General features: G+C 37.4%; 7 protein-coding genes across 7 annotated transcripts; 3 read left to right on the forward strand and 4 right to left on the reverse strand.

Moving 5' to 3' along the window:
• Positions 1-789: 789 nt before the first annotated feature.
• On the forward strand, positions 790-21271 carry LOC139980874 (IgGFc-binding protein-like). The gene is made up of 18 exons (XM_071992869.1): positions 790-1075; positions 2864-4102; positions 4617-4939; positions 5887-6042; positions 7331-7484; positions 7930-8112; positions 8812-9014; positions 10796-10970; positions 12286-12614; positions 12918-13079; positions 13798-13942; positions 14433-14615; positions 15298-15500; positions 16306-16480; positions 17231-17455; positions 18462-18623; positions 19434-19688; positions 20168-21271. Exons 1-18 carry the CDS (start codon positions 964-966, stop codon positions 20374-20376), a joined length of 4593 nt encoding a protein of 1530 aa, XP_071848970.1. The 5' UTR covers positions 790-963; the 3' UTR covers positions 20377-21271.
• Positions 21272-22498: 1227 nt separating this feature from the next.
• Positions 22499-32499, reverse strand: LOC139980875 (coiled-coil domain-containing protein 42 homolog). Its single transcript, XM_071992870.1, has 9 exons — positions 32028-32499; positions 28694-28799; positions 28383-28487; positions 27877-27962; positions 26801-26972; positions 26021-26184; positions 24927-24995; positions 23751-23838; positions 22499-22915 (listed from the first exon to the last, which is right to left on the reverse strand). Exons 1-9 carry the CDS (start codon positions 32081-32083, stop codon positions 22826-22828), a joined length of 936 nt encoding a protein of 311 aa, XP_071848971.1. The 5' UTR covers positions 32084-32499; the 3' UTR covers positions 22499-22825.
• Positions 32500-34416: 1917 nt separating this feature from the next.
• LOC139981615 (O-acyltransferase like protein-like) lies at positions 34417-53060 on the forward strand. The gene is made up of 14 exons (XM_071994134.1): positions 34417-34858; positions 37487-37653; positions 39084-39153; positions 39417-39510; positions 39909-40225; positions 40755-40925; positions 41524-41617; positions 44867-45137; positions 45848-45927; positions 47010-47123; positions 48380-48539; positions 49654-49843; positions 50657-50799; positions 51597-53060. Exons 1-14 carry the CDS (start codon positions 34498-34500, stop codon positions 51711-51713), a joined length of 2349 nt encoding a protein of 782 aa, XP_071850235.1. The 5' UTR covers positions 34417-34497; the 3' UTR covers positions 51714-53060.
• Positions 53061-55481: 2421 nt separating this feature from the next.
• LOC139980897 (nucleoredoxin-like) lies at positions 55482-84615 on the forward strand. The gene is made up of 8 exons (XM_071992905.1): positions 55482-55949; positions 68798-68951; positions 69995-70092; positions 70625-70829; positions 72430-72518; positions 72946-73036; positions 80873-81006; positions 82014-84615. Exons 1-8 carry the CDS (start codon positions 55638-55640, stop codon positions 82206-82208), a joined length of 1278 nt encoding a protein of 425 aa, XP_071849006.1. The 5' UTR covers positions 55482-55637; the 3' UTR covers positions 82209-84615.
• Positions 73043-77947, reverse strand: LOC139980898 (uncharacterized). Its single transcript, XM_071992906.1, has 2 exons — positions 77485-77947; positions 73043-76192 (listed from the first exon to the last, which is right to left on the reverse strand). Exons 1-2 carry the CDS (start codon positions 77658-77660, stop codon positions 75226-75228), a joined length of 1143 nt encoding a protein of 380 aa, XP_071849007.1. The 5' UTR covers positions 77661-77947; the 3' UTR covers positions 73043-75225.
• Positions 84616-87054: 2439 nt separating the features above from the next.
• LOC139980906 (vacuole membrane protein 1-like) lies at positions 87055-100939 on the reverse strand. The gene is made up of 12 exons (XM_071992939.1): positions 100693-100939; positions 100100-100359; positions 99319-99409; positions 98779-98889; positions 98322-98401; positions 97134-97215; positions 96197-96334; positions 95339-95419; positions 94498-94614; positions 93937-93998; positions 92702-92801; positions 87055-92133 (listed from the first exon to the last, which is right to left on the reverse strand). Exons 1-12 carry the CDS (start codon positions 100933-100935, stop codon positions 91993-91995), a joined length of 1506 nt encoding a protein of 501 aa, XP_071849040.1. The 5' UTR covers positions 100936-100939; the 3' UTR covers positions 87055-91992.
• Positions 100940-110114: 9175 nt separating this feature from the next.
• On the reverse strand, positions 110115-116071 carry LOC139981433 (uncharacterized). Its single transcript, XM_071993804.1, has 4 exons — positions 115822-116071; positions 114818-114987; positions 113994-114151; positions 110115-112670 (listed from the first exon to the last, which is right to left on the reverse strand). Exons 2-4 carry the CDS (start codon positions 114902-114904, stop codon positions 112595-112597), a joined length of 321 nt encoding a protein of 106 aa, XP_071849905.1. The 5' UTR covers positions 114905-114987; positions 115822-116071; the 3' UTR covers positions 110115-112594.
• Between the last annotated feature and the right edge of the window lie 21124 nt (positions 116072-137195).

Consider the following 137195-nt stretch of genomic DNA (forward strand, 5'->3'; position numbering starts at 1 on the left):
AGTATTTTTTATAAAAGAATTAAGAGGGGTGGCAACGAGGTCGTTGTAGCCGACTACCATCAAGTGCGAGGTCTTCCCAGACAAAGAGTAGACGTTTATACGAGAAATGGTACATCCAAAGGCATATTAAGACTAAAAATTTGTTTTTCTTGGTATGTAAATGTTAACGAAAGTTGTGCTAATAAATACTTAAGATGTTTTGTGTGAGGTTGAATTGGGACGGGTGGTGGTGGGGGGGGGGGGAGGGGGTATGTTACATCCAGACGAGTAGTTTAATACTTTTCGGAATTACTGTAAAATTCCCGGCTGAACCATTTTCGCCCCACGCCCCCCCCCCCCTTTAACCACCATACACGCAACTGACTGAGAACGAGTTTGATTTTTAACTTTCCAACATATTCGTTTGAAGTAAAGGCGACTGACCATACATGTGCCAATACTGGAACCATTCTTACCCATAATATATCCATAGAAATATATTTATGAATAAACACATACCTAATGGAATATCACATTTCCTATAAACTGTGAGAAATTGTCCTACCCCCCACCTCAGACCACGTGACACATGGCATTCCGTAATATTCCTTAAGGCCTAATAATTTCCTTCACTAGAAATTTCGCAAACTCATCTATTGAAATCAGATCTTTCCTCACCTTTCAAAGGATTAACCTGCACGCCTCGATATATGGTGAAAGAAACTAAAAACATAATAAAAATCAAAATAAACGGTCTTATCATTTCCTAGCCGGAGAAAAATATACCAACTTTATTTATTGAAGCAAGTGGGTGTGAATTACAACGGTCATGGCGTGATAATGCTGGTTGTGAACTGTTATAAACCGATGTTAACCTCAATAACGATTTAGTCTCTTTCTTGCCAGAAGAGGAGAAGAAGAAGGAGAAAGAATTTTTGATAAACAATATTTCTTTTCTAGATCATTAGAACCAGATTAATTGTAATGGGGGCCAAATGGGACATCGGTCCAATTTTCAGCCTTACAGTGTTGTTGGTCGTAAGCTGCTGTGTTCGAGCCAGCGAAAACGAATACACCCAAACGGATGACTACAGACGTAAGTAATTAAAAAAAAAAATTTGGTAACTTTTAAGAACGCCCATTGCATTTTTTAATGTCTTTTTTGTCTCAATCAAGAATGTACGTGAATGGTATGTGTGTGCGTGTGTGTGGGGTCTGGTGGTATATTTTCAGGTTTCTGTCTTCTCCGCTTTACATAAATATGGTTATTAGAAAACTCAAAAAGGCATGTCAAAGGCGTTGTGTTGTACTGCTCGATTGAGACAAATATGTGTTTGCTGGGAGGGGAGAAGGAAATGTGGAAGGGGCGAGAATACATGTTTCCGTACATTTTAGGGATCATATCACCCATAGGTTATTCCCTTGTATAAATCGCTAAGCTATTTTTTATCTCTTTCTCTCCACCTTTGGTCAACTAATCCTCTAACATCAATCTCCTTTGCGTCACCCTGCTCCTATCTGAGACCTATCTGTATTTTGTGCTTGTGTTTTGTCCCTTTTATTTTCTGTTACTTGTCATTCAGCCTCTGAATTGCAGTTTACACAAGCACTCTTTTTGATCCAATAGAATTATTTGTTCACTTGAAAATGAAACAATTTAGCTAGGTAATTTTCTTTAATTTAACAAATAAATGTCATTACAAATGATAAAAAGAGGAAAAGGCAACGCGTACAATTTGCAGTTGTGATAACTATATGTTGAAAGTAGAATTAAATTTCTGTAGTATTCTGTCATTAAGTGACTAATGTAGATCGAGAAAGAAAAAAATTCGCATATTAAATTTGCTTAGAAGTATAACAATGTTTTTTTGCTATAAACGCATTATATAATACCACTTGTTGTTCCAAAAAGTTATAAGCATTTCATGACGGAGGTATATCTAGTTACGAAAATATTGGTTCCAACGGGACGGGAGGGGGGGGGGTGGGGTTGGAGGGCAATTATCTGTAGGTGCCCGAAAAGCTGGGCATATGAAAAACATCGGTGAAAAGAAAAGAATGACTGCAAGCGAATTTAAATACGTGCACCCTGTACCTCAGTGTTTTGAGCCAAATTATATATGTTGTCAATTGTTAGTTCAGAAGGTTCAGAAGTTATGAGCAATTCATGACGGAGGTATATCTAGTTACGAAAATATCATTCTTTGCAAAAGTTCACGTTTTCTATCTAAAATATTTTCGAATTGATTCCAACCAATTATGCAAATCTTAAAACAAAAGTTTGACCAGTTTTAAGCTTAACATATACCTAAATGTTGACAAAAAGTAAGTACGATTTACTTCTATTTAATATATAAGTTATTGTGAATAACACAATACATCCCCCTTTCATGCTTCAACGTTCACATCAGTTTACAAACAGTACGTACGGGTTGCTACGGATGGGTGCAGCTGCTCTAAGACCTGTGTACGTTATTCTGTTGTTCTCAAGGCGTTCGGACCCAGGATTTCTCGAGAGTGGAAGGGGGTTATGGAGACGGGACGGGAGGGGGGGGGGGGTGGGGTTGGAGGGCAATTATCTGTAGGTGCCCGAAAAGCTGGGCATATGAAAAACATCGGTGAAAAGAAAAGAATGACTGCAAGCGAATTGAAATACGTGCACCCTGTACCTCAGAATTTTGAGCCAAATGATATATGTAGTCAATTGTTAGTTCAGAAGGATTGGGGGAGGGTGAGAAGGGTTATGTCGGACCCCATTCCCGTATGTTACTCCTATATCCGTATAGCCAAACTCCCCCCCCCCCCATGCACTGGCGTCTCAGGCGTTTTTCTTCTCGTGACCATTTCTTTGATTTGTTTTTCTGCTATGTTTTCTGCTACACAGCTATTCAACAGAGGTACGTCTTTAGTTTCTTGTCCAATGCTTTCTATGAAGAGACCTTCGGTCAGGTATTTATAGCACCGACCACAGACAAACCTACCAGTGGCTTCCTATGGCTTCCGTACCTTAACTTTGAACGTTATTTCTACAATGTGGCATTCGGTAACTTTACCGTTATCGATCTGCCCTACGAAGCCAACCCTCTTGGCACCGGGGAACAACCGTCAACCGTCGTGGTCGAAACCGATGCCGATGTTGTCGTTTACGGTATTCATCTCCGACCTCAGCATTTCACCCAGGACAGTTTCACCATTGTACCCAAGAGATCTCTCGGCACAGAGTATTACGTCGCTTCTTACAGTCCTTTGCAGTCCTGGAGTCCGGTATTTACTGTAACCGCGGTTGACAACGACACTGATGTCCGCATTGCGTTTTCGAACCGTTTTAGCTACGAGGGCGGTATTTACCACAGAAACCGACCATTGACCTTAAACCTGGAACAGTATCAAACCTACCAATTTGAAACCCGTTTTGACCCAACTGGAACCTACATCTCTTCTAACAAACCGATAAGCGTCAGTTCCGGTTCGGAGTGTTCCTACGTTCCGCATGAAATTGGTACTTGCGATAACCTTCTCGAGCATCTCATTCCAGTGACGTCATGGGGTACTACCTACGCCCTAGCACCATTTCGAGGTCGAGAAACAGCCGGTTACATTATCAGAGTAATATCGGCATACCGTAACACAAGGGTTCGTTTGAGTAATTCAAAGACCCCGAGAGTTCTCCAAAATGGTCGATTCTTCGAACTGAGTATCACCCATAGAGGAATTCTCGAGATAACCTCTAATAACCCCATCTTGGTTCTACAATATCAGAAGGGTAACGACGTGAATGATCTTGAAAATGGCGACCCATCTATGGTGATTGTTCCCTCGAACGAGCAGTCTAGACGAGGTGACATCATATTTCCTGTCTACGAGATCGAATCTGCACACGTCACTGTTCGATTGGTCAACGGTGACCCTCGCTCATTGCTGCTAAACGGCCAAAATGTAGAATGGGAAGTCCTCGATACCGATTACGCAGGTGCGAAATTACTACAGAGAGATGTTCCTTCCGGTTACCACGTGATAAGTCACCTGTTTCCCAAGGCAGAAATGTCAGTGTTGGTGTATGGTAATGAACATCAGAAATCCTGGGCTCACCCTGGAGTATATCGATTTGAAAGACGACCACCAGGTAGGAAACTAGTCATATTGTAAATGGTAAAACTACGCTTATTTGTATGTATGTATGTGTACTTATGTGTATGGATGTATATGTCTGTGCGTGTGTATGTTTCTATGTGTGTATGTATGGGTGTATGTAAGTATGTGTGTATGCATGTGTGTATGTGTCATAGAAATTGATCCTTATTAATTTCTATGGTATGTATGTTTTCATGTGACTAATTACATCAGTATTTGAGATAATAATGCATATATGTTTACCATTTTGCTTGACTATCACACTTACTTGATTGCAGGAGGAGGAGGAGGGGGGGGGGGAGGGATTAGTAAAAATAATTGTCGGGCTTGCGATTTGGTTTTGTGCTGTAGTCAATCCCCCGCCCACCCCCCACCCCCACTACACACCCAGAGTCTACCCTGAGCAATCCAGACTCGTCCCTCGTAATATTGGTCACACCTGTCTGTCTTCTGGACATTTATGTTCGTTAAATATTTAACTCATTTATTCTACTTTCTATCTTTAGTGGAAGCAAGGTGTTCGATCTGGGGAGATCCACATTACATTACATTCGACGGCAGAAAATACAGTTTCCAAGGAGACTGTGAATATACACTTGTAGAAACATGTGGAAAGTACGGCGACTTGTACCCCTTCAGAATTATCGGTGATAACTTTAAGTTTAGACCCTCTCATATGTTCTCACTTCTGGGATCATTGAAGCTCTTTATCTTCGGGAAAGTCTACGAACTAATGCCTAATAACGAAGTACGAGTAGATGGTGTGATCACAAAGCTTCCGTACTCTGACCGTTTCGGTGTCTCCATATATTACAACATGCCGCACCGGGTAAGACAATGATTACGGAAATAATAAACAGACTGTTCATTCATACTTAGTAAAGATTCCTAAATCCTATTGGTCCATTCAGGTCAGCTGACCGTGGTTAATCCTGTGAGTAACGCACGGTAAAATTACGGGGCATCACTTTAATAAATCAATGGTTATAAGTAACCAAAAATGTTTTGTTTTATGATTTTTCCCCCACACAAATGGTAGTGTATGAATGAACGGGGTTAATCAACGGTCTAGCGTGCGTTACTCACATGATTAAGGCACTCCGGGTGTTAATGCAATCGCTGGATGCACTCGGGCTCCGCCCTCGTGCATCGCTTGCATTATCACCCGATCGTGCATTAATCATGTGAGTAACGCACGCTAGACCGTTGATTAACTCCTTATTTAAAACAGCATTGTATAACCTCCTAGATACAGTGTTGCGTCTAGTATAATGATTACCATTAGGCTACGAGGGAGCGAAATCCGCCCTCCCAACCTCCCCCTCCAACCTCATCCCATCGAGCTTGTAATAAATTGATAAATTGTCCCGTAAGGACTTAAACTATCGTAAGATATTGGTTCTCTCAACCAATGCTTCTTACTTTAAGTGTAGCCCTCGGACAGAAACTGAATTGAGAACCCACTGGTTGAGGGCCTTCTTGCCGGGCGTTGGGACAGGGGGTGGGGGGGGGCTCGATTCTGTCTAAAAGGAAAAGAAAGGGAAAGCTTACTTTAGGAAAAGTTGGATCCATTTTGACATTTGAGTATACAGTTATTAAATCTAACTAACACAAATTTTCAACCTATTATTGCCAAGAAATGACGCCTTGATTCAGTGATAAAGACAAAGACGTAAGGACAATTGTGTATATCTTAGTAACAGTTCGCTTATTTTCTCTATAATATATTTATTATTAAAGTTATTTTTTCGTGAACAAAATTTTCATTTATTACAGATTTTGATGACAGAGTTTGGATTAGCTATTCGCATTGATAATAAATACAATGCAGAAATCGGGCTCCCCTCAAGTTACCAAGGTGCAGTCTGTGGTCTCTGTGGGACCTACGACGGTGATTCTTCAAACGACTTTGTCTCACCCAGGGGCGATCAGGTAAGTGATCTCTTTAATACGTGCTAAGAATATCAGAGTCGACCTGACAACCTGTTGAAAGAACAAATGGGAAGATTTACCATCTCAAAGGATAGAGAGATTAGGGAATAATATGGAAAACTTTTTGAAGAAAACCCAACTATAGGAGGAGAGAAGAGAGTGGTTAACAAAAGAAACAAGGGAACGCGCATACAGCGATATAAAATAATAGCATATAAGTTAAGGAACATTAATGTAATTGTGTGTGTCATTGCTATGTTATGCCACTAGCCAGGTCTAAACAATCATGCATACGCAAGGACAGAAAGAGGTATAGAGAAGAGGGGTTGCACAATTTTGTATCACGCTATTTGCTTTTCTAGAAAAACGGGGGCCTATAAATTCATGTTAATTTGGGGTAAGGTGAATTTAGGGATCATTCGAGTGATTCTTCCTTCAACGTGAGAAAACTCGAATACATATAGCTTTTATCCCATAGAACAAAAGCTATAGTCACATACTCAAGTAAGTCCATATAGTGGTAGAAAGAAATAAAAAATCTTCTAGTAGTGTCTCGACCTTCCGATGAAGCGAATCTTCACAAGTCTGTATAACAGGCCAGAAACATTTTACAATTTTCCGAACAAAGCGAGAGCAATTAACATTACGTATACATGCCTAGAGAACTTTTGTAACAGTGTTGTTGTACCCTACCAAATGTAGCGCAGTTCAAAACGTTTGAGTCGGATGGCACAAGTCTTCCTCTGACGAACCTATGACTAGGAGGCTCATTCTTGAGTTATCTTCTTCTTCCAGACATAATGCTGTGATTAAGCTTAAAATAAGATTTTTACAGTTGTACTGGAAGCATTGATCTCTTTGAAGACATCAAAACCGTCAGCACGCTTGGTAGGTCATTTCTTGCAGTCATTGAAATAACTATGGTATTAATTATGCGAAATCCGTCGCTGTGAGTAGCCACTCTTGCGCTATGCTGCTTTAGGCGTAAAGACAACTGCACTAGTGTAGTACTACTACTACGTGCTAGGACAGTCATATATAGGAACCACTGAGACCTGAACACAGTAGTTCCTGAACCCATGCCTACGTGCGGCAGTATGCTTGCCTTATTCAGGCCACAAATGATATAACTAACTTAGCCTAGGCAGGCATTTTTGTGCTTGTTAATTCTGACACTTGGATTTTTTTGCTGGCCAGACTTGTTATCTCCCATGACAACCATAAGACCATGCCAAATTTACTTGTTGGTTCCATTGAATTATTTTAAAAATTTAAATGTTCTTGTCAGATTTCCTCAGTTGACAATTTTGCGACCAGTTGGGTTGTGAATGTTAGAGAAACCTGTGAGGCGTACAGACCAGTGGAACCCTGTGATGATGGTGGCGGCTCACCAAACCTGCCAAGAGCCAGACGACTCTGTGCAATTCTACGACAGCCGAGAGGTACTTTCGCAACTTTTCTGTTCTTTTAGAAGACTTCTAGAGCTAGGTTGAAAACTAGATGTTTCCCTTTTCAACACATGTCCTCATTCATGACTCTTATATGTAATATTGAATTGTCAAATTATGCATATTGCCTAGTATTCATCCATCTACATTCCTCCCCACCTCCCTCTTTTGCACAACCTTTTGTTACATTGACAATGATGTGGGGACCTACCTTAATCCATAAAAGAAAATCCTGTTCCCTAATGTAGCAATAAACTCATCCCTAGCTTTATATGTTGTAAAGAAAGTACAAATGGTATCAAAATATATATGCCAGTATATATATCTAAAGCATATAAGACTAGCAAAAAGTATTTTTTTCTTTGTCTCTGATATATTGTAAAATGGCCTTGAATTTTTTACTTTGTGAGTTCAATGATTGCTCTCTTTCTCCCTGCAGGTCCTTTTGCCGATTGTTTGGACGTCGTTGACTCAGACCCTTACTATGAGACTTGCATCTATGATCTCTGTGCAATGCTTCCAGATGATAGTATGCTCTGTAACCACTTTGAGCAGTATGCACAGGCTTGTCGTAACTCGGGAGAGAGACCAGGGGATTGGAGGGCGACAAGAAATCAATGTGGTAAACATAAACAAGACTACAATGCCTTTAGAAGTATAAAACTCTGAAATGTAGCTTTTTATTATCTGTTTTATTTTTGAGTTAAAAAGTTTTAATAAAATAGGAATGAATTCACACATACAAAGAAAAACTCATCACTCCCTCTCCACCTTGGCAAGTATGAGCGATTTTAGTTTCTTTGGAGAGTATTTCACTGATTTCTTTTCATGACAGAATTTTAGTGAGCACTTTAATGATTAGATCATTTTGTAACCATGGTTAGCTGGCAAATATACAGGGTGTGGGAAAGAACTTTAAAAAAATATAGAAAAAGAAAAGAACAAAATATATACAGAAAAGAAGAGGAAATCATAGGAAATATTCATGAAAAATGATACAAAATAATTGTTTTTAAAGCATAGTGATGTGTACTTGTATGGCCATCTGAATTTTAATTTTTTTTTAAGCAGGAATTTGTTACTTCCCCTTATTTAAACCAAACAGACTATAAATGGTAAAATGCTAAGAGAAGTTATGTTTCCATGCCATCATCTTCTCCCAATCCAAAACAAAGTTAATATTCATATGTTGTTTAGTAGACATTTTATTGCTAATTTAAATGATCTAAGGTTTCGTTTAGACCGTTCAGATAAAATTTTAATTAAGTCGGTCCAAGTAAATTTTGCTGAACATTATTCTTTGATCTTTGTTGTATGTTAGCCATTGACTGTCCAGAGGGCTTGGTATACAATCCATGTGGAACAGGATGCCCAGCTACGTGTGTAGACGAAAACCCATTGGATGATTGCCCAATGAGCTGTCTGGAGACCTGTGAATGTCCACCAGGTACGGTCCTAGACGGTACCAGGTGTGTCAACCAGTCCATGTGTGGTTGTCCACTACCCGATGGGGGATATGCATCGGTAAGTCATATGAAGTCATCTTAATTTCATTTCAAAGTTTAGTAATAACAGTAAAACTGACTGCAGACATCTATAAATAAAAATGAACTATGAAAGTATTTCACTAGAAATTATATGTAGTTTCCACTAGATTTTATTCCTTACTGTGGGTATTTTAAAATGGAATCCTTCAATTTTTTTTTGTGGTTGTCAATATTAGTACCACTTTTTTTTACGACCGCTACCATTTTCTTTTATGACCCCTGGATACCCATTCCAGCTCCCAGCAATGCCTATTTTGTTTATCCTCGTCATTAGTTTTAATATTACTCAAGGATTAGGAATCGTTCAACAGCACTTTAAACCATATTCAATTAATGATTGTGGATAAAAGCACAAGCCTTATAAAGCATTCTTTTGTTTGAAGAGGGTGAACAACCCCATTCACCACTTTGTCAAATGCTGTGGCAGGTGAAATCACCCCAACTCAACATCACTGCAGTGCAGCTGTGGTGAACAAAGTTGTTTCTAGACAGTTGAAAAGAACAGAAGCAAATTTTTGTTAAAGATAACTTTCACAAGTAACTTGGCGACTAACAAGAAAGTATTCTCGGAACCAAGAGATGTCCGGTTAGATAAAAAAAAATAACAGAATAGTTTCCTGTGTTTCTTGGGCTCCACAATACAAAGAACTGAAGCACACACTGCCATGGTCTCTTCTGTAATATTTGGAATTTCTTGTGTTACATAGTGAAGTCTGCAATTTGAATGGGCTGTAGCCTACATAATACAGCATGCTTCATTATGTTCAATGGCCATCAGTATTGCCCCAAATATGCTTAAAGTCAAATAATAATCAGCAATTTCAACAGCATTTTACTGCCTTTTTTTAAAGTAGTTACCCAACCTGAGATATTTAATTATCTATTTCAATAATCCTCAATAGTTATAGGTATTATATATGGAGGATCAGAGGCTGTAGAGCAGGGTTTCCCCTCACGTACCCCCCAGGTACCCCCTATGGATATCAGAGTTGTCCACGAACCCCCAACTGTTCGAGACACAATCTGAGTCATTATTATACTATAATACAATGCTTCGTAAAAGATCAAGTTCATAGTGTGATATTGTACTGTCATGCGTACACCACCTTCACCAAAGTCATGTGGCCTGTGTCTGTTTCATAATTCAGTTATTTATCACAACGGTACGGTACTACTATGGCAACATATGCATATGGAACGCCAAAAGAGTTTGTCGATATATGGGTACGACTTTTGTACATAACTAAATTATATGATATATCAGATTTTAGTTCAACAAAAAAGTACTCTAGTTTTGACTTTCAGAAACGTCTCACGAATCCCCTGGGATGGACTCACACACCCCCTGGGGGTTCATGCACCCCAGTTTATAAGGAACCCCTGCTGTAGAGAAAGTACTTTTGAAAAAAACCGAGCATCAATTTTTGACACATTAACATTTTCGGCTAAGACCTGATGACTTATAAATACAGTAGTGTTAAGTAGTTAAAGTTAAGTTTGTCCCAACCTGTGAGCGACTTACAAAATGCCGATTGTCCACTACAATAAAAACAACGAATCGTTGGACATCTTATCTGGATGAGCCAAGATCTGGATTAAGAGAAATCCCAATGAGCCCAATTTTGCCTTGTTGTGCACAGGTTTGGTTTCTATGGAAACAAGATCACCTCAACATTCAGCGACATCATGTGAGATCTACAAGAGACTTGTGTAGATAAAGATAACGTAGTATTAAAATTTATCTATTTCCGACTTTAGGATGGAGAAGAAGTGATGTTTGAAGACTGCACCCTCACATGTTTCTGCCAAAACGGAACCTTAGAATGCACAGAAATCTTCTGCGACGAGAATGCAGAATGCGATATCCGTGGAGGAGTCCGGAATTGTTTCTGCAACGATGGATTTGTCGGGAACGGTACTTCTTGCGAACCAGGTAAGAATGACCTCAATCTTAACGTCTGTTCTTCAAATTCTTTTTATCAGCTCATATCTTCTGTTTATCAAGAAGGAAGAGTAGAGAATGACAGAGGAAGAGAGAGGGCGCTCTTACACTAGACCTGGATCTGATCTTGTGATCTTATCAGAAGATCGCATTACCAGTGAAAAACTTGATCTGGGCGCATTTACACTTAAAGGTGTGAAGACTCGCACAAAAAGAAACGTCTAATGCCGGTATTCTGACCTAGTTTTGAATGAGGTGTAACAGAAGTGTTAGACACCACCATCTATCCCAGAAAATACACACAGCTTGCTACCGTCTGTAATTAGACGCTATAGTGTACAGTCAGTACATACAGCTGTGGTCAATACCCACAGCACAGTGTATAAACGATACAGCGATGGACATCTCAGGTCCAGCTAAAGATAACAAGGTATCACGTTTCATTACTGTCTGCATTTTGTAGTGACACGAACAAAACGTCACTTGCAAGCAACAGAAAGTTAACATTTTCAGATGGCCGCACGCGGTTTGTGGCCAGTCTTCAGTGCCTTCAATAGCTTGTACTCTGATCCTCCCTGTGTGCACGGCAAGTGCTTAATCGGAAGTGGCTTCCAGACTTGAGTACTTCAGTTTACACACTGGTTAAATTTTCAGCACTACATGCACTTCTTTACTGTGAAGTTTCAGTGAGGAAGTCGGCAAATGCATAATGTAAAGTTCCCTGATGATCTTGGGTCACTGACAATCTTAGAGCATTTTACATTCCAAGCATGATCTCATGCTTGGGTCAGATCCTCCCCACCCCCCTCCCCCCACCTTTGTCAGGATCCTAATTGGAGGGATCAGATCCGGCTCTGATCTGCATTTATAGTGCAACCTTAATCTAGAGCACAGATCTGATCCTGAGCAGGATCGAGATCAGATCAGGAGCTAGTGTAAAAAACATCCAGAGACAAGGACATTGGCATGTTGTGCAATATTCTGGTAGGACGATTTGTGTTGAGATATTCTTTGAGCTCTGCAGTAATTCTCTTGTTCTTTGTTGAAATATATGATTTTATACGATCCATAATGTAATCGAAGGTATTTTGAGAAGATATATTAAAGTCGAATAAGACTAAGTGCGAACTACTAGTTTGTTTGTTATTCTCTCAAAGGTTAAAAATCCTGCACGTAAAAATTCAGGAGAAAGTCCTAACCTCTTGTTTGTTTCTCTGCATATTCTTTAGAGTTCCTTGTGAGATTGATAAGTTAATAACCACAAACAATTCAAAGATGTGCTCTTTTTTTATTAAACCTTTTTCAGCTCCAAAGTATTGCCAAATTTTTGGTGATCCTCACTACAACACGTATGATAATGTGATGTATAGATTCGCCGGAGAGTGCAGCTATAAGCTGACCGAGACCTGCGGAAGAATTCGTGGCGTGCCGACTTTCAGAGTCGTCGGAACTAACGAAAAGACCTTCGATGGCTACGAATCCACCAATCTGAAATCGATACGACTGTCGGTCAAGGGAAAGACTTACGTGCTGGACAGCTCGGGTCAGGCAACCGTTCAAGGAAGCTACGTGGATTCTTATCCATATGTGGATGAAGATAGTGGCATAGTGATCACTCTAAGTTACCCAAGTCTTGTGAGTATATTACTTATATTCATGGTATAGTTGTAAGTATTTGATTACATATGCAGCCTTGTATTTAGTAATGTACCAAATGCAAAGGGAGATCATTTCAGTAAATTAGTAAATATATAGCTAAAAGTATCAATTTCATTAACATGTTTGAATCTGGCAACTCTAGAGCAAAGGAAAAACTTGTCAAGAATTGAATTAAAAAAAATTATGATGGTAAACTAGCATTTTTTGGCCTGTTGAGTTCAAAGATAAGATAGAATAACCTTAATATTTCTGTTTTGCATCCGTTGACTCTACACTCAGATGATAATGACCGACTTTGGTGTGAATATCAAGTATAATATCTTGGGCAACGGCTCCGCATCGATTGAGGTACCTCCCTGGTATTTCGGAAAGCTGTGCGGTCTCTGTGGAAATGCTGATGGTGACCAGAGTAATGAGTATAAACTGCCAAATGGAAACATTGTGAGTACATGACACATACAGTGATATCGCATTGTGAATGTCTTGAACACAGAAGCTTTGATTCTCAAACTTGGTTGGCTACAATACATGTGGGAAACTCTCTCTTATACACCAAACAGCAGTTGAAGATTGATAGAAGATAGAAATATTGATAAAGTTCCATAATTTATGGATATTAATTTGCAATAGAAAGATGATTGCAGCATCTGTGGATTATTGTATATATTTACTTGCAGTCTTTTATATTAATTGTCATAATAGGGCTACAATAGTTACAAAGTTAATTATGATAATAATAATACAGTAATTATAAACACAGTCATCTATCAAGAAAACCTGTTCCTGAAAAATAATTAAAATAATTAATTAAAAAGGCAACATGAATTAAGTGTGACATAGGACGAACCTCAAAGAAATCAAGACAAGATTGAGCGGATCAAAGTTTGCTCCAAAGTCTTGGTGTCACAACAGCTAAAGCATGCGTTTATAATAATTGTGGAGGAAGATCGCTAAGCAAACCAAAAGAACTTTATTCAGAAGATCTTAATAACGAAAACACGATCGATAAATGATACATTTCTGATATGTAATCATAGCCATAGATACATTATTTCATTCTGTATATCTTTTATATCATCAATGCTCTCACACATTTAATTGTATGGTTTCCATAAACCGTTCATGCTTTCTCAAAGTTATCCATTTTAACCTTACTCAGGTCACATCACCGGTTGCTTTTGCCAATGAATGGAATGTCGGTTTCTGTCCGACAGAGGCACCCATCAACCCAGAGCCGTGTCAGGATAACCCAGAAGCCTTTGCAGCAGCCAAAGATAACTGTTACTTCCTGATTGCAGACAACGGTACGTTCAGCTCACTTTCAGAATTCCAAAGAGTTTAACATAAATTTCTCTTATAGATGTTATACAGAGGACATTTTAACCCTGTCTGAACGCAATGTGAAAAACGATTCTTTCATTTGAAAAACTTGCCTGTGATGAATATTCATTGGGTGGTAAATAACCAAGCTTAGTATCAATATAAAAAAAAAAGGAATATTCTCCAAGAGTAAGTTATATTAATTTATAAAAATGAAAAACAAAATAAAATTATAAAATGACATTGGTGAATATTCATCACACATTTTGTGATTTCTTTTCAATTCTGTTTCCATAATTGCTCAAGCTTATTCTCAAACAAAATACAATCCCCATCCCACCTCATCATAAAAGAAAAGGATAATGAGAAGGACTAACCTTACATCAACCTGTTATTATAAAATTCTCCAAGAGTAGTTTTCTTTGAATATCTTTGGTACACATTTCTCATTTCTCAATGCTCTATCATTTTCAGGGCCGCTTTCGCAGTGTCATGATTTTGTCGACCCCTCTCCGTACTACGAGGCCTGCCTGTTCGATCTCTGCTCCATATACCCATACAGGGAGTTTATGTGTGACAGTGCTATGCATTATGTGGAGGCATGTCAACACGCTGGAGGAAGACCAAGAAACTGGAGGAATCTGGTGCCTGATTGTGGTAAGAAAGTCTGGACATATTTGGTTTATAATTTTCAAGGTTGTAATATTGAAAATAGTGATCACTTTAATAAGCATTTCATTATTTTTTAACCTTGGAAATGGATTATTGATTCTCTCAGAAATGTTGGATTGTCCATTTTAACACTCGTCAATGTCCGGGGATGACCAGGGGTGCTTTACCGTTGAGGAACTTTTAGTTTTTGAAAAGTTCTATCATTTTGAGCAGACCATAAGTTGTTGACTATACTGATGAATATTACAATAGTACAATACATAATGGAACTACAATGGCTAACAGATTTACCTTATTTTAACTGATAAACATGCATATGCATGTTAGTTGTAGTGTTATGTCCCCAAAAATGGTTTATTGACTTTCCAAGTACTTTAACTTGCGTTGTTAAATATACATTTATAAAATAGTAGTGATTTTACTTGAGTGAGAACATGTGATATGAGTCATAATGTCCTTCCTTATTTATTTGACTCACAGCACGCAGCATTTGTAGATCTTTAGAAACCTGCATTAAAGAAAGTTAAATTACACATTCATACTTTGACTGATTCAAATGTCTACAACCCCTTTAATCTAATTCATCACATTGATGTTATTTAACACTCTTTTTGTAGCTGACAAAGTTGTATTTCATTTTCTTCATTAATCCTTATCCCGGTACCAGATATGAGATGTCCAATTAATTCTACTTATGGTGATTGTAATACTGGCTGTCCAAAGACATGCTCTAGTCCCGAGGGGCTCCCTCATTGTCCAATGGACTGTCTCGAGACCTGCGAATGTCCACCTGGATACGTTCTCGACAACGACCGTTGTGTTCGTCTGTCTCAGTGTAGGTGTCCAGATCCTGATGGTGGTATGGTACAGGTAGGTTAAACATTCTAGTTGGGGGTGGGGGGGGGTGGGTGATGCTTGAAACAGGTAGGTCAACAGTTTATATTTAGTATGGAGAAGGTTGTTCATTATTGGGGGTGGGTGGGGTGGTGGGGTGGGTGTTGGTTGAAACAGGTAGGTCACCAGTTTATATGTAATATGAGGAAGGGGGATGTGAAAGAGCTACAGGTAGAATAAACAGTTTATTCATTGTTGGGGGTGGAGGTGGGCAATTGGGGGGGGGGGGTGGTTAGTGGTTGGTTGAAACAGGTTGGTCAACAGTTTATATCTAGTATGGAGAAGGGGGGTGGGGAAGAGCTACAGGTAGCTTAAACAATTTATTCACTGTTGGGGGTGGGTGGGGCGGTCGGGTGGGGCAGTGGGGTGGGTGATGCTTGAAACAGGTAGGTCAACAGATTTTATGTAATATGGGGAGGTGAAAGAGCTACAGGTAGAATAGACAGTTTATTCATTGTCAGGGGTGGGGGGATGGGGGTAGGGGGGTTGAAAAAAGTAGGCCAACAGTTTATATGTGATATAGGGAAAGGGGATGGGGAAGAGGTACAGGTAGGTTAAAAAGTTTATTCATGGTGGGGTGAGTTGTGGTTGGTTGATTAATATAGGTAGCTCAACAGGTTTTATTTAACATGGGGAAGAAGGACGGTGCAAGTAGGTCAAACAGTTCCTTTTTACTGGTGTCGTGTCCTGCATATATTGAACTCTTACATTGTATTCGTTATAGTACCGGAAGGACCAACAGTTTCTTTTAATTTATCTTCAATTTTCATTCTTTCTTCAGCCCGGAACCGTCCATGTGAACTCGGATTGTACGTTCCGGTGTAAATGCATCGATGGCGTCTACACTTGCTTCAATATTACCTGCAGTGAGAACGCTGTTTGTGAACTTCAAGGAAGCTTTCAGGATTGCTACTGTAATGAAGGCTACACAGGAGATGGGTTGGAGTGCTATGCAGGTAAACTACGTTTGTTTCTTTTTTTCAATTTTACGATAGCGAGGTTGGAATCACGAGTCCTGTGGGGTAATGAACATTCATCGTCACTGACACTTTAAGAAGTACCACTTTACATTTGCAACACCATTTGTTAGCTGTGATTGTATAAGATGACACAAACCTCTGTTTATTTGAAGCTATAAATGATCAATAAATATACAACACGACCATCTGAACTCAGTTTCTTGCGTGCTAGTGAAGGTGGTTAAAGTGGTTTCATACAAATGTTTTAAACTTACAGGCTTGGCCAGACTTGTTTCCAAAGGCTTGTTTCCAAAGAAATTCAGTAACATTTTTTTCTCTAAAGACCAAAGAGATTATATATGCTCGACCAATCCTGTTGATGAGTTGGCATGCGGGTGTTAATGTACGAGTCCCATAGAGTTCCAGTTCAAACAAATCACTATGCAAACAATATTATCCATTTAAAATTGACATTTTCAAAGCATAGCTGGAATTGATGGAAATAAAGTTATTTCTAGTTTAGTATGTCATACTGACAGTTTACGCAAGGGGAAGGTCACTTTAAAAGCTGGTTGTGTTTGCTGTGTAAATCTTCTGTTTCGTAAACACGGAAGGTAAATAATCTTGAGCCCAAAAAATGTATACATAAATGGCACAATGATAATATGGTGATAAATATCACTTTCTTGTTAAAGTTTCCTTTGTTAGTGTTGGCAAACCCCAAAGTATGTGATTAATCTGTTTCAGAATCACGACACGAAGGAAGGTGCGACCCATCGTGGTACACACCGAGAGATGGTAGTTGCTATGGTTACTATGCTCAGCCAAAGTCCTTTGAAGATGCTGCAGCTCTGTGTGAGAGGAACTACGGTTACCTCGTCGCTATCTCAGATGTCACAGAAAATGCCTTCGTGACTCGCCTCTCGAACGGCGAAAGAGCTTGGATCGGAGGATTACGTAACACTTCTCTGGGTGAGTCTATACTGGTAACATGATCGATGCTAGAGGGCGGTAAACCAAATGTGGAGCCATGGCTTATATCGGTAGATAGGCAAAGGACACAGTGGGGACAGGGAGAGGTATATGGGACCGTAGGGGGAGTTGTCTTTCTGACAGATTTTAAATGTTCAGTTTGATCTCAGGAAATAGAATGATATCTGTTATAAAGCGTTTAGCTCGTTTTCCAACGTTTGCTTTTGAGTGATCGTAAACAAGCAGATAGTTGTGAATTGTACACAAAGCTGGGATGTGAGTGGTAACTAAAAGAGTAAAAAGCCATAAATTGGACAAGTTGGCTTCTTATCAAAAGTTGGCTGGACTGACATATTTATTCTGACAGGATCATCTGTTAGGTTGTTTTATATTGAAATTTATTTTCTATTTTTGTTTTGATAGTCTTATTGTTGCTATTTCTTCGGCTGTAATAGTTTAGTATTTTAGTTTTATTGTATGCTGTCATATTTTATTGCTTTTGTCTTTAATTTCTGAATTTTATTGCTTTTTAATAATTATTGTTAAGTTATTTATTTCTGTAATTCTTAGGATGCAAGATTTTTAAGCTGTAATATTTTTTAAGTTGTATTATTTTATGCGTTTCTGTGAAGCTGCTTTGAGATCAGTCTTTTGATGTAAAGCGCTATATAAGAATAAATTATTATTATTATTAGAGGCAGAGTAAACCAAAATGAGAAAACAGGTCACATGAAAATAGATTGGACAGACAGGTTGAAATATTGAACAATGAATGGAGTTGAACTAGACAAAACTTAGCAGTGAGGAGAAAGAAAGTGGGAGATGGGGCAGGGAAGGGGGGAGGGGTGTGAGGTGGGCTGTAGGAGATAAACTTTGCAGAGGTGTGTATAAGAGGAAGAGAAAGTTAGCAACTTTAGATTAAGGAGAGAAGAAGATTAACGAAACAGAAAGAAGCCTAAAACAGGAGTGTTGCATATTATACAAACTTGTCATTTTCTGGTTTTAGATTCTGCTTGGCAACGGACTGGTGCTACATACTCATTCCGTTACATAAGAAAGCAGATGCCCGAAGGCATCCATAGAATGGAGTTCAGCGTGAGAGCTCGCAAGAATGCCCACATAGCCCTCAGCCCTTACGACAGTGACAACCCGGACATGTATGAAATCGGTAAGATTGGTTTTATCTAATAAATTAAAATAGTTTGTAATCAATTAATTAAGTAATTTAAAAGACTATTAGTGAAGCAATGTCAGCCTCACTAAGGCCTTAGTCTGCTCCTGTGTAAAATATTCCACGATCGTACTTAAAAATCTTGGCAAATTTTACCTGAGGTGAAATAAGAGATAAACTAAACCCTCTGAAAACAGCATCTACTTTTTGAGAACTAGATGCATTAATAATCTCTCAAATTTGCAGCCAAAATGATAAGATGAGGATGAAAATTTTGTCATTTTCTTTTGTTTATTTGGAGTTTTGATCTAAAAAGCCCTGCCTTCCAAATTTTTACCTCCGTGACCAATATCCTAATTTCTTTGGGCTAGCTGAAACCCCGTAAAAAATTCTTTTGAGACCTAAAACCACCGTATGTACAAACTTCCATGTGACTAACTTATTAAACTACGCATTGATTTGATTTGATTGTAATTGGTTGAACACTGACTGAAAGTGAGTCAACAACAGCACAGACACAGACACACATTTATCAAAATGTAAGAAAGAATTCACTGCACAAACAGGGAGGATATTTACAATAACAGATTCCATCGAAAACATTGTTTACCAATCAATTTCTTGAGGTTTCTGTTACCTGCCCTTTGACCCCTCATAAAACGCTTGGCAACCCATAGTAGGGTCATGCCTCTTTAATATGTATAATAGTCATTTTTGCATCAACTTCACCCTTCCATGGGAGAGCTAACCAAATTTCCAACTATGATTAATAGCGTGCACAATTCTTGTTACATTGCGACATTGCAGTGATCGGAGGTTGGTCAAACACTAAATCTGCAATCCGTCGGTGTAAGGGATGCGATTCTGAAGTCGAGGTCGATACTCCCGACATCCTGAATCCAAGACTTGATATTCGTTTCTACATCACCTTCCTGGCCGGTACGATAGAGGTCGGTTTGCTCGGTGAAGATCCGTTCATGAGCTGGACCGACTCCGATCCCGTAGAGTGCAACTACATCGGATACACTACTGCACTCAATGGCGGACGCTGGAAGTTCTACAGTGAGTAATAACTAGATAGTATCTCGTCTTCTGATGGGGGAGGGGAATGAGGTTATTGATGACGGTGAGATTTCATTTGGAGGGTGGTAGGGTGGGGGGAGAGGCAGGTAGCATGGGCCTACCTACATTGCAACTGACAGTACTCCAATGAAAAGGAGACAAAAAATGAATTCTGCTTACTTCCAGTAAGGCAGGTATTAATTAACACAGAATATTTAACAATATATGGCAATTTTTGGAACAGCTAGGATTCCCAAGCTAATTCAAAAAAATTAAGCTTTTGCTCATGTATTTTTAGGGAGATCTTACATTGCAAGTGTGAAAAGCTTCCTGAAAAACCTGAAACTAAACTTAACTTATTTTTTTCCTGAATTTTTTTCTAAAGATGAAAAACCATCATTTCATTAAAATTTTATCTCAACCTTCAACGTTTTTTTTTGTAACGCCACCTCCCGCTTTGCAATTTGCCCTCTTTTTAGATGAATTTGTTTGGTTGAGCGGAGAGCCTTGGATATTCGAGAACTGGAGACGTGGAGAACCTAGCAATCACCAGGGTAACGAGGGCTGCATAGAAACCAACTTTGTGACGGAAGGACTGTGGAACGATCACCAGTGTTCCGCCCGAAAACCGTTTGTCTGCGAAATTCCGCAGGATCCCCATTACGTCGACCAAGACTTGCTCCCTTAGTTAGTTCCAGTCGTCACTCAACGCTGAGACCCTCATGAAGATCTTGTATGAATGGAATTTAACAGTAGACTTACATCAAACTCCCAGAAAAGTGAGAGAGGGAGAGAATAAAAATAAAAGACTGGTTAGAAATGTAGTATAGTTCATAGCAAAAGAGCTTTTGTGTAAAAGATTTATTTTCAATTTTTATTTACAGGTATTAAAACATATATAGATATATACATCTGTCAAAATCATCAAGGTTTGAGAGAATGATGCATGTCGGCATTACTGTAACTTTCACGAAGGGCACAGAGATAGCAGGTTAAGTGTCTGATAGTTTAACAAGCGACTAGGTCTGGTGTTGGTTGGAGTTTGTCTAAGATTGGTATCTTTCTAATACCTTTGCCATTGAGCTGAATCACAAGACTAATCTTCTCCTGTGTCTTTTATTGTTGATTCTCAATGTCATGTTCAATAATGATATCAAATTATTACTTTGAAGTAACATATTGAATGAAATTGTTTACTACAGTTTGTACAGGTTACATGTTTTGTTTTTGGTTCGTTTTTTCAACCTTTGTGACCGAGCAAAGAATTGTCTGTGGGCGTCAGGACTTCCCGAAGGCAAACTTGGTACATCCTTATAACGACCGATAACCATATAGTATAATCCACAAAAGATATTTTCAATAATACAGGGCATAATACCTCCTTCATGTACGATCATAATCTATGAATTAATCCGTTTTATTTATAACTAGATCACATTTAACACTACTGGACCTCTCAAGGAAATCAAACATCTGAGCTGCAAAGGTATACATGCATTTAAGTTAATTTATTCAGCACTTTACCTTAACCTGAAGCACAATTAACCAAATTCTGATAATAAACACATATTTTCTGCATTTAATCTGATGTGCATGTGTCTTTCTTTTTTTTCTTTTGTTTTTGGGAACAGAAGGGGGGGGGGTGGGGGTAGTTGTCAGATGCATAATGTCACTTTCAAGCACACATTATAATTTCATTTGAATATTATCCCACTTTTTACATTTTGATGGTTGGCATTTATATATTTTTTAAACAACAATCTGTTTGACATTTTATACTGGAATAAACAAGCAAATAAAGAGCAAGACTGTGAGTAGAACCATCGTCTGCAAACTTCATACCAGACTTTGAATATTCATAAAGAAAAAACATAATTTTGTTGCGGTCTCAGAATACAAAAGTGTAACCGCATAAAGTTGAAATTTCAACAGGAAATCTTTTGTTTAATCAATCAGTTTTGATGTCAACTAAAATCGGCTTGAACTTGATTAATGCCGATATAACCAGAGAATATCATAATACAATTTTTTTCCAAAATCGAACGCAAAATAAATGTTACTTGTAGGTTACTACTACATGGGCTTAGAAAGCTCTTTTTTTTTGTATACGATCCTAAGGACCCGCATAAGAATGTGGATTAAACATGAATGGTTTGTAGCTTACAGGTCACATTAGCTGGCAATCCAATTGATAATATTAGCTTATAATTAGTAACCTTTGAGTGAAAAAACCCCAATAACTTGCAGTCAAATATTTGTTAATCAATACTTGAAGCAATTGAATCAATTGTTGGAAAGTCATCAGTAATATATTTATTCTACAAATAAAAGTCCTCACAACTATATTACACAGTTTGCAGACTACCTGTAAACAGTCAGGGGGGCGGATGCCCCCCCCCCCTGACGGACTCAAATGGACTGCTGGCGCCCTTTTCAGCTCTTTACCACTTTTTACTTATTAGCGATTATTGACTTTTTTATTGCGCTCTCATCTACCTATTGACATTTGTCACATTTTGTTGGTGTAATTTGGCGATGACACCTATTTATTCTTCGTTTATCTGCAAATTAGCCAGGCCCGGAAAGGGTCATTTCCGGCGATCTAGGGATTATCTTTACTCAAAAATTTCTGTGCGCTACGCGCCAACCTGTGGTGGCACTCCGCTAAGATAGTGTAGAAAGCGCTCCTACAGACCATTCTCACCCCTCCTGACCAATACCCCTAGCTCCGCCACTGCCTGTAAATTTTCTCTTTTCCTTCTAAAAAATCTCATTTGAACAAATCCTGTACCCTGCATCAACTTCCTAACTTTAAATTTTGTTTACACACAATAAAAAACATCACATGTAGCTTCGGACTTATTGTTCTTTATCTTATTTCATTTCTCTAAGTGTATTTCATAGAATGTTTACTCCCATCGAAAATAACAAACAGAAATCACACCGACTCCTCCAGTCAACAGTTGCTTTCATATCCACGGACAAAGGTGTTATTAATCGCAGGAGATTGTGATCTTCTGAAAATGTGTGACGAACGAGTTAATATTTCTGAGTTTTGTTTTTATTAGTTTCTCGCATCCACTCCAAGGATGTCGGTGTTTAGCTGTTCCATCTTTAGATGAGGGAGGACGGACATTTTACGAAGCACCCGACGCAGTGGTTCCAACCGCCTCTGCTCGCTTTATCTCCGTGGTGATCTGGGTCAAGTCCATGATGAACATTTGAATCTGTTAAAGAGAGGATGAAAAAGGGTCAACCAGGTATTTCCTTCGAAATGGTGAAATAATTCATGTTTTGTGTCAAGACCAATATGAAAAGATTACAAGGACGTTATATATAAAAGTAATATATGAAACAGTGCTTTCAACATTTCAATATGGATCCATTCAAGGGACAAGCCATTGCTGATGTCAAAGCTGCAATATGACACTTGCCACTTTACTGGTGACTGAAAAGGCATTCCTACATGCATCAATCGAACATTCACTGGAAGCTCCCGCTAAAACTACTTAAGCAGTTGTATTTGATTTTTTTTTTTCCTCCGTTTATTCAGATTGCATATAATATTTACAGTGGTTCCTAAGTAACAGATACAATGATTCGCAGATTTACAATTATAGTTCACCTACACCCTTGCAGTGTTCTGACAGAAAAACAAACACAACTAATAACCGGAGCCGACGACCAGCATATAAGTTGGGTATATGTTTAAAACAAATCGTTTAAAGCAGTTCTATTTGATAGTAGCAGTTTTAATTTTAATGCACATACTATTTATTTACTACCAGCCCATAAGGAAGAATTATGAGAAAAATTCACTGATCACATTTTGTGTAGCAATTTGAAACATCTCTCATAAAGGGAACTGGTGCCTGTGCACAAGAACTGCTATACCTTACCAGCGTAAAAATTTCATCACTACATGATGACCATAGTTTCAACAAAACAATAATAACTTTATAACAACACTATGATATCTTCACACAGGTATGTCAAAATTTAATTTCGTTACCGTAGTAGACAAATTAAATGTCCGTACGAAGCTATTTCAAAGCGACTTACCTTGGTGAGTTGTTCCACTGTATTGTCACCATCAGAGCTGGACTGCTTCAAATGTCGGTTTACTAACTGGAATAGATTATGTGTTGCCCTGTCAAAAAGAAAATGTAGAAAGTGGTTTCCACTGACTCTACTTTTGCAGCGGTTTTTGGGAGGAGCGGGGTTAGGGGGGGGGGGTGGGTTCTATGTTAATCCTTGATTCCATTTAAATGCACTATATACAGACATATTCTATCAACTTCCTTATACATCATTTTCAGTGAATGGGAGGGTTAACAATCAATGTAAGGTTCTTAACTTTCTTTCTTTTTATACAAATGTTAGATCATGCCAATTTTTCTGCGCAAAAGTCGATGCTGTTTAAGTAACACTTTACCATTATCTCCATAATAATGTTAGCAACTTCTCTCATTATCCAAATTTATTTTTATTTTTTTATAAACAATATATCTGATTTTGGGGGAAATTTTTAATATTTGTGGATTTGTTGATCTGGCAATAAATGAAAACATGACAATACCAATACAAATATCAAAAACACATCTTTCAAAATGTACTCAATGTCAAGAAATAATTCATTGTCCAAAATTTTGGCATAGCAACTTTGATATTTGCAGAGTTTGTTATACAATATTTAGTCAATTATTTCAAGAAGAAAAGGCAAGGATTTATTTCCATGAGGGTGGAACATGTGCAGGGCAAATTTTGTAATGATTTTCCCTGGTTTGTCCCTTTGAACAACCAGGTCTTACCTTTCAGTTTGCCTAACAGTAAATTTGGTTGTTGAATAGAACACCAATTTTATGGGCCAGTCAAACTCCCCTTCTGGTGGATCATAGGCTTACTACTATCTTTGTTTTATTTCGGTATCTCCAAAGTGATGAAGGGTGATACCAATTTATCATTTTATGTATTTGGGTTTACTTAGTTACAATGCAATCTGACTTTGATGTAAGCGACTAGTTGTCCCTCTGACGACCTCCAAAGCTGAGTTTGGTTGCCATCCGAGCAGAAATTTGGTCGTGATGTTGGACACAGTTCTACAGCTAAAAGACAATCCGCATTTCAGCCACATAGAGGGACTGAATTATGCAGGCGACTCTGGTAGGGAAAGGGGAGGGAACCACATGAGGGTGAAGGGTGCGAGAATATATAGCCTTGGAATCTATCTGGACTTACATTTTAATTCTACCAAGTAAGAGAGTCTTCTTTGCTGCTGTGTTCTTGATATGCGTCCAGACAGACTCCCTGATAAAGAAAATAAAATCAGACATAAAGTAAAATAACATTGATGAGTTTCCAAGACAAATATTGGGGGGGGGGGGGGTGGGGTGGGGTGGGGGGTGTCATGGTCAAATGGCTAAAGCAATGGACTTGAAATATAAGAACTCCAGGTTTGATTCCTGATTTGTTAAGTTGTGTCATTGGGCAAGGCACTTTATCTCCATTGCCTCTCTTTACCCAGGTTTATAAATCGGGACCTGCGGAATAATTTGTAAATAGAGTTGTCTGTGCTGGTTTTTGGCTGCACCCTATGGAGCACAGCAATTCCCCAGGAGCGACCATTTGAATTGTGCACTCTTGGGTATGTGGGTGTGACAAGTTACCAATGACAAGGGGTTTAATGTTGTAAGTCATGTGAGAAGGCCTTGATACTAGACTGTAAACCTTGAAAATTTCTTCAAATTTACAAATTGATTCTGGATTTTTTAAAAACAGTCATTAAGTAAAGCTCTCTTATGTTGGATAGAATACTGTGATTGAAAAGACATTAAATTAATCATTTGTTTTAAGGACAGAATTTTTTAAAACTTTCCAAACAAATGGGTTGTTTTAAATAAAAGAAAAGAGAAGAATTGAAAGGAAACGGTTTACTTTTATACTAAGATGAAGCACATCTCATACAGTACTTGTTTCCATTTATAAATGTCATTTCAGGTATGTGAAAGTTAATTTAGCAGAAAATCCTGAAAAATAGTTAGGTGTCTTTGACACAGAGTACCACGTATTAGTGTCATTATAATTAAATTTTTGAAACAAAGGGAACTTTGTAATTACAATATTTGGAAATAATTCTTTTTTACTCAAAATGGGGAATGTCTTGTTAAAAGGAGCATTTTACATTGATGTTTTCACAAACTGGGGAACAAAACCCTCTTGTTCATCCCCGCCCCCCCCAAATCCTCTTGTTTCTCCCGCCTTCCCACCCCCCCAAATCCTATTGGTCATCCCCCTCCCCCTCCCCACCCCTGTATTTATTCTAGTAGGCTTACCATTTAACTGCTTCACTTTGGGCCTTGTCTAGTCTCGTCTGTAACATAGCTAATTGGTTATTGAAGTTGAGAATCTCATTGTTTTTGTCTTCTGTAAACTTGACCAGCTGACTCTTTTGATAGTCCACTGCATCTTGAGTTTGATTTGACTTGTCAACCAGATCCTACCACAGAGAAAGGAATGAAGATAGGTATGAATTGTCTAGTAGGCATTAATCCTTAAATGTGATGTTTCAATTAAAGTATTCAAAGGTTTTAAAGAATATAAAATGTCCCATTTTAAACCATTGGAGGAAGTGTCATAGACAAAGTGGAGAAGCATCTTAATTTTTTTTTGGCACTGAAGAAAAGAGGAGGAGTTCCCCTTCATTAATTTAATAATAGAATAAAATATTTTTCTTTTGTAGAGGCAGAATTCTTGTCAGCAACTACTATGTCTCATACATTAAAGTGGGAAAAAGTGAAAATGGAATTTTCTAGGCTACAAATGTGCTAATGGTAAAACACAGAATAAGACCATGTTTTGACACAGAATCAACATACTTAAACCATCGCACCACCTATTCCCCCTCCCCCTGTCATTCAGACAAAGATGTGGTGGGGAAGTAAGGCTCCCTGATCACATGGTGGTCATAGTTTGTAACGTATTTCAGAGTACTGTTTCTCTAAACACTGTTGGAAACTTTTGCTTCTGGCAACTTCAAAGACATTTCGAGTCATTGTTTCTACCTACAGAAACTTACAAACCAGAAATAAACTAAAAATGAAATGAGCGATTACCTGGTGAGTGGCTACAAGGGTTTCATATCTGGCGATGATTTCACGGATTTCCTGAAACTCTTCGGCTGTTTCCAGAGTTCTCTCCAAGTACCTGTGGTAGATTCGGTGCTTGTCGAGACGTTTCATCAGCTTCTTCTTCTTACTCTCTAACTCTCCGATGTCTGTGTCTAACCTGAACGTGAAAATGAAACAGCGGAAGATGTAAAGATACATTGACCGATCAGCACAAATTAATACAAAAAAAAAGAGAAGAAAATAGTTCAACTTGGTTGCATTTTATTATTCAAACTGAGCTAAGAACTTTGTGAAATTCTGGAACCACCACAAACAGTTGTTTTGTAGAATCATCATAGGGAGAGAGGATGTGGGGGAGGGGGTCATGGCCCCCCAACTACAATATCAGTCAGGGGAAAAAAGGATGTCAGGGATTTTTTCAAAACTTTGTCAAAGCATTTTATAGCACAACCTTACATTTAGACCTAATTTATAGCCTAAATTTGCCTCAGAAGACCATTTCAGATGGAAAAAACCATAGCTTCTATAGATAAAAGGGGGGGACGGAATCTTACCTTAGCCAACCAGAGCTCGATTCCGCAACCTCCCAAATGCCTAGTTTCACTACTTCTACATGCCACTGCCTTTAAAGGCATTGAAGACTCGCGAAACCGCGTGCCGCGCTCTGAAAAAGTTAACTATCCGTTGCTTGCAAATGACGTTTTCTTCTTGTCGCTACAAAATGCAGACAGTAATGAAACGTGATACAATATATCTTTTATCTAGACCTGAGATGTCCACGCTGCTATGTACACTGTGTTGTGGGTATCGACCGTAGCTGTATGTATTGACTGTACACTAGTGTCTAATTACCGACGGTAGCAAGCTGTGCGTGTATTTTCTGGTATTGATGGTGGTGTCTTACACTTCTGTTACACCTCATTCGAAACTAGGTCAGATTACCGGCATGAGACGTTTCTTTGTGCGCGAGTCTTCACACCCTTTAACTAATTGACCATAGTCATGATACTTTCAAAGGGTTTATTATAAATTAATGAAACTTCATTAAAAAAACAGCTCACCTTGATATTTCCATCTCCTTTGTTTTTCTCAGGTCAGTTTCATCATGAGCTTTCTTCACAGCTCTAGCTCTCTTTGAGTCATTTTCCTAGGGATGATCAAAATTTGAAAAAAAAACTTTAAAATGTTAAAAACTTTGTCACATTTTTCATTTAATACAATTAACGGAAATTGCTAACCTGGAGGAAAAAAAATTAGATCATGCAATTTATCTTAATTTGTTAAGTTCAGATATTCTGCTTTAAATATTCCTCAAGGAACTTACCTATTTGTAATTTACATTGTGTATAGGTATTATAAGACTATACATTTTTTTTTACAGTTTCTTCATGGTTAGTGAATTAAGATGAGCAAAATAAAGAGTTCTTTTATATAATAATCATAATGCTCTCTTTCTATAAGATCATTGAAATGCTAGTCTTTGAAACAGAAAGGTACACCTCAAAGGCTTGTTTGTGTAGTACAAAGTGTAAACAAATTTACTATGAATGACATCAATAATCCTCACCTTTAGAAATTTATCAAATTTCTGCAAGGACTCTTTTAGTTGGAATTCCTTCCTCTCTAGTTCTTCTCGCCTCTGTTGAAGACTCTCCATTTTCATTTGGAACTCCTTAAGACGAAAATAAAATCAATTAACAATTAACAACTACCGTGGTCATAGCAATAGTACAGTTAAACAGTACTTTGATAACATTATGACGGAACATCAGTCTAAAAACTCACACAGAATTACAGGGATCCATTTTTATTTGCTATAAATTTCAGCAGAAGCATAAAAATATAATATTTTCTTTATGAAACTGGGTTGATTCTCACCTCTTTTTGACCACCCAAAGCGGATTCAACTTCTGCCATCTCCCTCCTCTTCTCAAGTAACCTCGTAGCTGGTGTCAGGTGATCATCTTCTCTTTCTGGCATTTTCCTTTGTTACAAAAAAACAAAAGAAAGACTGATTGATATATAATGGAACACAATGGCAAAATATAACTATATAGCCTAATAGGATGATGGAGTGTTTAGTTTGTGGCTTCTGTTTTGAAAAATTGTCATTTTATATCAGGCCTAGACTACTATACGCAACATGCCTAGGCCTATTATAAAGGATGGTTTCAGCACTTTGGTATAAAACATACTGTAGATGTTGCTGATCCAGAACTTTTATTGACATAAAAACTTTAAAAAACTTAAGTTGCCTAGCTGAGACCTAATACCAGCAATTACCCAAAGCAGCATTCAAATGAGTTAGCCTAATCCTAGCCTAGGCTTTAACTTAGATTTAGGGCCTTATGCCTAGGTTTCATTTTTATTGTAGTTAAGGGACATATTATGATGGAGGATCTATTATGATGCACTTTTGGAAGTTTCACGATTTTACAATAGCAATGGAAAGTAAACCAAACTTGAAGTGTGCAAGCAAGTGTTCCCATGTGATTTTTCACAAACATGGAGCCAAAACTTGCCAAGTGCTAACTTACTTCCCCCTGCTAGACTTGTGTTTGTCCAACGTCAAATCTAGAAGAAAATAATCCCAAATTTTTCTTTCTAGAACTTTCTTCTTATAGGCTACTTGTTACATCTGAAGTAAAACTAGAAAGTGAATTCTGGATGCTTTACAGTTCTTTTTAAGTAGACTGCATCATAACAGGTGTAATTTTTTATGAAGATACTGCCACAGATATTGCCCATAGCTTCATCAAAATTTTGTCAATATACGTAAAATGTAGATGGTCATTACAAAGACATACTGCAAATACTAGATATGTATCTATATTAAAGAAATTTATTCGACCATGAATATATACTTTCCTGGTTCAAAGTCTTAACTGTTTCATAATTGGACCCAACATGCTAGAAATGTGCAAACCTTAAAAAAGGGAAGTTTTAGTGAAAGGTTTTGCCTATTTTTTCATATTTGCTCTGCAGCAGGGGGAATATGAAGCAAAGCACAATCACTTCTCATCTGACTACTAAGAAAATTTCATATTTGTCTCTCATATCTAAAGAGAAATGCACAAAAAACATTTTCTTCAGGTGCTGGGCAAATAACATGAAGCATTTTCTTATTGGCTGTGGCTATTTAACTGATTGTTGGATAATAATAATAATAATAATATATGAGATTTATATAGCGCCAACTCAGTAGACAAAAGCCACTGCTCAAGGCGCTTTACAAAGAAAGCAGATTATGTCTTTTGTCTTATTATCAAGATAATTGCTCATCAGGCTGATTTTCCTCAGTTGCTAATTAGCAGAACGACAGAGATATGTAACATGATTTTCAAGTGCCATGGATGAATAAACTTGTTTACCCGATCAATGTCTGTGAGCTGAGAGAAAATTCTAGCCAGAGTGGAACAATTTTCACTATAGATGCATCCCATCTAAACAGTCAAACTGATGCTACAGTAACTGAGTAAGTGTTCAGATGCATTATAATATCTGAGTGTAGTATAGTCAGTATTGCGAAGTTTGGAACACTGCGAAGTTCGGACACCCCTAAGAAATACACGATTTCACCATGACAACCTATAGCAATAGCCAATTTCACGAAAAACTACGAAGCTACAGATACTTTCTCTCCAAAATGACCCGTGTGCAATTAAGTACTCACATATTTGTCAATAAAATGACGGAGATCTATGAAGCCTGTTATAATTACTGAAGAGCAACTGCGCCACCAATTTTATCACCAGCGCCACACTGTGGGCCGGGTGTCCGAACTTCGCAATACTCTAGCAAAGAAATACCAGTTCCACAATCACAAAGAATCTTCTTGGAATACATGTGAAAACAGTTTGCAGGAAAGAAAGTTTGGCCGTGTATCGTAATATAACACAATTCTCCCACCATATCAAGTATATTTTCAGGTGATTTATACCAGAAGATATAGTTTTGGGGTGTTTTAAGGCTTAGGTGTCCGAACTTCAAGGTGTCCATGCTACTGTATTGTAGAAAAGACCATGGAGAGTACCCAAAGAAATTTAAAATGCTATGTCAAATATACTTGTAGCACTTGGAAGTTAGAGAGGGTTTGGCCATGAGGTCGTTGAAGCCGACTCTAGTGCAGAGGATTATGCAGCCTCCCAATAAAAACATGGATGTGAAGTGCTGCATTCGGCATATTTAGGCAACAAATTAGTTAAATACTTAGGTTACAAGCAAGGTTGGGCAAATAACTACTTTAATTTATTTTGCTTACACCCGAACCTCTGGATCCATTATCTCCAAACGGTCAGCTAAATTATTGTTACATCAGGCATATTAAATCTATGAGTACAATTGGGTAAATAAGCACTCCTTATTTAACAGATATTGGGTAAAGAAGCACTAGTGCATCACCACTTATGTAACCAACAATTTGGGGAAATATGTAGGCTAGGCCTACTAACGTATTACTTAAATAAAGAAGAACCGATAAATTGCTTTTTCAGTGTGCAGTAAGCTGCTGGTTTCTTACTGCAAGTTATTCATGTATTCGTTCATTCCTAAAATGAGCCGAGCCTAGTTAATACTAGTAGGATGGTGACTTCGAAGTTCGCCCACTTAAGACTTAAAACACCCCAAAACTAAATCTTCTGGTATAAATCATTTGAAAATATACTTCATATGGTGGGAGAATTTTGTTATAGTACGATACACGGCCAAACTTTCTTTCCTGAAAACTGTTTTCACGTTGTTTTCCAAGAAGATTCTTCGTGATTGTGGAACTGGTATTTCTTGCTAGAGTATTGCGAATTTCGGCCACGCAACCTACAGTGTGGCGCTGGTAAAAATTGGTGGCGCTGTTGCTCTTTCAGTAATTATAACAGACTTCATAGATCTCCGTCATTTTATTGACAAATATGTAAGTAATTTCTTGCACACGGGTCATTTTGGAGAGAAAATAACTGTAGCTTCGTACTTTTTGGTGAAATTTGGCTCTTCCTGTAGGTTTTCATGGTGAAAATCGTGTATTTCTTAGGGTGCCCGAACTTCGCAGTATGGCGAACTTCGCAATACTGACTATATGTGTAACACAAGTAACATAGTTGCAGCAAATTTCGTGTAACTGGTATATATGCAAACGTCCATTACGTTAGATGATAGTTACGGCAATCAGTGTCAAAGAACCAAAACAAACAAGGCTCACGAAAACGACAGTTATACTTACACGAGGAGTTTATCCTCAAAGGTAGTGCGGAAATACTCTTCTAAGCTGACAGACATTTTGAAACTGGTCAAATATTTAGCCCTAAGAGAAAATTGGATAAATCTGATTTATGATAGGTTGCGCTATGGTTCTTGTAATACTCAGCTAGCCAGCTACACAATTCGGGCAGTGTGTAGGCCTAGGTATCCGAGACGCTGTTGCTAGGATACGATAGAACATGGACAGTGCACGACTCGTATTTGCAGGTAGACAGTGCATTCAGTATCTGTTACCTGGGATCAGGAAGTTGGCGAAGGAGAGGTTAGCGAAATACGGTACTGGAGTCGGTGAAGGGAAAAGAGCCCACCCCATTTTCAGATCGGTGAATAAACGACTCGGTGTATAGCTACGTTTAGGGAAATACACATATAATTATAACACACGGACACACTATTAAATTGCAGCGATCAGAGAAAGGCAAACTCGAGTGGCATGTATCGCTTTGCTGGTCAACTACAGTATGTGTCAGGTTCAAGGATATGGCTATCCGTGACGTCAAATCTATTTATTGTTGGAACCAAGCAATTGTGCAACAAGAACTTTCTCTACCTATGTACAACACGATTTAGGGATTGTAGGCTACATATGTTCTCATGGTCAGCCGATATCAAATGGGACACATTATTATTCATTAATTTGACTCATTCGTATATTTCGAGCAAACGTCAAAATGTGACAGAATTATCACAAATAAAGTGCAGTGTGTTTATATGGTACAAATAATATTTACACGCTATACTGTTACCTTTTCTTACTGTATTGTTGTTGCATGGGAAAGGAGAAAACACTGAGCACAATAGGCATATTATATATATCGTTTCTCCCCTAAGTTCTTTTCAATATTTTTTTTTTCTGGAAACAACAAAACACACATAGTGATACTGTATACACTGGTAAATGATGAAAAAATGGAGGAGACATCAGACTAATCATTTACACACGTCTTTTGGATAGCAGTTTAGTTTTTCATGCTGACTGCTGACGTCATGCTGACGTCATACAATTTCAGTGATGTTTGTATCGTATAGTGGGGTTATTCGTTATAGTGTCCATTCTCTCATCAACCCTTTCATTTATGCATTTGTTAGGAATACATACATACATCGGTATAAATTAATGTTTAGATGTAAAACGACGTTAATTTCTTCGATAATGATGATTATTTCGTTTGAAACGTCAATTTTGTCCATTTTTCGGAAGTGTAGATGGATGCAATTAGTTCGCTATAGCATGGTAGACGATGCGGAAACCTAGCTTGAATATCTTTTGATGGTTTTTGCATGGATTCTCAAAAGTGTATGATAACGGTTGTCGGCAAAAAAAAACCTTCAATGTAAATTGCTAATATTTGATATCCTTCTTATGTAGGCCTAACCATATGCGAACCCATGAATTTTCTTATACCTGCATGCATAACAAAGCACAGAGGTGATATTTTCCAATAACTTTCCAAAGAATTAAGGTATTGTCTAGGGACCAAATTTCACCTTGAAACAAAACCCCAAAAAATCATCTCTTTATGATTATTTAACATGATTAATTAATAACATAATTAATTAATTAAATATAACATGATTAATTCATATGATTAATTAACTTGATATTGACTTCAAAGAGTTAAATGACACTTAACATTGAGTTTATAGCAGATACTTTTTTTTTGGCAAGCCATTGTATTTTGTTTAACGTAATTGTGACAACATACGTTCGGACCATGCGACACAAGGCCATGCGTGATAAAAGACAAAGCACAAACAGATTAAAACCAGAGGTCGTTAATAGGTTCTTAAATTTCTTCTTAAAGGCTATAAATAAACATAAACACTTTAGCGTATCACATTAATGTACTTCCGATATAAATCTAGTAGTTACCGTCACTATAATGAGGGTATATGTTTGGTGAAATTACATACCAACTTTATGTAATCAACTTACCGAGCTATAAATACGCAGATCATTGAATAAGTAAAACACATTTATCTGCGGCGGTATCTCTTTGAGCAAATTAAGGTTGACCATTTAGCATCAAAGATAATCGAATTATACAAATTGTCTTCGGCTTATTTATTCATCGGATCTGTTGTCTATTTGAGAGCAAAGTTTCGGAGGGCTTTGGAAAAGAATTATGAGGATGGTATACATAAGCTTATACTGTAATTAAGCTAACATAATTAAGCTAAACGCGCAAATCCGTTGCGTTCATAGCAAATGACCACGCACGTCTTGAAAAAAGAACAGCCGAAACAGTCATATGCAGTTTCGTTTTCCTATAGCAGAGGTAAATTGGTCCCATTTCTCGCCGAGCGCTTCAGTTACATGGACTAAGTCTGTCTAAATTAATTTGTTAGTATATACTGACGTTTCTGAAAGATCGTATAGATATATGCGAAGGTAACGAATCTGTACTTTTTATGGTATTATACGGGGCAAGATGAATCTAACACAAGTTGTAATCCTGGTTTTCTTGAGTTTGGGCCAGAATTTGTCATCATGCCAAGGCAACAATTTCATTCATGATGAAGGGAATGCGGCCAGAAAATTTGTCGACGCAATAACTGGTATGCAAACAGCTTTTGAATCACCAGAACTTCAAGATTTACTTAAATTGGAAATGTCGGAATCTGTCGAAACATCGGGAATGGATATAACAGAAATTCAACTGGCTCGTATGATCGTTCAAAATAAAGATGTCATCTTCAGTCAAATCGAGGGTAAATTACTGAAGACTTGCTTGGACGATTTAGACAGATATTACTCAGATTTGACGGAAGCGAAGCTATATGCTTGGCAAAGTGAGTATTGGACTTTACCTTCCTGCAGAAAAAAATACGCATATATATATAGGCCTATTTTAAGGGATTTGGGTGTAAGTAATTGCCCCGACCATGAGTACAATTTTCTGAGTACTGGAGAAGGCGTACGAAGTCCTGAGTACAGAATTCATATTTTTACATTTGCTGAGTACGATTAAGAATACAAACCGGGTACACGGAATTCGTGTACTAAAAGTTTGGCAATTCATATTGTCATAAGCGTTCATAAACATTTGGTTTAATGGTTAACTTTTGGTCACTGTTTGTAAAGTTGCATAGTTTGTATGTCTAGCTTCTTTTTTAAATGTTTTATTTACGTAAGGATTGATTGATTGATTGACATCATTTATTTCCATCATCAATTAAATACAAGAATGTTGAACGTAACATTTTTAAGTTCACAGAAAGCACAATACATTATAGAGACAACATTCGTTGAATGGGTATATATGTAGATAAACCAAGATTAATTGGAAATGGAGAAAAAAAAGCAAAATGCTTATAAATACTTTTCCCAGTTATGTATCTGTCTATACATGTAATACAGTGAAGGTAAATTGGTGATGGCAATAATAAATGGAAAAAAAACAGAAAGCACTAAAAAAAAAAAACACAGATGTTGTGGCTTAGAGAGAATGAGACGGTGTATAACTTAATTTAAACAATCATCATCATAGGCTGTCAGGAAATTGTTTTAAGTCTTTTTTTATACAAACTTAATGTAACAGCAGATTTAATAGTTTTATCCAATGAATTCCAAATTTTAACGCCAGAGAAGAAAATAGAAAATTGTTTTTTCTTTGTTCTTGCATAATTCAAATAAAAATTGCCATAAAATCTCTTATTGTTACTAAGTACAAAATAGCTTTGCAAAGTTGATGGCAGACTATTATGAAAAGCTTTATATACATGAAAATACTTGTATTGAAATCAATAAGATAAAAAACCTTAAGTGCTCGTAACTTATGAAATAGTGGGGATGTATGGTCCAAAAATTTAGCATGACAGACAATACGAATAGCCTTTTTCTGTTTTAAAAATAATGGATGTACATTGGTTTTGTAAGTGTTACCCCATGCTTCCACACAATAATTCAAATAAGGAAGGAAAATAGCACAATATAAAGAATACAGAGCATGGGTATTAAGAACATGGCTAGCTTTGTAAATAGCACCAATACTTTTGGAAAGTTTACTTGAAATATGGAAAATGTGATCTTTCCAGGAAAGTTTACAGTCAAGGAACACCAGTATTTCTGACGATGGGGGGGGGGGGGTAAGAGGGAGGGGTGAGGGTGAGAAAATAGTTTAAAATGGAACGATATTCCAGAAAATATGCTGTGTTAACGGTGTCAGGGATTTACTCGAAAATATTTGTTTATCGGATTTTGTTAATCTACTTTAAACAGATAACGACCTTTTAGAATGGATTACGTTTAGCTAATCAGATAATCCGAATAAGTTAAAGGGATATTCCGTTGGCGGACATGGAAGTGACAATTATTTCACGTGTTATTTTAAAAGCTTATCTCAATTTCTGTTTCTGACCTCTAGATATGGTTGTTTACAACGGTAAACTAGTTATTGCCAGATAAACTGTTCCTTCTCCGGAAAGTGGGTCATATAGTATTCGTATAGGTGGTCTGTTTTGTCCTCATGGCATGTGTTTGTATGTGTTTTGCAAAAGCTTTACTTTGCAATTATGATATTTGTTGTTGATTATCCTTCAAATGTGATACATTTGGAATGCTTGCTAAATTGTCAATGTTATCCATATAATATCATTTATAATTATATTATTAATCAACTTGTTTGTCAGTATATTACATTCCTCGGGAGATAAATCATAAAATTACGGGGTATAAAAGCAAAGAAATTTTCAACTCAACTGTCATAATGACTTCACTGTAACTTCTACTGCTGCCGGAAGGAGCACTGCCAATCTGGAATTATACATCGTTCGTCCTGAAGATTTATGACGTAAAACAATCTATCCTTTCTGCAACCATTTCATGACAACTCCTTTCAAATGTGTATAATTTATACAATCCATCAAAAACCAATGTATGGCGGGGGCACATAAATACTCCCTCTCCTCGTCTTAAGTTCAATATTTTGACTTCTTTGTTGTGACAGCGTTGTATGCAAAATAACAATTGCTTTTAATAGAAAATGTTACTTTATGACCGCGCCACAATGTGAAGCAACAGAAGAGTAACATACATTAAGAAATCCAAAATGAGTTGAATTTATTATTGGCAATAAATATTAATATTAACAAATATTCTTCGAGTAGCTGGGCTGCAGAAACATATCTATATATATATAAATATATATAGGTATGTATATATATATATATATATATATATATATAGATATATATATAGATATATATATAGATATATATATAGATATATATAGATATATATAGATATGTTTCTGCAGCCCAGCTACTCGAAGATGGCAGGCACCGGATTAACATTATAAAAGGTTACAAACCTAAGATTGTTTATAATCTTCGGGGAGGTCAACGGGCCAATTTGGCTTATGACTATTGATTGATTGATTGATATATAATACATTTATATATGATTCCTTCTGTTTTTAGTGAGAACGGCTAATGGAGAATTTGGTGGTTTGACTGTTCCATTATTCACCCTTCGCTACGAGTATCCTGGCATTTATGAGCTGTGTGACAATGTCAACAAACGGTTCCCAGCAGCACCATTTGGCGCAATTTATTGTACCGAACACTTACCATTTATTCAAGGTTTTGTAAGTATATCGTAACAGATAACCATAGGACACATTAGTATACAAATAATGAATGGTTATGAGTGCAATAGTGCAAATATTTCATGAGTTGAAAGATGGAATGTTCCATTCAACGAGGCGCAGCCAGTTGAATGGAACAAATTACATCTTTCAACGAATGAAATATTTGCACTATTGCACGAATGGAAACCATTCATTATTTGTTTTATACAACACCTTCAAATTTGGATATAATTGGATGTAAAATGCACTCATGCAACAGATTGTTTTGAACAGACAGGTTTCTCTGCTCTCTTACCATTGAAAAAAGTGCTATCAAAAAAGAATAACCCATGGTTCTATTTCATAGAGTGCAATAGAGCGGATTTTGCATGCAATCGACGAGCAATTGACCAATCAAATGGCCGGAATATAATAAGGTGTTGTATAATAGATAATAATAATAGCAATAACGATAGCAATAACAATAATACTAATTGATGATAAAGGTTTTTCGTCAGCATTTTGCATGATTAATAGTGTTCTTTAGTACTTGAGAACAGTCTCCGTGTAGCCTGTTCGGCTCGATCTCGGATTGGATGGTTCTTCACCTCGAATACAAATGAATCACTCCTGGTCTCTGGTCTCGGGTGCCAGGATCCCTGCGGTCTCGAGTCCGATATCGGACGCATAATTATGTAATAAAGTTGTCATACATATGATAAGGAAATATTAGAATACGTGATTGGCTGTATTATTATAGAAAGAACCACAACACATATAGGTCTAGCCAGATACATAGATACAAACGTGGGCACATATAATTTGCTAATGACATTAGGGTGAGCGTAAGTTTTTTCTGTATTGTTTAGTGATGTCTTTTGTACAAATTATCCATTTATTATAAGCTAACATTGTTGTATAGTTGAGTACTTTTATCCTAGCGCCAGGTACTTCTAAGATTCCGATTACAAAGTATGCCACAATATTTCTCAATGAATACGAACATTCGCACCTTGTTTTGGAGTATTTTAGTAGATTTTATTTAGAGGGGTGGGCCGTTTAACAATTAATTTCTTAGTTACAAAAAGTGTCGTGAAATGTACAGTCCTCTCGATAAAAGTTATCATTTATTATCAATTGCAGATATTATGAATTGTGTATAAACATACTCTATATATACTAAACCCTATCCTCCATCTTCACCCGGATCCCCCACCGGCCCGCCAACCCACCCCCCCCCACCCCCAATAGTACCCTGTTTTCGTTTCTACCCCGAATAACAGGAAACTCCGTCTATAAGTAGGTACAAAATGTATTGACCTACTTTGCATGCCCGTGATTAGAAATTGTTTTGATTTATTAAGTGTGATATACACTCTAATATTTACGCAATTTCATCCTTAATTTGAGAAATTAGTCTTGATTTTTATTTTCCTCTTTCTTGATAGTATTTGGAAAAGGGAAGATGCTGTCCTGCTACTTGTTCTAATAATGATCTGAATATTTTCTACAACGGAGGTAAGAAATAGAATCAGAAATGTATCGATGTCGTAATAATGTTAACATGGCTTTTTATTGGGGGGGGGGGGGGGAGGGAGGATTTTTTTCTGCAATTCATCAATTTGCTGCAAAGTGTTGTAAAGATTACATTTTGATGCTAGCGTTATTCAACCTTTTGTTTTTATATGGCAGAACGTTGAATTGACGACATTTATTCTGTAATCAAGTGATCATTTTGCTTAATACAAAACATCGTCGTATTTTCCCCCATCTTTCTGCAGTGTACGCAGCTTTGCGGTTAAATTTCTGGGCAGGTGATATTTACTATACTTGCATCAGAGATGTACCATGGGAATGGGACGCCATCTTTGTTGCGTAAGTTCTACGAATAATAGCCTTATTCCAACATTTGTTTTATAGCCTACACATATTGAAAGCAGTAACAGAAAATGACGTTTTAAAATGAACCCACTTACAATGCAAAGATAGCTTAACCTATAGATAACTTCCACGAGAATGAAGATTATTTCTGAAAGAGTTGAAGGTAAATGTGAGTTTTGTGTTAGTAATCCCCTCTCTCGTTTTATTTCAGCCCGAAACAAAGACAAGAGAGGGGAGGTATACGTTGTTGGGGGGGGGTGGGGGGGGGGGATTTGACAACCGTTTTCTTGTCGTTACATGATCAAAGGACTAAAAGAAACAAACCATTATAAAGAGAAATATTTTGATGTCTAATCGTTTCATGTTTAATCTTCCTTACAACATCCTCAAAGGTGTTTATTGGGAGCTTTCGTCCTCATCGTTGCTGCCGGAACATTTTACGACGTTGCCTACCGACGGAGACGGCTTTCAGTGACCGAATCAGCCCCCATAGAACTTGAAAATAAAACTCAACATGATATGAAATCAAAAGAAGATGTTCACATCGAAAATGAGGGAAAAGCCGAGAACATCGAAAATCATGACGTAATTACGAAACACCAATCAAAACAGCAGTTGTATATGACGAAAGAGGAGGAGAAAGAACTCGAACAAGATGACGCTGAGAGAGGAACGGTAACAAGTGACAAGAACAGCGATGGGTATAGAGGTGAGAGGCGGTTAAATGAAATTTAATTAATGTATAACATATATCCTTCTAAACCTTTAAGGCTTTGTTCTCCTGTGTGTTCCTTATTCAAGGACGAATTACAGAGATACTACATAACATTGAGCGCAGCAGGACCGTATAGCAGCATTTCTCTAAATTTTGGGATGGGAAGTTGGGGGGGGGGTGTCACATGACCCTCCATGGTTGAAACGGGGTTTTTTTTGGGGGGGGGGCGCGTCTCAATACTTGACGTAGTCGGTCCAAATTTTTATAGCCTATACGCCTATGTCTGCCGGCAGCTCTGGTTGTGGAAGTTCCTACATCACTCAGGAATTTCTAAAATTTCTTGATGCCCATCAGTAGTTTATGTCATCATCTTCAAGAACCAAGCATAAAAAAGAATGATGATAACTGAAAACAAGAAAGAAAAGGAAAAACGAAGAAGCTTTCGTACATACTGCAGAAGCATGCAGGTTTATCAGACTTTTAACGTATAATGTATACTTTTTATAATCTTCTCATTATTCAGGAAGAATGGACATTCTAGCCACGTCCTGTTCTGCCGCTTATACAAGTAACAAGATTTTAAGCGCCAAGAAAAGTTCCTCTAGTCTCGGAGCCTTGAACGGTATTCGAGTTATAAGCATGTTCTGGATCATATGGGGACATGCTAATAGCTTCCTGATGTACGAACGACTCGGTAAGTGGGCGCCTAAGGCATCCGTAGATTCAGAAATAGTTTCTGTACATATATATATATATATATACATATTCTTTACATATTCTGTACACACACACACACACATATGTTTATATATATATATATATATATATATATATATATATATCACATAATATACTTAACTAAACTACCATCATACTGCTATACTCGGAGTTTCACGGGTACGGCTCGCGCACCGATCATCAGGCAACGAGATAATCTAGCTCTGCCTTGGCATAGAGCACTCTTTGTGAATATTGGCCACCATTATATGTGATATATATATATATATATATATATATATATATATATATATATATATATATATATATATATATATATATATATATATCCCAGTCACATTACTGTGTCAGGTCTATTCATTTCCACACAACTCCACCATCAAGTAACTTCTACTGTCGTTCCAATCGTAATTCAATGCATAGCTCGTATGCCTCTCCTATAGCTCTTGTTAATTATTTATAATTCCTTGGGCACCTCCCCCCCTCCCCGACCAATTATTCTCACAGTAATGCCTCCTCAGTTTTCAATGTTTTTTATTTGATCCACCCTATAGATAATCCACTGGCCTTAATAGAGAGGTCCACCGCATATTGGTATAATGCAACTCTCAACGGAACTTACGCTGTTGATTCCTTCTTCGTGTTAAGGTACTATATAATGTATAGAGCTCAATTTGGGTGGGCCGATAGCAGGGACGTAGCTAAGGCCTGATGATTGGGGGGGTGTAGTGGCTAAAATTCCAACTGGATGGGTTTTGGAGTCAGAAAATTCCGACTGCTGCCTTGTACCCCCCCCCCCCCCCGCACTCATCGTCAACGATATGGTCAGTGTCAGTCAGACACCCCATCTTTCGCGACTGCACTTTTGTTCCGAACTTTTTTCAATACATTTGTACCTTATGGGGCAAAGTTTTTGCTTATGTTGATGGCACTTTTAAACTTCCGTAGATTAGCATTCAGTGTTTAAATTGTATACCATAGAGTCAATGTATGTCCCAACGTCGTAGCCAGGAATTTGAAAGGGGAAGCACTTTTTGCGATTGATATGGGGGAGGGGTCTAAGGGGAGGGGGTGTCCCCCTCCCCTTTGAGATTTTTTGGAACAATTGAAGGTCCTTAGATGCGATCTGGTGCAATTTGTTGCCAGTTTCATCATTATCATATGATATCATATTATCAGCAGATTTTGTTTCCTGTTTGAATTCTTTTACATGTTCTTTTACATAATATATCAGAAAGAAAAACATAGTGCTCTTTTACAATATTTCCAGAAGGATGATTCTTGTTTATTGTCCAATGTCTGGACTTAAATACATTTGACGAACTTAATTGATGGACAATATAAACTTTCATATTTTGTAAGACAGCCAGATTTGCAGTGGCCTAAAAAATATCGTTATCTCCGTGTATTAACAGTGTAATAATTATTTATAGGAAGTGCGTATCACGTACGATTGCTAGCTTAGCTTCATAAAATGCTGTTCGTGCAACAACTTAGGACGAATCATAGAATTATACGGATGAGAACGAACTTATCGTCGTCGTTGTGCGTACGGTTCGTGACATTCCATCGAGTGAGGTTAGGTAGGCAATATGTATTTTATTACGCAGTGGCCAACTGTAGGTTTGAAATAGGCTATAGGCTAAATTTATCTAATTGCATCTGCCAAACTAAGTAAGTAGTTGAATCAGTAGGCCTGCATGTTATTACGATTATAATCGAGTTAACGGAGCTGACGAGTATTCAAGATCAGAAGAGCACTGACAAAATACCATGCTAAAAAAACAACAGTTTGTAAACATTTTTTTCGACACTCAAAAGGGGGAGCAGTCGCTCCCCTGCTCCCCCAGGCTACGTCCCTGGTATATCCTGAACTTACTTTAATCTAGCGAACAGGGTCGCCCCATTCAATAGCAAAATTAATACATAAATTTTCCGAATTGAAGCTGGCGAACGTTGTATTTTTTTTTAGAGTATTCAAAATCATACGAAGTTTTGTATGGTGGAGTATAAGGATCGCGAGATACAATTTCTCAATGTGACGAGGAAAACGTGGTAAATATGACTGATTAAAGGTCAATTTTGATCGAAAATTTTATGTCACTCACAAATTACAAGAACATATGAAAATAAGAGTGCGACAGTCAGAAAAATTAGAGCGTGACAGTCGGAAATTCCGAATTGAAGCTGGCGACAGTCGGAAATTCCGACAGTCGGAAATTCCGACTGTCGCACTCAAATTTTCCAACTATCGTCATTTTTACCAAGATTGGGGGGGGGTGAGACACCCCCCCACACCCCCCCTCTAGCGACGTCCCTGGCCGATAGTAACGTTGCCCGACTCCCACACTATAAAATAGTTTGATTCTGCGCACTACCTACGGAGTGTAAATACAGATATGAAGCCTGTTTAGATGCAGGCGGAGTCTGGCATGTCTTTATGGTGGGTAAAGAATTACCAGGTTTAAAGTCGAGGGCGTCGAAGACTAAACAGTGGCTATATGTACCATTACGATGTTAGCTCAAAGCTGTACGTTAATTAGCTAAGTTAACTAATTAATGTATTTGTATTTGTATATTTATTTGTTTCATCACAATTTACAATGTGACGGGAAGTCTCCTATAAAGCCTGCAAGGCTTAACAAAGTAGGAGACTCCCCAAGAAGAAAAAAAAGAGAGAAAAACTTAAGAATAGAATAAGAAAAGTTAATAGTAGAGTCTACCATGCAGATGAAATAATTGAATTGATGCAAATTGAAATTAATAATCTGAATAAACAATCCTAACAATCTTTATAATGATCTTAATTACAAACATACACAAGAATAAATCCATCAATAGTGAGAAATAATTTCAGTTTAGAGATTCCTTTTGAATGCAGAGTAAGAAGGCTTATTCTTAACATTATCCTGAAGATTATTCCACGTTTTTATAGCACGAATACGAGGGCTTAAAGAACCCATAGTACTTCGATGGGATAAAACATGTGCGTTATTACAATGGCGCTGTACCGCTAATGTATTATGTTATTAAAGGTAGTCAGTATAGACCCACGAAAATAGCACGCTATTATTGCTATAAGTTTACAAAAAGTACTTTCCTGTAGATATTTTCTCTTCAAATTGTTCTCATACATTTTTTAAGGAACACATCAAATCACTGAATGTCCCAGTGGTGAAAATTTTCTTGAAGGTTGTAATCAAAACAGTTTAAGAATTTTGACAAAAGGTGACCATATTTGAATATCTAGCATATTTGGTACCAATTCAGCACAACTTGAAGTGTGCATAGAATAACCGTACGTGAAGCAGGCAACCATGTTGTAAAAAAGCCTACATCGCTACAAGTTACCATCTTGCAACGTGTAAAACACAACGCAATATCCGCTATATATAATTCCGTGGTTCGTGTATATTTACTATACGGTATACCGTGTTTGCCAACCGGTTTTACTTAAGTACCAGTAATTGTTTTATTCAGTTGACATCTTTTTTTGTTACTGTCATTGTATTACTGTAGGAAAAGAGTAAACGCCTGCAGGGTTATCCGTACGTCTATGATATTATCCGAATTCGATAGCCATTCATTCCTTTTTAAAATACAGTGGCTGTACATTCCTCATATACATGAAAGTTCGATGTTATAAAATTATGTTAGCTCACGGTTATGCAACAAACCCTTACAGAAACAACTGAAAAGTGAGAATATCACAAAAAAAACCTTTCTGGAGTACTTTAAAAGAGAAAAGAACACAACATAGCATAAAAAAATCCATTATCCGGATCTTTTTTGTTTTGCTTTTTGTTGCCATATCCCAGAAACTTCAATTTCTCATTGTCCAAATTATGAACAAGTTAAGACAACACATACTATAAAATGTTACCTTTTCTTTGGCAGTGGTCTCTTAGTAACATATCTCACACTGAAGGAAATGAATGCAAGGAACGGTAAACTGAATTGGTTCATGTTTTACTTCCATCGGTTTTGGCGTCTAACCCCTGCCTACATGATGACCCTCGCTGTTTTCACGACGCTGGCCGTACACATGGGTAAAGGCGCCGACAAGTTCGAGGCGGACCAGTACAATAGCGCCTTATGTAAAGAGTACTGGTGGGCTAACTTGCTGTATATCAATAATCTATATCCATTCCCAGGGATAGTTGGAGGGGTACGTATCCAATTTCGAAACAGGAACATGCATGCACCCATATAACCTGATTGGACCAGGGAGTTGTTTCCATAACAACTACCTGATTGGACAGATTGTTGTCGGTTATATAAAATACCTAACAGCAATATGTCGTATACGCGATATTATTTATATACATCACAATGGTTCATTGCAGCTATACTCGTATACAGTTAAGATATACGCTTAACCAGCGGTCCGCAAACTTTTAGGACCACGAACCCCCCGGCGGATTTTCCATAATCCAGACCAGAACCAATCCTTAGAATCGATGAAATCTATAGCTTGGACTATAGACTTGATGTTCCAAAAAAAAAATAACTTAATCTATCTCCGTCCCGGCAAGCTTTCGAAAACTGTAGATAAATGTTTCTAAGTCTGGAGAAAATCTCGCGACCCACCGAAAATTGTTAACGACCCTGCACGTATGGATCACGCCCCTATATATATAGTCTGCGGACCGTAGTGCTATAAGCAACCGCTTAGCCACCATTTCCAGTTTACAAATCAAGGTTCCTTGACAAATCATAATTTCATTTTTTTTCAAACCAATATTCTACAAAAATAAATTTCGGTTTTCTGTCATGATCCAAAATTTCAGTATGACAATCAAGATTTAGCTTCTTCAGTCGGATATTTTCGAATTCAATTTTTTCCCCCTCCAATCTGTGTTTTCCCCTTCTTTTCAGTGTATGGGCTGGTCTTGGTATGTAGCTAATGATATGCAGTTTTACGTCATCAGTCCATTGTTCCTCATTCTGTTGGCAAAGTAAGTATAATGTTTGTCTGTAAATGCTTAGCTGGTGAAAATGCATTTCTGAAAACGGTACAGCTGTTGTTTTTTTTTTAGCGAATTGACATTATCGTGCACTGTGTGTTTTTTATTTTCCCGATTAATTTTATCGACTAACTTACTCCCCCCCCCCCCCCTCCTGCCCGCCCTCCCCTTTTTTTCACCCACCAACCACCAACACACTCAAAATTTGCGGGTAAGCGGTAAAAAACTCCTCCGTCCGTCCGTATGAGTGCGTGTGTGTGCGAGCATGTGTTCCTGTCAATATGGTAAACGAGTCAAGACTCCGGTCACCAAATTGCAAAGAGGGGTGTGATTGGAACAAGTTTGACAATCATTTCCCCATCGAAGAATAACAGTGACTCGAGTCAGTGTCTATAGTCTCAAAGGTCATTGGGACATGTGACTTGTGATTTGAGTTAGAAAAGCACAAAATCAATGACATCAAATTCGTCCCGACAAATTCGTTACCACAAATTCAATTAATTTGAATGTTTTTAACAACCCGGCACTTTTCCACTTCTTTTCGGCAAAAGGTTTTTTTTAAGTAACAATAGGAATAAGGATTATTCATTAACAAACAGGACTGGCGCTACTGCTAGTTTAAAAAAAAATACCTCTATGTGACCTGGCAGGCCCGTAGCCACGAATTATGAGTTGAAGGGGGGGGGGGCACCAACAATTTAAGGAGGGGCATCTACAAGTCAAGGAAAGGGCACCAACAATTTAAGGAGGGGCTCCAACAATTTAAAGAGGGCCACAATGGTCGTGTCTTTGTATAACTTATGAAGTTTTCGTACACATGACGGTGGACTCAAATGGGAGCGGGGACTTATTTGGACCTGACACAAAAGTATAGTTATCGTTTATTTTTTAAATGTTAATAGTCCAGTCTTATGCAAGATCTCTTTATATTTGGTAAAATTGATTATGAAACAATTCTGTCTCTATAACCTTATTTATACATTTATGAGTAAAGCAAAGATAAAGGAGGTTTCTCTAGGTGGTTCTTTCTTAATGCAACATTAGTATAATATCATCTTGTTCGTTTTACGCAGCCGCAAGACAAGAAAGATTGGATTGATTGTCGTTGGCGCTCTTCTTTTAGCTTCTTGTATTGTTACCGCAACATTAACTGGTTATTACGGACTTCCAGTCGCTAAAACCAATCAGTGAGGTTCTTTTTGTTTTTAAAGATTTGATTTTGATTCAGTGATATTCTTAAAGTTTCGACAATATTTCGATTTACGATTCTAACATTAAGAGGGAATTCGGTCTCTTCACTCTCCAAGTGTCATTTCAAATGATGACGAAATATAGCCTACTTTGGGGAGGGGGAGAAGAGTGGGGTGGGGGATGGTATAAATTAATTTTCCTGTGTTTATGCATGCGTGAATTATGTAATAATATGTGAACAGTTTCTGGGCGACAAAGGTTGTGAAGAAGCAGCAACGAAAAGTCGATTAAAATCAAGGAAACGGTTTTTCTGATGTTTGAGCTAAGACCAATAAATTTACGTAGACTGCTAATTCCAACGGGGGGAATTCCCTATTTGAGAGTGTATATATATATATATATATTTATATATATATATATATATATATATATATATATATATATATATATATATATATATATATATATATATATATATATATAATGTTCCCTCTTTCGATGAATAATTTTCCGTCCTATAGTCTCTTCAGAATAAATTCTATTAAATTCTTAATATTGATCATACTCGACTCTCTTAAAGAGGCTAGGGAGCTCTTACTTTTTGGAAATAACATCCAACTGAACGCCAATGTATCTCTATATCTGGCACATTTGTCGAATTCACTCTCCTTTCTACGGTGGCTTAATAGGGATATAGGGGGGGGGGTGGTTGAATTTTTATCTCAAAGTTTTGACTTTTTATCTCAAAATTTCGCTTTTTGTTCCTGTTAAGCCACCATACTTTTCATCTTGTAAAATCATTAAAAATATACACACTCGTAATTCCAAGAGTGAGAAATCCCTCTTTGAGAGTGTCCGGGACAATCACCCTTCCGAGGCGTGATTTCCGTCGTCGCTCCCGTCAATTCCTTGCTCGCAAATTTAGCTCTCTTTTAGAGGAAAAATACCTACGACTTTTAGAGGTTAATGGCATAACAAACGCCATTTTATCCGTAAATGGCGTTTAAATTAGATCAAAACAGGAAAATCATATTCGCTTTTCCACTTGACTTGTTACCGTTGTTGTAGGCCTATAGCTAGGATAGGCCTCCTCTTACTTTACCTTTTTTACTATGTAGTCTTAATCAAGGACACTTGGATATTAGGTGGTCGGAGTTTTTCTTTCTTGCACGGGGAAGGAGATGTTCTCCTGCAAGGGTCAGAAAGGTTCAGTTATACTGGCAAAACATACCCTGTACTCTCTTTTCATCAGATACTACAATAAGCGTCTGGAAGAATTGGAACCCCACGGAAAGGACTCTGACATCATATATGGAAAGCCGTATTGCCGGATTCAGTCTTACATGGTCGGCGTGTTAGCTGGATACATTCTGTACCGTCACTTCTTCGTCAAGAAAGTCAAAATACATAGGGTAAGACGATGGCGCTCGTCTCTATTACTTTATTTAAAGGAACTGCAATCTTACTATATGCTCAAAATCATGTTCCACATTTCAACAGAATTGGATCGAGAGTTATTAATACAATGTTCGTTATGAGTTGCTTCACACCAAATGTCTCCATCATCCAAAAGATGTAAATCTGCAGCTGGTTATTATGGCCTCGAAAACTACTGGCAACAACACACCAGTCCGGATTTGTATATGCTACGTCTTCTATGCCCACCTAAAATGTCGGCTGGGTGGGTCCGAGAACAGTTTTAGGGGTCCATGTTGGTAAAGCGTGTCTAGCTATAGGATGGCTGCGGAAAACTTTGGGTCCTGAAGTAACATCCGAAAATGTCCGTCAACGTTGTGCTGATTTAGGCCGACATAAGCTGTGAGGCCGTACAGTCAGAATAAGCCTGAGAGTATCATGGACGGTCAAGGAAATTCGAAATTTTCCTGATCTTGCTGTCACAATCGTGATTGGGGTAACATCACTGGTGATAACTTCAATTATGTTTGGTGTCCTTGAATATTTCTTAATTGTCCCCATAGCCGTGGATAGAAGTAACAGATTGAGAACCTAGGAGCTAGGCTATACATGTTGACATATAAACGTTCGGTAGGCTTAGAGTGAAACTGCTATACTGTTTGGGACTAAAAGCATATAGCAGACTCTTAAGTTTTAATGTTTCCTTTATTGACATCCATTAAAGAGAAGTAACGAAATAGAGTGGTTCTTTCCTCACTGTATATGTTGGATGACAAGCAAAGAAATAAAATTACAAACGTAACCAGCAGCTTTGGTGGAGGGTTTTTTAGACTTAACGTCTAAACCTCTTGTCACGTGCCGGGGTGCTTGTGTCAATCTGAACATGAGTGCATATATAGGTCACCAAGGATATATATATATAACATACGGACCGAAGAGATAAAGAACGGTTGCATCTTTAAGATAGATGTGTGGATGGATGAATGGATATATAGACGTATGGACCGATATATAAATGATTGGATGCCTGCCTGAATAAAAGACATATCACCAGTGTTATTGGTATGTCTTTATCCGAATGTATTTTTCTCCTTTTCTCTTCCTTTTCAGATGGAAAATCTGGTTGCTTGGGTATTTGCTGTTGGTATCATGTATACCCTGCTCTATGCTATGCATCCCACTGCTGAAAGAACCGAACCCCTCCCTCAGTGGTTTGTTTGTATTTGGGCTGGTGTTTGCCGTGCATGCTGGTCACTGGGAGTTGCTTGGGTCGCTTTTGCATGTTCAACGGGTCATGGTGGTAAGCAAACATCGGGAGAAAAAAAAAAAGGTCGTCGGAATAATGTTACTAAATATGTTGGAAAATTAAATTACTGTGGTATTCTGAGATAAGTGGGGGAGGGGATGGTGCACTCCAGGAATGGTTTAAGAAAAGGCATTATCTTTGTTTCCAGTAACTTGTGAAGATTTTGTTAACATGGTACTGGCACAAATGGCGGTGGGGGGAGGGGGGGTCATTAGCCTTTTTGGTGCGGGAGAGGGCGGTCCCACACAGTGCCCCAGCCTGTCTTCGGGCCGATATATATCGCTCATGCCGGCTTAGTACTAAAACAACCTTTGCATAAGTGATAACTTCTCATTGGCTTTGTTTAATTTCAACTTCAGAAACCCTGGGAAGTGGTTTTGTAAACTTTAAGCGATTTGAAATTTTCGGGAATTATCAATTTTTGCCGTATCATTTGCTCCAAACAACTTGCATTGCACGCATCACAACGCAGTTCAAAGCGTAGTCTCGATGGAGACTTTAGTCACGGTACTGCTCAGTTACTGACTCACTGTCACTAACGGGTAACTAATTAATTATACCGTTGCTCGGCAACTCCTACAAGGCCGTGCTTTCACTTAGCTATTACGCGGGAGGGGTTCTCGTCCGCTCAAAGTATATTGTCCCAGGAACTGAGCAGTTTTCTCTCAAAGATTAATTTTCACAACAGGAGCGAAAGCAGGTATGATAGGGGGGGGGGGGGTCTTGAAAATTATGCAAAGAAAGTAGATAGAAAAGATAAATAATTTTCATATGATATTTGGAAATTTGTATTCGTTCCTTCTACAGGTTTGATCAACTCCTTCCTCTCAATGAATTTTTGGACTCCACTTGCTCGCCTCACTTACGGCGCATATCTATTACATCCAATTATCATGGTGCTATTCATATACACAAAGAAGATATCATTTCATTGGACATATTTTGAAATGGTAAGTTCACATTTCAGAACAATGGTTAATGCGTTACTAAAATGATCTTAAAAGATAAACACACGATATCGAACCGTATAAGTATAACCATGGAGCTATTAACGAAATAGCTCCATGGTATAACATACACTTGACAACGATTCGCTTTCACGAGTGGGGGTGGGGGGGGGGGGTAGATGTTGAAGTAGGTGTTGGAGTGGGGCCTGGGTATGGTAAAAGCGTTCGGGATATGATAGTTTTTAAGATTAGGTCATCTTGAAATATGGACATTATTGAACGAAAGTATATTTCTCGATCGTATATTATGTAGTCTTAAGTACTGTACTGACATATGTGTATGCTCAATCCTGACAGAGATCAATATGAAGAAAAAAACTCGGTCATTATAGGTTGTTCCATGAATTGATAATAAAAAGTGGGAGGGGTGGGGCGGTAAAATGTTGTAAGCCAGGTCCGTTCCGGCGGGGTCAATTAGGCCACCGGTCCCCCATGTTTGCTCTGTATATATATCCCATAATTCCCCGGCCCCTCCAAATTGATCCGCACCTCATTACCCCCCCCCCCCCCCGGTCCGGCCCATACACACTCAAAAGAAATTAGTACAGGAGGCATAACCTTTTGGTACCACTGAACTGACGGCCATGCATTGCGATATTAAAACAATTAGTTGTATCAATAGAAATTCATTTATTACTTAACAAGAGTAATTAGTTTGTTACATATCTTCTTTTGTCATTAAAGTATATTGTCTTTTTCTCTTCTCTTTTACTAAAGTTTATAGTTTTGTTGTATTTCAGATATATTTCAGTTCTGCCAGCATCACTTTGTCATATGTGGCGGCGTTGCTTCTGTCTGTGTTGGTTGAAGGACCAGCAATGGGCCTCGAGAAGGCCATACTTCGTAGAAAGAAGTAGATCTCTGGATAACGAGGTCATGCATCGAGTTTACTTGTTTATTTCGTCTCTATAACCGTATATCAATTCTTTAATGCGTAGCTTACAGTAATAACATATTTTAAGCTAAGTAGGTTACTCTTTTTCTTAATAAATTTGACGATCATCAAAAAATTTGAATGATCAAAGTGTTTTCATACACTGAATATTTAAATATACATCATTAGATGTTCAATTTCTAATTGATATGATGATTTGATCAAATGTTGAACATGCAGATCATGATATGCATATCCAGCCATGTTGGGACAATTTCGTACTGCTAATGCCTCTCTAAAATGTCCTCCCATATCATGCTTCAAAGCACTCGTATGGACAGTACAAACAGTTCCTATAACCTTTATCTGATAGAAACATGATATTCATACTGCTCGTACTGACACTACGAGTGCTCTGAAGACATGACAGTACAGTTTAGAAAAAAACAAATTGTCCCAACTGGGGGGTATATCATAATGATACAAACTCATGTAAAATACAGCGTATATATATGACATATTTGTCTTCATGTTTTGTAGTACCTACCGCTTGTTGGTTTCAGTAGTACTTCCTGAAAACAAATCAGATTTATTGATTGCGACATTTCCTTTTTTATTTCTGGAATTCACAACTGATTATATAATCTACAACTGTTGGACACTTTGAGATAACAACTTCACATCAACAAATTTTCTGAATTTTTATCTTAAGGATTAGTTTTATATCAGAATCATAGGCTTAAAGATATAACATATATAGTTTCATTCGTCATTTCATGTTTACATTTATAGAAACGTAAAATCGAAATAATTTAAAGTTTCAAAGGATAAGTGTCAGTTGCAAATACTCTTTCTTGTATGCTCTTTTTTGGTGATATCATTTTCAATCAAAATACAAGAGCGGAAAAACAATGGTAATTCAGTATACCCATTTCTTTTTTTTTTTTGCATTTTCGAATAACTCCGATCTCTCAGGTAAGTTGACGAAACTAAATCATGACATTCATGAATACTTCTCAATTTCTTAGAGAAATTTGGGGTAGATAAAAGACGAAAAGCACTTTTGAAAATTATAAGCAATTTCAGCATATTAGGGCCAGTACAAATGACCTTGAATCGTTAAGTTCTAAATATATGTATGTTGGATTTAGTACGGTTATTTCAGAGGTTATATAATCTTCCACTTAAAAAACAAATCTTGAATATAAACAATCTATTTACAAAACGTATCTACAAACTTAGTTGTCAACAGTTAAATTTCCATTGTTCCATCCAACCATGTGTTAGTGAGTTGAAAAACAATAAAGGTAGCTTGTTTGTTTTACAATGTTTTTGTTATTGTTGTGTGTGTTCGGTATAGTTACCTTCGAACAACTTCTGCTCTCCTACAGCACCCAAGACAAGGTGGGGGGGGGGACCGGGTTAGGGGGTCATGGTCACCAATAATTATCATATTAATGATGTTCACGAAGTCACTTTGCGGCCTATTGGCGATAGTTTCAACACCACTGAACATATATCAGAATTCTGCCGTTCACCTCCAATCCAATAACTAAACCTGTATCTGGGCCCGGGCCCTCTCCTGTTTTACTCCTCTTATAATTGGGACCTTTAGGAGGTGGCATTGAGAGAATGACGTGACTTCGATTACGTGCATGGGTAGTCTGTGACTGACTGACACTCGTGGAGAATAGATGGTTGGAGAGTGATCGTGCAGTGTCGATTCGGGTTAAAGTAAAGTACCGGTACATACATATTAGGACTTGTGTTCCGAAGGTATATACTGCAACTTCCTACCGGTGTCCCATTTTGAATCGATTATTCCTTTATTATTCTAAATGTTTGTGTACGTTTTTCCATCAATCAGTATAGTTCCCGTATGCCTACGCAGGTGATAAATTGTACATTGATTTGAATATATCACTGGCAAATTACGGTAAAATTTAAACGGATTTTGTTAGTCAATACATACAATTAGTGTATGGTGAGCGCTCTGCAGTAAATTTTAAGTTTTGAAACACACACACATTGCACACTTACACAAAGAAAACACACAAAAACATCAAGAACAACAACACACATTTAGGTGTAGTAAAACAGGTTAACGGTGACTGAATGGATTAGGGGTAAGTTAGGGATGGGAAGGGTTGGCATTTAAGTTGGTCTTAATACCGTATATATATACAAGGGCGTAGGAACCGGGGGGCTGGGGGGCGCCAGCCCCCCCAGTGAAAAATGTGGAGGGGCGGAAGTATCATTCCGCCCCCCCGGTTCGCAAGTCAGAAAACCCCTTTTTCATTTCCAAATGAGAAAAAAATCTCATTTGGAGCACCAAATTGCATCTAAGGCCAGGTGAAAATACAAAATTAAGTTTACAAAATGGAGTGGGTGTTGTAGTGTGCTATATTGCACCAAATTGCATCTGAGGCCACCTGGAAATGCAAAAAATTCCAAAGGGGAGGGGGACACCCCCTCCCCTTAGACCCCTCCCCCAGGCTGGCCATCAGTCTTCAGCCCCTCCACTCAAAAGTACCTTCCTACGCCACTGTATATATATATGAAAGTTCATTTGAAGATATGAAAATCAGGAGACTGATGGATACCTTTAGTGGTCCTTAAGCTGACTGTCTGCTGGCATTTCAGAATAAATTGTTCGAAGTATTAAATTTATAGTTTTTTTGTTTGTTTATTGATTGTTGATTATTGTAAAACGTTGATGTAAGGTACATGTGCGCAAAATGCACGTCCCGCAGGCAATTTTATTTTGAGGTGCGAGATAAGCGGCCTTTTGTCTTGAAATAATCAGGGCCGTGAAATCGAGGAAGAACATGAAATACATTGCCTATACTCTGAAGAAGTACTCAATCAGTTCAAAGTTTGTATACTTTATGGCCCACCTACAGACTGACCGTTGACTAGAGCTTGGGTAGTTGAGGGGTCAGGAGGATACAGCCCGGGACCGCCGTCCATTGTAATAAGAGGGCCCGGAAAAAATGGCGGGTCCGGAAAACTATAGTATAAATAATACTGAAATTAAGTGTGTGTTTGCGTGTGTGTGTGGGGGGGGGGGGGGGTGAGGGCAATATTCAGCATTATGAGCTCGGAGCCATGTCTGCGTGGGGTTCAGGGGCCCGTTATATGGCCCACGGTGAGTTTTGCGTGTTTTATAACTTTTTTAGAACCTTGAACTGATTCAAATCAGCAGTTTTGATGTAGACCTGTCTAAGTATTTTTTGTTTTAGTTGGACATGACCAATTTCATTTGTGCCACCGAACACGGGGGAGGGGGGGGGGGAACATGTCCCCTTTGGCGACGCCACTGAACTGGTGGTGTAACTAGCTGGACAGACCATAGGTTTTCGACTTACTTCTCTACATGCCTACTTGTGATATTTCAACATAACAGATGGACAATGCGCATCTACAACCTTCTGATCTTTTATTTCCCACTGAATAGGTTCCTTAATTGTCAATGTGTGGCCCGCAAATATAAATACCGTGCCAACCCCTGATGTTAGTGACACCTTTGACTACTGTTGTACATGGCTAGGTGGAAATTTCAAGAAATAAATAAAAACAGCGATAAGTAGGTGCCCTACATATTACCAATCGGAAGTCGTGACACAGTTGAAAAAAATCCCTTCCGTCAAGTTCGAACTCATCGCGTAACACGTAAGGCACACACTGATATGCCTGCATTCAGTTTATTGCTGTACTCCCTTCGACCTGCATACATTCTGTGATTAAACCACACAGCTGTCATTCACTCTACAGCAGATCGTTCCAAAAAATAGTTGTTAACCAGAGCAGATGAGAGGTCGTTAGGCAGGACGGATTCGGTGAATTATCTATTTTTAATCCTTACCTCTGAATATCTTTTCGATATTAATTTATATCTTAAAATTTCATGCAGATGGCAGGTCCGATAGCAACCCTCCTTGGCGCTGTTGTGCAAAACGGATCGAAAGATGAAATACAAGTTTCTTCTTTTTCGGGCGAAGGCAAGGTGATAGGTCTATACTTCTCCGCACATTGGTGTCCCCCCTGCAGGGCTTTTACACCCAAACTCGCTGACTTTTACAAGAATTTCAAGCAATCGCCGCGGGGAGATGAGCTGGAAATTGTTTTCGTGAGCTCAGATAAAACCCAGACAGATTTTGACACCTACTTTGGTGATATGCCATGGCTTGCATTGCCATTTGAGAAAAGAGACGTAAAGGTAAGCACATCTATTATAACTTCCAAGGGAACATGATGCAGTAGTCGAGCTGGCTGTAGGCCTAGTCATATCCCAAATTAACTTGGGCTTGGCCCAGAAGGTAGCATATTCCCAACGTTAGGCTAGTCAATTCTATATTCCAATAGCTGGTTATAGATTTGGCTGTATCCAGTAGACCAATGAAAATTATTCCTAATTTTATTGATGAAAGTGAAACTTAGTTGTTGATTAAAGTATGCACTGGCTTATAGAGTAAACAGACCAGGCTGTCTGGGTATAAATTACGGTCCTATCCTAGACATAGGCCTATGTGATTTAAAACAATTACAGCAACATATGTTGTCAGTTTCTATGATTCCAAGTTTAATTATGCCTTGATTTCACACAAAAAAGGGAAGAAACAAGGAAGAAACCCATGCTAGATCTTGGATTGACAACAAATGCAAATATTGGAGCCCAGAAGAAGCCAAATTGCAAACACAATATTGACATTGGTAACTAATGTAGCCTACTTCAGGGAAATACACTCATTACATATAATAGAGTTAGCTTTGTCTGGTTTGCACAGCTTTATTACAGGTATAGTTATCTGTATCATTTTCCACGCACTGTTCGACATGTTTCCCAGAGAGAAGATGCTGTGAAGAATTTGTTTCATGATCAAGCTGATAAGGAAATATATATGTTACAAACATATCCCTGTGCCCTACAGTACTGTATCTGTACTCAACAAAAAGCTCTGTTCTTATTCAAAACATAATGACACAAATGCTTGTATTTACATTTGTGTATATGTATATCTATGTATATATATACTGTATTGTAGACCGAGTAATTCTGGGTTTTGACTTTCACTTGTAAATCTGTTTCGTTTGCAAACATTCCAAATGGATGAGGTTTCAATGATTAATCTGTAACTAAAGCTCTTGAAAAGCATTTGCCCAGATGACTTCACAGACCCACTCCCCTCCCCTCCCCCGCCCTGTTACTATGATCCAAAATCCTGGAGTAGCTGGAGGTTTTAGCCAGTCAAAATAGGTTTCATTCAATCATTCATATCTAGAATTACAGTAGGGGCAAGATCTTGACTTGGAGTTATTCAACTAGCAATGTGGTATATTTGTTTGTCTTCAATATAAGTTTCACAAATGTTGTTTGTCACAAGAAAATCCTTTTAAAGGGAAGCTGTATTGGCACCAAATATGCTAGATATTAAAAAATAGTCACCTTTGGTCAAAATTCTTATTCTTTTATTACAACCTTGGAGGAAATTTTCCTCACTGGGACATTCTGTCATCTTGTGTGTGCCTTAAAAATGTCTGAGAACAATTTAGAGAGTAAAGACCTCCAGGAAAGTACTTTTTGAAAACTTCTAGCAGTTATGGCGTGCTATAATGTGAGGCCTATACATACTACCTTTAAGTTTATTTTTTTGTCATAACCAAGATATTGCTTCCTGTATTAGGAATCAGTACGAGTGGAATAATCAATTGGAAATTACAAGAGCTGTGTATAGCAGGAAATGGTTTATAATCCGGGTATATCGCATCCCAAAATGTGTACTGCATGCAAAATGGTCAAATTGCATATATACAGTATACAAGTATTTATGATGTACAGTATAACAGTATACTGAAAAACCATATTTACATATATGGTTGTTACTTGTTTTTGTCCCCTTTATATTTAAAAAATTTAAAGCCGTCAAAAACTGCTGCACCAAATGTGAAAACTGATTCCTTATCTAGTGGACAGACAACTGTTGTAATTTTTAAAGAGTAAAATGTAAACACTGTGTGTTAGATATCATTGCCTTAACTTACACTTAACAAGTGAAATGTCCAGCTTTTCCTAAACAGTACACATTTTTTCTCTCGATGTGACCATTATAGCATTTCTAGCACAATCCATTCTCCTGGTACTCATTCAAGTGTTGCAATACAAGGAGGATATCAGACTTGGCAGGAGGAAGTGACTGAGTAGAAAGCATTAATTAGTGAACAGGAATTACTTATTCGTAGTAGCTGTTTATTTTACCCAGAATTTTATGGAGCCTTTAACGTGGAAAAGGTATCCTGTTTGTGATTAGACATGCCCTAAATTACAAAGCTTAGCAAATCTAAAACCTCTTGTTTTATAGTACTTTATCTCTCAAGGATTTTTGGTTTAATCCTCATCTTCCCCTACCATTTAATACATGTAGCAAAGTGCTTCATATTATCCTTGAGCAGGGATAATCCTTCTTGCCCCATTTTTACAACCAGAATGTAACTGTGATACTGTCCATTCGGATGGGTAAATGCGTATAAGTGCATTAGTTGAATCAATTCCCACATACACTTACCTATCTCCTCACAATGTTAGCACTCTCTATTTACCAAATACATGTGAAGAGTGATCTGCTCTTAGCATTCTGACGGCCTGATGAACGGTCACCCAGTGCCATTCTGACCTTGTGACTGATCGCTTGCAACTTGAGGCTAACGTCCCCCTTTCTCTACCCGCCAAAGTATTTAGGCCACATAAATATTCTAGAAATATTTTCCGTTCATGTATGGACTTGTTCATGTACAGTGATTTTGTGATTCTGTTAGACAAGTTATGATTTCACAGTTTAAAGGGTGTGAAGACTCGCGCAAAAAGAAACGTCTAATGCCGGTAATTTGACCTAGTTTCGAATGAGGTGTAACAGAAGTGTTAGACACCACCATCGATCCCAGAAAATACACACACAGCTGGCTACCATCGGTAATTAGACACTAGTGTACAGTCAGTACATACAGCTGCGGTCAATACCCACAGCACAGTGTATAAACGATACAGCGATGGACTTCTCAGGTCCAGCTAAAGATAACAATGTATCACTTTTCATTACTGTCTGCATTTTGTAGCGACACGAACAAAACGTCACTTGCAAGCAAAAGAAAGTTAACCTTTTTCAGATGGCCGCACGCGGTTTGGGGCGAGTCTTCAATGCCTTTAATAACAATTCTGTAGTTTCTTTGCTTCGTTGCTATGATTTGGTTTTCAGCAAAAAGAGGACGGTACAAAGTAGTGACATTGTACATTTGAACAGTGATAGGAAATGACACAGCGTGCATAGGAAGAGGGTGTATGGTTGTACCGTCAGCACTAATACCCTACACAAATACCAGTAACACTTTTAGACTTGAAATTCATTTTGTGTCAGGCGGTTAATGTCTTGTCTTACTGTGCAAAGCACAATTTACAACAAGAAACGAGGAGTTTCCATGTTTGGTGATGTGTGTTTAATTAAAGAGCGAAGGGAACGTGTGTCCCACTGTAGACCATTTAGTTGTTGTTTTAGGAGCTGTTACATTGCAAGAAATTTACTCTTTTGTCATTGGGTGAAACTTGATCTGGAAGAAGAGAGGGTTCAAGTAGATCAGGCTAACTGTAAAAACAACCAAATATATATGTACATATTAACATCCTCTACAGGTCACCATGTTTACCTCTTTTCACTCCTCTCATCCCTTCGCCATCCCAGTTTTCTTTGTACAGTAGTCCTCTTATCTGCCAGCTGCTATCCACACCTACTGTACTACGCTTCCACTAATGTGTTTACCTAACAGATAAATCAGTTTGTCTAGCTGTCCATTTATGTAGCAAATCATTTTGTCTCCTGCAACAGCTCTCTGTTGCACCTCGGAAGAGGATCCTTTCAGGATCGTAACGTCGGGCCCTCTAAACTGAACGACTGATGTCTTAACTCTGAACTGAGATTATCGGCATATATACATCATATTGTCACCTTAGAAGCAAAACAAAGAAGAGAAAAAGAAAGAGAAAAACACTTCCAAAAACAACAACTCGTTAGGCTAATTATGAGTGACTCAAGCCCATGAACTGTTGTGTGGAGTATATAAGTGACATATGATCAGAGGGTGAAAGAATAACAATGATAATCCAAAATTATTTTGGTTGGTAACTTGGTAACCTGCAGTACATTACATTCCAGGATTATAGTATTAACAGATAAACAACACAAGTTCATTGCAACTGCGGCTGTTCCCCAATCCTGCAGTCACTTCACATAGACTACAGTAATATGCTGTGTTATGTACATTGTGATTGATGAACTATGTGCTGCGGGCGGTGAGGGTATGGTATTGGCATCTGCCCCCCACCCCCCTTGCCCTTCTGCACGGTCAATATAATATACTCGTCCTGTAATAACAAAGTCCCTAGTGGTTAAAGCTCAGGACTGTACAGCCAACACATCAGAACTACTGCACTGTACCACAATACACTGGAGACCCCTGGCACCAATTAAATACAGTCAGTGATACAGTTATGCTAGAGGTTGGTGTAAACAAAGAGCTTGTACAAATATTAATGTTGCTAGAAGAACTCGTCGAGCAGCAGCTTAACGGTCCAATTAATATCAATTAAATGTAATGGACCTCATCTATTATATAAAAAGAAAACAGTTGATAATAAGGTCTGAGCTAGCATACTATCCTAAGTTATTGTGATGTTATTACAAGGTACAGTGTATGTACGGGGGATATTTTTTTGTTAAGATGGGTGGCATCCTTTACATTTATGATACTGCATGGAGCTGATATTACTAACTGGATGCACGCTGAATCTTAAAGGACAGTATCGATGTTGAAACAAGTCTCACAACAAACTGATATGCATAATTGGCAAAGAAAAAAGGACCATGTCATGCGCTGTTACATATAGCATTCTTAATTAGAACTGTTATCTTTCAGAGTCGAAAGAGATTGCAGATCTGTACAAACTGTAGATATACAATCATATTCCGCTGTAGCCTAAGATGTTGATAGTAAGCGAAATACTGTACATTGACTCTTTGCAACGATCTAAAATACAGTATTGGTCATAATACAATTAAAAAGTTTGGCTTTTAACCTTTATAAGCAGTTACTTTTCTCTTTTACAAATTTTGATTAATCTGATAAAAAGAATAAAAAAACAAATTTTCTATTAAGTTTAATTTTTAAGTACCAATCAGACACATGATTTTCAGTGTTGTTGGTACTCTGTTCTTGCAACCTTGTAACCTTCACGGCAGGTACTGTGTACTGTATATATACGTTACTCTTCTAGTGCGAGATTCCGCACGTTAGCATAGATTCTTGTCTCTTCTTGTACATTTCATCGCGGAAGATGTGTTAGTTATGCATCGGCAGGAAGCTGCGGTCTATTGGTGTTAGATTCCCACATAGGGACCGACACTGCCGCAATTGTAAAGGTACATTTTGTACCTCTGCCCCTGGTGGCATTTATTTGATTGAGAGTGGCAGGCTCTAAGACCTCATGTGGTGGAGGCACGTGGATGACTGTTGGGCGCATTTTTGGTATACTCGATAAAAAGGATGCTTGTTGCTGGTAGTTTCTGCTTTTTTGGGGGGTTCCCCTAGAGCTTTTCTTTTTGGTCTTGTTTCTAGGTTGCTTGTTTTTTTGTTTCTTGTTTTTTTGTGTGTGAGCTTGTTAGGTTTCTAAAATGATATAGAATACTGTGAACAGGGTAGTTTGCTCTGTTGCATTGTAAGGTATACTGTACATGTATATGTCGTTACAAAGAAATGTTACAGAAACTGAGATTAAGTTAGGACTTGGTAAAAAAGTGAAGTGGTATTAACTACAGAGCTATGATATGTTGACAGTATTAGTACTAACTTTGTTACTACTCTCAGATCTCTGACATGTATACACTGTACATGGAATGGCAATCCATTAACAAAAGCAGGCCAAACATTTTTAACAGTTGTCGGGTCGTCTGAGATGACCAAAGTTTTTGTTGCAACAACCAAATTCAGCTTTGGAAAAAGACTGCTCATTGTTTATCATCAAATTCATGAACATATGTTTTAACCCCCAAAAAAGTAAAATGATAAGTTGGTATCTTGCTCTATCACTTTGGAGATATTGAAATGAAATAAAAAATAGTGGTATTTATAGCCCTATGATCCACCTGAATTGGAGTTTTACTTGTCAAAAGCTGGTGTGCTATTCATCATCAAACATACCTTAACCCATATCTCCCACAGTGTACATATTGGTGGTTCTTTGTTTATTTCACTACATATTTTCAGAAAACCAAATTTGCTGTTTGGACAAACAAACAAAGAATAAGAGCTGGTTGTCTAGAAGGAACAACCAGAAAAAAATCCTGAAAAACTTTTCCCTGTGTAACTAAAAATATTTCCATAAATTTGTTTCTTTGCGGCTGTTTATTTCATGTGACATATGTTCTCATTGAATGATCTGACCTCACTTGATGTCTGGAGATGTGTTTCGGTGAAAGAAAATCTGGAATTATTCCTGTGTCTTGAAAACGGGGCCAAGAATTTCACAGTTTTAGCCATTTCATGAAAAGTATAAATTGTGCTTAAAAAAACTACTGGCTTGTAAATATATACCCCAAAACTTGCTGGTTCGGGTATTTATGAACGACGATACTTACCTGTCTCCAACTACTATAACGCACTACCAGTGGCGTCTTGGTAGACTAGGAAAGTGGGTTAGTGTAGTTGGAGACAGGTAAGAGAGGAGTGAAGTAAATAGGTTAAATCACATTAGTTATGGACCTAAGGTACTGGCTTTTGAGAGCAGTCCAAGTACTGTCTACTGTAAGGTGAAAGTCTGCGGTGACAATGGGCTTAAATACGTCGTCGTCGTCGGGTTACGGAAATCAGGATTCTTTGACTGATGACTGTTAACCGACTTATCATGTTTTCGCGTTCTAACTTTTGTAATATCTACAGTACTGGCAGAAAAATGCCAGTGGCGATTTTTCTTTCTACTTGAAAAGAGGCCAACAGGGATATCCACTAGCATTCAGCTAGTGAATAACCAGAGATTTTGAGGGCCTGGAATCAGTTGGACAATCAGAAAGAAACGTTACAAACTGATTGACAGTTAATAGATTAAGTTACTTCATGATTAGATAATTAATCATTCGTGCGCATACCAGCAATGAGTGACCTATCTTGCTCCCATAGTACTGTACATGCACTGCATGGAACCGATCGAGTACGCATAATTACATAAATAATGACATTAATACTAATTATGCTGTTGTACTACACTACACAAACATGACACAGTAGGCTACCGAGGTGTGTTGACTTTGTGTATGTAGTCTAGCGTTACAGCTGTGCATATATGCCGTACACATATGTAGAGCTCTAATTAAGAGATTGCAGCTCCCAATCCATAATCCCAAACTGTCTGTTTGGGATTTTCCTCACAAGCTCCTAACTTACAGACCTACACCGCTCACACATCAAATTGCATTCTACAGTACGTTGATCGAGAGAGAGAATGTCTCTGAGTCGTTCTTCGACGACAGTACGTCGAGAGAGAGAGAATGTATCCGAGTCGTTCTTCATCGGCGAGGACGGTGCGTTAGATGAGGGAGGACGCTTAAGATGTCAAGCTCAAATTTGATTGGTTTAATTTATGGTATTGCATACTTAAAACACAGGTGTAATATATATAGTATATACAGTCCTTTCGATGCTTAGTTTAGCTCATGTAGTGAAGGATCCTGGATCGGATTACCGCAGCTGTTACAAAAAATAAAATCAAGAATTTTACTGCAGTATTTTGGTTCACAATATTTACTGTACAGTACAAGAATATGCAACACAGTACAGTACTGTAGATACTGTATGAACCCATCTGTGTCATCACATGTCAAAATAATACAGGGCTTCAAAATTTGGGCGATTTACTGGTATATAAATGCCTACAGGTGGAGTTTGCCATTGGGCCAATAGAAAGGGAATAAAAGGGCACAGACACTGACAAGTTTAAACATTTAAAGAACTTAAACACATGTATGGTAGTCCAGTTAAAAACATTTGAATGATTTTCATATCTACTGTAACATTAGCCACTGTATTACTGCTTATTATCAGCAAATATTATTGAGCTGATCTGAAAATCCTATACGGTATTAACTGAAATATGTGTTGGAATTCAGGAAGATGCCAGTGAGAACTTGATTCAGCCTGTAGTTTTTTTTGAGCAATGGCCTTTTTGTTTAAGCTATTTGCTAAATTTGTGAAATAACTAGGCCTGTTAACACCATGTGTGCATAGGCAACTCTTTTGTTTACATCCATTGTATCACTAACAATGATGCAATTGTACAGTTATTGTTGTGTGGGGACTGCAAACAGTGTGTGTTCTAATAGGGAAAGTGGCTTCTCCTGTCTATTGTGTACTGTAAATCCGCTCCTCGTAGATATTGGTAAATTTCTGAAACTCTTAACTCCCACGACAACACAACTCTTTAGTTTGACTAAAGTCAAGTTATATACAGTAGAAAAATATATAATATATATGGAAAATCTGCAAAGTTTCCTTAACTGCATTTGATATATATATACATGTGATTAATGATCTCAATATATATGAAGAAATTATGTAACTGAATCATTCATTATTTGCTGGCATGCACTTAGTTTGATCAATTTTAATATGCTTGTGAATAATATTCGTCTGTGTTTGGTAAAATTTTGTTGAAAAATCGACCAAACAAAGATAAGGCTGTTTTAACAAGAAATTTAATACTAGAAAAACAAATTACAACAGGTTGCTGTTTAGTATACCATGCTATACATTCTTTTCTCCATGACGAGGCAGTTTAAGTTTGCCAGGTGTCTTGTGGACTATTGGTGACTCATTGTCATTCATAAAGGCAAAGTACACAGAACATGAAAAGGAACTTCCTCCTACAAAAGGTGTCATTCCCTATTAAAGATATCAGAGGTGGTGCTCCATGGAAAACAGGGTTCATTAAAAAATATGTAGTTTAACAAAATATATTTAAAAATATATAATCTTAACAAAATATTAATATTTAAAAATATATATTGTGGTAAATATAGAATTTGTACATAGAACTTTATATTTCATTAAAATATATATATCATCAAAGTATAGGTCTTTGTAAAATTTTATATTTTATTTAGCAGTACTTTTAAATAGATGTTGTTTGATATGTATAACACTGAGCGTTAGTAATATATTCCGTTTTGTCTTTCGATGTTAACAAATTTATTTATTAAAATTGTCTGCGAATAATACCCCAGGGATGAAATGTCTCTGTGAGCAAACATGCTTATTTGATAATTGACTGGAGCATGAGTGACCGACCGATGTTAAATTCAACTTTTACGGCATATTTTGGGGCCAGTACAGTTGGTGGTTATGAAATCTAACATTTTTGGGATTGAACACTGTACAATGTATTAAAATATGCAGAATCCACAGTTGGAAAACCTTGGCAAACATCCAGACAAGGTTTGTGGGAAATTCGCATACCTGGTAGGAACCCACAATGCAAAAAGAAACCAGAACCCCCCCCCCCTCCCCTCCAACAAGATATAAGCAAGATACAGTATATAAGAATAGTAATTAATATCATTTGAAAACAAATATAGAGAACCCAGATGTACTACTGCGGATTTGAAAAAAAAAAAAAATGAATCGATTGTTCTACTTTTCCGCTCCTCGTACAAGTAACCAGCCTACTCTTCTTATACATGTATCAGAAATGTGCGGAAATCCACATCAGATAACGGTTCATGGTTTTACACTATAGCCGGATCTGATCTCCTTATCTTATCAGGAGATCAGATTACCAGTGAACCGTAACATGCCTTGACCATTTTACCATTTAATAGCTCAATAGCATTAACAATTAACAACATAAACATTCAAAATCAATACTGTAATTGACTCAATGTGTGGAAAGTTGGGAACTTGATTATACAGTAGTAAACCGAAATGATAGCACATGGCAGTTGTTAGCGAATGACTACTACAATTGTGATATTCAAAGCCAACTTGTATTTTACTGACATCTAAAAGTGTGCAGGCTACAGATTTGTATATTACTATTACTTTAAAGTCTACTTAAGACCCATCTTTTCACTTGTTCTTTTGTAAGTTAATCTGCTTTCTTTGTAAAGCGCCTCGAGCAGTGACTTTTGTCTACCGATTTGGCGCTATATAAGTCTCATTTATTATGATTATTATTATTATACTGTATTTGAAAGTGTAATATGTGTGGTATAAAGACACAAGTCATTGCTGTTGGTGAACTGTGGATGGATTGTATCCATCTGGTATTAACCAGTATCATTTGCTGCCAATTTGTGTGGGAACCATGGTTGTAAAATTTCCATGTTGAGCCCACCACTTGGCAACATCTGTACATACTAGTCAGTGATATTGCTGGAAATATTTGCCCCACATTTGACCTTTAGTACTCAATAACCATAAATTTTATAGCTTACAGTACAGCTGTGATAGAAATTGTACAGGTCTGTTTCTCGGTTGTATTCTTACATTAGGCCCCAAAAGTCAGGAAAAAATGTTATAAAACCAGACTACCATCAGCCAACCTAGAAATGACTGAGGTATTTCTGTTTAAGTTAAGGGGAGGGATCAAGGTTTTTTTTAAAAGGGGATTTGAAAATTTACCCCAAGTTAGCCACATTTTTTTACAGCATGCTAATATTTATCGTACACTTTCAGATTTCAGTGGTGTGTTTCTTGAACAGTTTTAACGATTATTCATACTGTTGTACATAGCTTTGGGAGTTAATATTGTTACAGTGACAATGTGACACTCCCTTTAGTATAAAAGAGTTGGATTGGGGTTATTGCAAGGTCAAGAGAGAATTAAAAAAGGGCCATGCTGAGAATGTCACACTACTCTGTACAGTATACTGGCATGTAGAATAGCAGACTAGGTAGGGGTGATAAAGTTATTTGAAAACTAAAGAAACAAAGTTCATTGTTTTGAAAGAGGAAGTGGATTTAAAGACAGAAAGTAAAGATTGTAAAAAAAAGGTTTAGTTGGTGTCTGATGGTACAATTGGTGCCCAGTACTTGAGGAAAAGACATTCATTTAATGAATGATTCTGCTCACAGACTCCTTAAAACAACTGCACACATTTGTTCCACTGTGTCTAGAGTGACCTAGTAACCTTTGACATTACAGTCACTATGCAATATTGTATTAATTATCTCATCATGGGATGATATAGCTGGTAGTAAAATGTAGTTACACAGAAATCATTGATATTTCAAAGTTGTGTGAATATGTTAGTAGTGGGTGGGGGGGGGGGGTTAAAGGAGAGTTAAAAGTCAAAGAAAAAGGAAGAAGATATTTCTTAAAGAATGACATAAGAATTATTAAAAAACAGATTTTGTTATGCTATCATATCTGAAGCAAAATTTCTTGTGAAAATAGAGAATATGCAGCAACATCATTGCATATATAAAGGAATTCAACACATTTATATTGCAGAGCTGTTTACGGTAGTAGTTCGTGGAGTCAAAAGCGGCCAAAACTTTTCCAAACCTGGATTTTTGGTCGATAACCCAGGTTTATCTAAATGAATTTGATAAATCCAGTTTTATCAGTCAAAAATCCCAAAAGGTCGCAAGTGTTTTTCAAGTTTTACAGAGTTTCTCTTTTGTGATATTACGCCTGTCATCGTTACAGACTGAGTGATTGTGCATTTCTTAACACATACTAGCTAATTGTTTATATAATATGTATCCTTGAACCTAACTTTATAAATGCAGTTCGTGGTATTGACTTTTAAAATCACTGAAGCTTGGAGCTTCTGTCCTCTGTAGAATAGAAACACAATAGATTGTCAAACTGTGATAATTAAGCTGTGTATTGTTGTTTACTTTATTGATGTAAAACATTGTCTGGTGTAAGACGGTAACGACTGTAAGAGTTGAGTTTATTTGAACACCTTCTCAATAGCATGGAGGTATGTATTGGGAAGTTTTGATTCCCGTGATGAATGTATGTGATGGGGATGTATGCAACACCTTTGCCTGAAAATGAACTTGGTGGGAAGAGTAAGTGGAGCTCATGAAATTTGCTTGAATAGGCAATTAGAGAGCCTGGTGGCCATTTGGCTAAGGCGTCAGACTTGTGATCCAAGGGATTGCTGGTGTTCGATTCCTGCCTAGTTCATTACGTTGTGTCTGTGGGCAAGATGCTTTATCTCAATTGCCTCTCTCCTCCCAGGGGTTAAATGGGCACCTGTGAGGTAACTTGTCATTGGGTGCAGCATGTAACTGCACCCAACTGGAGGGATTGTCTCCTGGACAGGTTATCATTGATCAGGGGTAATTATAACTTCTGTAAAGCGCTTTGAAATCTTGGTATAAAGTGCTATATTAATCGAACATTATTATTATGAAGATGAAGTCAGTTTTCCATTTCTGAGATGCCCCTTAGTTAGTTACCCTTCAGTGAGATGTCCATTTGGGTTATAAGAAGTCATCATTTGCATGAAAATTTGGTAAACAAGCAGTATTAGTGAACCACCTGGTTGGATGGTACAGTAGGTGCCCCTGTAATAATTCTAGCTATCTGTTTAGGAGGTCAAAGGTCATTTGAGGTCTAAAGTAGTCAACTTTCAGAAACCTTGAACATAAGCTTAAGTTAATTTTTCAGCTTTGGTGAATCTCATACTTGAAATGTCTATACCTTGATATAAGTTCCTGATTACTGCTGTTGGTGTGTCGGTGGAGTCTTTGTTTGAGCATGTTATTAATTAAATTTCAAAATATAGCTTGATTTCTACCACACAGATGAAAACATGTGTTTTTGCATTGCCGTATTGTACTAGCAATCAACAGAATGCAATTAGCAATCGATGTCTTTAATTATTTCTTATTTGCTGTGAAGACACCATCATATTATATGCGTTTAATTATGTAATAATAAGTATACCATAGGCTTTGTATTATATATTTGAATTACAATAAATCAGTATTCTTCTTATTTTCATTCTTTTTCTCTAGAATTCCTTATCTACCAAGTTCAAGATCCAAGGAATACCAACCTTTGTCCTTCTCGATGGAGCCACTGGATCCATCGTCACCAGCGATGGTAGGAGTTCCGTCTTGGAGGACCCCAAGGGAGAAAACTTTCCCTGGAAGCCCAAGCCATTCTCAGGTGAGGTTATACACCCACCCCCCTCCCCTCCCCTCCCTCCCCCCTTGTGACTGGATGTTATCCCTGACCTATGATTGTCTCGTACCCTTTGCCCCTACGGTTGTATGAAGACATTTAAAATGACCAACTACTGTGTTTGTTTCAATCTGATGTTCTCCATATTGTAGGAAGCCATCAAGACAGATCTGGCCATTTGAAAGATTTAAGTCTGGCCTGGGACAAAATTAATCAGCCCAGGATCTTGCAATAATCTGTTATTCCAGGCCCTTAAGGCCCTAGGCTTTGAGCACTCTACCTGCCTACCCAGCACATTGATCAGTGTAAGATATGAGGAGAATTTCGGGTCTCTCTTGGCCTTTGTATTTTACCTATGTCTTTTGCTGGCTCCTAAGCTAGAACTTAAAAAAGGCCCTGGTTTAGATGGTGCAGTACCCCCAAACAATATCCCAAACAGGTAAGTTTTGGAAATTATATGGCTTGATCAGAGTGTGGGAAAATAAATAAACTTTGTCCCTTCTGTTACTGTTACTTGTCATTCAGCCTCTGAAGAAGATTCCTGCTAGGATCTAAACGTCAGGCCAACTTACTTTTACACATTCTATTACACAGGGCTCTCTAGTGGATCAGCAGTTTGCTAACAGTTTTATTTTATTTTTATTTTTAAAATAAACTTAGTAATTCAAATTTTGTTTAGCATTATTGAAGACTCTGCATTCATTCATCTCATTGAATACGACAGTCCCTGTGTTGAAAACTGCTGTACATGTGTCCACTTTCAAAACAACTTGACTATTTTGTACAGCATTTTTGCGATGCTATACAGTACTTGATGAATTATTCTCTGGAGTGGTGGCCAAAATTTTACAACCTGACGAAAAAAAATTCTTTTATGGTTTTCAGGTGTGAAATGTGTGCTCTAAGACATTTTTATATAACGGTACAACAAGGAAGTAAAAAAAAAAAAAAAACCTTCCTTGTATTAAAAAAAAAAGAAATTGTAGCAAGATAAAGATTCCCCTTAATATCTATTTCAATCTTTTCAGAGGTCATCAAAGGGAAACTTTTGAAGAATACTGGCGAGGAATGTACGGACGAGGCACTGAAGGGTAAAGTACTCGGGATATACTTCTCTGCCCATTGGGTAAGTCTTATATTTATGGAATATTTAAGAAAAGAGCCGTTATTAATATGGAATGATTTTCCCGGTGACCTACAACAAAACTGCTCTTTTCAAACCTGGGCCAAATTTATGCGGTTTAGTAAAAAGAAAATTAAAAATGTCTGGAAGATACAAGAGAGCTTGGAGTAGCATTTAAAGCCCCTCTGTCTATCGGATGTGTCACATTTTGGAAAAAGCAACAACCAGATAGTATCGGGGCAATAATTTGAAACTGTCTTTCAAATTTGCCTGTTGTCATTGCCACACGTGTGTATTGAAGCAAAGCACGGCAGAGGGTTTTGAAGAAATGTATGTATGCCATCATTTTTCGTGCTAGCCAGAAATGCAAATATCATCGGAGGATCAATTTGATCTGGTATCGTATCGTATAAACAGAGGACTCTCAAAAGTACTATTGAAACCGACTCTATTGCCACTTGAACAAGAAAAGCTAAGTATTCTTAGCAATCTATGTAGTTTTTATCCTTCTTTTCTTACTTTTCATTTACTTCAGTGTCCGCCTTGCAAAGGCTTCACTCCTCGACTGGTGGATTTCTATAATAAAGTGAACGAAGCGGGAAAGAACTTTGAGATCGTATTTTCGTCCGGGGATCGAAACGAAGCGTCTTTTAAGGAGTACTTTGCTACCATGCCGTGGCTTGCCCTCCCTTTCCAAGACCAACGAGCTAAGCAACTGTCGGCAATATTTGAAGTTTCAGGTGAGTCTTGACATACTGTACTATGAGGCCCGCATGTACCCCTGTGTAACCTATTAGGTAAAGCCAATGCCTGTCTTCCCATACTATGAGGCGAGCACCAGTGTGTGATCCCATCAGGTTAGCCATATATGCCAGTGAAACTATTCCCACTCGCTGTATGAATTACCGTCTTTGTGGCAAACTTAAGGTACCGTAAGTAACAGCCTGTCCGGTACATGACTGCCTGCGAGTGTTAAACAGCCTAGGTAGCCTATTAGGTACTTAGTCTGTATAATCTACAGTAACACCCTTTTTTATCTCAATAGGTACATCACTCCATATATAATCCACTGTATGTATCTGCAAGTAATAAACAGCTTAGGTAGCCTATTAGGTACTTAGTCTGTATAATCTACACTAACACCCTTTTTATCTCAATAGGTACATCACTCCATATATAATCCACTGTATGTATCTGCAAGTATTAAACAGCCTAGGTTAGCCTATTACATAAGTGCTGCCTGTGTTACCATTTAGTAGGACGCATCACTGTGTGTGTAGCCTATAAGATACTGTAAGCCACCTGTCTGTGTAGCAAATTAGGAAAGTCATCATCTGCGTATCGACTCTGGTAAGGTACTGACTGCGTATATAATTTAGTCACAGTCTGTGTAGCCCGTTTAGTCACTGGCTATGAAGCCCATTTAGTCACTGGCTATGTAGCTTGTTTAGTCACTGCCGTGGAGCCCATCTTGGCACCATTTGCATAGGCCTTGTAGTCACTGCCCTGTGTAGCCCGTTTCGTCACCGTATGTGTAGCCCATTCAGTCATTGTTTGTGTAGCTTATGTAGTCAAGGCCTGTTTATCCCACTTAATCACTGCCTGTGGAGTCCATCTTGGCACCATTTGCATAGGCCATGTAGTCACTGCCCTGTGTAGCCTGTTTCGTCACTGTTTATATAGCCCACGTAGGCAAGGCCTGTGAATCCCATTTATTCACTGTGCAGGTCGTTTAGTCACTGATTGTGTACTTCATGTTGTCATATTCTATGTATCCCACTTAGACTCTGTCTGTGTAGCGCGTATTTATTCACTGTTTGTGTAGCCTATTTAGTCACTGATTGTGTAGCTCATGTAATCACTGTTTGTGTAGCCTATTTGGGTACTGTCTGTGTAGCCCATTGACTAAGTCTTTGCCTGTCACTGAGTGACCTGACACTTTGATTAACTTTGAGTCAGAGTAATGTATCGTGATGTGTTGTATAATCTGCATGTGGTTTAGACAGTGAGTTTTGGAAGTAACGATCCAACTTTTGAATACGGCTTTTTGCCCCAGTTATGTGATATTCTGCTGTTCTGTGTATATATTTACTTCATTGCATTGTGAAAAAAAGGCAACCTTTAACAACAACTCATAATTGGATACATGTATGTCATTTTGTTGAACAAAGTCTGTGGAAAGGTTTCATACAGGTGTGGTAAAAATTCTTTTAAAAGACCAACTCATATTGTTTTAACCGTGTTATTCACTTCTCATCTGCTCCTCCTATTGTTTTAACAGTGTTATTAATTTCTCATCTGCTCCTCATATTGTTTTAACTGTGTTTATTTACTTCTCAGGCATCCCGATGTTGATAATCATAGATGAATATGGTAAGGTGATCACCAGTCAGGGAAGGGCCGCGGTCACATCGGACAAGGAAGGAAAGGTAAGTGCACTTGTCCTGACAACTTTATTTCTGAAGAAAAAACATTTGAGGGCATTTTCTTAACCTGAGGAGTTTCAAAACCTCTCCTAGCCAAAAATGTGTTTGTTTCCTTCAAAAATTTCCTTGCATGGTTCTGCTTGTTTCGGGGAATAATTTTGTCGGCATAAACACACCAAAATGTAACACCAACATGGGTAAACTTGCACATGAGTTTTATCGTGGATCAGTATTTACACCAAGACCTATTAATTAATATTGTCTGCATAGTTGGATATAAAAATAAATTTGTTGTTTAACTTGCCGTTGCAAGATACTAATGATAAATTAGTCCCTGTGTTTGTGTAACGTCATAGCATATCCTCTCTATTAACTTAATTTTTGACCTAAAGAAACTGTAATTTTAATGATTTTCATTTCTGTTTGGTAGGATTTTCCATGGAAGCCTAAGCCTGTCGAACTGCTGACCGAAATGAATGTGAAAACAGTGAACTCTGAACCGTGTCTGGTGTTCTTCGCGGGTGAGTATCATGTTAATGTGTTTGACAGGTTATCGTTGACCGGGATAATATCGTTGTAAAGCGCATAGAAATGCATTTGCATATAGTTGCGCTCTATAAATGAATATATTATTATTATTATTATTAATCAGACTTACGTAGAGTAAGAAGAAAAAGCTTTGGAGTGGGTAACTAAACTGGATAGTTCTGGATAATACATTTCTTTGGTTTTTTCTTTTTCATTTTTTTCTTTTTTGTCATTACGTATATGATCATTCTTTAAATTGTATAATGTTATCTTATGTAACGTAAGTACAGTTACATGGTTTATTTGTGTGTGCAACCTTTGTTTTATTGCATGTATTGTTCATTATTTTTTTCTTTCCTTATTGTCTTAGTACGGGGGTCTGCTTCGTAAGAGCCTCGGCTTTCTCAGACCTCCTCCACTTGTCACATACATTTTCTTCTATTATTGTGTAATATATTTTGAATGTGGAAACAAATGACATCCAGTGTCAAATCTCTCAGCTTAGAAATAAATTTTAAAAAACATAGTTCCCAGGAAATACCAAACAGGTGTTGTAAGATACTCAATTTGCTAATTACACCAACCTTGGTGTTGCATTTTACACCACCCTTCACCATCTGTCATGATTTTCTTAGTGTCCAGCTACCATATCTTTGATTCTGAAATTATGCAACGGTCCATTTGTCCAATCCCAAATGTTAAAACACTGGACATATTTGACACTTACTCAACTGGAATCCCAAACAAGTCAAAGAAAAGCCAGCTGCCTTTTGCAGTAGAGTTGTTATATATATATATAGCTACCGCATAGAATGCTCCGCCCCATTAACAGACTGAAAACCCAGAAACGGGGCTCATTTGCAAATTCGGAAAAGTAATCCGGAACAGGTCAAAGAGACTGACCCTGTTTTCTTGTCGCTCTGGCCCAGTGGCGGAGCGTCCATACAGTCAGGGGGGCGGATGCCCCCCCTGACGGACTCAAATGGACTGCTGGCGCCCTTTTCAGCTATTCACCACTTTCTACTTATTCGCCATTATTTACTTTTTTATTGCGCTCTCATCTACCTATTGACATTTGTCACATTTTGTTGGCGATGACACCTATTTATTCTTCGTTTATCTGCAAATTAGCAAGGCCCGGAAAGGGTCATTTCCGGTGATACAGGGAGTATCTTTACTCAAAAAATTTCTGTACGCTCTGCGCCAACCTGTGGTGGTGCTCCGCTTAGATAAAGTCGAAAGCACCCATACAGACCATTCTCGCCCCCTCTGACCAATACCCCTAAGCTCCGCCACTGCGTGAAACCACTTAGTTATCTTGGGTTGAATGAAACTCCTCTCATGCTAAGATTTCTCTTTTCATCACGATGTGGCTTTCCAATTTTAATACTTATTTTTTTATTAATCACAGAGTTATGGGTACCGCAAATGGTCAGAGATTTACAGTTGTATAAAAAGTAACCATCTAACCGGTACCGTTAAGTATATTCAGGGACGTAGCCAGGGAGGAGCAATGGCAGCGATCGCCCCCCCCCCCCCCTCAACCATTTTGAGAACCCTGAAAAAATAAAATTGAACTAAAAGCAGGAAATATCATTAAAGCCCTCTTTTCAGGTTGAAAGAAGCTACACGACCCTTGTTTCCCCTAAATGTTTCCCCTAAAAGTTCGTCTGCTATACGAAATACAACACTGTTATTATAGTTTATTTCCTGCAACGTGGGAGGCAATTTGAGCAAAACTTTTCTTTGTTCATCATGGCGCTACATGAAGTGTAATAACGCTCCTCTGGGGAGGCGGGGGGGGGGGAGTGCCCCTTTTAAATTCTGAGAGTACGAGAGTGCGATATATATATATGTATATAGCGTCATACTTTCATTGTGTCACATTTTGTGGTGGTGTCCCCCTCCCCTTTGGAATTTTTTTTGCATTTCCAGGTGGCTTCAGATGCAATTTGGTGCAATATTGCACACCTCAACCCACCCACTCCATTTTGTACATAATGTTGCATTTTCACGTGGCCTTAGATGCAATTTGGTGCTCCAAATGAGATTTTTTTCTCTTTGGAAATGAAAAAGGGGTTTCCTGACTTGCGAAGCGGGGCGGAATGATACTTCCGCCCCTCGATATTTTTCACTGGGGGGGGCTGGTGCCCCCCAGCCCCCCGGTTGCTATGCCCTTTAGTTATTCCATTTTTTCTAGCTCTCGCTTTTGAGCATAAAATATTTCTTTAACTCTGTTGTAGAGTCTTACGTCAAACCTCATAAGTCTTCCTACATCTTTGTCTTCCAAGAGAGCACGTTTAGCTTCGGCTTTCAGTTGATTCTGCGCAGAAATATTCAGCCCTTCATATGAACCCCTCAACACGTGTACGTCTCCACATGATTCTGTGAATGTTAGATTATAAGCTTTTTGTAGCATCTTTAGTGTAGTCTGTAATTCGTCCTGCAAGCCTACCACAGATAAATACCGATCCAGGTGTTCCAAAACTCCATCTACTACGGACTTTTCATCTAACATCTCAGTCAGTAATTTCCTATTGCCTAGCAATCGGCAACTGCGTTCTCCGCTGGCTCTTTCGGTGATTTCATATCTGTTGGTCAAGGCTTGCTTTGTAACAGAACCTAAGTATTTAACCCAGTCAGTAATTGAAAGAAGTGTGGCTTTCTTGGAGATTCGGTTGGAATGATTATGTTTCCGTGCAATATCTCTGCTGAAGAAATAACGTGAAACAACTCGATCGTATGGTTCACGAAAGATTGCGAAGGTTGAACATTTCCTCGTGGTAATTTTGTCGTGAATAAAATCACACAAACCCAGCGTGTTGTGCCCTCTTAAAATCGGTCTGGTTGAGCTACTTACGAAGACTCCTTTTTTCGATAGCATGTCTAATTGTGTTCTGCAGCCACCTGTATAGTGAATATCGAACTCCGAATCGCCATTTTTCTTGTACATTTTTCCCATACAGCTTTCGATACTTGTACCGCCTGATTTCTGAACATGCCAAAAGTTAATGATTGCGTCTGAGTAATATTGGCGCTGTTCTGGGTAGAGAAAGTAGTTTGGTAGGTTATGGCAACTGTTCAACTGATCATGGATTTGATGGCAGTCGTTGGAGAGCTTCGTCGTACTAGAAAGTATTTCTGTAATCCTATAAAGATTCAGAGAAAAAAAAGGAACTAACAAATTAAAAAGCCCTTTGATAATGTTTTCTGAAAACTGGGGACTCCGATAATAGTTCATTGTTCAACTTGCTTTTAGGCCGACTTCTCCCAATCAGAACCCGATGTATAGATATCATACCACAGATAATTGCTCCCACTGACTTACACACTAAACACGTCACTTTCCAAGGCCGATAGAGCATAGATAGAAGTTTCAACTGACATGTCCTACCCCCTCCCCTCCCCACCCCATATGATAGTTAATGGCTTGGGCTATCACAAAACATTCCACTTTTGCCACAATGACAGTTTATCATAGTGCTCACCCAACCCATCTGCCAGTTATCGCTGCAGAATCGTCTTGTTTCACTCAAGATTTTCTAAAATACCTTAAATCACATTCAATCCTCCAGATTTGTAGACCATCAGTAGTTTATTTCCGATGATCGTCTTCAACTTCCAAGCATCAAAAGAATTGTGATGACTCAAAAAATTTAAAAAAAAAAGAAAAAATATTGTTGGTCATTTTAGGGCTAATTGTGATGTTATACATATATATAATCTTAATTAGAACTTGTGAACCTCTTGTATGGTAGGAAATGTCAGTTTTCGAATGAGAGTATTAGGGCATATGCCAATCAAATTCGATAATGGTCGATTTCAGGAATTTTGGCATGCTATTCGCACCATACTGCACCAAAGAACCCATTTCTCCCCACCAGGAATTCAGAGATACAATGCCGTCCTCAATTTTTAATGTCCTCGACTTGTTTAAACAATATATGGAGCTCCCGGTCAGTTTATTTCATAACGAGAATTCTCAAGGTATATCCAAAACCTAAAACCCATATATTCCCGCTGTGGTAGTTGCCTGGAAACTGGGTTACATATTACTTTAATTCAACACCGTTGATATTTCCTATGGAATTTCCGACACTGCTAGTGCAGATACCGTTGTCAGGCTGGGGCTCGGTAATAGTGCCCCCCCATGCTGTCTACTGTGTACACCCCCACCCTCCCCTCCCCATTTGGGGCCACCATCAATGATGAGTACAAAACCTTCACCACAAGTTATAAGAAACAGATAATTGTATACCTTCTAAACTATTTTGCCCCTCCCCCTGATAGGGTAACTCATACCTACCCGCCGTTACATTAGGTATCGTGATCAGGACTGACTAGCGCAATTGTTTGTAACGGTTGCAACTTAGTGATTCATGCTACACCCCATGCCCGCCCACCAACCCACCCCCGCCCATCTAATTCAGTAAGTACTTACCGACTATTATTTCTCCCTATTTTCGGCGGCAGAACCTGGTCGTCTCTTGTATCAACGGTAGAGTCGTCACGGTGTTTTAAAAAGGAGGGCATCGGCAGCATGTTTAAAACATTACTGAAGAAAAAGCCAATGACTAACAGAAGTAAATGTTCTTTACGTAATTTTGGCAGCGTCATTTTGTATATTTCGATCAACTTGACTTGCTCTTCTTCTTCTTCTTCTTCTTCTTCTTCTTCTTCTTCTTCTTCTTCTTCTTCTTCTTCTTCTTCTTCTTCTCAATTGACGACTTCAGCTACAGTACACAACTGTCACCACATTTATATGCTTCTGTACTGCTTATACGTTGTTAACATATAACAGTATTAGTGAGGGCTAAGTACAGAACTTATGCCAGGAGTGCCAGCTTCGAGGATGAAATGATCGATGAAATGCATGAATGATTATAGCCTTTGTTAAATTGTCTCGACACAATATATATATATATATATATATATATATATATATATATATATATATATATAATCTATATATATATATATATATCTATATATATATATATCTATATATATATATATATATATATATACATATATATATATATATATATATTTATATATATTATAGGCCATGCATTGTTACTGTTTTCCCATCATCGCTGTATACACATGCCACAAGTTAGATATTCTAACGAGATTGGCAAAAGAGAAGGAAGTATATACTACAGCAGGATTGGCTCATCATTGGCCTTTAATTAGTGTGAACAAAGACATGACATGGGGGGGGGGCTAAAGTGTTCCTCATTTCCACATGATAGGTAACTTTATGTGCATCCTTTGACCTGTTACTTTTTATAATAAAATGACACAAAAGGAACACAATTCTCCCCACCCCCCCCACATATTCACTAACTCAGGGGCGGATCCAGGATTTTAATAATGAGGGGTTGCTGTGGTCCTGAGGTCGTTGAAACCGATTGCAATGTAGGAGAGTGGGGCCCGCCCTCAAAAACAAAAATTGTATACATGAAATGGTGACTCATAGTTAGGCTATAATTAGGTCTATAAATACATAGTTTAACACTAAGGTTTTTGCTAATATCTATGTGTGTGTTTAGGTGGGTGGCACACTCATAGATACAAAAAAGAGTTTAATTTATGTATTATCTCTTAATTTATGGTTGATGGACCTGTACTTCAACCCAAGCGGAATGGAATACTAGGTCTCGGTCGATTCGGTGCACTGTTTGTATCTCCTCTGACTGTAGAATGTTAATTAAAGGAAACAATTAAGAAGAAAATTACAGGAAGGGAGAGTTATTCTCTCCAATTTATATATTTCTTATATTATTATATATATTTCAATAACGATATCAATACATAGTTTTTTAACGATACCATAGTCGTAAAATCAGTGGCGGAGCTAGGGGTATTGGTCGGGGTGGGGGCAAGAATGGTCTGTAGGGGCGCTTTCGACACTATTTAAGTTTAACCATTGAAAACACATTGCAAATTCTTCTTTCAGTAGGTGCCAGTGGGGGAGCTAGGGGTATTGGTCAGGGGGGGGAGAATAGTCTGTAGGGGCGCTTTCGACACAATCTAAGCGGAGCGCCACCACAGGTTGGCGCGGAGCGTACATACATTTTTTGAGTAAAGATACTCCCTAGGTCGCCGGAAATGAGCCTTTCTAGGCCTTGCTAATTTGAAGATAAACGAAGAATAAATAGGTGTCATCACCAACAAAATGTGACAAATGTCAATAGGTAGTTGAGAGCGCAATAAAAAAGTCAATAATCACGAATAAGTAAAAAGTGGTAAAAAGCTGAAAAGGGCGTCAGCAGTCCATTTGAGTCCGTCAGGGGGGGGGGCATCTGCCCCTCTGACTGTATGGACGCTCCGCCACTGCATCACACCCTTATTGGGGGGCCTCAGCATGAGGTTTAGTCATGTGTTGGACCAAAGTTACAGCTTCGTTTCTAATCATTTTTTGCATAACTTACTGACAGATGTTAAGACGTAAGTTATACTACCATGACTGTAGTGTTATAAAGCTTGCAGAGTTAACTTAGGATCCTGAATTATCTTCTCAAGGGACCTAGGCTAGGGTTATGGACACGCAGGGTTTCGATTTTACCAACTGCAAAAGAGGTAGAGGTCTATACTCACTGAATCAGCAACGTGAAACTCATGCTGAATGTCTTGATCCAACTCAATTCTCTCTAAAAGTTTATCCACACTAACACTAATAAGATGAACAGCACAGTGGCGGAGCGTCCATATAGTCAGGGGGCGAATGCCCCCCCCACCCTGACGGGCTTAATTTTACCACTTTTTACTTATCCGCGATTATTGACTTTTTTATTGCGCTCTCATCTACCTATTGACATTTGTCACAGTTTGTTGGTGTAATTTTCTGTCAAAATGCTCTAACGGCTATTTATTGTTCGTTTATCTGCAAATTAGAAAGGCCTGGTAAAGGGTCATTTGCGGCGATCTAGGGAGTATCTTTGCTCAAAAAATTCTGTACACTCCGCGTCAACCTGTGGTGGCGCTCCGCTTAGATAGTGTCAAAAGCGCCCCTACAGACCATTCTCGCCCCCTCTGACCAAAATCCCTAGCTCCGCCACTGCTCTGGCCTATAGGTTGGAAGCGATCTTCCAGTGGCAGAAGTTGTAACAGTTATCTTAAAAGGAGAAAAAGATTCCTTAAAATAAATTGAAAGTCTCATGTTAGCATGATGTCCCTAACTGGAGGTTTGGTTGATTGAGTGGCACCTATTTGTGACTGACTAACCCTACCATAATCTCCATCTTGTCATTGTGGTAGACTTGACTTTCCCGTTATAAACTTCTTGTCGATTACCCTCCAAAGCGTGATAGATTTGGGATGTTTGCTCAGCTGTCCCCGAATTATTTTGTCAAATTGCAACTTTTTTTTTTTGGTATTAATATTATCTTCTTATGTGGATAAAATATTTGACTATTAAGAAAACTCAAAGCATTCTCAGACCAATTGTTGTGATGACATCATTTCACCCCCGTTGTTGCCAGATACAGTCACAAAATATCACCAAAGGTGAAAAATGTGTATCTTGGCCGTCCAAAAAGATGCTGCCAGGATGTGGCTTTCAGCTAAAGATGGAGCAGAAAATATCCAGCAAATTTGTTTCGCAATCCACTTCAGCTACAGGTATAACCTATTGAATTCATACAGAGTGACTCTAACCATTAGCATGACACAACCTCATCCAATCATGGCCATTTTCTCCCTTTCTTTTAATGATGATGAACACTTATTCTTCCATTTAACGTCATTGAGTGTACTCATCTGTGTGTTAATGCATATATGTTGTACAAAGCCGTCACAAGAGCTTTTCTGTTTACTTTCATCAGAACTAAACGAAGGAGAAGAAGATGCCAATGCTCTGGCGGCAGCAGCCGTCATGCAACCGGTGGCCGAAGCTGTATGGGAAGCCGCTAAGGCCAAAAAGGAAGATCCTCCGCTCAGGTTCATGGTCGGCGGAGATGTAAGTAATGAAGTTATCCGTCTGCAACCAGATTTATTGAAGAGGGTCCCTGTTTTTAGTTCGGGAGGTTCTGCTATAAGTCCAGTGGAATTCCACATACTAGTCTGCCCACGTAGATGGTGGACGTCGATACTTTCATTGTCATGTGTTTCCACAGAATATACTGAGATGCTAGGTAGATAACTTGAAAATAATATTTATAGATGCTTGAAATTGCTAATAGGAGTTTTGTCCTGTAGTTGGTAGATACCTGCCAATGACATGTGTGGATGCTTTTAAGTGTCTTTGCAGAATAATTTGAATCCTATGTGGGATCCTAGTGGTAGATACTTGAAAATAATATTTATAGATGCTTGAAATTGCTAATAGGAGTTTTGTCTTGTAGTTGGTAGATACCTGCCAATGACATGTGTGGATGCTTCAAGTGTCTTCGCAGAATAATTTCAATCCTATGTGGGATCATAGTGGTATCATAGTGGTACTTGAAAGTAATATTTATAGATGCTTGAAAATTCCAGTAGAAGTTGCGTTATGGTTGGTTTATACCTAACAATAACGGTGTGGATGCCAATAAGTGCTAAGTAAAAAATAACATTTATGAATGCTTTAAATGCTAATAGTTTATTCACAGAATACTCTAGGGGTCCTTTGGAGGGGGGGGGGGTTGCCACAGTGGCAATTTCAAGTAACATTGGAAGAACTTTAAATTTCAATAAGAGGTTTATTCACTGAATGCTCTGTGGTCCAAAGAGGTGCCATCTTGGTGGATGCCTGGAAGTAAGGTAGTTTGATGCTTGAAGTGCTTGGTAAGACGTTATCCACAGAAGGCACCTAGGTCCAATATGGTGACATTCCTAGTCCTAATATGTTACTATACAAACACAAGCTCATCAAATTGTTACTTTTCAATTGCATTAACAGCCAAATGTTTGTTTATGCTTTCTTTTGTTTCTCCTTTTGCTGTCGTTTGACTCCACTTTATTATCTTCGTTGCTCTTCTCTTTCAGAGTGAAGTCTCGGATGGTCTGAAAGATTTCCTGCAAATCGAGGACGATAATCTGCCTCAAATCCTCCTGCTCAACGTTCCAGAGCAAACTGTGTCCAGGTCTGAGGTCAAAGAAATCACGACCGACGTGGTCAAAGATATCACCGACAAATTTCAGGCCGGAACCTTAGTATTCCAATCTCTGGAGGGTTTGTGATCTTACGGGGAAAATCTCTCCAAAAAGTTGAAATATGCTTTTAGTTTGTAAATTTTATACTATCAATATTTTGTTAATACAAATAGGCCCATATTTACCTAAGTTGTGCGTTTTAGCCAAACAAGTTCCTTTTTTTGGGGGGGGGGGGAAACTAACGATGAATATTTTAATGCATTTTGTAACTGTCGTCTGCCGAAGCATTGAATGAGTTTCTCGCTGTAATTTTTGCGTTTGGTTTTTAAGTTTTGTATCATTCTGACCAAAACATTTGATATTTACACCAAAATGGATACTCATCAATCGATGGTACCATTTCAAAAGTAGGTTGCTGAGGGGCTGCAGCCTTCTGCAGCCTGGCTGCATAGGATATAATCTTATCGTGCTTCACAAATTTCACAAAATAGGCACTGCAGAATTTGGCAGCTGCCCGCAGATTTTCTTTTTGAAGCAAGATCCACCCACATGAGCTCATCACTAGTCCCGTATTGTGTCGTGTGCAATTTCTTCAAACTTATGTCCATCTTTGTCCTCCCTGGTGCGGTTCTGGACTACGGGATCTGGACTACGGGATCTGGACTAAGGGATCACGTTATGCGATCAGGTACCTTGTCTTTCTTTAAACGTTGGTACACGGTACCAAAAGATTGAGGGCAAATCCAATGAAAATTGCAGCTTTGATAGCAATTTTTTTTTTTTTAAACATGTACATATTTACATCAATTTTTGTTTTTAATCCAGATTCTTTCATTTGCATTTCTTTCATATACTAACATTTTTCCTTTTCTTTCTTTGGGTTTCTCCGGGCATTTTCCACCAAAAGGAAGATTTAAATTGCTACTTGCTTTTTGTTTGTTTTCTTGTCCTAGTCCTGTTTGAGGTTTTTAGAGTATGTGTTATAGTATGGTGATGTTCCAAAATCTTTTGGCGATCCAAGAATGCATAGAATGTGAAATTAATTCTGTGCATAACTGATTAAAATCCATTCAAACTGTGGGACTACAAATGAGGTTGTTTGTTTGTTAACGATAAAGTTGCTTTTAAGTCTCACCTCTTGATGTGTCAAACTATAAAAGATTACAATTATCGTCGTTTTTATAAGTAGCCCGAAAAAGTGTTTTATAGGTCAATGTTTTTTTTAAATTTTTTATATGCTTTGAGTGAACAATATAAAGGTCTGGAATATTGGTTTTTAAGGTACTTGGATTAGTTTGACAAATTCTCCCAACATTTTTTTGCGTTTCACGAGTGTCATTATTATTATTAGTTTTTCATATTTTTGTTGCTGTAGTTATTTACATTTGTTGTTGTTGTTGTTATTGGGCTTCTCGACCTCATTAAGGAGCATCCAGATACAAAGTTTGAGATCCATCCAATCTTCTGTTTTAGATATATATCATGTTCAGTTTACAAAACAAGGCATGTAGAATGTGGGGTCAGGTAAACTCCTCTCGAATAAGAGAAAAATCCAGGCAGATTCTCTCGCTTCGCACACTTCACTGACTCGGTACTATGAGGCTGTTCCCCCCCCCACCCCCCGTTTTTATGTCAGTCCGTGCTGTTTCTCTGCCCTAAATTTCTAACTGCCATTAAATGGGACTTACTTTTATCCTCACTATCGTTGATCAAATATCACTATCTTTTATTTTAAGGATTTTAAACTTTAATTTTCGGCCCACCTTTTTTTTTTATTTATACTGCCATGAATTTCGAGACTGGTACCAAAAGGGTCTTACTTTTAAATCTTACTGTATCAAATATCAACAATTTATTGAAACGTACCCTCCCAGACTTAGAGATGATTGGTTTGTTTATAATGCGGCACTCTCATTAGCTTAGAGATTTCTTTTCTTAAAGGTTTTGGGGTTCATCTGACCTTACTTTAGATTATCCTTCAAGCTGACTTGCCTTCTTCAGTCTCAATAAAGTCTTAATTTCAGTCTCAAATACTTCTACTAACATGAACTTTGTGAACCTCTGTCATTCAGCAGGAAGCAACTAGTTTATTTCAATATTTCTTCATTGCTATTCAGCCATTGCAAATGCCTTTTATAAAAAATAAAAAATATAAAAAAATGTTTTTGTTTGATTTCAAAGAAATTGTACAATTCAATAAATATCAAGGAAATAAATTTTGTGAAATTTGAGAATTTTAGAAAACTTGTTATGTGAAAATATTAGTAGTTTATGTAAGTGTATTCAAATTGGGTAATCTTGAATATCTCTGATGTAACATGATGTGTTTGTGATGGTTTTTTTGAGGCAAAAAGGTGTATTTGTTTATAACAGCTGTCTATCATATTTGCATGATGCATTGCGTGATGGTTTGACATGAAAATGTACCACGTTTAAGAAAAAAGTGATTTCCCTTTCACTGGTGGAATCTTGTAATAAATTGCTTGCACTTAAATTATGACTTGTATTCATTATTTTGTATTGTCTTGCCAGTGAATGAATATTCATGATCAGGTAGTCAGTAGTCAGTATAGTAGTCAGTATAGCAGTCAGTAGTCAGTAAGGTAGTCAGTATAGGCCCCAAATTATAGCATGCTATAACTGCCAGAAGTTTTCAAAAAGTACCTTCCTTGAGGTCTTTACTCTCCAAATTGTTCTCAGACATTTTTAAGGAACATACAAGATGACAATGTCCCAGTGAAGAAAATTTCCTCCAAGGTTGTAATAAGAACAGTTTAAGAATTTTGACCAAAGGTGACCATATTTGAATATATAGCATATTTGGGCCAATACAGTATACCTTTAAATAAAGAAACCATTTCAGAAAGAAGAAAAGCTGCTAAATCAGTCAAATATAAAATAACAAAGATTATCTCTGCAGACCAGAAGTGTGCCTGTCTGCATGGGCGCAGATCCTGGTGGGGACAGTGGGATGCATCCCGACCAAATTGTTTAGTGGTGGGGACATGATACACTGTGTCCCCACCAATTTGTCTTGACCAAACGCTGCATTTAAACTTTCCCTGAACTTTGGGGCAGTTTGATCCAGCATTGTGCAAATGACATGCAGCAGTTCTCATTTTATTATATATATCCAGGCCCATAGCCAGCTTTTACCTGGGTGGGGGGGGGGGTTCGTCATGCGTGGTAGGACTATCTAAGCGGAGCGCCACCATTGGTTGGCGTGGAGCGTACAAGAAAATTTTCAGCTTTTCGAACCCCCCAGATGGCCAGAAACGGCACTTCCCGAGTGTTTCAAGCAAGAAGAAGTTCAGCCCCCATTTCGAAATTCTCCCCGCTTCTTGGAACACTTGACAAATATTGGGGGGCTGAACATACCTTCAGCCCCCCACTTTTTCATCGCTGCCACTGGAGTTCGGCATTTTCATGGAGTCAAACTGGAGGGCGCCCCAGTATTTATATTTTTAATTAACTATCCTTGGTGTTGAGTTCTAGGCATAGACCCCACATCATACCCTTACCCTACCCTAAACTGTAATCCTAATTATATACTAAAGCTAAACCTATCTGCTCAAGCCTAGGTATCCCTTAAAAAGAAGAGGTGAGACCTGAATAAACCCCAAGTTCCTTACTTCATCGCTAGACGACCTAACCCTAGTGATATCTCATCAGGTGTATCTGCTGTGATCCATCCCATAGTCTACCACACCAGACGCCGCGCTGTGAAACTGGAGTCGAGAAAGATTTGAACTTTTACGGCGCTGTGAATATTTTGCGGCGCTTTAAAAATCAATTAGCCAATCACAGAGACTCATATATTGGCCCATATGGAATAAATAACTTAAATCTAGATGGAAGTGGTGTTAAAGAAGAGAAATATAGCAAAATGAGTACTTGTTGGTGCAGACACACATACACAGTGAAATTGATAGACATTAGCAACCATCATGCTTGTGGTGTCTCTATTACTACTATTGTGAAGTTGAAATACAAGGAAACACAGAGATATTTTAGACTGTCTCTTCAGTAGTAGCAAGTCCGAAAGAGAGTATGCAAAAACATATTTGCATATTTCTAACTGCTATAGGGTCCAATATCTCGGTCTGCCATGTTTCGAAGCTTGAAATCACGGCGCCGCGTTCAGTGTGGACACCCCTCACCGCGCTGCGCCGAACTTTGCATCACTGCAAAGTTCGGCGCAGCGCGGCGCCAGGTGTGGATGTCCCTTTACATCAAAGTTTCCGTGTTGCCTTCAGCTGAGCGTGTGTAGGTCAATATTGTACTCCACGGTCCTGGTGGCACCCATTGTCGTTGAAAAGTGATTATACGAGCTGTATATTTAAATATGCATTTTCGTGTAAAAAATGACAATTTGCCCTGGAAAAAACCAAAACTCCATTGACAAAAAAATTGGTCTGAGGGGGGGGTTTGTCCAAACCCCCTGAACCCCCATGGCTACGGGCCTGATTTATTCACAGTTGTTAAATATAGGACGGAAATTGCATTTGCGGCAGTCTATATTTGTTTTCTGGAAGAGGACCCCAGACCCATCGTATACAAAAGTCTACTTGGATTATTTTTCCCCTGATTTTTTTTTCTGCCGATGCCCATGTATTTCCCCAAACTAAATTTTCTAAGCCATGAGATCTAAAATTTAAGGTTTGGGAGCATCTTTGGGTCTGGGAAGTGTTATTTCCTGCGATCTGGGAGGTATATATTTGCCCAAAAATTTCTTGTACGCTACGCGGCACCCATCGTCGCGCTCCACTTAGATAGTGTCAGAGAACAGACACGCGTCCCCACCATTATCCAAGACTGATCTGCGCCCATGCCTGCCTATAATCTGAAACTTGTGAGCTTGGAAAGATCACGTACTACGCAGCCTGGCTGCAGTATGACACAAACAATCAAAAACTACAGAACACGAGGATCATTGGTTTCATTATTTTTCTTTCAAGTAGCTTAATGTCTCACATGACAACCAAAAATACACCAGACCTTCAGAGCCAAACGGGATACCCTTTAGGGATATACCCCTCAACCCTTAGATAGGGGATTCCCCTTTAGACCACATATTCAAGCGATAACAGATATGGCTATTATAAGTGTTAAAGTAAACGTCCAATGAAACTCACATAATGATCACATGCTCACACATCAATAGGTATTTTCACTGTCACCCAACAAACACAGTTGTCACCAATACATACAACTGCAATGCAACCTCAATTTCTGCATTTTTCTGCATTCTCATTTTAGCATTCTCAAAAGGTGACAAAATTTCACATTTATTGCTATGAAAGTTCACAACTGCGATAAATGCATTAACAAACAAGTTTATAAATATAATCTGAACGATAAATCATAACAAAATAGCATTCTGTAAATTTATCTCACGCTTCACACTGTCCAAGTTAGGTAATAGTCTTACAATACCAGGGTACAACTGCTGTACTGGGGGAGAGGGGGGAGGGGGGGGCTGACATGTGTAGTCCAAGGGACGGGTGTAAAAGGGAGGAATAGCGACTCTGCTATAGTGTGCAATTTTTAAAACAGTGTTGAAGATTTGTTTTATTGTTTAGATTGTACCACACACATTTAACGATTTATGTACTGTACACTATATGTGTAATATTGTCTACCAGTGGGTAGAGTGGTTGGTTGGGGAGAGGGGTGGAGGACTTTACTATACTTGACTTCACCCCTGCACAACACCCTTTCGATACCCCTCAATTAATCTAAGAGATCTAATTCATTGAAGCCCAGTTGGCTGCTCCTAATTAACAAGCTATTTAGTTCAATGCAGAAAATTCTGTGTCCTACAAAAGTGTGTCTTTTTTTTTATTTTATTTTTATTTTATTTTTCTGGGAATAATTAATGCAGTATCGTAATCGTAATTTGCTATGCAAATATGACCGCAATGCTACACAAATCCACACATGTGTAGCAGTTATTGCACACAAAACCGTAGTGCTTTCAGTAAGTTCTAAGAAACATTTTTGCTATGCAAAATGTAAATACTAACTTCTCTCTTCGAAGTCCCCTAACACAGACCAGATGACCATAATTTAAAACTCCTTGAAAATAATCTATAGAAGAAAAAAAAACCCTTCTCAAAGTGACACTGTCAGAGCAAATTGTCAGACTGAACTTTTTGCAACATTTTTTGACATTTACTGTTGCGTGAATTGGAATTATGGACTTCCTAGCCAATCACCAATTTACTTTTTAACACCATTGTTCCCCCCACACCCTTTTTTTTTTTGACAATGTGCTATGGAGAACAAAAGTAGTTCATAGTGTTTAAGATCAATTCATAACACACATTGGTAAATTGTACAATATGATTCTTAACTGCAGACAAGTTGAGTAAAAATATTCGACCCGTTCAAAAGCGAAATAGCCAACGATTATTCACGTTGGAATAAAGAGTTCCATTTCATATCTGGCCAAATGCAGGAGTAACAATTCTCATTTTATGTCATTTAGATGTTGAAAACACTTCTTTTAAATAAAAAATGACTTTTGTAAAAAGACGATATATAATCAATTGAACCCTGTGTTTCGTAGAGGAAATGAATGGAAGGGAAAGATTATTTTGATTACGGGCATCTGGCAGTCGTACTTATTAACTATCAAATAGTACAGATACCTAATTAGTAAAACATGGTCAAAATACACAAACTGAAGTAGTACAGACAACAGATGAAAAATGGCTTCAGGTATAAATTAGAAATTCAGATACTCATACTTTGTAATAATAATAATATTGAGGATTTATTAATCGCAGACATATCCACCGATAACAGTGCTCAAAGCGCATAGCAATATTACCATGGTCATTGATAACCTGTCAAACGTAGAGACAATCCCTCCACATTGCAGCAGCTAAACAGGGCCCAACTGACAGTTGATCTCACAGGTCCCCATTTATTCACCTGGGTGAAGAGAGGAAATGGAGATAAAGTGCCTTGCCCAACGACACAACGCAATGATCTGGCCAGGACTCATGCCTGCAAACCTTAGATCACAAGTCCACTGCCTAATAATCACTAGACCACAACGCTCTTCAACGCTTTGTATGATATAAGGATCTCTGGATTGTTTCTGGGATAGGCAAATACTACCCTCAATATTCCATCTGGGACCTAGCTTTTTGTGCAAAGAATTTTGATTCTAATCAAATATACAATATAAATCTGCTCCACTTTCACAGAAACCAGAAGAGGAATAGGTGGCAGGGATGTTAAATAATGAAAAGTCTTTTCAAAAGATGAGTTGAACTATTTTATAAATAGAAGTTTTTACATGGAATTTAGAAGGATAACTGTCTTATTCCCGATTATATACTATATTCTGAACCAAAAAAGAAAAAAGGGAAAGAAAATACAAGATTAGAAAGTAGTGGAGAATATAATTATCCACACCGACGCTCAAAAATCATTGGACAATCTTCTCATTGTTTAATCAATTTTTTTGTTTCAGAAATTTGAGGAAACTTTTGTGAAGGCCAAGGATCATATTACATGTTGCAATCCCTTAACTGATAGGTTTGATTGATAGGCACAAAATTAATATTGATAAATTGTAGACGGATAAAGAAGAAAAAACCACTGCACTAGTCAAAGCTGCATACAGGAGGTCTGTATCATTTGTACAGTTTTGAGAAATGACCGCTTTAAACAAAAGACACTCATTAATCAAAGTGGCTGGATTACTTAGTCTATACACATGCCATTACGTCAACACCTCAGTAGCAACAAGTGGCAGGTGTACTTTGCATAAATGAAATCTGCCTCAGAAAAGTAGTGTTAGTTGTCATATGTAGGTTATCCGTTTTTTGCAAATATATTAACAGAATCTTTTATAGTTTAAAAGTTGCTCAATATTGATAAAACAATTGATTAACTGTTAGGACCTTGGAATGAGGAGCTAGAGTTATCATATGCTTATAGTTCTTTAAAGAATCATTCCAGACATTTGATTTTAGGTGAATTTGATGAATATTTGGAATAGCTAGAGAAACATATCAACCCCTTTCTTTGTTTGCATGTGACATATCAACACTAACAATTTACCAAAATTAATTCTTTAACGCCCTGGCATTTTCAAATTAGGGGTCCTGACCCTTCTTATGGAGGGTCACGAGCCATAAAATTTGGAAGAAATTAATTGCAGATTTTTGTGGGGCGAAAAATGTAAAAATCTTTAAGATATAAGTTACTTCAATATTTACCACCATGTTGTAACTAAGCACCCTAAAACATAAAAACAATTCTCAGAGGGGAGGGGGATACCCCCTCCCTACAGACCTCTTCCCCAGACCGCAACATCCGCCACAACAACAGGGTTGCCATGGTGATTTAGGTGAAAGTTGGGGTCACTGAGCAAAATAGTTTGAATACCAGGGCGTTGAGGTTTTAGAATATTCTAGACTTATTTGACTGGAAATACTGGTACAGGAAAGGACTTATTCATTGGGCATTTCAAATGTTTTGAATATTTAAAAAAATTACATTGCCGGTAAAATTTTGACGACCTCTAATGTGTAATTCTCTAGCAGTCAAAGTTGACATTTGGTTTACAGAATAAACATCATCACAACAACATTGACCAACTTTATATACACCTATATCAGTCCCCCAAGAGTTAACATTATAGTACAAAATGAAATATTAAAGTCTCTATGTGTGTTTGCCAAATTTTAAATTCGACCTCTCCAGCTTACTGTCCTAAAAGCTCAGTGAAGATGACACTGTCATATGCAATTTTCATATTAATAATTATTATTTTTATTGAGTTATCTGTCGTTAAACAATTTGAGCGGAATAAAATTTGCCAGATTCTACAAACTTCACTCAAAATTTTACAAGCCCCACCCAACAGATCATGCACCAATCAAATCTTGCTGTTTTGTTTACGACCGTTAGGCATAGGACTTACGAGTATATGTAGGCTACATTTTCTGCAATGAACATGCTGATATGGGCGGTCGCAGTGATTTTACGGTAAATCGTTCGTACCATTAGGGCAACAAAAATAAATTTCTTTCTTTTGATTGTGACAGCTTTTCTCCATTAAACCCACCTGGTCAGAGTGCATTTAGAATAAAAATAATTGAATCTACTTCGGACGTTTGTTTTCCGAAATTCATCAGCAAACAGGTATTGAGACTTTAAGTGCAACACAGGGAGAGAGAGAAAGGCCTAAGTACCGACCGACAATCCCATTTCACCAAAAGAGCACATAATGCACACAGAAATAAAGAACATCTATAGCTCTTGTAGTACGCTCACGAAACAAATGTGTAACCTCCATCACTGAAAAGAATAACAGCTGCAAGTATTATCATGTCTCTTATATTTAATATAATTCAAATATAAACAACAATAAAAATAAATGTCAACAATATGGTAACTTTGTTGTGATACTAAAGTCAATTACCCAATCACAAGGTACAACCAATATCAACACTGGCCAATCAAATTCCTTTTTCTTAAACATTCATATTTAAACATATCTCACCAAATATTTTTTTTACAATGCTCAAGATTTCGATTTTTTGGTGTTTTCATGCTTCAAGATGTATAAAACAGTTGCTCATTGAGTACTTGCACAATTACTCAACAATGTTCTCAAAACAGTTAATTTTCATTCCTTCAAACAATTTAGCTTCCTTTCTTTTCAAAAACAATTTCCTTCCTTGATAAAACAATCAATTTTCTTCACAATCAGAACCAATCACCAGATTTATCTCCCAGACTAATGAATGTGTTAATTAACTCCATCACCACCACCAACCAGTGACATGCGACATCCCGCTCAGATTCTGTCCCAGGATTCTATCCAATGCATTATCTCACTTTCTCTTCATTTCGTCTTCTGTTTACTTGATTTATCCTGAAGTCGCTTCGCGTACTGCTGCGCCATGGAGTTGACGATGGATAAGACGAAGTAGACAATCATGGCCAGAATCAGCTTCTCAAATAGCCAGGATAACCAGCTAGGACCCTGCGACAACAGAAGACATACAAACGTTAGACGTTACTGGAGTATACCAGACATCTGGAAGAAGTATGCACATTAAAACATTCCACATCAAATTTCAAAATTTCCCAGATGGGGGGGGGGAGGGAGGGGGCAGCTGGTATGATAATACCATCCTGCGAGGACTACAGACAAACGGACAGACTGAGAGAAGTACTAACCGTTCTACTTGCTAGAAATGCTAGATTTAATTTTTCATGTTAAACGTTTAACGTCATCTGCATCGACAGTCAGCAACCTTCAGAAATTGTGGAAATGTATCAACGTATTTTGCTTTAGAATTTTCCGATCGCCAAAAGGATGGGGGGAAAGCAAATCATTGAGAAGTCCTTCTGTTTTCAAAATGTACAAAGTGGCTAACAAACAAGATCACTACCATAAGATGAATTTATCAAGTTTGAAAGCTCTGCGACCAAAACCAGAGCTAACTGTTGCTTTTTCATGTCAAATAGTAAACAAAATATGAAGCAGTGGTTGTTAGTAGGGCTGATAAACGTGCCCGCTTTTTATTTTGTTGTTGTTGTATTCATACCTTTGTGGTTTCTGTTTTCCCTTTGTGTAACTTCTCCTTCTGTTTCTCCAAGTATTCACGGAATGGGGCCTGCATCGGTGGACCGACGTAGGGGACTTTCCTGAGAGGAGATTATGCAATTTTTTATTGACATGACATTTGAGACCAACGTGAAGCCTGCATTTGTCTTATACAACTTAAAGAGATCATCACTCGATGCTTTGTAATACCCGGTATTCGAAGCCTGTACAATGTATCAAATGTGCCATTAACACTAGTGTGTCCAAATAGACTATAAATCTCTAATTTTACTTAAAGCTCCATGATTATTAAACAGATTCAGCATTTCCTCAATGTCTTGTTGATAATAGTGTCCTAACCTACAAAGAAGTATATATTAATCTCCAACTGAAAGTACTTTTTGAATTAAAAATTTTTTTTATTGTAAGTTTGGGATACAAGATATGAAACAATACCATCATCACACCCAATGTTACCAGGGTTCGACTAGCAGCTCCCTGACATTACTATATTAATCTCCAACTGAAAGTACTTTTTGAATTAAAATGTCTTTTTATTGTAAGTTTGGGATACAAGATATGAAACAATACCATCATCACACCCAATGTTACCAGGGTTCGACTAGCAGCTCCCTGACATTACTAAAAGTAATTTTCCTGATATGATTTGGTACTTTCAGTGCATTTTCGGTATAAGTACATTCCTACAAAGCAGGTTTGTGTTTGGTCAGCAACAGCTACTTCTGCCAATCTTTAGTCTCTGAGGTAAACAAACAATGGAAGACTGATTCAGAGACATTCTACAAAGAATTTTTTTCTAGGAAAAGCAGAAACTTTGTTTAGAATGAATTTAAGCCTGTGACCTAAAAGATTGCATGTCCTGTGCTCGGTCAACTGAGCCACCCAGGCCTTAGTCCGTTGTGATCCCCTATTTGGCTATTTCTTTGTCCCAAGGCCCCAGTCTGAGACCCCCAAAAAAGGTTTGAATCTCATTCTAGCAAAAATTTCTCTGTTAAAATAATTTCAAAGCTAGTAATAACACAAAAATGACACCTTTCATCTTACAGAAGCATCATTTTTTACTTCATTCTGCTTTCCCATATAGCATGCAACCTGTTTATAAACCGCTATCTTTGGGATAAACTCCCCAACCTTGATTACCATCATTAAAAGTTTGATTCGTTCTCGTGATGGTACCGATATTTTAATTTGGTAGCAGTAGAGGTCAAAACTCACCCGATGAGATCTACCACCAAGTCGATGTGATGCTCACTAAACCCAACAATAACAAATATTTGCTGGAAAAAAAGAAAAGAAAAAAGTTACATATTACTGAGAATTAAAACCCCTCGAGATATAAATAATACAACAGAATAAAAAGACGAAAGGTTTTACAGAGAATTTCCTTCATAAAATAAAAAAAATCAATAACCCTTTTACGTGAAAAGCCCAAACCAAAGATTTTTCTAACAGCAAGCACGATTTGTGAAACTGCAAAAGTTTTGCATTATTACTTGAAAATTGTGGGAAAAATAGGAAGCATCTATTTTCAAAAGTGCATCGTGTCAAAAATAAGAGCTCCAGCAGCTGCAAACAACCAGCCAGGATGACTTAATATGCAAATAGGGGTCATCTTGACCGACCTGCATGTTCTACACAGCCTGGCTGCAGTCCCCTCAGCATCCGACCTTTGACATGGTACCTTTCATTATCTTACCATCGGCTGTCCCTTTCTCTACCTACCATTTGTAAAAGTTTTGAAAAATAAAAGAAGACACGTTTGAGATGATACTTTACCTGTATGTGTGTTTTAATGATGGCTTTACCAATCAGCGTCGCACCAAAGAATGTCCAGAAGGGCACGAGAAAATGGCCGCACGTGATACCGGCCAGGTCGAATAATGGATTCGGAATCTGGAAGGGTTAACAGATCGCAGAGACATGAAGATACTTCCTACCTTTAAATAATAACAGACTCCCAATCAAAAATCTGTAAATCGATTAACTTGCAGATAAAAAAAAACATTTAAGCAGTTTGTCAACTTTGTGATTTGACCCAAATCACTTTTAATTGTTTAAAGGACGAGGAAGACAAGGCCGATAACAGAAACAAAAGAAGTAAATTGATGAAGTTGAAATGTTAGATGCATGTATACATCAAACGAAGTTTAAAACAAACGCTTTCACAGTTGGGAACATCAGACGTTTTCCTCTAGGTATGAATCTTAGGTCGTTCAAGGCATGGTGGTTTTTCAATACGCAGCCCTCAGTCTAACTTTGGCCCAAGAATGGTTTTAGTGCAGTCACTGCAATCGGTCCACAATCTTGCGCTCATTGTGTGTGCGGGCCCTTTGATGCTTGATAACCATTCTGGTCTGATTTGCGCATTGCTCAATCCAGATATAGAGAATATTTTAATCTATTTTGGCCCTCTGTTTCCATCCTATCTTTTCTCTCTGGCCCTCATAGATAATTAATTCAGAACTCCTAGTCTAAGGTTTCCAACCCCAAAAAATACATTCATTTTTAACATCTAAAGCTTGTCTGGAGGTTTGGATGGACTTGAACCTGATGTTTCAGGAGATCTCCAATAACACTATCAGATGTATACAGGATAAAGTAATATGGTTTGACTTACGGAAGCACACGCCATTATACCCAGGAACCCTGCCTTCTCTACTAACTGTTTCATAAATAACGTAGCTCTGGTTGCTAAACTCTAGAAGAAAAAAAGAAGACACAATGGAAGAATTTACTTGGAGTTCAGAAATTAATCACTTAAAGCAAATAGAATGAGGAGACATTATATGTAGACAATGTTACATTTCATATTTCTGAAGTAAACATCTGCATTTTTATATGCAAAAGGTAACCCAGCAGTAATGATTATTTTAACTACCTTCAATCTTGGGAGTTCCCGTCCACTACCCTGGCTAAGAATATTCAACCCAGAAATTCCTCGATAACAATTATTTTACCTGAACATCACTTCCCCTCCCTCCACCTTCTGAATACCTTTTACCTGGGCAGTCCTTTCACCAAAACGCTAGCTTTATTTGAGACTCAAGCCCTTCCCATACCCTTAGTACCTTCAACCTTGGCATTCCTTAATACTATTATTCTAATTACTTGACCTCACATCCCCTCCCTCACTCCTTTTAATACCTTCACCCTTGGCAGTCCATTCACCAAAAAGCTAACTTAATTTGAGACTCATGCCCCTCCCTCCCCATAATACCTTTAACTTCGGCATTCCTTAGTACCATTATACTAAGTTTATTCGGAACTCAAGTCTCCTCTCCTCCCCCCTTAATACCTTCCCCAACCCCCAGCATTCCTGAGTACTATTATACTAAAGTTACTCAGACCTCAAGTCCCCTCCGTCCCCCCACCCCCCATTCCTTAGTACTATTATACTAAAGTTATTCAGACCTTAAGTCCCCTCCATGAGTACCTCCCCCACCCCCTCACCATTCCTTAGTACTATTATGCTTACTCTGTTTGAACCGTCAGCATCTTGTTCTAACATATCTTCAAACTCTTCATAATCTTCGCTATCTGGCTCTTCGCCTGATAACCTGGCAGCCTTGGCCATGAAATAAGGTGGTAACTCGCCCAGAGCAGTACCTGCTCCCTGTAACGCAAAAACCAACAAAAATTTGACAAAATGTTAAAAGTCTTCAAAGCAGCACATGTTGATCGATAGTTGGATGTTTCCTTTAAGCAAACAACTACCAGCAAACACACAACCCAAACTAAAACTAGCACTGCTGTTATGCTGTCAATCATAATACTACCTAACAAAAAATCTGCCAAACATTAACCAGTTGATCATTGAAAACACAAGTTTACTTTAGACAATTGTGTTCAGCTTAGAATGCTTTTCAAATTTCAAGATTGGTTTTGCTTTATGAAAGAGGAGATCTATTATGCAAATACTCAGATAAGTAATTTCAACATTGATGAACAAAGAAAAAACATTACAAAAAGAAAGAAAAAACCTTTCATAAATTTGTAATTTCATTTTCACATTTAAAGAAGACATGCAAAAGAAACCATTACCACAAGTAAGGGATACTTTTGTTTTTATCCAAGTTTCCAAATAATCCAGAGGCAAACATCATAACGTGTTATATCTGTAAAATTTTTATTCCAATGCTCGGCAATTAAAATCTTTTAATATTTGACAGAAAAATCACTACTGGTCCTCTTATCTTCCTCCAAATACAAGCGAGGTGTCGTAATGAATGTTGAAATGACCATCTATTTAATGACATTCTACAAAGCCTTTTAAACATAAATCTTTTAAAATTTTCTTACGAGCAACAACACAGCTCTACTTGTGGTTGCAAAGTCATGTCTTTTCAGAGGCACAAAGCTCTAGTTGAACAAGTATTGCAATGTAACCGGTTGCTAAAATATACGCTACTCACCCACATACAAGCTGCTAGTCTTACTTTAGACAGCACCATCCATATAGTCATCTTGGTACCTCTTTCTTCTGGACAAAGAATCCTGCAGGGACAGAGAAAGAGGAGGAATAATAATACAATCAAGACCAGTCAAGTATCCTTAAAGGGTGTGAAGACTCGCGCACAAAGAAACGTCTCATGCCGGTAATCTGACCTAGTGTTAGAAGTGTTAGACACCACCATCGATCCCAGAAAATACACACACAGCTTGCTACCGTCGGTAATTAGACACTAGTGTACAGTCAATACATGCAGCTACGGTCAATACCCACAACACAGTGTACATAGCAGCAATGGACATCTCAGGTCTAGATAAAAGATAACAATGTATCACGTTTCATTACTGTCTGTATTTTGTAGAGACAAGAAAAAAAACTTCACTTGCAAGCAACGGAAAGTTAACTTTTTCAGAGGGTGGCACACGGTTTGGGGCGAGTCTTCAATGCCTTCAAACTAGTGCAGCAGAACTACCTCCTATTCAAACCCTCCTCATAATCTACACCACTCCCGCCCCCATCCTCCCCCAAACCCCCAATTCTTCCCACCAGTTATAACGTTGCCAATACAAAATATTCACAAGCTAAACAGATTTCTGATACTGATTCAACATTTTCAATGCCCTCAAAATTTCTGGCTATTTACTGGCTAAAAATCCTGTGGATTTTACTGCTTGCCAAATAGAAAAGAAAGGCTATTGCGATTTTCTGCCAGTAGACATTAAATAGTTAAAAACATGATAAGTTGGTTTGAACAATTTTCTACAGGTCAAAGAATCAGCTTGACATTCCTATCTAACATTAGCCCTGTATCACTGCTTATTATCATCAAATATATTCTGGGTTGCTCCATAAACCCTGTGCAGTAACTGATGTGTGGTGTTGTACAGGTAATTCAGGGAAAATGCCAGTGAGAACTAGATTTTAAGCCGGTAGAATTTTTTTAAGCTCTGGCTTTTTTTTTAAGCAAACTGTGGCTTAAGTTGTGAAATTTTAAGGCCTGCATTTTCAGCACAATGCGTATCATAGAAAACACATTTTGAATCTATCAATGATCATTGAAGCTGATCCAAGTCAACACTCTCTTAGATTAAATATTGCCCTTTTGGCCTCTCATAACATAACATAATAAGAGAATCAAACAGACACTTACTCATCAGGAAAAGGTGGCTCAGGAAAGTCCACAGATAAACACTCAAAGGCTGCTAACGTCACAGATGCTATATGAGGTCCCTAAAACACAAAGGGAAAACAAATGGGTAAATATAAAAAAATTAAAAATAATTATTTGGCAAAACAGATATCACCACTTTGCACTTGCCTAAGACAGTTACGATATTGTAGCTGTACCTAGGCTATTGTGCACTGTAATACAGCATAAACTGTTATTGCTATTGAATAATTACTATTGTACATACACATCGTTGTACAAGTATGTTGTGTTTGTTGACGATACAATTACTAGACTGAAAAATATTATGGAAAAATTATATGAAAAATTTATGGAATCCTGACAAACTTTCAAGAAAGCTTACAACTGATCTGATAGACAAGCAGCTTCATGCTAGATAATCAATCGTGAGGAGATCTGTGATGTGTAGAGTACTCACCAGGTACAGAAGGAAAGTATGAAGGCCGGTACCAAGACCGACAGAAGAAAGAATACCCAGCCCGATCCAATAGATGCACCACCCCGAACGTTTACGTATGAACTCTATATGCTGAGAATGGAAGAAATATAGTTTGGATTAAAATGGAGAGTAATTTGTTATTTTATGAATAGCAAACCAAATAATAGTAGCCTGATACTGTTCTCCAATCATCTGCAATCTTAAAACCCCAAAACAGTGAAGTTCTGTTCTCTGACCGAGAAAGAAGCCACCGTGTTTCTGTTTTCAATGAGAGTTACGTCCTGTCAACAACACCTTATTCTTGTACCAACTTTTATCATTGTCTTCCATATTTTTTCATGATTCCCAGCCATGTCCCTGCCTCTCTTCTCGGGGACACGGAAACGATGAGTTGCATTTCACATCAACATTAAAGGTTTGTAAATACTGTTGTTCTTCGAGGGAGATAAGGCTATCAATACATTCATTTGGTAACTCTCACAAAGTAGTAGATGACAATGTTTACTTTATCAACCTCACCTCTTGATGTGGACCTTCAAGATGATAAAAGACCGCCAAAAGAGCAAAGACTATAAACGTAGAGACAACCTTGATTCTGTTTGACCATAACCTGCAAAGAAAAATTCAAAGCAGTAAAAAACACAAAACTTACTCCAAGTAGATAAGTTTATGATATGGTATGGAATGACCAGTAACTAATATTGACCTACTTAAGCATAAAATAGACACCAAAACAAAAGACGAATAGACAATGAGAAGTTTATCCTGTACATATATACATAATGTAGCTACTGTGCAGCAATATTTCTGCGATTCTCTAGAACTTCTAGCCACTTGCTTGCAATTGTTTTTAGACCTGCCTAAAATATCCATTTGCTAAAGAGAATTCCTACAGAGCTGTCTCCTATCTACATTCTGGTCACAAAAATCTAATTAGATTGGTGACAAGGAAGACAGCCAGTAGGCTGAATCTCCACACTTAGTAGCAAAATTTCTTCTGCAAATTTTAATTATGTCATTTTAAATAATATGTCATTTTAAAGACAACTTTTCAGATTGCAACTAAAGTATACAACACACCTCAACCTCTCCCTCCTCACAAATCATCCCTGAAAGGCCACTCTATAAACCGGTCTTTATTTCTTCTGGTTAAAGGTCATTAGCATATGGAAAACATGTATGCTTTCTAGAGTCCATCATATAACAATGTTCATCTTATTATCTGCTCCATGTTGCAATTTCATTTTCTTGCATTTTAACCTGGAAACAAATTTGAACTTGAACTGCATGTGATATGTACCTGTGTAACCAGCCAACCATTGTGATACAAAGTTCCAGGAAAAAGTACTGCAAAGTGGTGAGCGGTCTTCTCCAGAGCGTGATTTGCGCCCTTTCATCTCTTTCCCGTTTCCTCCTTTCTCTCATCTCTATGAAGCTAGGTTGGTGGATTAGGGATAGCGGGTCTTGCGATTGAGGAGGTCCATTTTTAATGAGTTGGCTTACCGGAGGTTTCCTAAGACCATCTTGGTACATCTGATCTGCCTCTTTCAACTTGGCAATCTAAATGAAGGGAATAATGCAGGGGCAGATCAAAGAGACAATCAGACATTTTGCAATCTCGATTAGATTTTATTGACTAGGCTAGGTCTAGATGATAAATGGTGCTGGGAAAACTAGAATTTCCCCTCTTCATGTGAACATATGGATCATGTCCTACCCGTCTCCAGTTGCTTTATTTTAATCTACGCCATTCGATAAATAAGTTGGCGTCTAGTTTAACAATGGTAACTTAGGTTTGGCTTAGGCCTAACTACTAAACTAGTTAATTTTACTAGCCTAGGCCTAGGGCTAAACATAGTGTAACGTTAGGGCCATGAAGTATGATGAACTAACCAAGTCCTTCTTCAAAGCTGGTGGTGGGATTTTAATTCCTCTTTTATTCAATTCTTCCTTCAACTGGGCAACTTTGAGCTTTGAATAATCCATAATTAAGTAACAGGCAAACGACGATACAAAAGAGGTTTTTGCATTTGAGGCACAATAAGGGTAGGCTAACGTTCGGCCTAACGTTACTAATAGGAACATACGCGTTCCGAGCTCGCTTGTATTCTGTAAATAATCATTGTAAGGAGTCATCGACTCATCGCATTACGCTGGGCTATTCCCAACATGACAGTATTTTCCAGACTGAAGCTAACATCCATTAAGAGCACACAATAATAGTAGCCACTCACGGCACACGATATCGAACGGACAATATAGCAATATTCTGCAACAATGGTCCCTAACATGCAAAACTGAGGAGCAAATGTGCAATATATCAGAGGTTAACCGTTTTTGGTATATACTTTTAAATTTTTAGAAACAATTATATTAGACTACCGGAGAAGACATTAGACCTTCGTCTTTCAAGGGTTGTAGTCAGTTGGGTAGGAAGCTTCCAAAAAGTGGGGGGGGGGCACAACATCAGAGGGGCACTTTCTCATTCCACAACCACCACTCATTATGCTATAAACCGATACACACCGGCCATATATACAAGGGCGGCGGAACCGGGGGGGGCACAGGGGGCACGTGCCCCCCCACTTTTCCTCAGGTTAAAAATGTGCCCTTTTTCTACATAAAAATTGAGGTGTCTCAAGTTAGCAAGAGGCCAGGGAACCAGGAAAAAACACTCGGGAAGGGCCGTTTCCGGCCATCTGAGGGGTTTGTAAAACCAAAAATTTTCTTGCACGCTCCGCGCCAACCGATGGTGGCGCTCCGCTCAGATAGTCGTGCATACAACTTTGCAAATCCTGGCTCCGCCGCTGACTTTTAAATGAATTTCTGTGGGTCAAACTCAAAGCTATTTCGAATGGAAAAAAGTTTGTTTAGATATTAACAAGAAATAAACCCTAATTCGGAAGATTCTTACATTAGTAACTAGCATGATTTCACCTCAATTTGTCTCAAAAGAAAACTTGTTCCTTGTTTCCCAATTTGCACATTGGATATTGCAGTGCTAGTATGCATATCTTCCTGGGGGGGGGGGGGGCGTTGATGGACTGATGTGTATACGCAAATAAGATAATACAATAAGAGTTATAAAGGGTACTAAATATAAGGCTGCATCAGTCCATTCAAATTTCTGCAAAGTGCCCTTTGATGTTGGTGCCCCCCCAGATTAAAAGTGCTTCCGCCGCCCTTGCATATATATGATGTGTTAGTATGCTATCAATACTATTTATTGAGATTGGCTATTGTTAACCGTGCTCAAAAAAAGATATGGGATGCCATTTTAGAATTAGCATGTATACAGACTAAAAATAATTAATTAATATAAAATATTAAAATTAACAAAGGCTTAAGATATCCAAAAGAGTGCACGTGCCCTCTCAAAATAATCGTGCCCCCAGGTTCCCCCAGATGCGATTTGTAGTGTTAAAAAAATACTCAAACAAAAACTTTATCTGCCTCAATTAAAAACATAAATATCAGACGGACTAGGCCCGAAAATTCTTGAACATAAAGTTACTTCAAGTTGCAAAATAAAGCACCAGATAGCATCTAAGGACCCTTAATTAATTTCTCTAAGGGGAGGGGGAGACCCCATTCCTTAGACCCCTCCCCAGTACAGCATTTACAATTAAACATTGTGCCCACTAATTAAGTGCTGTGCCCCCAAGATCGAAATATCTAGCAACGCCACTGTATGTATGTATGTATGTATATGTGATCTTCCCGCAAGCAGGAACTCGCGAAAGAAGCCATGGAGGCTTATAGACTCGCAAGCTGACCGAAGCCAATCTCTCGGCACACATTCATTTAACGTCCACGTCAGGAAGTTGTTATTGAACAACACCCTTGCCAGACGACACACATTGCTATCGGCGGGGAATCGAACCGGGGATCTCATGACTGGGAGACGCCGGCGTTAACCACTAGGCTATACACTCCGCCTTGTATAGCTAGTTTACCCTACATGTAGGCCGGCTATGATACTGCTGGAGTAGAGACACATATATCATTCAGTAATACGATGGAATGCCAAGAGGATCGAAAAATGATGCGGTTTTCTGCTATAACGTCAGTTTTGCGAAACAGTTTGCTTTCCATAAGTACTCGTCCTAAGCGAATACCAAGTACTTTAAGTCAAGCATAAGTACGGGTTCTTTAGTATCTGAGTTCGAGTCCTAATTATGACGAGTACGAGTACTTATACATCCGAGTGTTTTCACTGAATACTCGAGTAGCCTACTTGCAAAAAGGCCCTCGAGTGCAAGTACAAAATACCTTTCGACTACTACCTCTTTCACGTCGTATGGGCTCATTATCCAAGAAAAAAAAAACTCTCAACATATTTCTTGACCTAACTAACATTAAAATTGTTATTTTAAATCTTAAAATTCCTTAAATTCGATCCAAAATATTTTATGATAAATATATGGATGTATTCAAGTTAAATAATTCAAAATATGAAGTCATTTGAGAACCCAGCTTCGTGTATCAGAGAGAATATATTAGAATTCCTCTTTTACATGACTATTGTGTCAACTATCGGTAACAAAGATATGTGACTGAGAGATGGGTGTTGTCTCTTTAGTCCCTGACCTCTAAAATCCCTTGAAACTCCAGTTCAGGTTTCAGCTGTGTTAGGTTGCCTTAGTTAGGCCATTTTGCCCGTATGGCCGTTGTTGTGATACCCGGTTGACGTGTTATAGTGTCCTTTTTTCGTTATCGTATGTTTGTTGTTGTCTGTTGGTAATGGTTGCTAGCTTCCGCTAGGTCTGTCGACTGTACTGGTACTACATGCGTGTTGTGAATGGCATGACGAATAACGTACGATCTTTATTTTCTAAGGCAAGCCAAAGAGGCCAATTTTGTAAATCAACCATCGTTCACGATTCAAGGGTTTGGTAATCTCAACCAGTCCTTAATCAATTTTACTCCGACCTATCACGTATAATCTACTTATTTTTATTCCATAGGCCCGACATTAAACCATCACGATGTCCGGTTACATTGGCTATTTGTCAGTACAATGGAAATGAAAATCCCATCATATAATTATAGCCTACCTATACTCGATCAACTAAACTTTGAAACTATAGTACTGTTCCACTTCCTCACGAGAGCTACTCTGAACTTGTGTCTAACATAAAGTGTTGCTATGTCATTTCTATGCTCTGATGAGGCTCATTAGTACTAAGTCCAGAGGGAGCATCTCAGAATGCGCGTTTCTACTAAACGTGAAATACTTCAAATGATTCGGGCCAATGATGAGAGTATATGCCTACAATGGTCATTTCCTCGATATGTTGTTTCTAAGTGTAGTTTATTCTAAAGCAGTTCAATATTATAAATTGTTATAATATTCTGGGTTGCTTAAGAATAATACACTGGCTAAAGATGACTTAATTACATAGGCTACCTGCCGTTGCCTTTCATATGATGATTTATATAGGCCAATAGTACGCCATTTCGGAACTACATTTTGCGCTACTTGTACCACAGTTTACAAAGCCGCAAATTTTGATACTGATCTGCCGCTGGGTGGGTTAGTGGGTCAGAGGAGGTGGACATTTCTAAGTGTCTGCGTAGGTACGCGAGTGTTTAATTGGGCAGCAACACATAAACTGCTTTAACGGTAATATCACACGGAAATGCAAAAATGCAATCCATACAGTAAAATGAATTAACAAGGGAGCTGCGTTAGAGCAGCAGCTCCCTGAATTAACTATGCCTTTCTCAAGTGTACTCATACCCATTACGTTAAGGTTCAACAGCACAAGGTCACAAGATGAAAGTAATACTTATTACCAAAATTTTCTTTTGGAATGTGTTTGTCATCCGGGAGGCAGTGACGTTATGGCTAATGGCAGCTAAACGATGATTAGTTACACTAGCAATGGAGCTATAAACCTGGGATTATAGCTCCATGCACTAGCGAAGGTGATTTTAAGGTATTTTAGAAATATGTCAGTAAATTTGTGAGATAGATGGCCATCCATGCAAGCGATCTAAATGTGATTGTTACGAAAGTGCCAGGCTCTCTCAACTTGTTGTCAAGTAGAAATCGTTGTAGGTTGCAAGTTTCTACGATATATCGCGGTGATTTACAAATCGCTAAAAGATCAGGTAAAGTTGGCGAGTAGGACATTCCTGTTTAAACCTTCTAATCATGGATTGGAAAAAGTTAAGACTTTATGAAATATACCAAATTAAAGTTTATACGTGTGCTCCGAAACACACAACCACAGTGGAACCTTTTTTTTTATATATATATTTATTTCGACGGCGCGCCATCACCTCACAGGCGTAGAAGTACACATATGCTACTTCTGTGAAGATTTTGCTGAGTCACAGCTGCAGACGACGGCTTTGCATACATTGAAATGTGATAGTCGAAAGAATGGAACATTTTGAGCGCAAGTAAGAGTTTTTTTTTATCAACCTTACCGTTGGGAATCTTCATCTTTAAAATAGATTAAATGTCGCGAAATGCACGTGAACGATTACGTTAACCTCTCACGCTTGTCCTATAGTTGTTACTTTTAACCCATTCTTTTATAATTTGGTTCTAATGACTTATTGAATAAACTTTCATGTATAGCTGAAATGTAAACATAGATGACATGAAAACACCATTTGTCGTTGGGCAATGTTGTATAAGTCATTGTAAAACATGTTATGTAAGGTCATAAATCTCATGTGTTTGTATGCGGAGTTTCGTGTTGTTCCCGGGGAGATGAACTTAGCAATCCGTCTCCAAGACTTAAGATACACCAAACCATATTGATTGATGTGCCTCTAATGTTAAAAAAATTCTACAGCAATATAAACCGCACTTATGGAAGACGATTTTAACTATGTATGACAAATTATACATTAACTTGTGCTGAGAGTATAATCTAACTCCGTTTTCCAATTGAACCCGATTACTTCTTTCTTATTATACATTGCCCCTCTCGCACGGCATATATTTCTTTCTAGGACAAAAAAAAAATATTTAAAGTGCGCCATCACTTTTAGAATCTCATCTCTTATATGAGTTCCGTCTCTCCCACGGGAAAGGTCGATGGAAATCCACAAGTCGACGATTTACGATGAACTTTCTGGAAGAGAGTGAAAGAACAAAATGTTTTATGAATTAAAATTGATTGCCAAAGTTTTTCCTAAGGGAAGGTTCAACGATTCCAGCCGTGACATTTTGTTCTTTTGTCAAGAGAAGCCGCTCAAAAAGGAATCCGTGCATGAGCACCGAGGCGACCTACTGATTCATCAATCTGAAGGAATGAGAATTCTCTCTGTGGAAGTGTCCAGCAAATATATCATATTTTCTGTTAACTGGTCATTAGAACACATAACACACTGCTGCTTGATCATCCACGAGCGTCGTCATTTGGGTTGGGATGTGTGGTGGGGTGTGTGTGTGTAGGGGGGGGGGGGGGGGTTGATAAAGCAACCTTTAGAAATTATTTTTGAAAAGCAATTTCAAAGCATAGAAGTCTGAAACTGGTCGATACGTCATTTTTCGAGTATAGTGTTCATATAAAGGGGTGAGATTGGATCAAAGACAGTTGTCAAAGAAAAAATATCAATCAATATGGACAGTCACGATTTTTTCTTTATCGATAGAAATGTCAGTCCCATCCACTGATCCACCGTCCCCGACTCCCCGGGCGTTACTGACCTCTCAGCTGTCATCGTTGCGAATACGATCCCTTGGTTTGATAATTACGATCTAACGCTGATTTCGTCTCCAAAATGGCTGCGGTCTGTGCTCACGTTTAATTCGGGGGGGGGGCACTGTCCCCCACCATCAGACATAATGTTACAAGCAATGCTAGTGTACAGTATACTTAAATCTATAACATGAATGTACGGTACAACCTAGACAGTCAAAAATTCGACCCTCGCCTTCGAGCCCTCCTCTGGCCGACTTGAGACATTCTCCCTCCCCCAGTACAAATACAGTGGTTGCAACCCTACTCTCTGGCATTTCCCCTAAACACAAGGTAAGATCAAATATTTTCAATTATCAAATAATCCTAAATTTCGTGACCAAAATGAACGTCCCCAGTGAATAACATGTATAGGCATGTCCTCGTAAATTGGTCGGATTAAAAAAACAAAAAATCTCGTAACCCCCTCCCCCTCCCCCCCCAAAAAAAACAAAAAAAAACATGCAAATTAGTTCCTTAGTATTTTAGGTTAGTTAATTTGTTTTTTGAATATTTAATTTAGTATTAAATATCACGAAGAAGCATAAAAATGAAAGACAGTTGTTTTAATGTCATTAGGGATTGATTACGAAATGTGTACATTACAACATGAGTGACGTCATAGCAACTTCTTGTATCTTGATCAAGCTTGAAAACATTCCAAACTTGTCTCGACTGCATTGTTTTCATTTATGAATATCATTATTCGAACGGAACAAGAGAAAGTGGGATATATTCCTAATGTGTATTAGGAACATGACCACATACATGACGTCACTTACAATGTAAGTTTTGAACCTAGTAGATGAAGCTCGCTCGATGAGAAATTAAAATTCAAAAGTAATAAAAATATGAAATGACGAAGACATCATCAGTAATCCAAACTTTTTCAACAAAAATAAGAAAAAAGAGGAAAAATAACGTAAGGCGTGCAACGACGAATCCTACGGATTAACCTAACTGACTTCAGCATACGTTACCATAGTAACCAGAATCGCGCAGACTTAGCACCAACTGTTGCAATAAAGGTTATTATAATCGAGTATTATAATTCAGGAGATCAATATAAAAATTGGTCTAGTATACTGACATTTATTTATTCATGCTGGTTCTTCAAAATCGACTTGAAAACATAATTTCAAATGATGATATCCGAGGGGCATAATTTTTTTGTGCATTGTCATTATTTGTTACTTTTTTTGGAGTGTTTTTTTTTTGTGTGTTACCAAACAAGCGTTTGGACAAGACTTGAATTGTGATAAATTCATCAATGATGACTACATTGAGGGACCATTAACTCTGTACTCGTGCAGCAGTATATATATATATATATATATATAATTATATATATATATATATATATATATATATATATATATACATCTCCATATACCTTCCATCTTTCAATGTTTAAATTCATTAATTCATCACTCATTACAAGCACGGTAACTGAAGTCTCGTTTATATTCCTGCCTTCAGCCGTTTGAATTGATTGATGTTTATACCCTGCATGGTATCAAAACAACAGTAATAAAAGATGGCGAAGTAAAAATACAAAGGAAAGAGAAAACAAAAACAGAATAGCAAAGAGAAAACCTGTTTTACGTTGTTTCTATGATCCGTTGATTATCAGTTAACAACTTACTTAAATCAGCGGATCTCAGGGCTGAATAGATTTTGCAAAGTTTGAAAAGAGCAGAACGAGATTCGAACAAGCTCTAGTTGAGTAAAAAAAAAAAAAGTTAAGTTAATTTGATATTAGCTATTCATTTACTTATACAACATATAGCCTTCTTAGTATGTAACAATTTTGGGCTGAAACTGTGGTTGCCATCCCATTTTGAGGCCATTTTGAGGCTATATTTATCAAATTATTCTTAAGAATTCTATGAAAAAACCAGTGACGTAATTTCAATTGATAAAATAGCAATTCGTCTTGCACTTTGAAAGAATCTTTTCAGGTATGAAATATGCATGAACCACAACCAATTAATTAAATAAGTTTACCCCATTCCATGTAAGCTCATGTTGAGAGTTCATATCATTTCTCCGAGAGCTCATTCATATACCTATATATTTGAAGGATTATTTCGTTGGGTTGAAGTCGAAGGCTAAACAAAACAAAATGGACATCTTCTGCATCGAGTATGCCCATTCCACATCTTCGTAGCCATATTTCATGGCGAAGATATCATTTTCTCCCTCCAAATTGCGTGATATTTATATTGTAATGCCTCTGCATGGCAACGGCAGAGTGGATGATGTCACCATGGCAATTGAGCTGAGGAGATATACTTGTGTTTCTTAATAATATATAAATAATTCATCCACAGAAGAAAACTAAACATTTCTCCGAACGAATATCTATTTCATAAAATTCTAAATACATCGGACAGCTAAGCTTTCTTATATTTCAGGTTTCAAGTATAAATCAAAGAATATTATATTGTTTTCAGTAAAGATTAAAAGAACATTTACGTAAATGACATCTAAGATCTATTTTGATCAACTTCCGCCTTGGAGAAATACAGGGTTTAGCTAGTTTAATCAGGTTACTTTCTGTCAACCGTATATCTCGACTTAGGGACGATATATTGAGAGTATATCTTTGCTTTCCACATAATAAGTGTAACATTGTCTGTATAATTGGAATGTCATTTAAACTCACGTCACGTGATTCATATACCTACCCAGAAACACGTGTCACATAGTTTAGTCGTTATTTCCATAAAGCAGATTTTGTAATAATAAAATGATCAGATTATCAACAACTTTTTGCACATTTGGCCGGTGGCAATAAACAGTAACGTTATCTTTTGTTTGTATGATCGGTATGAAACACATAAAAATTTCAGACACGAGAGAAAAATCACATAAAAAAAAAATGCTCGATCATAGAAAGTAATGTAACATCGAAGACACGTGTATAAAGTCGGTGCTGAAAACATTTGACGATTTTGACATTGAAATCGATTTTATTTTAATTATAAATTAAACTTATCAAGTGTAAAATTAAATATAATGGAAAATGAATACCATGTTGTTAAAAGAGAAAAATGATTTGAGGCTGCCCATAATTCTGCTATATGAGCGTGTTATACATTAAAAAACACGACTAAACCTGCCAAAACAATAGTCTGAATGAATTAGTTGATGATGGTAATACTGAAAATAGTTGGTGATATAGATATTTGGAAAATACCACGGAAAGATTGTGAGGGTTCATACAAACGCCATTATATAAGGACGGATCTATAGAAAGGGTTGGGGGGGGGGGGCGGTTCGGATTGGCGCGCGTTCCCCTTTTGGCACGGCGAAAATTAGCTACAAACATAACTTAAGAAAAAAGGGATGTTTTAGTTACTCTTTACGATGCATGATCATTTCTTATGATGTTATATGAAGCATATAGCACACAACTGCATCATGCAGACGGTTTGATTGCGGTGAACAATCATTTTTAATAAGTAATGGTAGTTTATCGATATCCTGCTGGTATATAAGGTCAAAGATAGTCAGCTTTCGGACAGTCTTTGACCAGTATATAGATACCACACCACAGGACTGGAAAAAAAACCTGGATGAATCAAGCAGATACCACAGCGACCGTAGCCGGTGTGACAGTACAGAGTGTCCCCCTGTACAAAGTGTCTCCGCGGACACTTTGTACCAGCATATTTAGTCCGGTCGGACATTATCTGCTGAAAATTGTGTCCCACCCTCACAGCAAATATAGTCCCACCGGACGAAATGTCCTGGTACAGAATGTCCGCAAATACTTCATAGCATCTTTTGTCCCGCATAAAATTTAAGCATCTCGACATTCAAAAGGCAATTGAGTTCATTATATCGATAATTAGAGCAGATGCATACATCAGAGTTAAATGTTACAGGAAATAAATGAGACGTTGTGCGTTGCTGCAAAACAAAAAATAGAAGGGGAAAAAAGAAGAAGAAAAAGAAACAAGTCTTCCATCTGTAGAAGATGTTAATCATGTTTTTGTTGTGATTGCTGCTATTTCATCCTCCGTATATGTTGCATGTTGTATTCGGCAACTACATTGCGTTCATAGTCATCTTTACAGAGGGAGAGATAGTATAAACCTAACTCCCCCCCCCCTCCCAACGGAGGGCAGGTACGGGATAGGGAATGCAACAGCTACAACAAAAAATGATAATTGCAGAGGTAAAATATTACGAACTTTAGGAGTCCAAACTTCATTGTTGCCGTATTTCCCTAACACACAGTGGGTAAGTTTTGGCAAGTATGGTAACTGTACTTCATGGGTCTACGAGAGTTGCCTAGGCAATATGAAATTTCATCCGTGCGTAAAGCTCATTATAGGACGGGAACCGAGGGTGTTTTCAAGTTACGGATAAGGGGGGGGGGAGTTGGGATGGTAAGTTATCGAATTTGTGTCCTGGGGAGGGGTCTTCTTAAGTCTGTGACCTATCTGTGATGAGTTTCAAAATATTTTTGTTTGCTAATAACAACCATGAAGTAGCTGGACTAGATACTTCTCTGACCTTGAACATGTCAACACTGCCCCAACCCTCTCCGTATGGGCTTGACACCTATTTATTGACTTTCATTACTACTTTATTGTTTACTTTTTTACCCTTCCTTATTTTTGTCACTCAATCGTCAAGGTTTTCTCCCTCTCAACAAGGTGGAGGGCCATTCCCCCACCCCCTGCCCCCTAAGCCCCGTTGTGATGGCCATGCGTGAAGCAAATTTTCATTTGTATAGACAAATGGCATTCCAGGCAATTCCAGTGATAAAGGTTCGTTGTTTCTTATTATGAATGTTTCTTATTGGACAAAAGTGGTTCAAATTAGAAAAGATATATTAGAACGATACCCTCTTCAAAAGAGCTGCAAACATACAGGAAACAAAACAAAGCCAAACAAGGGAAAGAATAAAGCAAATAGGACAGAGCAGGATGCAATATGCTAGATTTTTTGTCTCATCATGTTTCTCACATTTTAAATATGTCATTCTTGTAGAGAAAAGTTTGTTAAAAGAAAGTTAATATAGTAAAAATCAAAACATGAAATTGGATGATAGTCATGCACAAACACGATATTCTGAATCTATATCAGACTGGGCAAAGAGTGAAAAATGATTATACATGGGATCTGGGAGGTAGGAGCCTGGGGGGGGGGGCACTGTCTGTACATGCTATTTTTAAATGGCATCCCATATCTTTTTATAGCACGTTTAACAATTAACAATCTCAATAAATAGTATTGATAACATACTAACACATCATACATCATATTTAAGTGATATGGCCGGTGTGTATCGGTTTATAGCATATCGAGTGGTGGTTGTGGAATGAGAAAATGTCCCTCTGATGTTGTGTGCCCACCCTCACTTCCTACCCCCTGCATGGGGAAATTTAACTGGAATGATGACTCTTCCTTTGTAGCTCTGATGCAACTAAAGATAATCCATGCTTTCTAGAGCATCCTTCAAGCAGGGAGGTATTGCTTGATTAGAATGATATACTACTGTCACTCTTCTTCAAACAATATGTACTTGAAACTCTCATAATCCACATGAAGAACATCCTCTTTAGAGTTTGGTAAAGACCTCAATAAAACCATGCAGAAGTTTCCCTATTAGAATTCCCCCCTTGAACTGCTTTCCACAAACAGTAGGATTACCTATACAATGCTTTAATGTGCAACTTGATACCGTCAAAAATTTAATCTTGATTGTTAATTACAAATAAAATAGCTGATTCTCATATATCCAATGGGTTTTTCGTTAAGACTTACACAGAAATCCATAACAGCAAAAGTTACAACAGGAAGAAGAATATGGTCGGTTATATGTTTTACTATGAGAACTTATCTTGAACACAACTTCCAGAACCAAGAAACACGCCTTCTTATTTGTTATTTAATGAAGTAATGAGGTGATAAAGAATTTCGAGCGTCACATCCCTTTGACTACGACTGGCAGTGAAAAGTCAATGGCCTGTCTTTGCTTAAACGTATAGCAGCCGACGCAATTTTCTCTCATGATATGTTAGAGTGAAAGACAAGATTATTGTCGGTAACAAGTTAACTGCTAAGAAAATCGTCTAGACATGTCTTCTGTTAACTTCATACATACTCCCTCCATTGGTGGTCAGGGATGAGATGTCAGTACAACCAAATCTGTGCAAAATAAAAGTTGAAAGCAATATTATGAGTAGTGAATACCACACTGTAAGTCATATATAAAATAAATTATCATCTTGAAAAGTTATGTGTAAGCTCCACTACAAAGATAATTAACATTCACCATGTTGGTTAAGTGTAGACTGTATAGTGTACAACTGAACTATGCTTAGGCATTGAGTTAATTGGATGATCTTTTATTGTGACACCTACATGTTTATGGGATTACTGGCTCCATTTTATTAATTGGAGATTGCATGTCATAATTTTGGCGCTATATTGTACAGTTCACTACCAAACCTGAAAAGATTTAACCACATGAGCCAATACAACTTTGGGGCATACTAATTAAATTTAATATCAGAAATTTATCAAATTAGAGTAAGCTAGGATACAACAGAAAGTTGATGCCTTTTGGTGCTCTATTGATGTATGTGTGCATGGTATGACTGTTTAATGCCGATCAAACATTAATTGTCCTGAATCAGGATCCATGGGGGGTTCAAAACACCCTCTGTATGACCCAAATGCAAAAACAAATAATGCTAGCTTACCATTATTATAATAAAATGTACTATTATACATCATTTTGCATCAAGAGACCTAAACATTGCCTTATTTTGCCAAAGAAAAAGGGGTCCCTCTCCCAGGTTTCAGGAAATATCCCCCACCACACACACAAACACATTTAGCAATTTTCCACAACGGACCTAACAGAGTAATGGTACCAAAACTCAGTTGATACATTATCTCTCTTATCTTGTCGAAATTCCTGTCAAAACAGCCAAGTGGTAATAAGTTCACACTTTCTAAACAGAAAAGTTCCCTGTGGTTACAATATCAAACTGTCCAACACCTTTTTGAAAAACAACACACAATAGGTGGTGTCTAGCTGTGGAATGTGGTCTTAATTATTTACTCATCATTTGTTTGAACAAATAAACTGTGTCTGCTGCAGTGAAACATGTCCAGCCAAAATCACTTTTTGGGGATGTAAATCAAATGACGACAATTGTCAGGCTATATGCTACTTAAGAACCAGAGGTGGAAACTTTGCAAGTAAATATAGGAACAAAAACTATGTACATATAAACTTGTTAATGGGGACTTAACCTGCAAAGATTTACAGTACACTTTCTCTGTTCTCACCTACCTTCGTGATCTTTCTGTATGCTTAATACCTATTTGGAAATAATTTATACTCAAACACAGCATTCTGCCATGCACTACAAGTTATTTGCATGGTACAAATAACAGATATGATGCCATTCATATTGGAACTAACTACAGAAAATTACTCACTTTTTAAGACATGCTTACCTCATCATCACATCAGTAATGCAATAAGAAGTTGATGCTGCAGTCTTTTCAGGCACTGCCTTAGTCTCAGGCCACTTTGAATAGAAGTCAGACAGTGTTATGATGTACAGTCGCTTGGCAGCTGTCACTGGTAGAGGACCAATAAGATCTACACCAACCTGTTAAGAAAGAAGACAGCATTTAGGTGCTAATTTCAAAAACAATTACAAGTTGCATGCTTTGCCTTGACTGTTGTTCTATTCCATTGCTTCATTCTGTACAGAGATCTAGATAAAAACAGTGGGATATCTGATCGAAACAGGGTGTTGGTGGATTTAGGCCAATTATTTTTACCTTGCAAACATGAAAATGTAACTTACACCATACTGTACCATATATTTACAATCTCTTCAACCACTAAACCAGAAAAATGATACGCCACTTTTTGCAACTTACAATTATATTCCTATATTGATGGTTGCTCTGCAGTTAGGCCAGAGTGTGGCTTAAAGGTATGCTGTATAGGCCTTAAATATGCCAAATTTCCACTATGGACAAAATTCTTTAAGTATGTTTATTTCCCTGGAGGAAATTTACCTCACTGGGATATTCAATATCTCGTGTCATCATTTAGAATGTCTGAGCACAATTTAAAGGGTTATTACCCCTTGGAAAGTACTTTTTGAAAACTTTTAGCAATTAAAGTGGCCAAAATTTAGGGCCAATACAGACTACCTTTAAACTTGTAAATGTTGAATTTGTCCAGAAAGGGTGACATTAACTATACTTAACCTTCACTGCATACTGCGGACATCTTGGGCAATTAAAACAGATTGAGAATTTACCTGTTTCCATAATCCAGTTACAGGAATGCTATGGAGACTTGTTCGTAGGTCTACAGGACAATGACGCTTTGACATCCTGTTGAACATAACTTGTTACATCAACGTTGATAGTTTTCCAATAGAATCTAGACATAGTCTGTTGTCTGGTTTATCTATGCAAAGATGAACACCTTCAAAGAGATAAGAAAATTCATGATCAAGGAGATACAGTATCATGTTTTTTTGCCCACCCCCCCCCCAAAAAAAAACAACAAACAAACACACACAAATATATGGGCTGCAGGATTGGTAGTTCTAGCTGAAGAGCCTTAAAATTGAATTACAACTCTATATCGGTGTCTGAAATGGAATATTCCCATTATTGTACATATTGCATGGCCACTATTTGGGTCTGTAGATATTTAAGGAGTTTTCTTCTGCAGTGAGGTTTGGCATGTAGAGAATATGCCACACCTAAAAAAGTACTATCAGGCCTTCAATATCTGTTCTTACCAAGTTACCAACCAAAATTAATGAACGTGAATTTGTTATGTACAGTATTAGTGCCACTTTCCTCTAGAAGTAGGCTAGGCTATATGCTATAGTCCAATAATAGCATTTTATAGTGTCCCATGCATGCAAACCAGACTAGCTCTGTAAGCATTAGTGATCTGTTGTTATCTTTTATGATAGGCAGGGCGATAAAAGGTAGAAATTTATAATAATTTTCACAAAAATTTGTTAAGACAATTGGGTAAACAAAACGAAAAGAAATAGGCCCTAACACCTTTGTTCATGCACTTACAACTTTGCTCAAGCATACAACTGATTATAATGTTGCATAAGCAATTGCTTGACTTTTGCGAATGAGTTTTTACAACTAACCAAACGTGGTAAAAGAATATCATGATTTGTGCACCAATCAGTCCTAGAGGCCTGGTTATAGTTTAACTGTGGAATGGCCGTTCGCCATTTAACAACCAATACCATATTGTGTATCCTATACTGTAAGTTACAGACATTACCTTATAGATGTCACTAGTCAGTATGAGCTGCCTCGATTTGGGCGAGTTGAGAAGCCCTAGATAGCAAAACTTTCCTTTATTTTCGGTATGCAAGAGTTCCATTTTCAGCCAGTCTGAAAGACTGACTTTGTCTCCGTAAGATCCTTCTCTGTTTTATTCTTGTAAACCCACTTGGATAGCTCTCATCTCTTAGAATATCTGCAATTTGTCTCACGTATTCTGTTAGCTTTTCCATTTTTAGTTGTCGCACGACTTTACTGCTATATATACGGAAGCCGAAATACGACAGTTTGCTAATAATACGGATACTGCCAGAGTCCATTACTAATTAAATTTTTGCCACTCGAACGTACATGCTAATGCGGACGTAGTGTTCAGGGGGACACAATTTACAACCAAATATGCGACCAACAAATAATGTCCCCCTCGTTTCATCATAGCATAAACTGTCCTGGGAGACAGTCTGTACCAACTGGCCTTGTACAAAAGGTCCGGGAGACTAAATGTACTGGTAAATTTAGTATAAACTGTCCCAGTGGGACTGGGACAGTTTATACTGAATATGGAATATTTGCGACAGTTTGTACTGCTACACCGGCAGATGGGTTGGGGGAAGCACTATGCTTAAATTTGGCCTTTTCTTGATAAAAATCTGAAAGGCCATGATGGTATAATTAGAATAGACTATGATAGCCGAAGCTGTCATATGATGGTTAGGATATTTCAGTTGAAAACTTCGCTCTATAGCGCGCCTGGAGAGTGACGAATTTAGTGTGTCAGTCATTGGAGCAATTAATAATGTGGCATGACACCTATTGAGCCGTATGCGCTACATATTGAGTGGTGGTACTAGATATACATATATAATAATTGCAGTACACATTTCAATTTCGGACGCTTATAAAACCGTGCAATAAGTTTTGTCTAGAATTAAAGGTATATTCAATGGTAAAAAAGGTACAACTTATATTGAAGTGCAAAATATTTTATTATCATTAGGTGTCAAGGATAAAATATGATTAGACCTATAAATGTAGCAATCTATATCTCTTGAGGAGCATTTATCATTATGACATCATAGGCCACATTCCAATGTATGTACTGTGTACTACTAGCTACGACCATGCAGAAACTCAACCAGAATACGTGGGCAGGTATATGAAAACCTATAAAGTAGGCTATAGTATAAGCTGTTCTACGGCTTACTTACGAAGAATATTCACGTTCACCACGTGCGTCATAGGTGTGCGCAGATGTGCGCGTTCTCTATATCTTTATTATAAATACACAGAATATTCAAGTTCAAAATCTCTGTCATCTGCCCACGTAGAATTGTACAAGCTTTGTGTCATAAAACGGATGAGTATGTAGGCCTAAGTCAATACTTTGTCAACTCAACATAACTTGCGCGGTTATCCCCATACGCAGGTGTACGTGAGAGTTACCTCTCTTAGTTGTTACTACTTTAGGATTATTTGCAGTTAAAGGACTGGTGCACAGACCCCCAACTATAGCACGCTATCATGGAAAAGTTTCATGAGATTACGTAATCGATCTGCCTTGGTCGTAAAATGACCTCTTTTTACCAATTAGTCTGCAACGCCTGCCACAGATTTTTTCTTGTATGAGGGTCCTTGTGTGAACGCTGTATGATTAACTACACTGTAGACATGAACATATTTCCACACAGTGTTTACACAAAGGGCCTAATGGTGTTAAGAAGCTAGTGATGTCGATTTACGACCGTGGCAGGTCGATTACGTAATCACAAACTTTCCTAGCTATTGCGTGCCCCTAATTGGAGCCAATAAAGCAGATCTCTGAGTAGGAATGATAGCTACTTTATGTCAGAGAGTTCCTATCTATTTTACGTATGGAAAACTCTCTGTAAAACCACAATGTAGAAACTATATATTCGTCTATGTTATATAGTTGCTACAGGCAACAGACATGCCAGCCAGATGTGTAGTAGTGAGTGCACTATTAAAGTGTAATTTGAAACTGTAAAACCTTCCAGCTGGCCCACCGATGGTTGATGTATAATGTTCAATAACATCTTACATTAGAATACGCCATTTGTATAGTTTGAAGTATATATCGATGTTATAAATAATTCATCAATGTTATACAGTTACATGACACCATCCAGACATAATACCGATATAGGCATGGAAAGTACATGTATATTACTATCGTATTATAGGTAACTTTGATATGCTACGAGCGAAACTGTTCAAAATGACGGTATCAATATAATTTGTTTATATGTATGTATTTTTTATGACTTCTTGGATCTCTAGTACTCCGTGGACTTGCTTTAAAGTGAATAGATGATGGCAGATAAAAATGACAACAAGCCTAAAAGGCGAATTGGCTAGATTGAAAGATTCAATTAGTCAGGGTTGATTCTAACACTTGAAGTGATGGCATGTTTCTCTTGTTTACTTCGGGGATCTGAACCCACAGAATTGATATCCAATTCACATTCCATTGCATCGAAAAATGTCGAAGTAGGCCGATATGAATATGCATATAAAATCATGTAACACATTTTTTAAGAGAGATATAAACGTTCAAAAGCCAATATATAGACAAGTATACGAAGTTACAATATCCAAACTAAAACAATTCATGTAAGGATGAAAGTTGAAGACGTTCGTAACTCCGCCATTTTGTTGCTCCAATATTGAAGCAAGGAAGGAGTCACCTATAACGTGCCGTGTGAACGACACAGTGGAACAGAGCTGTAAACTCCTCAACTCTTCAACTGAGGTGAAAGGCTCTTGGGTGAAGGGTGATGCGGTGAGAGTGTTGGGGGATGGGTGTGGGGGAGGAGGAGGGATAGACACTTGACCTAATATACTCCGAGTTCCGTGTATATTCGCAATTCCAATAATGCACTATGACGCTTCACAGAGGTGTGGTTTGCGCGTTGTGCGTACGAAGCAGTCTTATAAAAGATTGTTACAACAATACTAAATCATGAACCACATAGAGTCGATGCGATATGTTCAAGTACTAAGTAGTAAATAAAGAAAGGAACGGCGACTGAATACAGGAATGAGTGAGTGACTGCAAACTGAGCGACTGACTCAGTGGATGGTTGAATAATCAAATGCATCAAAGTTGGAATGTTTTGAAAGCTTGAATGTTTGCTTGACTGAATGAACGAATCGTATAATGAATGTATGGAATGATTGTATCACCCAAATTGAATAATTGAATGATCACATGCTGAACAAATGAATGAACGAATGAATGAACGAACGAACCAGCATGCATAAGACCACCCAAGCCGAAAAGGTGTGAGCTTATATTTGTTCTTAACGTGTAGCATATTATGCATTTATATGCCAGGGTGTTATAACACACTAACACGTGTTATGTTTTGGGAGCATGCGAGAGCTAGATATGTTAAAGATACAATACAGTAAATCGTAGTGGTATTATATATATATTTTTTTTTATGTTTTTTATATATTTTTTATTATTTTTTTATATTTTTATATAATATAAAAAAAAAAAAAAATTATTTTATTTATTTATTTATTTATTTTTTTAACACAGGCCGCAATAAAATGTGCCTCTAGCATAACACATGTTACCATGTTATAACACAGATGCATATAAATGCGCAATATATTCAAGTCGAAAACGCTATTATAAGCAACTGTACAATTCGGTTCGGGTGATAAGACAAAAGGAAGCTTTGACAGAACCCTTTTAGTTAATCACAAAAGCTTGCATATTAAAATCCATTATTATACTTCAATGTTGCATTGACAATTCTAATTCTAAAACCAATCTACAATACACCATTGTTCTGATAAGTTTCAGTTCATCCTCTGAAGAAGATCCTGCTAGTATGCAAACGTATAAGGCCAGCTATAGTGACCTTTCTATGATCAGTATTGATAAGATGAAAAATAACGTAAACCCTACAGGTTTTTTAATCGGACGTGTTTAATACCTCGGAACCTTCATCACATGGATTACATGTTGATTCTAACCGATCTATTTGATCAATTACGTGATTCCTATTTGTCACCAAGCGTAGCCAGGATTTCATCTTGACGGTGGGAGGGGGTGGAGGGTGGCTGGTGGATTCAATTAATTGGCCAGTCACGAGAACGCTTTGCGCTATCTGCGTGGGGTCGAGGGGTCCGCCATAGAACCCATGGGAGGTCCAGGAAAGCAATACGATATGGTTTCATCCAATCGGTCGAGATTTTAGCCATGTAAAATTATATTTAAATGTTCAAAATACTAGATATGATTAGCCTATATTGGTTCGTTGGGTAGAAATTATTCAAGTAGGTAAGAACTCACAAAAAATAGAAGCTAATTATAAGGGTGGCCTAGTCATATCCGTGGTAATGTTGCAGTAGCCAGTAATCCATTACAATGGTGTCAAAGTGTGATACCAGTTTGGAGTTGTACTTAGTTGACAGCCATATAGGCTACACAGCGGGGTTGCCAGTTTTTCTGTAACACAACCAGTCAAATTGAGAGAATTTACCGGCCAAACCGAGTGAATAAAGGCCAAAACATCTTTATTCGATATCATGCCACAATACATATTTAGCCTACAAGGTGGTGGTTTGCATTCCTTTACGATAGGGTGACTCTATGTATAGGCTTCCGGCGTAGATAACTTTTCAAACTTGAAGCTTGAGGGAGAATAGGCTTAGATATTCCGCTATGCATATGAAATCTATTTTTAGTAATTAATGGAATGAGATATTCCAGTTTCACACTTTTGAAACAATGTGTGAGATCTCTCTACGCTGTTCTCCAAATAATCCCCGCTCATGTTACCCCCCCCCTGCCCCTTCTCTCTCTCCCTCTTTTGTATTCTTCCTTTCTCTCTTTTTCTCTCATTTTTGGGAGAGGCGACCCCCTCCCCCCCCCCACCCCCTGGCTACGTGCTTGACTTTCACTGAAACAAGGAACCGCAGTTTTTATCATCCTGTTCTAAAATATTTAAAAGCAAACTATACATGGCATTTAAACTTATTGTAATTAACACACTTTTTATGTTGATTGGTTTTGTGGAAAACTCACCTTTCCTGAAAGCAAAATCTGTATTTCTCTGACTAAAATGATCATTTTTGTATGTAGGCCATGCATGGTTTTAAACGGTGATCAACTTTCATTTCACGCTGCAGTCGTCAGGGTAATTTAACAAATGTATAAAATGAAAAATGGTTTCACTGTGGAAAAGACACGCTTGTCAGAATTTTATATCAGGTATATTATGATTTTTTATTTCATATCTTGTATCTCATTATGACAGAGTCAATCAATCATCAAGTTATCAATCATAACCAATTTTGGTAAAGACATCCAAGGAATGGATTCATATAGAACATCGACAGGTGTCGTGTAAAAATTTTGCCTTCACTGGAAAAGTGTGACATTTAAAGAAAAAATACAGAAAGATATAAAAAAACAAAAACGGGCTTGAATTTCTGCCGATAAAAATTTGTTAGAAAATATGTAAACGAAGATATGCATTGATTATTTTTTCTTGTGAAAAAAAAAAATGTTTTCCATCGTTTGATATTTAGTTCCTTAAACTGACTGCATATCCAAGGGTTTTCTTTGTCACATATCCAATATTTGCATTGTTACATGAGACCCTACAGTCACCATATTACGTCATCACATGAGCATGGGAAAATCTTGATTCCTTCCTGAGTGAAGAAAGAATATTTATATGTCACATGAGACCCAGTATAGTCACCATATAACATCATCACATGGCAAAATCTTGATCCCTTCCGAGGTAAGAAAGAATATTTGCATAACAGATATTCTGAATCAGTCACTGCTTGATAGAATATTATTATCACGTGACTGTTTAAGCGATTATTCTAAGTGGTCGCCGAATTGACTCTTATATGGACAGTATAACTGCATTCTGTTAGTTGCAACCCCATATTCCCAATATTTTGTCCCAAGAACTCAAGATATATTATGTTAGATTGAATGGCACCTACTTTACTATTCTGTTACGACCGTATCATCGTTGATTTATCTTTGAAAAGCTGTCGAATGTTTGCATAGCTCTCACGCCTTCTCTGTATACTTAGAATTTCAACAAGATGCCAACGGTTTGTAATGGACATACTTTCTTCCTCTGTGAATATAAGTGAGTTAAAGGATATGATGAAGAAGAAGAAAAAAGAATACTTTCAGCGGAATTTGTCGTGAGGACACCAGTCACTTGTCTGTTGCCAGATGTATTAAAAAAAGAACTTCAAAAAAATCATATCTTTGCCATAAAAAATGCTACGAGGGTGCGCTTTTTGATCTGATTATGCAGACACATTTCCGGTAGTTTTATTTAGCATTTCAGCTTCAGCTTCAGCCAACGTAGTTTTCCTTTTTGCATAATTAGACATAGAAAATACATAGGTTCTCGAGTCCTTGGTTCTCAACAGCAACTCATCTTACTATACAGAAGTAGTTCTGGTTTCTTCGATTTTATTTTTTATAGAAAATTTACGAAACTGTAAACTTTCCTTCTACATTTGAGCTTGCTTCACTACTTTCATGATCAGATAAGGAGCCCATCGTGTCTCGAAGCACCGTGATTAGAAGCACCTTAGGCAACAAAAAAATAACAGGGAAACGTACCCAGTTTATATAAACAAATAGAAATAAAGAAAACTGCTATCGTAAATAATCAGTGACGTCAAAGTTATGCATCTATTCTATAGATAGCGAGTTGTATAATATTAAAAGACTATCCGTCACATTTGATCTATAGATGTGTTATAGAACATCATAACATAAAAAAATGACCAGCAGTCCAAGTGCATGAGATCAAAATATGAGCTCAAAGCACTCCATCAGCATTACATTGTAACAGTGATAAAAAGCATAGAGGGTTTTGGCATTTCTAGCTCGATTTGGATTGACTGTTTATGGCACAAAATAAATTTGGTAAGTTGTAGACGGATCAAAAGCCACTATATAGTTGCCCAGTTTCTAATTCTGTACGCCTTTGTTTTTACTTGATAAAATGACCCTTTAAACACCCGAGGCTTATCAATCAAAACGGCTGGACTACTTAGTTAAATACACATATCCTTTGCTTTTCTCCAACCCCCCTACTCACCCCCCAGAAGCAACACAATACTCTATAGAACGAAGTATTTCTGCGATATTTTTAAACTTTGTTTATACTATGCATTACGAGTTTGTCAATTAGGAAGAATAGTTTTATTTGATGTCTTCCAAGGTTACGTGGTCCATTATTTACATGAAATTAAAAGAACATATTTCTTGTTGAGTTAATAGAATATATGAAAAAACTACGTATTAACAAAAAATATTATAGACATATCCACGGAGTGGAGAACCGATATGATCCTCTGGAATTTTCCAGACAGTAAGCATATAATTAATATGACTATCGCGAAACCACATAAAACTGTATGGAAACATATATAGGCATGCACTATAGAACCAATTTTTTTTTTAAGGTTCTCTTTCTTTATGAAATATCATCATTGAAATGTTGTCTAAATTCATGTATAAAAACGAAGGTCAGAAGAATGCAGAACAGCAAACATGAGCAAGAAAGGTTAACAAAAATAATAGAAATTTGTACGGCAAGTATTATATATGTAGGTACAATTCGCATATCTAGTACCACCACTCAATATGTATAGCGCATACGGCTCAATAGGTGTCATATGCCACAATAAATTGCCTATCTGAGACACATGGTGGTCGAGTTGGTATATGTTCTTCTTTATTGATTACTTCCGGTATATATCTTCCTAATTCTTGAGGGTAGAGGGCGACACATTATTGAATTACAATCTTTCGCCATGTTTGTTGTTCACAAAGCCATGATCATTTTCTTTTTAATTTTTGCCTTTGTCCCGTTAAAAGTCTACAGTGAGTGTTGATTTTTGTTTTTGGATTTTGTTTTTATTTCTTTAATGTGAGTATTTACAAAAGGCATACGAAATAAACAGAATATTTAATCGAATATATGTAGACCTCCACTCTTATTTCGAAAGAAAACTGATAAATTCAATCTTTGAGAGTGCCCCAATAGAATGGTCACTCGTATTAAGAGTGAATTTCACTCTTATCAAAGAGAACATAGCTCTACACAAAGTATAGCTCTAAACCTGCAGTAAATAGAATTGTTTTACTCTCGATGGAAATAAATTGGTTAAATTCACTCTCTGCAGAGTAGTCACTTCATGTATAGTCTTAAAGAAGATTTGTTTTCTTTGTCTTTAGAATTAAGGTTGTACAGATTTGTTTTATTGTCGTATACGAATTACCATTCAAACACCTGAGTGCCATCAATTAAATTGACTGGACCACTTAGTCTAACACATCGTCTATTAAGTTCAGTTTATTCAGATGAACCACAAATTTCAATAGAAAATACATACAACTTTTATAGCCAGTTTTGTAGACGGTAAAGAGAAAACTTGGAAAACGAGAAACGTTCATTTTCTTGGGATCTCGGAGAGTTATTTTGAAATGGGTATGACGTCATAATATTATTTGCCTCAAAAATAGAGTGTAACTCTGATCTTCGAAATTGACTGTCCTTTGGTAAATTTTCGAAATAAAATCTAGATAAAAGTACAGAGTTTAGATAGACGATATAGATCTAACATTATGTATTGCCTGTCAAAGGTCGTTCGTGCATCGAATATGCCTTCCCTGCTTGCTGCTTTAAGATAATAAATTTTTACAATATTTTCAAATTTACAGTATAGTTGGCTCCATTTATTTCCGTTACAATGAGTTTAGCTTGAAATATTAAATCAAACTATTTCCTGTTCTGTATAGCTAAAGTGCTATGTCATATAATTTTCACATATATAAGTCTCTAGATCTTGCGATGATTTTCGATAGGATTACAATGCTGCAAAATATAATGTTTCAAATATATGTCTGTATATGTCATAACTTTGAACAGAAAATACGTCCGTTATGCATGGTTTATTGTAAAGTTATGGCATGTGTCAAGGTTTCTGACATTTTGTTTCCGAACATTGCAATCTTCATAGACATTCTCTCAAAAAGCTAAAATGTATTTTAATTGCCTCCAACTTCAACTTATAAGTGAACGTAAACGAGAAGAATTCGATTAGATCTTCCGTATTAAGTCTCACATCACCGGCCTCAACAAAGACTTAGGACCCCCCTAAGCATATATCAGTTCCACAAATATATATAATCCATTCTTTCTTTGCTCCTTAATCCGCCGTAAATAGTCCTGTTTTATTTGGTATTAAATCCATCAGTGCCCCTCGTACTAATCAAGCGTAATACTTTCATTGTTACATTTTGTATTTTCATTCCACTGCCAAGTAAGGTCCCCGGAAGGGGGGGGGGGGCGAGAATTCCAATATGTTTTCTAAAACAATAATTCTAATTTGTCAATTATGAGTCATATCTTGAACTCACTACACTTTCAATTATACATATACCTTTGTCGTTTATTTCCCTTTCATTTAACAGAGTATATATATATATATATATATATATATATATATATATATATATATATATATATATATATATATATACAAGCTTCGTCTATCCATGATATTTCCGTACAATAATATTCCCTTCTACATATCACCTACTCACAGCTTTAAATTGACGTTCTTTCAGATCAAATTAATTTTCCCTTCCACAACAAAAGCTAAAAAAAAAAAAAATCTTAGTGATGAAGATTTAACAAGACTTGTTAAACATGTTACAAACTGTTTTCTCCCGTACAATACCGATGTGGTAATCATTATTAACAGAATGTTATTCTAGACTTCTGTACGCAATAATCTTACCCTCGACAACGCTACATGGAGTGTTTCTGTTTGATAAAAAGACAATAAAAAAAAGCAAAGTTGGGAATTATAGTCAAGAAGTGGCTGGTTGTTAATGCATTTGTGTAATTAGTTTCAAACAGATGTTACCCAATCATGTAGAAAGTAGGTCATTGCACAGATTACCAGCTGGTCCTGATGATAAGGAAGCTTGAGTTGAGGAAGATATAAAAAATTAAGTTTTATCAGGTAAAAGTGAATTCTAAAAGAGAAACAAACGCAATCGAATACAGGTAAATGTTGGAATATTATTTATATGTGATATGTTCTGGAATTATTTAACTGTCTCGAATTCTCTTTTAAGGTCAAATGTTTCATGACAGCTTTTCTTCGGTATAGGTCTAATTTTTCCCCCCCCCCAAAAAAATAGGTTCCGTTCACGAATATAAATTACAAACTACCAAAACGATGCAGTCAATATAAGCTGATAAGCATTCGTCCTCGGTGATTGTTTTATTAATTCATTATAGTTTGTGCTAATTGGGTCATAAAGAGTTTTCCGTTTCTGGAGCGGCGCTTTAAGAACTCTGATGTTAAACTGATCGTAAAAAATCCTAAATCTTGTAATGGAAACGTATACACTGCTAAATTGGATGTTCATAATTCAATGATGGCCATTATCACATTAAACTTGTTGATTAAATGCTAATTTGTATTTACTGTTGTTATACCGAGTAATAAACTACGTAATAAATAAACCTCTGTAACCAGTCTTTGCCTGTATATGCCTACATTTATCTATGAATTATGTCTTTGATTATGCTTGGTTGATCAAAGTATCCTGGTTTACGGGTTGTTCAGTTATCTATCTATTCTTTTATATATGCAATCGTTTTAAGACGCGACACTCGCTTGGAGCTATTATCACCATAACAACCTAACCCCACTTAACAACGTGTTGAAATTTTATATGATCATGCGCATGTGCATATAATATGACTTAAGGGGTTGCTATATCGTCAATCTCTATGTATTGCCTCTCGAAAAGATGAAAATCGTTTGCCAAAAAAACTGGTTCATTGCTCAAGATACCGTAAATTCAGAAATGTTCTGACCTTCTCAATATCAAAAAAAAAAAAAAAAAAAAAAATGAAATCGATTCAGGATTACCTGAAGTTATAAGAAGATGTACTTTTTATAAGTTCAAAGATGGGTTACACGTATAGGTTGGTGACTGATATATGACATAATGATATAGAAATATATTTATATTAAATATATATATATTTATATTAAATATATATATATATATATATATATATATATATATATATATATATATATAGCCTTTTAGCTTACTTCCCTCCTTTTTGGCTTATCGAGAGGCCTTTAGCAATTATTTAATGATTGGTAAAGACGAGTTCACTATCTATCTTTCCTTGATATTCTATTATACAAAGTTGATAAGAAAGTGCTTGTGAATGTAAACCAAATGGCATACGTTATTATACTAAGTGCATGGTGTAAATATCTCTCTATATATATTTTATTTTTTGCAAATACGTACTTCTCATTCAGAATAAAGTAGGCCTATATACTTTTAAGAATATATGTTTTCTTTTTACTTAGTAGGAATATATGAATTTCAATCATATTAATGCATAACGATGGCCTATTTGGCAATTAACTTAACACAGTGATACATTTCGACGGTAAATTTTCCAGCCTGTATACTAAGAAGTTTCATTGTGAAGTAGGTTTTTGTTAGGCCTATGCCTATGTGTTATGCACGACATGGAGATGATGTACGAGCTTTTGAATATATATAGGCCTACTCCTATATATATATATATATATATATATATATATATATATACATATATATATATATATGTATATATGTATATATATATATATATATATATATATATATAGCATTATATATATTTATATTTATATATATATATATATATATATATATATAGCATTATATATATATAAAGCATTATAAACAGAAAAATTACAAAATGTACAAGGACAAATATTTCTCACTACATTGATCGAACATAATTTGACCAATCAGATATATGAAGTCACGTGGATAAAACCATGTAACTCTTATTATAGGAAAAGTACAAATTAAGGTTGAAATATAGTGGTGGATATAGACCATTAAATTTAAATAAGAAGACACAGCTGTTAAAACATCTTTCTTCGTCCTAACGTGATCGTAAGAAATAAGGGACGGGGGGAGAAGAATGTTTTCTTAGAAAATTTTCTCTAATATAAGTGGATGTTATCAGTTTATCGTAACTGAGTAAAACGTCAAGGTGCCTCTAATCAAATTTGGAGAGGAGAATAATGAAGGCTGAAAAGAATAAATTGTCAGTTTCTCTTTATATAGTTGGAGCCAAATGTACCCTTAATATCTATTTGAAGAAGATAGAGTATAGAAGTCAATATCTTTATTTTCCCCTCCAATGTTTTTAAGTTAAAACAGCAACCCTTCTGTCTGTCGGTATTGGGCATATATATATATATATATATATATATATATATATATATATATATATATATATATATATATATATATATATATATATATATATATATATATATATATATATATTACAACTTACACTATTTATCTCTAATATGATTCAGTGAAGGAAAAACAATTTGGCCTAATTATTTTCTGTAGTATAGTTTTGGAAATGAATCACAGCGAGTGGTCTTTCATGCCGCCAATCTTCCGGAGTGTTTTTCATTTCAAAACAAATTATGCTGTTCCATTTGTCCTTGAGATGTGATGCATATTTGTTTTACTTTACTTAGTCTAATTTTTAGTGTCTACGCTAGAATTAAATAACTTGTGTGGACATTGTATGGGAATATACGACAGGTCAAATATCATAATGACGTCACTTGCTCGAAATTTGTTGCCAGATACCTCGATAAAAATAAATCACCAAACATAAAACTTTATAGTTGTGTGATTGTAAAAGCATGATGTCAGTATGTGATATTTCCATGTGGTGCGAAAGACTTATCTCCTCTCGAGAAATCACCATGAGAGCTTGGCATATCAAAGAATGGAAGTTGTTTTTAATTTGTTTTAATATTTCACCTTCCCTCTTTTCCAATTATAGGTTGGAAATATCTAGGTTAATATATCTATTAACAGATGGCATTATACTGCAAATAAAGTGATAATCTGCAATTTCCGTGGACATAATCTGTTCTATACTTCTCTGTTCAATTACAAATTGAAGCATATATATTTGTATATGTTGATATATTTCAACAATAATAATATAAAATAAAATAACACGCAACAAACAGAAAGGCCGTGATTGCTTTAGCAACGACTGCATATTATAGCTACTTTTTTTCTTCAAGATATGGACGTTTAAATTTGTTAATTGTCTGCTGCAATGTCGTAAATCTCTTGAAATGTCGTAAAATTAAAGTTCATCGTTGAAGTTGAAAAGAGATATTCTTTCAAACAATTGAACACCCTTGAAAGGTACACAACATCAGGCGCAGTGTATATAGAATAGCTTTAATGTATTGGAAACATGACACTAGAGATGATAAAAGCGAATGGGTTTTAATCTGTCACGTGATAGCCATAAAGGCTTACGATGTAACGTGGAGCCTCTGTTACAACTGACGTCATTGTGAACTAATAAAGATAACATCATGGCGTAAACTGTAATTGGTCAGTTTTGGAAGATAACAAGAAATTAATATATTATAAATAACTGAATAAAAAAAAGATTGACGTTATCTTGAACCAATAACTATAACGTCCGTGACATGGTACCATTACTCATGGACAGTTTTGACTACAAACTTGTGGCCTCCAAGGTATATAGTTATCAAGCCTTATACATACCCTCATGTAATCTATATACCTATTACCAATAAAGTGACGCATTTAACGGGAGTAATTCACGTAAAATCAGGTGATAATTATACACGAAAAAGGAGAAAACCTTCGTGTTTCTTTAATTTAGTTTACTCGCAAACTCTCAGCAGATTGAAAGTATAGCAAAGTTTAAGGTTGTATAGTTTGTGGTTAATTTCCAAAGGTATCGATTTGTACAGTCAAAGCATCCTTCAATTCCAACCATGAGATGTCGCTCCAGGGCTCATGACGAAACTTAAAAAAAAAAAAAAAACCGAAATCTTACACTGAAGTAATTTAATTGCTGGGTTTTGCAAGACGCCGTTACATCTTTAATACACAAAACAGTACCTACATATTATACAGTGTAGTTTATTCCTGTAATTTGCAAATAGATTGGACAATAGCGCTTCAAAGTTGAGACCCGAGAGAGGGAGGGGTTTGGGGAGGGGAGGGGGGGGGGGGTACTTGGTCGGAAGAGAAATTGATTTCATTAAAGGGTGTGAAGACTAGCGCAAAAAGAAACGTCTAATGCCGGTAATCCAACAAGTTTCGAATGAGGTGTAACAGAAGTGTTAGACACCACCATCGATCCCAGAAAATACACACACACAGCTAGCTACCATCGGTAATTACACTAGTGTACAGTCAGTACATACAGCTGCGGTAAATACCCACAGCACAGTGTAGAAACGATACAGCGATGGACATCTCAGGTCCAGCTAAATATAACAAGGTGTCACGTTTCATTACTGTCTGCATTTTGTAGCGACACGAGCAAAACGTCACTTGCAAGCAACAGAAAGTTAACTTTTTCAGATGGCCGCACGCGGTTTGGGGCGAGTCTTCAATGCCTTTAAACTATCATTTTTTAAACGACCTCATTCCAGTCCCTTCCCATCATGCATCCTTCCTTTAGATCGCATAGCTAAGCCACCGCAGTTTACAGTTAGTCACGTCATAGGGGTGACGTATCAGTCTAAAACGTACGCTGTAATATAACGTAATATCACGTACGTATATGATATGATATGTATAGCTTCTAAAATGACTCGGTTTATATAAGTTTCATTTTGTCAATACTAATAAAGTTGATAAGTGACCGGATCTAAATAGAGCCACATTCTGTCCATTTGGTAAATCTCTGATTTTTTTTATTCCGTGTTTGTTCAAGTCATTCATTGCCAGCATGTCTTTTTTTCCTATTTTATTAAAAACCTGAGATCGTCATCAATTATGAGCGAAGAAAAACTGTCACAAAATTTGCTAATACAACATGTGTTCACTTTTGATGACAACAATTCGTGATTTTCTCCATGAAATGAAAAAAAAAGAAGTAGAAAGAACCAAACAGAATACGGAGGAGAGATAGGGATAGAGAAAGAGAGATTTTCTCATTTTGAGGTTCCCTGTCTTGGTCAATATTTAACGTAAAAAATTTGCACACTGCAGAAAGTAGTGTTTATGTGTACGAAATGTAACTTGTCAAAACGTCAAACAGTGAATCAATCTTACCAAGTCCTATGGGAAGATAGAATGGCATGCACTAATAATAATAATAATAATAAAAAAAAAATCCTTCAAACAACTATCACCACTTAATACATGTTTAATGCACAAGACCATGAGGCAAATATGCCAAGGAAGATGGATAGGCTTACGGCCAAAAGTATATATTAATCAGAAGAAATAATGATTGAAGGAAAAAACCCACAAAGTCAGTTTAAGAAAAAGTGTTCACTGGAGTTGGCCTATTTGAGGAAGAAATGGAAAACAAAGAGGTAAATTCTTGTGTAGAAGATATTGAAATATAATAGTTATAATAGTAATAATAATAATAATAATAATAATATAATAAATTATTATAATAATAATAGTAGTAGTAGTAGGTATCATAATAATAATAATCATAATCATAATAATAATCATAATCATAATAATAATAATTTAAGGGGCGCATCAAGTGGTTAGAGATCAATTAAAATTAAAATTATTTGCGTAAGAATTGGTTGTACACATGCGCGCAGAGCAACGGGACTTTTGTAACCATATGCGTACATGTAAACCACGCTCTAGCAAAAAGTGGGCAGAGATTTCTGCCTAACACTGCATACGTATGCATATCCGACCAATTCTGCGTTAAGTCTTGCTCATAAAGAGTACAAAACTTAAAACTAAAATGACGACCTCACCATCACCCCACCCAAGCCCACCACAGCTCACCCCACCACAGCTCACCCCACCACAGCTCACCCCACCACAGCTCACCCCACCACAGCTCACCCCACCACAGCTCACCCCACCACAGCTCACCCCACCACAGCTCACCCCACCACGGCTCACCCACCACGACTCACCCCACCACTCACCCACCACAGCTCACCCCACCACGGCTCACCCCACCACGGCTCACCCCACCACGGCTCACCCCACCACGGCTCACCCCACCACGGCTCACCCCACCACAGCTCACCCCACCACAGTTCACCCCACCACAGTTCACCCCACCACAGCTCACCCACCACAGCTCACCCACAACAACAAAAATCTACATCATATACCACATTTCCATCCCAAACAGGAAGTTTTTTCACAGAAATAATGGGAGGGTTCAAATAAATTTACAAAGAAACAAATGACACTAAGGGGTGAGCGGAAAGGATTGAATCTGAAGAGGTGGTTGGGATGTGGTAGGGGTGGGGAAGGAGTGGGTTAGGGACAAATTTCAGTTGCAGTGGGACGTGTGCAGTTGATTTGATTTGCACGGGTAAACATTGCCGACAATATTAAAGACTGTGTGCCTTTTGTGTCACAGATTCGCGTTTTTAATATTACGTAAAAAAAAGTGTTCTTCATTAACAAAATGGATACTTATAATTTATGAATATATGGGCATTGTTTTCAGGATTTCCAGAAAAGTGGTGTCGTGATCACCGGCCTAGCTTCTTTCTTACCTTATCCGCTCCCTTCGCCCTCCCGCTGCCGTCCTTGTCTCTGTTACTCTCCTCACCTCAACCTCTCACCCCCCCCCCCCCCCAGCACCTCTTCCACAATATGTTCACTATGTCATCGTATCTCTCGAGCTGCACGAAGTATTCAAATTTGAATTTCAGCGGAAAGAACCAAATACGAGCTAACAAACAAAAGTCAAGGTAAATAAGTGACATTTACATAATTTCCTGTGGAAATTGTGGCCGTTTTTTTATTTAAACGATTTTATTTTAATAATGCAAAATGAACGGCTTTTATATCATGAGATGAATAGCTGTGAACGTGAGCTTAACGCTATCTGCTTTAAGGCTATGGCGACAAGAATTTGTCACTTACTGGTTTCTTGGAATGATTTGTAATTTTAAATCCACAAAGAGACACGTTTGAATATACTTAAGAACAGTTTAGTGAGATAATATAGATTGGGGCCGGATGTTATAAGCTGTTTTTTTCTTTCGGGATGGGGGGGGGGGGTACTTTTTTGAGCAAGCTTCATATATTTTAAAACACTTCGAACTTTATTTGACTATCCCTCGATTTCTTTATAGCAGAAAATGTGAACAACATTGGCTCTGCGTGTTATTCAATGTTATTCAAAAAGTCCGTCGTGAAAGGAAGAATGATATTTGTTAATTTCGGAAGCGGATATTTTCCATTTCAAGTTTCAGTTCAAATTTTGTTGCGTTGAAGTATTAAAAGAGCAAAAGCATATACGCGAGTTGGAACAAGGCTAAGGAAAATACATTATGCAGTAACTTGCGATGTCACAAGTGGACAATATGACATCAAGGTATCTTTGTTTTTAGTTTTCTAATTTTAATAACGGATTTAAGACCCAGTTACAATGCATTTCAATCTGTCAACGTGATACTATTGACTCCCCTAGCAACCAACATCTCTTCAAATAACAATTGTCGAAAATCAAATATAAAAAGTCATAACAAATAAATAAACTAAAATAAATAAATACTCCACCCTTTAACAGTGCGATGTATACGGCGCTACTCAATAGAAACTAATGTTCCCCGCTTTTAAAATCGACGTTTTTCTCCCCTTTCTTCACATATTGTTCATGCCATGAATGATCATCGCATGATCACGTGACACTACATATGATACACACACACATAAAAGATATAGAAAAGCAAAAGAAACCAAATGATCTACGACAGTTCTAGTTTTATATAAAGCCCATGAATTTTATCGAATTTTATGTTCCAAATATAGGCCTCGTTTTAAGGGTATTCTCGATTTTTCTTTTTTGGAGGAATCAATCTAACATGTAACGGCGTAATGTATTATATAGTCATTGCTGAAGTATACCCTTAACATATTTCCATGGTGATATATGTGTCCAGGCACATTGCTCAAGGAAATGCGTAATATAATTATACAGGTTAGATTTAGTATTGATACTTTATATACGTAACATTGTATTGGATTAGACCAGTTTTTAATATATTACAGTATAACTGTTACGCAGAGAACAACTGAATCAGCGAGGCGAGGGTTATCGAGGAATTTATCTAACACATTGCTTATTATTATTATTAGTATTAGTATTAGTACGGAGAGCCAAACGTTCCATAAATGTCGAAAAAGAAAGTGAAGTGTCCAAGTTAATATATATAGGCCTATGTCCAATTCGATATCAACATGTTACAATTCGATATCAACATGTTACAATTCCATATGAACATATCGAACAAAATACCAATTTGTCATTATACGTCTATCAACATGTCAAATTCAACATCAGCATGTCGAAAACTTGTAACAGCATGGCACTACTACATTGGTCATGTCAACATTGCTTGCTAGATACAATATTGACGTCGTGCTATAATTTTGGCACATCGGCGCGCGCCAACGTTTCGTTTATACCCAAAACTGTATATATATATGTCGAGATTTATATGAGAATGTCCAAAACTTGTGTCAGCATGTTGAGAGAAGGAAATAAAATATTCAAGCCACAGGGATCACGTTGATGCCTTAGTGCAATTTTTGGGCCCTTTCTTGGATACCGCAATGTCCAATAGGGCCAACACCTCTAAAAGAATTATCCTGCTCTTTGTTAACATAATCAAATCATGTGTGGGCCATGGGCACTTTATGGCTGTTGCCTGGGGCCCGGTACAGATAAAAGTCGAGACAACCTCAAGGGCCCATGGCCCACACGTTATTTAATCATGTGCAAAGACACAAGGATAATTCATGTAGTTGCATTGGACCCTTTATACATTGGAGAAACCAAAAGATACCATCTACGACTTTTAGTAGTGGCATGCTGTTACAAGTTTTCGACATGCTGATGTTGTATTTGACATGTTGATAGACGCAATGACATATTGGTATTTTGTTTCGACATGTTCATATCGAATTGAAACATGTTGATATCGAATTGGACATATATATATTAACTTGGACACTTCACTTTCTTTTTCGACATTTATGGAACGTTTGGCTCTCCGTATATTAGAAGGTTCACGTCAAGTGAAACTTCCAACCTTGATATATATATATATATATATATATATATATATATACTGCATAATTTATGCAACTATTTATTTCACTCTTGCACAAATTATGTCATTTGTTACGAATGCAGCAAATTAGTTGTTAATTTTATATTATACTATTTCTTACATAAATTAGTCTTGACTATCTTACATGACAACGATTTTCTCCCCCTCAAAATCATGTCATTTTATTTCGTCGTTATACGAATACAGCAAAATTAGTGAATCTTAGTTATTTATTTTGTAATATACTATTTCTTAAATAAATTAGTCTTTACTATTTTTTTCATGACCATATTTTTTTAGCAACAAAGAAAAAGGAAATTGATTACAAAGAGAATTATTCTAGAGTCTAAGACATGTGAGATGCCTTTTTATATATTCAAGACCATCACGAGAGGAAAATGAAACTCCTCTAGGCGCCTTAATGACCCTCCAGTTATGTAATAGGAGAATGGATTTGAGGATGAAAATTACATTAGAAAGAAGTTGAAATTTTTCTTTAAGAGGATGTGTGGACGGTTCGAAAGCGTGTATCACTCTTGACAAGATTTATGATGGGAGATTCAAAAGAAGAGAAAATTGATCCAAGCATGGATTGTTTGAAGCAATATTCAAACTTTTTGTTAGAGCTTTTAAAAATATGTCTGATTAAATATTTAAGATGACAGAAGACACTTTTCCTTGAAATCATTCTGGGTTAGAATTAAAAATTTAAAGACAGAGAGATTCCATGGTTCATCGGTTTAAACAGAGCTTTTTGCTTTCCAGTTGTCACGCTTATTTGTTATCTTTATTTTTTACTAGTGTTTTTATTTTCTGGTGCTTAGGGGGATAGCGGAAGAGGGTTCAATCTGAGGTGGAGAAGGAGTGGGGGTGGGGTGGGGGAGGGGAGGGGAAGCCAAATGGCACTGGGACATTTGATGTTTTATTTGAGGAAGCACATTGCAAAATCGCCTCAGACATCTCGAAGAAATGGAATCTCTGTGCCTTTTGTACAAATATTCCTCTTTGTGAACATAATTTTTTCAACCAAAACGGCACTTTTCAGTTAGGCTACTTTTTTTGTATTCCTCAAGAGAAACCCACTTTCTAATAATAGTTTCATAAAATCTAAGCAAAAATCTAACATTACAGAAATGAAACTTTTCATTGAGCATTATTAATTTATATAAAAAGGGGAGGCACTTTGAGGTATTTCTACAACTCCTGGTAGTGGGGGAGGGGTGGGAGGGGGAAGGGTTTCACTTGTCCGTCCCCGGATCCGTTGTCCCTGAAATAAGCCGACAAACTATCTATACTGCCAAAAGTCTGTTTAGAAAGTAAATCAATATTAGAGGGCCTGATCATCCTAGTGATCTAAGAATACAGCTCTAAGGCCACACTCTGGATTTTTTTTTATAGTGGTTACTTAATATTTATGCCCTTGTGTAAATGTGTTATACATCCTCAACGAGCTGATGGATTATTTCCTTCAGCTTTGTACAAAGATTTCGCTTTAAGACTGAATTTCTATAGGAGTAGAGACTGTTTGCTATTTCTTGATAAAATACACAAATACATTTGATAAAGAGCACATTTCCATATAACGTGTATCGAGAGTTTTCTGAACTTTGGACTCAGCACAGACGGGTTCAACTCGCTTGATATCAGACACGAGCCATTGGAGAGAGACCAAATCATTTGAAATCAATCTTAACATATGGAAAGTTAGATATAGAAGAAGAAGAAGATGAAGGAGAAGAAGAAGAAGAAGATTAAAATTCCCTATTATTGAACTATTCTGTATGTTTGATGCAACCATAAATACTACATGCATCACCAACATTGAGTTGTCCAAAATCCATGTGTTTAACATTAATCATTAGCCCGGTTACACTTCAATGATTAAACTGAATTCCATGATATGTATCCATCTTCTGTGACATTCAGTTTTATATAATATGAGTTATTTCGAGGAAAAAAAGTACGATTTAGCCACAAGATCTAACTTGTTTGATGTAGTAGCTCAAACCTAATATCGTCACAAATACAGCCGTTTCGCATATATGGTTACTATAGGCAACGGATCGTTTGCATATCCAAGTAAACTAAAACAGAAAAAAAATGAAACGTGCGAGGTTGCCTTTAAAT

This window comes from Apostichopus japonicus, chromosome 15 (genome assembly GCF_037975245.1).
Source record: "Apostichopus japonicus isolate 1M-3 chromosome 15, ASM3797524v1, whole genome shotgun sequence".
NCBI lineage: Eukaryota > Metazoa > Echinodermata > Holothuroidea > Aspidochirotida > Stichopodidae > Apostichopus > Apostichopus japonicus.

Coding starts and splice junctions, on each gene's coding strand:
- LOC139980874 (XM_071992869.1), top strand. CDS start 964: ATGGGGGCCAAATGGGACATCGGTCCAATTTTCAGCCTTACAGTGTTG. Junction 1,076..2,863: donor CCAAACGGATGACTACAGAC/GTAAGTAATTAA, acceptor TCTGCTACACAG/CTATTCAACAGAGGTACGTC. Junction 15,501..16,305: donor CTGATGGTGGTATGGTACAG/GTAGGTTAAACA, acceptor TTCTTTCTTCAG/CCCGGAACCGTCCATGTGAA.
- LOC139981615 (XM_071994134.1), top strand. CDS start 34,498: ATGAATCTAACACAAGTTGTAATCCTGGTTTTCTTGAGTTTGGGCCAG. Junction 41,618..44,866: donor GATTCCTTCTTCGTGTTAAG/GTACTATATAAT, acceptor TTTCTTTGGCAG/TGGTCTCTTAGTAACATATC. Junction 45,928..47,009: donor TTCCTCATTCTGTTGGCAAA/GTAAGTATAATG, acceptor CGTTTTACGCAG/CCGCAAGACAAGAAAGATTG.
- LOC139980898 (XM_071992906.1), bottom strand. CDS start 77,660: ATGACGCTGCCAAAATTACGTAAAGAACATTTACTTCTGTTAGTCATT. Junction 76,193..77,484: donor ATAGGGAGAAATAATAGTCG/GTAAGTACTTAC, acceptor GAATCTTTATAG/GATTACAGAAATACTTTCTA.
- LOC139980897 (XM_071992905.1), top strand. CDS start 55,638: ATGCAGATGGCAGGTCCGATAGCAACCCTCCTTGGCGCTGTTGTGCAA. Junction 70,830..72,429: donor GGCAATATTTGAAGTTTCAG/GTGAGTCTTGAC, acceptor TTTACTTCTCAG/GCATCCCGATGTTGATAATC. Junction 73,037..80,872: donor GTGTCTGGTGTTCTTCGCGG/GTGAGTATCATG, acceptor TACTTTCATCAG/AACTAAACGAAGGAGAAGAA.
- LOC139980906 (XM_071992939.1), bottom strand. CDS start 100,935: ATGACTCCTTACAATGATTATTTACAGAATACAAGCGAGCTCGGAACG. Junction 99,410..100,099: donor ATGGTTGGCTGGTTACACAG/GTACATATCACA, acceptor TTTTCTTTGCAG/GTTATGGTCAAACAGAATCA. Junction 95,420..96,196: donor ATGCTGACGGTTCAAACAGA/GTAAGCATAATA, acceptor TTTTTCTTCTAG/AGTTTAGCAACCAGAGCTAC.
- LOC139980875 (XM_071992870.1), bottom strand. CDS start 32,083: ATGTCTGTCAGCTTAGAAGAGTATTTCCGCACTACCTTTGAGGATAAA. Junction 28,800..32,027: donor TTTGAGGATAAACTCCTCGT/GTAAGTATAACT, acceptor TTTGTAACAAAG/GAAAATGCCAGAAAGAGAAG. Junction 27,963..28,382: donor AATTTGATAAATTTCTAAAG/GTGAGGATTATT, acceptor GATCATCCCTAG/GAAAATGACTCAAAGAGAGC.
- LOC139981433 (XM_071993804.1), bottom strand. CDS start 114,904: ATGTTCAACAGGATGTCAAAGCGTCATTGTCCTGTAGACCTACGAACA. Junction 114,152..114,817: donor TAACTGGATTATGGAAACAG/GTAAATTCTCAA, acceptor CTTTCTTAACAG/GTTGGTGTAGATCTTATTGG. Junction 112,671..113,993: donor ATTACTGATGTGATGATGAG/GTAAGCATGTCT, acceptor TATTTTGCACAG/ATTTGGTTGTACTGACATCT.